A 106,053-nucleotide genomic window follows, 5' to 3' on the forward strand; every position below is an offset into this window, starting at 1 on the left:
GGCGTGATCACGCGATCAATGGTGGTTTGGTGTTTCGTTTCCCACCGGACGGTTCGCTCCTGATGCGACATCGCGTTGCCAATGGATCAAAACCCGACGCCGGTGCATTGCGTTGCTGCCACGTTGCTGTGGGGTTTTGGGCTGGAAAAACGAGAGATAGCAGAGAAAAGAAAACCACTCAATCGGGAGCTGAGAAAGCTGGGGTGCTTGCGGGCACCGAATGGACGTAAACGCATATCGACATCCTTCCGACGGCGAGCGGAACCGCACACCGAGATAAGGGATGAAAGTTGAAAGGGTTGTTAGTGGTTTTGTGGGCCATTCGTGTGGCCTTAGCAGCATCGTGGGAGGAAAAAGGCACACCGCGAATGCCACCCCGGTGGTGAAACCCCCCCTTTTTTTGTTTCACATTTTTCCAGCTACTCTTGTTGTTCTCTCACTGTCTCTCTCACACACTGTTCTAAAACTCGCTCTTTATAGCCTTTTATTCATTCACGGTTCGTCCTTTTTTTTGTTGTTGCCTCATTCACGTGGCCCTCTCGGGGAAAGTTTTTAAAACTCACCACCGACAGGTCAGCGGTGTGGCCAATTGTTCTTCATGAGGTTCGCTCGAGAAACCAACGGCAGTCGGTAGAGCTTTACACGAAATAGCAAAAAAATACACACACACCCTGTGACTTACTCACACGCGAGAGTTTGTCCACCTCGCGGAAAGAAGAAAAAAGAACCAGCCCGACAAACAAACATTCCGAGTGGCTGGGATGGGGTCCCGAGCCGAGTGGCGAGACCGTGTAGTTAGCAAAAATTCACGTGACCCGAACGAAACTCGCTCATAAGCGGCGTATTTTATGTGCCGAGATTTATGCGCTCTCTGATATGCCAACCCGGCGGCGCATAGTTTAACACTTTTGCTACATTAAATTCGCGTCGGGGAGCTTTTACTGGCCAACAAACCGGCACCGTTTCGGAAGCGCGCAAGTTTCGGTAAGTTGTCTTTCCGATTCCGTGATTTTGTTTTGTCGTTTCTCGTTCGCGTTGAGGGAATGGGTTTTTTTTCCCTCGGTGGCTTCCATGCGCTGTGACTTTGTTTGCCCAGTAGTTAGACTTCATTAAACTGTGTGTTTTTGTTTCACTTGCATTTATTGAGCATTTTAGCGCAAACTGAGTACGAAAAAACGTACCTTGAGGGATAAAACCAGTGGTGTATGCGATTAGTAGGAGGCCGGTTTTTAAAGTCTCAACTTTAGGAGAAATTGATGGTAATCTTTAGCAAAATTTTAACTTCTCTAGATGTTGGAACCACTCGAGATTGTTTACAGAACTACTTAAATAAAATGCACTTAAAAGCTGAATTTCAGAACGTTACGAAGTAATGTGAAATTTGTGACTAATATATTCAGTAGGTTTTTATTGAAGTAAATATAAATACTCATTTTAAAGGTTTTTTTTTACTAGATATGGATATCTAAATTCCTTTTGGTTGATATGTTCGTTAATCGCTGATTTTGGGGTCGATCTTTGTGATAATTCGCACCGTGGCTAAAGGGAATTTTCTCGTCCACTTTTGGAATCACTTCGCTCGCACTTAGTGCTTATGGGACACAGGTTGATGGATTGGTTTCCCGCAGGGTTTACGCGAAAAGATGATTTACAGCCTAGTATCCTCGGATGAGATTTGCCGCTAGCGAGAAGATATTTATTATTATCGTTTTGTTGTTCGCTATGGCCGAACAAACGGTCGGACTTTTCCCATAATGTGCTAATTGAACCGGTCACATCGTGCGAATAAAGAAAAAACAATATTAAAAGTTTAAGGATTCGTTACAAAAAAGCTGTCAAGTATCTAGAAGCAATTCTTGGTCTATCTATAGTGAAAAATAACAAAAACCATACATAATGAAAATAAAATAAAATAGAGGGAAAACAAACCGATTCACAAAGCAATCATTGGTCCAATACTTAAATTGAATTTTAACATCGATTATATCATTATTTTAAATTACAATTGTAATCAAAAGTGGTTTAGATAAAATTTTCCATATGTATTTTCTATTTTTATGTATATTGGTTATGTAAAGACACTCGTACATACTAATTCAATAAAGTTAGTTAAATTAAATTAAATTATTTTAGGCTTTTCTTTTGATATGTTTAACATTTTCATCTTGATCATCTAGGGAAATGGCAGAATAAAGTAGATAACAGAACCCAATAAAACGGTTTGAGTGCTTTTCTACCGCTATGGTCGCCTGCATCAAGCTCATTACTTATGATTTGCAACCAGCGATAAAGGTGATTAACTTCCATTTATTGGGATGCCACTTCCAGGCACACGTACGCCACTTTACCGGATCAGTAACGAGCGTACCGCGGCTTCGAGGCCATTACCAGTAAACAACGACGCTCGGTATACTCGCTTTGTCTTAAACTGAACAAGCACAAAACAAAAAGCACACAAAAACACATCCTAAAAGCTCGTATGCAATTTTCCCACTTTGCACGATTCATCCATCATCTCAACACCGCGCAATGGGGTTTGAAACTTATCTCGGTCTTAAATCATGCCAACGAGCAGTGGTGGTCTAGAGCAGCGACTGAAAAAAAAGTAGGTAAAGTGGCGGCATAATTGAGCACGGCATTAAAATCACCGCAGGGCTATAAAGCGGCCGCCCACTTTCTTTTATCCTTTTGGAATTAAAATTCCTGCATCACGGCCTCTCGGCAGAATCTATGTCACCGAGACCTCAGCTCACGAAAAACCACAACCACGGCAAAACGGATGTACGGCACGGGATTCAATTACATTTTGTGATCGCATCGCTTCCGCAGGGATGCGAACGATAACAGAGTTATGAGTCCTTTATTGTTTCCAGACGGTTCCCGTGAGCATCCTTTGCCGACCAGGCTTCGAACCGTTCGGGACTTATACCCGGCATGTCTAGCATGACAAACCCGGTCCTTCAGCCTCCCGAAATGGAGCTCCAAAAATTAATGGACACATTGTTGATCTGCATTCGCTTTTAGTGAAGGGTCAAGCGGACGAGATTAGGGCCAGTTTAAGCGCGGGAACCATGCGGTCTTGGGTCTACTTAAAGTTGTGTACAATTCCTTTTTGAAGGACTAAAAAATTGGACAAAAAATCTCAACTCAGAACCTCACGCTGCTAAAGTTCGGGTTGACCGGAAAACGATTAAACCATTCCAGGAACGAACCAATGAAGAGCAGACCCCGCAGCGACTTGATTAGAGCCGGTTGGTTTCCTTCCCTTCATCATCGGCACAACGCAATCAATGGACGCTCTTACGTCGCTTCACCGGCGAAAAAGGACATGCAGCATTCTCTCGTTCGCAAGACTGCCTCGGAAAGCGGAACGGAGCAACCCCGTCCAGGCGACTTTACGTCTCCGGCGTACGGCTGTAGAAAATCGAAATTACTTACGGAAGCTGGCGATACTTCTCGAAGCGTAAGACGAAAGCCCACTCCTCGAGACCTGGTGACGCACGTTCTGCCTGACCGAGCAAAAACTTTCGCCACCGTAAAACTATCTCCCACCGGCTCGTGAATCGTAGACTAGAACCCGGCCTAGTGCTGCCGTTACATCCGAAACTGAGTTGTTTGCGATACAGGCATGAGGTGCGCTAGCTTTCGGTTCCCAGAATCACCGTCGGCCAGATGCCAAAGAACCTGGACGGAACGTGTTACGGTTCGGCACACTTGTGGCACGCGAACGACATTTCCCTCGCTGGGGTACCGAAGACGGGTCGGTGAGAAAACTACTTAAAAGGCACACAAATGGGTGAAAGTCGCTGGTTTCTAGTGAGCTCTTACAAACAAGCATCTGGAGGGACAAAATTACCATTGACCCCGGGAACTGGGAGCTGGGTGGTCATTTTGGAGGAAAAGAAATCGCTCGTTTGTCAGATATGTACCAGGAAATTGAATGTCCATCCAGGAGCTACACGGAATCGAGTGGAGTTTTTTGGAGATCTGCTCGATCCACTAGCGAGATCCCGTGGGGACTCCAACGTTTGAATTAATTGTAGAAAATGAGAAGCCTGCAGAAGCTGATTTACTTTTTCTAGTAACTGGGGAATGCATGCTCTGAGCATGCTATGACATAATTAATATTTTTTCTAATCATATATCTAATTATTCTAATAATTCATCATTATTCTGATATGATATTTTAAATCGTTTTACAATAAAAGTTGTTGTTAAATACCCATTATTGGAATGGTCAGTATTTTAAGTTTTAAAATTTTAATTCCTACCATATCCTACAACTATGCATTTCCAAAACTTTATATGATAAGTTTATTGATTTGAACATTTGAAAAATATTGATATTTAGTATATCAGTAATAAGCATCCTTACAAAATATCTGCTTACGACGTTCATGAATTGTCTCGCACATAAATCGCCCTGTAGCGTAAATAACGCGTTTCGATGCATAACAAATAATCCAAAAATCAATACAATTGACCTCATTATGTTCGAAATGTAGTGTGGGAAAAAATGGCATCACATATCCCTCGAAAAATCATGACCTTTCCACAGCACACCAAAAGATACCCACCGCTAGCCAAACAGTTTGCCGGACCGGTTCGGAGTATCAACAAAATACGGTGACACTTAATGAACTTATCGACTTCCGATCGCAAGCCGTCCCCGTTGGGTCCCGGTCGATGGTCCAACCCGGCCAAAAGCGACATCCAGCGTCTTCCAAGGCATCCGTAGTGGCAGCAACAACAAAAAACCACTCCAATCCGTCGAAGGGCAATCGAGGAATCGATCCCTCTAATCAATCGTTTCCTCTTGCGACTGGCGTTCTCGCAAATGTCACTTCCGGAACCGACATCCTCGTGCGGGAGAGAACCCACGAAAGCCCCACGAAGAAATTTATCTTGTTATCCATCATTTCCGTCAACGCGGGTGGTTCGCGCGTTTTGCTTGCACGTTTCGGCCCAACCCCAGCCAACTCGTGCGGAATCCTTGCGACCGTCCGGTTTTCATCGGCGTCATTTTTGCGAAGGCGCCACGTGCCCACGCCAATTGTCAACCAATTTTTGATCCATCGGTTCGATCCGCTCATGGTCGCCGTTTGACAAATCGCCTGACCAAATATTGACTGTGGGAAAGAAAAAAAAAGAGAGCTTCAGACTTCGCTAGCCAGCGTGATCGCAAGGACACGCCACGCCTGCCTCATTGCACTTCAAGTATTTATTGCATTTCGTATCCCATTTCGCTAGATCTCCGAGCGCCGTGCGATGATGCAGGGATTCTTCGAAGGCAGAAACTCGAACCCGACCCAACTGGCCACTTACGGACCGCGTTAAAGTTGAAGCGATTGAGTCGGTTGGCGTGCTGTCGGTTGGCGGGATCGAATTCCTCGGAAAAACCGAGCTACCATCAACCCGTCGGGGTTTTCCCGCGCTCGCAATGCAATTTCGTGGATTGATGTGTGCGATTACGCTTACGTTTGCTTCGGTGAAGCGTGACCTGCGCGAGAGTAAGCTGATGTATTGTAATGCGATTACGAGGGCGGATATTCTAATCATGCTAATGAAAGTGCAGATCGAGCGGGTAAGAGATTCGTCATGTTTGAGCGTCGCTTTGCATAGTGCAGTTGAGTGGAAAAACAAAATCATACAAAACACGCGCAATCTAATCGTTCATATGTCTTGAGCAAAATTCAATGCCAATGCAGCACGACCCAAATCAACGAATTTGTGGGTTTTTGACTTAAAAAATAAAGGGGAAAATTTTATCGACTTTAAACTAACGATATAATTATCAAATTGTCTGAATCTGAGCATTATTGCTTTGGAGGAAAACTATGCGAAATTTTCTCTGAAAAAACTTTTCATGCAATTGACTTAAAAGTAATTTACAAAAGCATGAGCTTTCTCTTTTTCATATACAAAAGCAAACGCCTTATTTATCCATATCTCCTGCAATAGTGAGTAACTAAGTATTGCTTATCTTTCACGATCCCTACTTCCTTTATCGATATTTATCGCTCATTAAATTACCCTCAACACGTTCTTTAAGCCCATCATACTGTGCTTTCGAGCGGCACCGTCAGCTCCTCAAGCAGTAATCAATTTCCGGATGGTCGTGTGAATTGGCGGGCACAAGCAAAAAAAAAACACTCCCCATTCGACGAACTCATTCACTCAGTAAAAACACTTCCCCCCCCCCATGCCCATGGGGGTTGGTTGATTGACATTTTTCACCACTGAAGTGATTTGCAAATAGTGGAAGTAATACCGATCCCCGGCCACCCACAACCCTAACTCCTTCTCTTGGTGACCTTTTCTTCCTCGTCAAACCTAATTTCTGTGCCGTATTGTTCGCCGCAGCTCGTTGTCCTCGCCGGGAGCACCGTTGTCACCTCTGGTACCGCTCTTAAGCGGTCCCTTTTGCCGGTCCCCACCCACCCCCTCAGCACTCCTTTCCCCCCTCCCCCTCCTCTCCCCCTGGGTGCGACAACACGAGATGAAATCAGAGCAAGACGAAATTGAGGTTAGCCCAGGGTTGGCCCTTACTTTGCTCCCACCGATTTGCTCCGATTTGCAGGGAAGTTCATCGATCCACAAAACCGGTCCACCCCCTGTCTCCCCTCCCGGTGCACATCCATCCCCACCCTTTCGCCGTGGTTTTAAGTGCGATGGGGGGCAAGAAAAATCAGGAAAATATATCTGAAACCCCCGATAAGACACTGGCGCGTTGGCTTGTGGCGGCCCGTCTTAAGCATTCTCTCATTAGCACGTAACGTAAGAAGTGCAACCCTCTGCTAAAGGGTCGGTCAGTAAGGCTCCACCCCCACGGTCTGCTAGCAGCAGAGTTCCTGCTAAGAGTGGCACGAGACTAACCCCCGCACGCTAGCATCTGTTGCTGCGCAAGGACTCGCAGCGCATCATCGCGATAATGGAGCACGAGAAGATGGGAATGGAAGAAGAAGAAGAAGAAAAAAACTGCATACCCCGAAGGAACGCCAAATCGGTCCCGCCCCTCCGGAAAGGGGTTTTTTCTGATGCGAAAGAATGGGAGGAAAGGAAAGATGGGAGGTTGCGATAAAAAATCGTTATGTGATTTTCATGTGACATTACGGATTGCGCATTGGACAGGTGGTTGCGACGGTTAATGACGATGACGATGATAATGGCGGTTGGCGGCGGATGCGGCGTTTGGTCGATGGCACAGATTAGCCAGACGCTCCACAATTTGTGAGTCCTTGCGGCACACCATCGAGCCATCCACCGAGATCCCAGTGGGTGGACGATGAAGGAAGCCAAGTTCGCGATAGGGCTCGAACCGCCGCGGGCAATTATCTGATCCTGGCGGAGAGGAGACCAAAACCCTGGCCCCATGAACGCACATAACTTTAACTGACGTGGCGTGCCACCCGCCCTTAATGTCGGGTGGAGTTAAAGTTGCGCATCCTTCGCCCCGAGAGGGCGCCCGAGTGCCGGAACACTTTCGACCGAAGGAAGGAAGCTTCGACGTTACGTTACGTTCGACGCGCGCCTCGCGGCCCGATGTTGATGGCCCAGATAAGGGCCCGATTATGAGATGGAGATGGTGCTAGGCTGACCTTCGGCGTACTCGAGGGGGGGGGGGGGGAGGGCACCGTTTTTAGACCACAGGTTCGAGGCGATCGATCAATGGCGCTCGAAACGCTTGGCACTTCGGCCGACAAGTGGGGCGAAAGGTTTTGCAAAAATTGCGGGTGGCGTAAAATCTTATCCGCATCCGAGGGCATCGTGGCAATCGTGGGTTAATCACCGGAACGGCTTCATTGTGGTTGCCGTTTATTTGCCACCGTAAAAATGGGTTAAATCGGACCCGATTCCCGTCGGGTTGTGAAATTGGCGTTTGATTCGGTTAGTAGCAGTTGTTGGGCAATTTTGACGATTAGTCTCATGTTTCTGAGGAAGGGATGCAGGTTATTAGCAGCAATGATGAAAAAAGATTGTTTTCCATGTTTTAACGATCACTTGTTGTATTTGGATATGTCGTGACAAGTTGCTTCAATTTGTCACTTCAATTTCAAATGCCACCTACTTTGTGTTCTTAACACACAAAAAATGTTAATAAGCAAAAACTGTTTGCTATTTTTAAACCAAACAATATATTTGGTTCATCTTAAACGAATTTAACAGACAAAAATTGTGTAAAATAAAATTTTGTGTTTTATTTTATTTTTTGTTTTAAAAAACAGTTGATATTCACATGCTGTGTGAAAGGAAAATGTTGAATAACACATTTAAAAAAATATACTTAACAAAACATCGTAAGGTTCTCATTGTAATAAAAAACATCGTTTCAAGGTTCTCATTATAATATAATAAAAACATGTATAAATTTTGCTATCTTCCTGCAATATAGCTTTTAATGCATTTAATCTTTAGTTTGATATAAAAAAAAACATAATTATGTTCTATACGCAGGCATAAAAACGCGCCTATCAAAAGCGTAATATCGAGCGAAGCTATGTAAAATTATCCCCGCACAATTACGCCATCTGAGCGCAGTGGTAATTTACTCCTAGGATTCACAGGAAAAAAAAAGAATACGGAAATACTTCAGGAACGCGATTACGACGCACGTGCTGCCGAAATAACTGGAGCATAACGTAACACGTTAAACAATCCAGGTTCGTCAGGAGCAACATAACTCGCTCGTTACCGATCGAACATGGCACGCTTGCTGGTACGTTAAGCTTAATTTCGCTCGAATTTACACTCTGATTTCAAAACGAAACTCCATTAAAAGTATTACGTTTTGATAGGTAGCGAGAGTTTTCTTCGAACACCTTACCTTTCGGTGACTTTCACCCTAAGCAGATGGTTTACCAATTAAAAGTAAGAAGAGCTTTCGTTGTTATGATTTCATGACACAGAGGTAAAGTTTTTGGAAGCATATTCTCACAGCTACGCGCTCATGTTTATGTATTTTTATACGTTCTTAATAATCTCAATTATACGTTGTTTGTCAATGTGCAACCATTTCATGACGATGTAAAAAAAACACAACAATTATAAGAAAAGCTTCACTTAATCTTCACTCTTTAAATCGTGTCTCTTTAATCCTTTACGGGTTTAACGCTGACTTTATCACACTTTGGAAAATAAACCGATCTTAAATTCGTCGTCCTCGACCATTATTGTCACGAGTGACCGCGACTGACCGAATTCCATGGGGGATGGTTTTCAAGCGCTCTCCAATAGAAATGGGTTAAGTTCGATCATTAGCATACGAGGATATGGAACCTCCAGTCCAGAATACGGAACCTCCAGTCGGTTAAAAAAATGTACCACAATTCAAATCTGGAACCGCATGATGAATGCGGTTCGCTTTGTGTTCCCGAGTGACATTCCGTGCGCTCGTCAGGATCATGGGTTACGGAATCCCTCGCACCAAAATGGAAATGTCGCCATTAATGTTTTATGTATTTTCGGCATCACACGGCCGCGGAATGACCGAAAGGCGCCGGAGACAGTGTTTCGCCAACCAGGAGGTTCGTAGCAGTCGCAAACAGCGCGCGACACTTCCGACGTGAAGCGTTCCTGCGAAGGCCCGGCGTTAGAATAAATATGTGTCCTCGGTGTTGTACTTAACCCTAGTTGAATTTCAATGCTGCTTGAAGGGGTGTGAGCTTTTTTTTTTGAGAGTTTTGTCCTTCGAAACTGGTAAAGATTGGTCGCATTTCCCGCTGGTAGTTCAAATTACAGCTCAACATATGGTCTCGGCCCCGGAGTTTCTTCGTGCCTTGCGTGCGGGCGAATAAAGTGCCAGTGGAGCAGAAATGTTAAACAACACGAGAGAGGAGTAAGTACAAATAACACAAGTGTGCGATGGGGCTGTGTGGGTGCATGGTTGAAAAATGGCTCCGTTTGTCTTTTCGTGAGAGTTTTAAACCGAGATCTAAAATAGGAATGCTTTTCACTATAGATTCATTCCCGCGTTTGCAGGATAAGCGTATTTGAAGCTTGGGGACGAACACAAAGCATTCCAAAGAACAGCGCCGTGAAATCAGCACCGTGCATTAAATGTAAGACCATCAAGTTAATGACATCATGTTGTGAAGCTGTTAACGGATGAAAAATTTAATTTGTCTTCGTATATGCTGCCACGGGTTGCTTAACTCGTATTGATTGTATTCTTTAAACAAAAACAAATCGTCGTAATATTTAAGATAAAATCCCACATTTGTATCGTAGTAACATGATGTACACAATATGATGTATACAAAGTATGTGTAACAATAGCAATATGTAATGTATTTCTAATACTGTGTTCTTAAACTGTGAGGCAGTGAACCCTCCATCGTACAAACAAAAAGGAACAGCACGTGATTGATCTTGCTGGTAATTTGTATCCAATATTCCAATCAACCTCCTCCTCTTGCCACATGAAGCGAAGATTTAAAGATTGAAATTTTCCAATTTCCAGTCCCATAAAACGTAACTAAATCGCGAGACCAAAAACACCATTATTAGCACTTACGTATCGACCGTATCGCACCGAGCTGGCAAGGACGCTGCATCCCGATCCGATCGGAGACATCGGGGTGCAAACATACATCAGAAGCCTAGTCGGGCAATAAACTAGTCCGCGAAGAAAATGGGCCCATTTGATCCCGAACCGTCGCCACCATCACGTGCCATCGCCGCAATGACACGTGCACGCGAGGCTAAGCGACGAAAGGGCAAGCTGATTTATATCGAACCCACCTCTCGTGTGTCTGTGGGCGTGGGTGTGCCCATAATGGAGCGTGTAGCTTCAAACTCGACTTTACGACCCCAAGGAACGCTTGTCACCCGTTACCAACCGCCAGGCAAGTGAGGACGACATTCGCAATCTTCAGCGCCACCGATCGGATGTTCGCTTGAGCACATCAAATACCGAATATCCACGCTTTTCTCACCTGCTTGCGGGCGCTTCCTTTCAAACAGGCAGCTTGAGCCGGGAATCGGATTGCACGGTACTCGATCGAAGGCAGCCGCCGGGAGTAGGTGCCGATGTGATCTGAGGTATTTTTACATTATCACCGTAAGGCACGGCTCGCGGTCCACAGCGTTCGAGAAAACACTCAACGTACAGGAAGCGTTCCCGGTGTGCCCGATCGTGCGGACGTATGAATAAGGGTGCATCCGCGAGTGAAACATGGGCGCCTTTTCGCTCGGCAGCATTCAGCACGATTTTCCAATCCCAGGCTCATCCACGCGAGCCAGAGAGCTTTCCTCGCCTTCGGACGGGTGCTTCGGTGTGCTGGCAGGATGGCAAGGATGTGCTGAAGGATTCGCCACCGATGGGAGCATTACAGTGAGTGACATTTACATAAGCACCCGTAAACTCGCATCGGGAAAACCGGGAGCGCATCATTAAAACGACGTCATTGTAGTGATGATTTACTGGATTATCAACCGACGGTATGTTAAAAGAAACTAGCATCAAAACCATACTGTAAATGTGTTGCACGATAACGAACTCTTGTAGGGAATGGAATAAAATCGAATTAAATAAGTACAAAGTTTTGTTTCGCGTCAAAAATCTTCTATGTCATTGATTTATAATGCATCCTTAAAATGCATTGACGAAATGAAATTTTAAATAGAAAAATAAGGTCAAAGCTGAGCAATCCATCCAGTAGCTCCTTGATGACCAAATATAAGCTTTTAATATAGTTGAACAATTTTTAAATATAGTTGCACTACTGGGTAATATCGCATTACTCTGTTTTGTCGTGTATTTCCTTTTTTTCCATTGACATTTGTCAATTTAACAAATATAGTATTTCACCAAGAATAAGAAATTTCTACAGAAAATTCTAGAAATTTTCTACACACAAATATGGATATTTTTTGCTCCGATTTTCCTTGTGCAATATTTTCTGCGCTTAGTGTTTGATTCAGAACAAATCATAAAACTATTCGAGTGTGTGTACTCCAAGTTCCTTTTGCAGGACACCGCTTTGGGCTTTTTCTCTGGTCTATCTCCCATCGCATATTGGCTTCAAATCGTCTTGAACGAACGGTTCCTTTTTTTGCCCTCTCTCAAGCCGGCAAAAACTCCCTCCCATTTCCTCGTTTCTCGCGAGCTCACAGGCGGACCATTGCCAATGAATTCCTATGCCACGAGCGTTACGGCACGCCTAGAATGTGGCTGTGGCATCCACGGGAATGAAACCATCGACGACAAGATTCTACATCCGGTGGATTATCAGATTATGCAGAAAGCAATGTACTTCTGCTTCTTTTGCTCGCATGAAGGCTCGGATTCGAAACCAGCGGCAACGATTGAATATTCCTTTTAGGCCCCAATAAACACATCCAACACGGTGTAGCCTTGAAGTCTGCCATTTCATTTGTACTGCTTAATCGAATGCTAGTTTTTTGGCACTAGATCGCTCCGTCGTTGAAATGATTTATGGGATTAGAAATTATTCAAACTTAAAAACTTATTATAAAAGGGCTCAAGAAGAGAAAGAGAAAAGGAGCTCAGAACGACTTTTAAAAATTGTCCGTGAAAGGACGAAATAAGAGCAGTATCCAAGTAATTCATCTTTATTTAGAATTTTGCATAGTCTGCTTAATATTTCATTTCAAAATCGATGTCATATGTACGATCAAATACTTACTTTCTTCCAACTATCCAACCTTTTTCTAAACAATTACAAGGTGCACATTTTTTGCACAATCCAAACGAGTCAAATGCCCCAGTTATACTATTTTTAAAGCTACTTTAAGCCTGCTATATTTGCAGTTCACCAGATATTTGGCAACGCCCCAACTAAATCGCCCACAACTGGGCGTTCGGGTTGTTGGTTGCTGAATTATCGTTTTTCTTAAGCTTCAGTTGGGTTCAAAACACGATGTAAATTACTTTCATCGAAAGTGTTAAAAATGGTTTTCCAAATTTCCAGCATTGCAACAATGCAACGGCGCATTGGCTCAATCCTATAATGCCTACGATTACGAGTCTTTACTCACTCGCACACCCCACTGGACACTGGGATTTAAGAGATCATTGATGTTTCCTTTTACTGATTTTTTTGCCTGCCTCAAAGAATTTAAATTTGTGGCCAGACAATCCAGAGGACGCAGACTGTTTGGGGTACAATAAATCATGAGCCAATTTAATCTGATTTCGTTTATCCTCTCATAGCAGATTATAAACCATTCGCATTTAATTGTTTTCAATTGTTTTAAACTGTTCTTTATCTATTAATATAACCTAAAGTTGGTCTCCCGTGAAATCAAACTGTAATCGCCAGTCGTAAATACATACTCTCAAATGTCATGCATGCATATATTCATTAGAAAACAAGCTCAATTAAATTTATCTGTGCTTCTGAAAATCGAGAAAAAACAATAAATAATAATAACCAACAAAATTAATTGGGTGGGTGAATTTTTCAGATACAATTGCCCCCCACAATCATAAGTTGCATTAGGTTATTAACTCAGCTCGATAAAAGAAATGAGCAAACGTTTTCAAGTTTATGGAATATTTTTAAATTATACATTTCCTACAAATTCATTAGCATCGAATTATATATCTATTGCTAGAAAACACGCTTTGCTTTACTCAAGCCTCTCTTTGAAATGAACCAGAATAGCTTTCAAATCACGCTCATTTCGCCCGAAGTATTTAATTGTTCGCAAGAATTTTAGCATAACAAAAGGAATTGTGCGTCACATTCAATTAATCGACTATGCCGAACGACCTTGCAATTACAAGAATTCTGCGATGGTTGTGGCTTGGCTTGACTTTCGATTTCCAATTAAGATGTCAATCCATTTGAACCTGTTCCGTAACCAACCGACTCTATTGTATCGAGTATACTGTAAAATACTGAGTATTTATTCCGGTATGTATGAATAGAGCGTTTACATAAGCCAGATGCGCCTACTACGGTGTTTTAGATGATTCTCCCGAAGCCATTTATCAATTTCTTAAAGCTTTACTGTAATGGCTATGTTTTTATCAGTATAACTTCTTAATTTTTGTTTTTTGAAAGACCACTTTTCCACTTTGATAAATCAAAAATTGACATAAAAAACTTAGCCATTACAGTGAAGCATTAAGAAATAGATAAATGGCTTCCGGAGAGTTATTTAAAACACCATAGTAGGCGCATCTGGCTTATGTAAACGCTTTGATGCTGAAAGCAGCTTAAAGCTCTGATTATGGTAGAATAACAGTACCAATCATTAGAGCAATTGTTTTTCTTTTCGATTGATTTCCTGTGCCTACATTTTAGCTATAAATCTGGTTTTCTTAAAGTTCGCAAACAAAGAACGAATCTCCAAACGACCTGAGCAGAAATGCTACTGATTTCCTTGTTTATGACCATAAAACAAACCTTCACGAAATATCACACAACTATCCGTTTATGGTACGGCCACTTAACCGACACAATCTGGCATCTTGCAACATCTTCACTGCATCATTAAATCAGACCGGCACTGTGTGTGCCTCTTAATCATTTGCACTGTGCAATATTCTTTGTGAGGGTTGATCCAGCGAAAAATACTGACGGGAAAAGTAAACGTGTAAGGACCGACGAATAAGGCCGCTCGTAATAAATCACTTATTTATTGACGCACTTGCTGGGCCACCGTGCAACGAAAAGCAAGAGAAAGAAGCTCACACGCGGCGAAAAGTTAGCAAACTATTATTGCAAAGAAAGCCTCGATTCCACGGTGACACAGCGTCCCGGAATTAACGAGCACAGCTCGGTGGGGCAATTGTTGCTTTCGTCCTGGCCAGCGTGCTACGTTTCGCTAACGATTGTCACGATTTATGTTGGCCACCGCGTTTGCGTGTGGAGCCGTTTTGGCATGCTTTTCGGTGAAATTTACGCCATTTCCCTCGTCTGACCAGGCTTGTTTCGGCAAGAAATCATTACCCGAAGTGCAGATGCGGTTGCTTGTTTGTGCAGCTGACCGCACGATCGGCAACACCACACGGGGGCAAGGCACACACAAAAAATACCCTCGTCGTGTTCTACTAAGCACAACTATGTCAGGGACTCTCGGTAGCTGCGGACAGGAAGCGAGCGTACACATTGTAGAGACACACAAAGAAAAGCAAAAATAATCCTTCCGCCGGTTTCGGTTTGCGCTGAAGTTGGTTTGCGTCTTTTGGGCATCCTTAACCCGGGCACGGGTAACGAAGAAAAATCGTTTCGTACCGGGCGGTAATTAAAAAGCGAGTCGCTGCTTGTTTGTGAGTAAATATGTTGAGATTTCGAGCAAAATATTGCAAAAGCTGATCTAGCACGAAACGGTAAAAAGGAACGGAAACAATTTTATGTTAAAATCGTATTGTGCAATGAGACATTTTTAAAATGTTTTCAAAAAAATACAATTATTGCAGTATTTCCACACAACAGGTAAGGTATGTTTGAAAATTATGCATACGTCTGATTGACTTGAACATTCGGTTTTTAAGCTTCTCGTAATCTCTTATGAGGCTGATTAAAATTGACAAATATATTTTAGAGAAGCTATATTTGAATTTTACTTACAGCAAATTTGTAAGCCAAATTTAACAAATTAATTGAACTTGGGAGCCATTAAGCAAGCAGTTACCTAAGCATTAATAACGGTTAAATTACATTCTTATTTATCGGAAAATGTCTTAACACTGCATCTACTGTATTAAACATTGTAAAAATCCTTCAATCAAGCAAATTAGCTAGTAAATTTGGTTGTGTAATGAGCAAGATTGAAAAAAATGAAACATATAAAGTAGCTGACGACTTCCTTTGAAACAATATCAAAATTGTGTTCAATTTAAATGAAATAATATTTGGGAACTTTTTAGAGAGACTAACCGTGAAAAAAGTGCCCTCATGTTTGGAGTAGAATAAAACAAAATTATTCATAATGTTAACAAAGGATGGTTTGAATGTCTTACCAAAATTTTGATATATAAATTGAAGCGTACTGATGCTGGACATAATTAGCTGCGGTAATCGTGATAAGCCTTACCTCAATCATTGTTTTTCTTGAACTAAATACGAGAGTATAATACTCATCCGAAAAATTACAATTTTCTCATTAAATCTCTAAGTCAGAAACAAATAAATGGGACGAAATTTGAAATTAATATCATACTTTGCGACAATCAGAATGAAGCATCGATATTGATATTACGAACATAATCACCACAGGATTTCATCGATTTTTTTATAAATTTCATTTTCCAAAGAACGCGAACACCCCAATCACCGCGCTAGACAAATGACATCAGATTCATTTTACGCCGTCGCCGAGGTGCAACAGCAAAAGGTGATAAAGTGTAGCCATTCGGCGCTGCCGGGCACTTCCCAACCGAAGGACGCGATAAACAAAACGCGACACTTATCTCGCAGTCCACCGGCGGGAAATTGTCCGTCGCGGTGTTCGCCAAAACTGCCCACCAAAAATCACTGGCCCACCATTAATCGTCCCGCGTAATCCGTCCCAGAACACGGACGCCAGATAATAAAGCGAGACTTATCGGCGATTTCGTCGCGTGGTCCCGCGAATGGTTGGCCTGCGGCTGTTTGCGGATTCAGACGATTACCAACGCATCGTGCCGTCGCAATCGTTCGACCCCTGGGCGCCGCCGGGCGTCTGCAAGCGATTTAATAGTCTACCAAAACCGGTTGCTAATGGGAAAAAAGGACCAGAGCAGCAGCAGCTGACGGTGGATAGTGCCGCCTTGCAAAAGCTCCTTCCAACGCATCGGTTGCGCGAACTTCTATTCTACTTCCTTCTTCTTTTTTTTTCGTCCACCCACCCCGGACGGCGTTTCGAGGCGATAAAACTCACCCACCCGGAACGGAAACTGATATACGAAATTTTCCGCTCGTGCTCGTGCTAACCCTTTGCGCGGGTGCGATTGGTTGAACCGATGACCTCCCTGGGGCTGGGACCATGGTCTCATCCGCCAGTAACACTTATTATCGACGTATGGGACGACTTTCGACTGCCGCGGGCTATTTGTCGGACATCTTCCAGCGGGTCATCAAAAGGTGCCATTATGTATGGACGCCATCGCTCCGACAAGGGCGTCCTTTTCTTTCCAAGCGCCGGGGTAAACTCGAGCACTATGAGAGGACTAAATTAACATGCCCTTTCTGTCGGGTGCTCTTATCAACGGGTACTATCGGGTGGACAGGATGCACGCTTCCTGCATGTGCCGTGCCATCAGGCGGGCGACGTCTAAAAGGATAAAAAAAATACTCAAGCAAGCTTCTATTTATTATCCTCTGGAGATCGCCCACGAGGCCGGCGGTTCGAAATTCACTGCAACCTTTTCCATCACTTTTATGCTAATGCACGTGAGCAGCCCGTGTTCGTTTCATTCCAGCTGAAATCGGGAAGTTAATATGTGAATCGACCGGTTTCTAAAATCAGCCACCCGACCTGGGGCGGGAAATGGAATTTTAATTTGTCACTACAATTAAGCGGAAGTTTAATTTCCTGCAGCGAGCGTGGTTTTCGCTCAAGAAATCCATCTGCACCGCTGCTGCTAATGCGTTCGTAAGGTGGAGGTGCTTTTTTTTTCTCATCTCTAAAGTTCACAGCGTTACCTTGTTCTCGAAAATTTCGTGCCAAGGTTAGTGGTTGAAAGCGGGAGGTAAAGATTTTGCACATTTATTTTCCCATTCAGGCACGTCCAACTATGCACGCAAGCGGAAACCGGAAACTCAACATCACACAACGACTGTCAACCGAACGCTGGTACATTAATCAAGCTGGACTCGGTTGTGTCGTTTTTCGGAAAGCAAAACCATAATTAAAAATAAAACCACCATTTTGGTTGGGTGTCAACATAAGGATGAAATAACACAACGGTGGAATCATTTCAAGATACAACATTTATATGACTTTCGGGGAATATTGTGAGAAAATAACTTAGACAATAAAATTAACGTCCCGTCATACTTCCTGCAAGAACAGCATTACAACAGCGATCCGGATGAATAATAACTGCATTCAAAGCGCAATTCTACCCAATAGTAGGCCGTTTAATCTCTTCCCGCGTCTTGTGCCGATAGCGGCCATTTCCCTAGGGCTATTCATGATTAAAAATCCATCAACGCAATTGCATTATCCGGCTGCTCTCTTGGGCAGAGAGCGTGCACTTCGATATGCCCGATTGTTTGCCCGATTGTTTGCAATTATCCGGTCGAACTTTATTAGCGTATTTACTGGAACTTCGCGGGCGCTCTTGCAACGCGCTGCATTCGTCTTCCGTGAACCGATTGTCGAATGCAAACGTGCCGCCTGCCCGTGGTTGCAATCAGTGTAATTGGACACCTCCAGTGGGGCAGCAATCGTGCGAGCTGAAGTATTCAAAAAACATCGCCCCATTCGAACGGGGCTGCCACATCAACGGAAACGGAAGTACACTTGCGTGCATTTGGCATGTGCAATGGGATTTTGCCCTAGATTTTCCCACCCATCGTCATCGTCCTGCGGCAAGCACTTCCGTACGTCAAAATATATTGGAGCGCGCTTTCTCGCTCTTTCGCTCTTGTTTGGGCGCCGGAAACGCACAACCGCGATCCTGCTTTGAACGGTTTAATAGAACTCAACTTTGACATTGTTTAAAAAAAAACACAGCACACTCTACAATGAACGGAGAAAATAAAGCCCCAGCCACAATTGGCTTTGATGCAAGAGTGAAAACTCTGGCGCGTATTAAACCGTCATTCTCGCTTACTTCCGTAAATATACAGGAGAGGTTCAAAAAGTGCCCCCGAGAGTTTTTTGCTCGTTGCTTTGCCTACAATATTGCGTATAATATATCTTATTTTCTGGCCACAATTAGATTCGTTCAACTTTTTAGAGATAATTGCCCCGACAAAGCGGCCAGAAAAGTTTTTCTTTGACCATCCTTTTTTTTTTTTCATCGTTTCATGGTTCATGTGCTCCTTCTTCTAAGCACCCTCCAAAATATGCCACTTTCATGAAGTGACAAAAAGCATGATGAACCAAGGGCACAAGCTTAAGGAACCGGCATCCACAACAGCAAAAAAAAAAGCCCGAAAGTTTAAACGAATCGGGCAAAGTGTAGCTTCTCGGCGATGTAAAGTGCAACCACCGCCCGAACAGTTTGACGACCCGAGAAGCCATTACGAAATGCTGCTACAGTGGATGGATATTGCTTGAGCTAGGACTAGACGAGAGTGTTGTTTCACGAACGCCACCACGGAAAGGAAACATTATCCACTCGCCTCTCAAGAGTGATAATGGACAATTGGAGGAGCTACGCGACGATGGGTTGTATTTTTTTTACGGAAAACTGTAACATTCAGCTTTACGAGATGCTTTGGGCGTTATAATAGCTGTTTTCGGCAATCGTCGTGAGTTTGTTCATATTAGTGTTTTGTCAAATTTAGAAAAAAACGCATTAAATCTCATCTCATTTAACATTAGGAAAATATACGATGTACTCTTTGAATTAATTCAACGATTTTCACATTAAGTAAACGCATTGCAATACGTTAACCTTGGTACAATTTCTTATTCTTTCTATTTTACCGTATGTCAATAATTTATTTCAATATATGAAATTCGTTATATAAAAAACAAATCACGTGATCATGACTAAATTGCTATTTTCAATATCGTTTGTTTAAATAGCACCAATTTATTGTAGTAAAAAAATGAACGCACAGGACTATTAAAAGGAATAACGAAAATCGAACTCAAAAAAATATTTTAAAAAAATAAGACGTAAGTTTTTGTCAATTCAACATGCTCTAAAGATGTGAAAAAAGTTTATTAATAGAATAGTCGCATGGGGCTGGGCCTGAAAGCTTAACAATACATTTTGATAAAGATGTCTCTGCAGTCATTGAAAATGCACACCACAAGCGATGAACGAATGCAAAACGCCATATTTAGCGTCGAAAGTCATTCACCAAACACCCTCCAGATTGACATTGACACCCTTCAGTTGCAGTACGTGTTCTTTGTTGGTGATGATGCACTCTTCAACATTAAACGGTACCAATGCCAATATAACACAGGAAGCATCGAAAAGGATTGTGTTGTTCGAGACTTATGCTAAGGTCGTTGAGCAAGCAATAGATCGAAAAATCGATGGTGCGCTCAAGGATAAAAAAAAACCGCCACTAATCCAGAACGTAAAAAACGAGATGACACTAACATTAAGTAGTTCTTTAAGCCTATTTCATGCTAGTAGTTATTTAGGTCATCATTTATCATTTCATTTGGACAATTGTCAATAATGTCTGAAGGAAGTTTGAGAAAAAACTAACTTATAGGAAACACATTTAGAAAACTCTTTTTGTGAAACATATCCTTTGCTACTCTAAACACACAGATTTCGTATACATTCTTCGATTATTGCACCGCAAAAAGGTTCAATCCTTGACCTGGAAATGGTTCTCCTAGTACCAATCGGTAAACACTACGGAGTACAATTGCTCCACTCGATTCATTTTCGGCATGGTCTGTGTAAATTTCCTCTACTCCAACAGCGTATTAGCTCACCCTTGGCCATTAGCTCAAAAGTATGAAATGAAAAATCCCGCTCCCGTTCGTCACAGAAAAGAACGCTGCCTGCGGCACGACAAACATTCGCATCGCATTGTGCAGCTGTCCTATTACAAGGCCTCATTTCAGCCTTATTGGTGAGTCCAATCGTAGCGATGCTAGCGCAATTAGATTCCTGCCAGAAGCATGCACATCCGGCCCGCACGGGGTGGGTATGCATCTTCCGGAGACAAAACGGGAGCAATTCGTCAGTGCGAGACTTCCCGGGAAGCCTGCCATGACATTGCCAGTGGCACAGTGTCCTGCATCGCCCACGCGACCCACCCGAGCGAAGGTTACACTTTTGTCTTCGTTTTGGAGCAGAATCCATGCGACAGCGTGTGACCCCGGCTGAGTGCTGGCTGTCTCAATCCGCCATTCGCAAGACACCCGTTCCGGCCCCATTCTGCATTGTGACTTTTATGCTCGCATTGGTTTTGTCATTGCTGCGGCCAGATTGTCGCTCCGGGCTGTCCCTAAAAGGCTTGTTCATGTCCTCGACCGTGCGCAGCGGTCGGGCGCGCTCTGTGGCTGATGTGGCATTATGATCGGCATTAAAATGTACGTCACAATCTCTGGTCACTTCCTTGCGGTGGCAAACGCATTAGAAAATTGAATCAAATCTTCAAAATTATGGGGTGAAAATAGAGAATATGAGGAAAAAAATCAGCCAATGAACAGAATATCTAAAAGAATAGGAACTGGTAGGAAGTACTACATCTTTTCAAAAAGCGCTATGGTTCGAATTTTTTATCGTATTTACATTCGCTTCACTTTCTTGTTTACCTTAATTTATCATTTTTTTGTTTAAAAATATTTTGATAAATATATAGTTGATTATTTGATCGAATAGTATGAATTGGATTTGTTCAAAATGAATTGGTGCAAAAATGGCAGCTATATTGGGTCATAAATAAATTCAAGCATCTATCGCCTTTAAACTCAATTTAATTTATGCAACGTTCATTCATTTATTCTAGTTCTAATTGTTAGTTTACATGAATGATCAATGTACAGGATTTCGATTTCAACGAGCCGTTTAGTTGAATTTTCCTTCTGACCTCGAAATAAAATGCATTTCTTGTAGCTCGTCAAATGATCCACCTTTTAATCCAACGCATCCGGGTGCAACAGTATGGCTCATGATTACACTTTCATGTTCACCATCCCATGAAGTCGTTCGTCTGCTGGGGACGAATTCCCATTAGCAGCTGCTCTCGAAGCTGCCATGAACAACAAGGCAATAGGAAAAATGCCTCACCGATCCGGATCCTCCCACCTCGACCACAGTGGCATGAAATCGCAATCAAACTAATTTCTCTGTCAAAAATTCAAGACAACCTGTTCCGGGCCCATTTAGAAACGGGCATCCGTTCGCTGGCGTACCATACCGGTTGCTAAGGGCGCAGGCACCGAACCAGAATTGGCTTACGAAAGGGTTGGCTGAAGACACGTTCGGGAAAACTTTCTAATTTATTATGGCCCAAGACAGTGGCCGAACACAAACACGCTGATGCACCGTTCCCTCGAGCTAGCTCCCGATGCCGAATGTCACCGCCAGGCGGAGGGTGAAATTTTTCCGGCAACAAAGATTTGGGTGAGTGTCCGAAACGATTGCGATACCGTGTGCCCCGGTTCAGTAATTTCTTTCGAAGCACGGGTGTCATTCCGTTCGTTGCGCTCTTTAGGAGGATCTTAATTCAGCTCGATCCTGGGCGTTAAATCAGCGTACCTTCGCTGGAGGCTACCAGCGAGAGGGCAAACGAAATGCTTCGATTGTAAATTAGGCTGACAACTGGCACCGTCTCTTGGGTTAGTTTTTTTTTTTTCGTAAGCACGTTTACCATTTGTTTTGCTACACCTTGCCTAGTCACATTTTAAAAGAGCTGAACCAATGATATATTTTATCCAGCCCCAGGGGCGTGTACGTAGCTCGCATTGTGTGCATTAATTTAAGCACTAATTTATGGAGTTTAGATTCAATTTTCTTTTAGTTTAGTTTAGAGTTTAGATTGGTATATTTGATTAGATTTTCCCTTGAGTTACGTATTACGAATGACGTATAGAAGCTTTTATTTTAAAATATTAGATTTTTTCGTCTATTAAATTATACGATGGTCTTAAATTTTTCTTATTTGAAATTATTTTTCAACTTCATTCTGTTTCGAAATCAAATCACATGTTTTTACTTGGGTATTTTTGACCCATCAGTTAATAATAAGTAGCTTTCAGTTCAAATCAATCAGTTGTTTCTGTTATTAATTTTATGACGTTCCCAACTTTTACTGTGCTATTTTATTTTTCAACTTTTTTCTATTTCAAAATTAAATCACACGTTTTTACTACAATAATTTTCACCTGTGTGTGATATAGAAGATATAGAACACGTATAGTAGCTTTCAAATCAAAATATGCGATTTTTTCGGCTATACATATTTTCACGTTCCTAAATTTTACAGTTCTACATTGTTTTAGTCACAAATCCATTGCACAAGACATTGCCATTGTGAAATATGCGTTTCAAAAACGTAAAATCAATTCAAGTATCACAAAGACAAAAGCCAAATATGTTAGAGACAATTTTATCACGATAATTTTGCCTCATTATTAACGATGACTATCCCTTGATTAGCGTTTTCCGACAATTGTACCAATTCATTCGTTATTAGTATGCCCACAATCCACTTACCTCAATCCACTGGCGGCAACGCTGGTACTATTGCATAATATTTCCCGACTTCACGTTCGCACGAATTCTATTGTGAATTATCACCACGGCTACGAATTTCGCGAAACTCCTTTATCACACCAGACAGCCGCACACGATCCCGCCACTCCTGCCAGTACTCAAATATTTTGCAATTACTCCGAATCCATCGTGCCAGCCCAGCCGCCAAACAAAGTGCTGGGAACAAACAAACTTAGTAGGTGATGATTGAGCTTTTGATTAAAATTCAACGGACCACTCAAAACGCTTGCGGTGCAAACCGCGCAGACACTCGAAGGAATGTCACACTCTCTCGGTAAACACTCTTTCCGGGCTTACACTTCTCCGACGGTCCTCGGTTACTGTGGAAGTAAGCACAAATTCACACCATATGAAAATTCATTACATCAGCACAATTACGCGAGTTTGGTGGGCTTAAGCTTCCGGTGACGTACGCCCAATGTCGGATCGTTTAATATTTTTATCCATGAAAATCGATAGCTTAAATAATACATTCATACATTTGTTCACTGTCTGCTCAACCTAGAGTTGAGATTTAATCCATGGCTGTATCTGCTTCAGTACTACCGACGGACAGCTAAAGTTCCGTAAATTAAACGTAGGCCTACCGTCGAACATCACTGATTAAGAAATGGTGCTGAGAATGTTTCTCTTGTTTCGTGCCTCACTGATAAAGAAATATTTGACCTTCTCGTCGCAGTCAGGCGCGCAGTATAAGACATTGTTCTGTTCACTAGTATATTGCCGATTTTTCATTATTTAATTTTTCGCCAAATTTTTCGAACCTATCTCATTCATGCTTGCTTACGCACCGACGATACTCGTTTTGTTTCACTGTGCGTTATCCTGTAAGCAGAAGAGAAAGAAGAAGCACACGCAAAATAAAACATCCCCACTCGTTGCAATAGCTTCCTTCGGCCCATGGCCGAAATGATTGGTTTTAAATTAAATTTTTCTTTAACGGCTTCCTTCGCCTTCCATTTAGCATCTGGCCCGCGACCAAAGATCGGTGAGGAGAAAGTTTTCAGGTTTTTTTTTTCGCTCTCAGTCTCTTTATCCTGCTTTTCATTTGAACGCGGCGCGAGGGTAATGTTTCATCAGCGCAAAGGAACGCACTACTTTTCACCAAACGCAAACGCAATCAAACGTTCCTGCGTAGCTCCGCAGCGACGTATGATGGAAATTCTCCGTACCCAACGCATCGAAAAACATCCGCAGCTTCACCGACATCACACATGTTCGTTGGGTTTCACATCAAACGATCGTATGCAGCGCAATCGATTGCTGCTTTTTTTTTGAGTGGTTTTCAAAATGCATCGATTCAGCACAATCGCACGCGTACGCACTTCCGAGTGGCGTCGTTGTCGGTAGCCAACACCCTACCGCAGTACCACAAGACAAGATGCAGTGTCATCGTTTAAAAAACCCACTTCAAGCACTTTTCCACGCACTCCTACGGCTTAGTGGCCCGTCGGCCATCGAAGTCACAGCACAGGCACACGCCGTTCAATCCCATCCACGTTTCCGCGGCACTCGAACACCGGGAAGCGGAGTGCGTTCGAACCCGAACAAACCAAGCCAGCAACTGAAACGGATCCCGCCGCAAAGCTTCTATCGATAGGTTCACCGCTGGCAAGCGACGACGACGAAAGCGAAACCGCCACCAGGCGCCTCCTTCGCCTTGCGGCACTCGACCGAGATGATGGGCAGGAGAATCGAAGCAGGCGCCTAAGGGCGGTTGCCAGGCGACAGTAGGGCCGACAAAAGAAATGATCTTCAACCGTGGTACGTTGTGTGTGTGGGAAAAGGAACGTCGCTTACACGACCGTCCACCGGTGGGTGAGCAAAAGAGCTCGCACGAGAAACGGACGTTCGGATGTAAACAAGCGATCTTCCACGCGAACACACGAGAGTGAAAAGCGCGCGCGCTCACGAGTCCAACCACGCGTGTGTTCTCACTTGCACCAACCGAAGCTCAACACGTGCTTTCACCCGAACGTCACCCGAAGCTCGGATGCTGTGATGCCGCTGTTCGTGTGGAAAGCCACGTGAACGTACCGACAGCTAGCACCGGCTATGGCTATGGTGGTTTTTGATTGACGAAACCCTACGCCGTACAACGCGCCCGGTGCACCTGACGAACGAAATTTGATAAGTGGATCACCGCGCCGAAATCGCACACCAATGGGTCAAGCTCCCACGTAACCGCTGCTGGTGGCTGCTGGTGATGCATTGTTTGGCGGTGGTTTTGCTGCCAAACCACACGTGGAGGCTCGCCACGCGGTCCGGCTGTGGTTGATGTGATGATTATTGTAGCGAGAATAAGCGACCGCTTCATGATGCTGTCAGTGGCACTCCCATATCTCATTCGTCGTTTGCACTCACGGACGTAGTGGTGGACCAACACCCGGACGGGTGCTTGTTTCGCTACGGACTAGGCAATGTGTGAAGCGATGGAAGGCAAGCAAACCAGCACATAAAAAGTGGAAGCGCGCTGGTGGTACACTGATTGCGTTACAGCACAATAAGAGCGCTTTTTGCGGTATGATTGGATAGAGCGAGTGTTTGGACCCATTCCTCGTTGAGGTTTTAAAATCACTAATTCTGTCTCGCTTATTAATAAATGTTTTTTTTTATTTAACGGTTCGATTAGGAAGCTGCCTAAAGAAGGTATTGCAACATAAATAATAGAAAAACATTCCCAGCTCATATCAGCATCTTGTTCCATAAAGAAAACTTTGTATTCCGTGTACAACATGAATCACTTCCTTCACGATTCCTGCTCGTGAGTTTCCTTGCGTTTTTCAAATATTTGAGCTTTTTATATTGTTAATTTTTTAACCCTAAATAAATTATATTAAAAAATTATAAGTTAATAAACAAAAATTAATAAATATTAATATATGAAAAAAAATAATAAATAAAAATTTACACGCATGTACACGCATACAGCAGGTGTGCCTTTCAAAATTAAAATTTTCTATGTACTACATTTGTCATTGATTATATTTCATTACTTATCAATGTTCTCCAATTAGACGAATTAAATTCGACTATCATTCCATTATATATTCACTGATTTTTTGTTTAATTTCACGCCAAGATCTTCATTGAATATTTCAGTATTGCATCCAGTTGTTGCTTCTTAAAAATCCCGCATGGTTTTTCTTTAAAATTTGGTCTCATAAAGCATGACGATCCCTAAACTCCAGTTCAACAGCACGCCGTCCAATCGGTGCTTTTTTGTGACGGCAATCTTGAGCAAAATCAACCCACACGGCACGATCCGGATCTTTCTGCAAGCGTGCACGGCACGGAAAAAGGAAGATAATTAACTTCATTTAAACGTGATTGAAAATTGGATTAAGATCCACTTTCACCAGAAGAAACGGAGAGAATAATCACGCCCTGGACACCGGCAGCAAACCCAACGGAAACGGCACGGTTTCCGTGGGTTTGTGTTTTATTATTTTTGTCATCAACACCATTTAGCAGTGAGTGCTATTTAATTAATCTGTCAGTGCTAGGTTTTCTCCTTCTATCGAAGCAAATATGATCCATCGTCAGCTGCGCGAAGATTCCACCGTTCAGGCGTTCCTCTGTCAACGCAGTTACTACAAATAGGTGTCCCGTATGTTTCCCAGGCGTCATTCCGGTTAGAAAATCCTCCCTTAAAGCGAACGAGCATCGACGTGTGCAGTACATTTGACACCTTGTGCCACAATGGGGCGCGTGAACGCAATCGGGAAACCCAAGATGATTGCACAGGAATCCACTGCACGTGATAATGGTAGCATTTCACGTGTCATGGGCGGTAATAAGATTTATCTTGTCTGCTTCTCGCATTGAATCGAACAGGTTGAACTTTGAAAAAAAAACCCTTTTGGTGTATTACATCGCGTGTAATCCTTTTCAAAAATTTTTATACTCTACGTTTAGTTCTACTGTTTGGTAGAAACTGAGTAATGTGCTAACAATATGATAAACAAAAAGCTTTTTAAAATAAAAAGCGCGATAAACGTGATTAACAATCACGTTGCTTCCATTTCATAATGTCAATCTTAAATTAAATTTACCATGTGGGCAAAAAATGTTGGTAAAAATCAACTATGTATAAGAATTTAACGTTTTATTGAACTCTGATTGTTTCATAAATAAAAACAATACCTAAGCAAAAATCACACACTTCTTAATTTTTCAATTCAATTTTATTTTATTTCAATTTCTTCATGACCCAAATCACGATTACATCTGAATTTTAAACCATTTAATTGTGCCAGTAAAGAAGAATTGTGCCGAGATACTTTAGAGTATAACAATTTTCTCAAACACATTTTCTCTCTGATTGATTGATTAACTGATTGATTTATTATGCATATACCCTTACAAACTATTGAAAATAATTTCTCTCATTAGTACAAAATCAATTTATATATTTTTTAGTGCGTGTATTCAATTATTTAAATTTGGTGACACAAACCGGATACATTTAAACTTCGTTAGTTAACACCCACCGTCAAACCATGCGCATGTACTTTCTCAGCTTTTAACTAGCTGATCCATGTTCAGTTAAAACTCGCCATTCCAGCAAAGCGCGTTTTTTGTCAGAGGTCCCATCTGCACGTCTTCATTTTACACCTCGCTCCAGCCGTGTTTCGAAACGCTTTCCCCAAAAACACTCGCGAAATACAAACACCCTTTGCGCGGTAATAGCAAGTTAAAAGCCAACCAAACAACCACCAACCAGCCGGAATGTGTGGATCCTCCAGTTCAGTTAACTCCAACCAATCTGCTCAGAAACGGCATTCCGTCCCGGTTGATCCTGCCGTGATTCGACCGTTGCGAGGTGCAGTTGCGGCTTAGCCTTGAGTGTTGCATACGACAATAATTGCTTCCCACGCCATCACACGGTTCGCATTCGTACCATGTGCCTCGGTTTGGCACAGCACGCGTACACCCAAAAATTTCCAGCAAACGATAAACTCCGGATGTGGCGGATGGTTGTCCTGTTTGTCCGTCAGCCCCGGGCGGCCCCGGTGGTTTGAGCTTCCGTTTCGGTTCAAATGTTTGTGCAAACAGCACTGCTATGGCGCGAAATCGACAACATATGCATCACAACATCTTGGTGTGGTAGCTGAACGCGCTCTTTTTTGAGAACGGAATCCAGAAGCGGTATTTTCACCGCTTCGTTTTCATTTCAATGCCAGTATTTTCCCCAACAACGGCGCGCTCTATTGATTGGCTTCGGTGGCAAATGGTTATTACTGCAAACGAACCCATGCATGGCCGCTGAAAGGTGTCTGAGTCGAGCCGATCAGGCAACGAAGTGGAAGATGCCCGATAAGACCGCTAGCGCTAGCAGCATGATGCAGATCTGTAGGCCATTGCTGGAAATCCCCAACCGCTGTGGAAAGTGGGACATTTTATCAGTCCGTTCAACCTGTATTTAAATCGATGCGGCAAAATGCCCTATCGATGATGAAGCGTGTTAAAACAAATCAAGCCTCTACATGCTAAAACGAATATCATAATCTATAAGAATAATTTGCATGTTTTTCATTTGAATTGACATACCTATATTTTCTATTTATAGTAATTTACTAGCCTTGTATAAATTTCGAAATTGCCTTTGATTTGTGTAGCCATTTGAAACAGCAGTTAAATAGTACCTTGTCGATGCCCCCGATAAAAGCGTCTATGTTAGCAGATTGAATGCATTTAGCTGATGCACGTATTATTCAGAATGCATGCCTGAGCTGGTTCCCCTCCATCGAATAATCCGCTCAAACAAAGCCTCCAGCCACGATACGGAATCGGTCCGGTAGAAGCGAAGGTCAGTGCCAGCTGGACACCAACCGGCAACGCGCGAGAGAAATCAACCACACCAGCGCACGATCAGATGCAAACGAGACACCCCAACGACGAGCCACCTTCAATTAGAACCTGTCGATAAACGGGGGCCCACCTGAGACCTGAGGAATAAGCGATGACTTGAGTACTACCACAAGCACTCCGGCCACGTGAAGCCTCTCCCGTTCGCCGAGGTGATCCACTGGTAGGACCTCCAACCTCGCGGCCATTTGATTTATACTCCAGGCTTCGTGACGTCGCTCGACATTGAACCACTGGGTTGGGATTTGCAGAAACTGGGCCAACCGGGCCAGTTCGCCTTTCTCATGACGGCTCCTTTTGCTGAGGTCCAATCGCAAGGCGCAGCAGCGCAGGTCCTGCTGGAATTAAAGCCAAGAACTCTGGTTTGTATCTGGAATAAAACGAGCGAGTTCGGATCGAACCATAAAACTGACCGTAAATGTCCTTCGGTTGTGGAAAGCTGAGGGCTTAGGAAGCTTCTAGGTCATTTTCTGGGGTTCCCCTTTTTTTCGATTTTCCCTATTCTTTTTTCTCTCTCTCTCTCTCTCCGATGCCTTCCTTATACATTTTGATATTTTAATGGACGTCCAGTTGGATGCCTCCAAAAGTGCAATCATCTGTGACGCGTATGATAATGAAGCTTTTTACTGCTTCGCCCTTTCACCACCAGGCGCAATTTCACCACCAGTGTCTGCGTGCGTGTGTGCGTATTGAACGAAATCATCTCCCCATTTGCATACCTTCCGCTAGGGTCCCTCCCGGTGCCGATCCCCCAACAGGACACCCGGCGTCTGGGCAACGGTTTGGCCTTGTCCTAGTCGAACCACTACAGCAGCCCTTTCCGACTCTCTAGGCTGGGTGGCTCTTAACGAATGTGTGCCTCACACCATCAAGCTCGCCCTTCCGGATCCTACCCCACTTTTTCCCACCCCCTCCCATCACCCAACAATCGTTCACGTTTGATTACGACTAAGCACGACCTACACTCGTGTCGCAAATATTACATTCAAATTCAAACCGAAATGGAATGGCTTCTTCCTTCCTGCGTGCTTCCTCCCGGTTACGAGCGCTATTTGTTCCACCCCAGGTCGCCTGCAAGCCCCCACCATCCCCACCCCTCTCGCAGCCACCCCGCGGAGGGCTGATATTAAACAGATTTCTTTTCTTTTTTTTTTCTTTCCCTTCTGTCCATCCCTTTTTATAGAAATGCACCGCCGAAGAGTTGATGGTTCGATTCGGCATGTGGTTTCTTTTTTTTTATTTTGCTTCTTTCATGCCTCCCCCTTACCGCATTTTTTTTTGTTCTTTGTTCAAAGCCCACCCACCCATTCGAACGAAATTTACACGAGCGCGAACGGCTCGCCGACCGGAACCGGAAAGGTTGCGCTAAAGACTGCGACAATAATTCGCCACCGACCACTTGGGCACGTTTCGGTTTATGGATTTCGTTTCGTTCGGAGTGAAAATTTGTTCCGGCCTCTACACACACACTCCCCGTCACTCGCTCCTTTGCGCTAGCTCTCGACCCACGCGTACGTGTCCTTTAATCGCTTGAACCATTAGGCGGAATTCATGCACCGACGCACGCACCCACGCACGTCCGCAAGGGAGATCCTGCGAGGGAAATTATCACATGGGAAGGAATTGATTAGAATCGAGCTCGCAATTGGTATGCGCTTCCGTGGTGTAGCTGGGGGTAGTATGACGTGGGTGATGGTGGAGGAGCCGGGATTAAACAAAACTAATATTTACTAATTCCATTTGGTGGGCCATGTTCAAGTACGTTCCATCGCAATCGGGTTCTAAATCAGCATATTTGCTCGGTATGGAGGTGGTAATCAATTCAATCAATAACGAGAGTGCCCTTAGTTCATTGCAATTTTTGAAAATTTTCGCAAAGCTTTGCATCACTCAGTTTTATTGGTATCACACACGATATTAAAAGCTACAGATTTGTTAATTGATTTGATTTTTTTACAAACACATTGGCTGAAATATGCCAGTTTTATATTTTAAGGAAGCAAGATGGATAATAAAAGTATGTAGATCTTGATCATTTCTGAATATTAGCTTATATAATGCCTCGCCTAGCAATAGCCCAAATTTTTAATAGTCTTATAAATTTTCAAATTTATTTTAAATTTTGTTTATCAATTTGTCATTGAATAATTTTTTATAGTTCATCTATAGCCTTTTTAAGTAATATTATAAAGTAGAATTATGCAAACAATACAAAAACATAATATCTTCAATTGACGAACTGTAATGATTTTATCACTGTATCAACTCGAATATTTATCACACTAATTACTTATAGCCTTATTGTAATTAGAGGTATTCACAAAGATACATAAATTCTAGAAGCTAAACCTTTTTTTGGAAAATATTCTCTCCATTTCATTTAACAAATTTTCTTCATTTTTCTTATGACTTATGAAGTAAAAAGCATTCTTGAACCCTACCAACAAACAACGAGTCAATTTACAATACTGCACTTTGAACCAAACACCAAAAGAACATTCCTCTACTGAACGATAAGCAACGTCAACTGCCGACACAGAACCGTACAGCTGACATGATATCTCACAACTAGCGCCACAAGCTCCGTTCCAAATAAGTGCACTGCAATGAACTTGAAAAGCTACGCGAAACCGGCTCGCGATCGTTCTTGATCTCCACCTTGCAACCAGAATTCAAACACGCGTCACAATCGGCACCGGTCTTTTAACGTTTTCCAACACCACCCCACCCAATTCGAACACCGGTCGAGGGCAACGCCTGTACAGAGGCGACACTTTAATAAAAGTGTGCCACTCACGCCGCGCCAGGTATCAGTCGATGTCGAACCTTCACCGGGCGCACGCCGAGGTACTGCATCTCGTTGCAAGCTGCCTCAATCAACCACGGTTGCGGTTGTGCGGAAGGCAAACAACTCGCGCACGATCGAATCACAATAGAAACCCTGCGGACGTAGAGAACGTTGAGTGTGGACGTGTAAAGCAAACATAGCCGGCTGAGCGAGATTGTGAAAACAATTAGGAAGGCGCGACCGATCGGCCAATTATTGATATTATACAATTCGTTTGATGAAAGCTATTGGTCCATCATTTGCGAACCAAACGCGTTGTGCAGTGCGAGTGTCAGTGCGATGATGACGAAACACGTGGTGTGCCTAGTGACCCTGTGGCTACTGTGGTTTGAAGACCTCGCCGCCTCCGAACACCAGCGCCCCAACATTGTAATCATTGTAGCGGACGATTTGGTAAGGATCCAAGCAACCCATATGAATTGCATAACCGCGAGAGAGCGATGATCGAGTGGTGCAATCTAAACGTGTGCCGTTTCCCTGTGTTCTTGGCAGGGTTGGAACGATGTCAGCTTCCACGGATCAAATCAAATCCCGACGCCCAATATCGACGCACTGGCGTACGACGGTATCATCCTTAACCGGCACTACGTTCCACCGCTCTGTACGCCAACCCGGGCTTCCCTTATGACCGGCCGGCATCCGATGAACATTGGCATGCAGGACCACGTCATCATCTCGGACGAACCGTGGGGTCTCGGGTTGGACCAGAAGCTGATGCCGGAGTACTTCCGTGAGGCCGGCTATCGGACGCATCTGGTCGGCAAGTGGCACCTTGGGTTTTTCCAGCGCGCGTACACACCAACCTACCGCGGGTTTGAGTCACACTACGGGTATCTAGGTCCGTTCATCGACTACTGGGATCACAGCCTGCAGCTGACACAGGTAGATTGCAGAGTTAATTTCGAACGCGAACGCGCGGTGATGAGCCCTTTGTCAGAAGATGAGATGGGACCTCATTGAAGGCACTGTTTTAATTGCCTTTAACAAAACTTGTTAGGTTCCGGCGCATGGTCCGGTATTTTAGCGAGCAAGAATTTGCTCCGAACGCTCAGTAAGAGATTTGTAACAGCTTTGTTCTGTTGTTGTAACAACCCAGTTTATGCACAGCAAAATTACGAAGCACAAAACGAACGATAAAATTTACCCATTAATTTCTGTGCCGACAGTGCCAGTTTTGGTGAAGGGCACAAAAAAGTGCAACTGCATTTTGATTCGGTTTAATCTTGTATTTTACTGCTCAAGGTAATTTATTGTCGAGTAGGTTTTATTTTTTTTGAATTCCATTGTACCTTATCGAAAGGAATAGAATATGTAATGCGTTCAGTTGATTGTGCTGTTAATAGCGGTGGATGGTGGCCTTAATCAATTACGTTCCACTACACAATGCTGTTATCGTTTAAATTGTTTACCGTCCATTCGTTTGTGTGTTTATATAAATTGTTTGTAATGTTTGTGAAACAGTTTGGTAAATCTGTACAGTTAATCTGAATGTTAAAAATCATTTCTAAACATGTAGATTAGAATTTTGATTTCATCTGCTTCATAATTAATCACGATGTTCAAGGAATCTTTAGCTGTTTTTAATGAAAAAACATTATTTTATTTATTACACTCTTGAACGTGGAACAGTGAAGAACCCTGTGGATTCCCTAATTAAAAAGTTTATAATTATCATAATTATAAATATGTTAATTATCTTGAAAATCATTCCCAAATATCGCACATGTATATCATTTCAAAACCTACCAGTCATCTAGCCGTGGTCTGGACATGCGCCGCAACACCGACGTCGACTACGGCGTGAACGGAACATACGCCACGGATCTGTTCAACGCCGAAGCCGTTCGCATTATCGAAACGCACAACACCACGCAACCGCTCTTCCTGGTTGTGACTCATTTGGCGCCACATACCGGCAACGAGGACGATCCCTTGCAGGCACCGGTAGACGAAATTGCTAAATTCACCCACATCCAAGACCCAAAGCGCCGGATACTGGCTGGTATAACATGTTTTTTATGACGCTTGGTTCATGGCCACAGTCACGGTTTACCTTTTCTTTTTCAGCCATGATATCGCGGATTGACACGGGGGTTGAGCAGATCTACCACAGCTTGGAGGCACGTGGCATGCTCGAGAATAGCATCATCCTTTTCCTAGCCGATAATGGTGCTCCGACGGTCGGAGTTCATGCTAACTCGGGATCGAACCATCCTTTGCGTGGGGTAAGCTTTTCTAACATGCATTTTCGTCCGCATTTTCACCAACCAGTCAATTTATGCGACACGTTCTGTGAGCTTAGTGTTGTGACTAATAATGTGGCATATATTGAATCTATCTCTCCGATTATAACATGATTGTAGCGCATGAACCTGATCTAATATTCAAATTACATTAATTTAAATGTTGCAAATGTATCGGTAGCATGCGAGCTAATTCATCCAAAATGTTTAACATGAAGTAGTAACAATTACTGATAATAACCTCACAAACCTGCTAATTGTAAATCGTAGTTTGTTAACTAACAACAAATCCGTTCTAAATGCAGCAAAAAGAATCACCCTGGGAAGGAGGCGTTCGGGGTGCAGCACTACTTTGGAGTCCGCTTCTTGTGCAAAAGGGAATCGTTTCGAACGATTGGTTTCACGTAAGTGATTGGTTACCGACGCTCGGGTACGCGGCGTCGATCAACATCCCATCAACGACCAGTGCAATCGATGGACAGAACCAGTGGGACACACTGCAATCCGCGGCATGTTGCGGACGCACCGTCATCATGAACAACGCACATGGCATGTTCGATTACAGCAGCTACATGAAGCACGGCTGGAAGTACGTTAACGGAACTGAGTTTGAAGAGTACGACGGTTGGCTGGGTGAGCTGCTAGATGATGATCGTGAATCGGATGACGAATACTACGACCGGCTGACTGGTCCAACCACTATTGGCAACTCATTGCAGCTTGATAGAAATCGTGTTGAAGCCCTGCGTGCTTCTTCCATTGTGCAATGTTCTAATCAAATTGGAACTGTCTGTGAACCGCTCAAGAAGCCGTGTCTTTTCGATATCGTCGCAGATCCTTGCGAGAGGAATAATCTTGCCGAACAATATCCAGACGTTTTGAGCGAGCTCGAAAGTGATGTGAATGATTATAGAACGCACAGTGTCGTGTCTCGTAAGAAACCGTCTGATGTAAGAGCGGATCCAGGATTTCATAATTTTACTTGGACGTGGTGGCAGGATGATTGGAACTCGCAGTACACCACAAGTACGCTAAAGAGAATATTCAGCGTGCTTGAAAAGGTTATGAACATGTTCAAAAGGTTGGGATTGTTTTAATACATTATAACGTTTCTTTATACCCGATCTGTTCACTGCTACGATAAAGTAATGTGATATTTTACAATAACTAGATTTTGGTGACTGAGAAGTAGAGACGTACGCGATAATTATAGCTACAATTATTCAAATCGTCTTGAAGTATTCTTATTGTAGTTTGATGTAACTAATCAATCCATAATTAATTGATGTAAACATTGCTACTTATCGTAGATTAATTTGGTACTGTTCCTTACGCTTCAATTACAAACTTGCTTATAACGCTCGTGAGAACCCACAAAAAAAAACTACGCACAATTTAAGAAAAATTAATTTGGAAAAATCTAACAGAAAACCCATACACAGATATAACTCCAAAGATTACTTTGATTGATTCTCATTTTATACTGGAAAAATCGTGGATTTGTACATATGAAAACCTAATTGAAATCCTGCGCACAAATATATCCCCAAAGATTACTCTTCATTATACTATCTTGGTTTGTGGCTCTAAATTTTTATTTTTTATTTAGCTGTTTCATGTATCATATCGATCGAAGTTTGAGAAATATAACTGAAACTAACAATGAAATCTTTTAATTTTTGGACTCTTCATGTTCAATTAATTTAGAACCTAATCTCGTACGGTATTATGTATTTTTCCCAAATCCAATCAAACCCCCGTCCTTGAGTGCAAAATTTGATCGATCGCGTGTCTACGAGCGTTGGGTTAAATTAGCCAGCCTGTTCTCTTATCATAGATGAAATATTCGCCATGGGAAGGAGCCGTTCGTGGAGCTGCGCTGATATGGAGCCCGCTGCTAGCCCGGAAAGGCGTCGTTTCAGAGCAATGGCTTCACGTGAGCGATTGGTTGCCTACGCTAGGTTTCGTGGCCGGCATCAAGAACCTCCCAGCGGGCAGTGCCATCGACGGTCAGAACCAATGGAACACGCTGCAAACGGCTTCCGAAAACGGTCGCTCGATCGTCATGAATAACGCAGATGAGATGTTTTTCTACAGCAGCTACACGAAGCACGGCTGGAAGTATGTTAATGGTTCGTGTTTTTCTGGAGCATACGATGGCTGGTTGGGGCAGTTGAACAAAGACGATCACGTGCCCGAAGAGGATTACTACTCAAGATTAACGGCCGCGGGAAGTATTGGCTCTGCAGCGCAATTGCACAAAAGTCAAGTGCAACAGTTACGAAGCGCAGCAAGCATTAAATGTCCTGAAAGTATAAATGAAATACCCTGCGAGCCGCTTAAACAACCGTGCTTGTTCAACATTTTGGACGATCCCTGTGAACGTCGGAATTTGGCCCACGAGCATCCCGAAATTCTGAATGATCTACAATCCGATGTGCTGCTGTACAAATCACAAAGTGCACGGCCTCGCAATCAACCAGCTGACGCCAGATCGGATCCTGCTCTGTACAACTTCACCTGGACTTGGTGGCAGGACGAGATCGATGCACAATTTTCTTCTCATTATTTGCTGTTTATTGTCGCTGCAGTCGAAATACTAGTTATTATGTGCATCGTTTGCTGGAGTCAGAAAAACTTTTTCAACTATCAAAAATGAAACTAAATTTTAAAAGTACATAAGAAAAAGCTGTCAAATCTTTTTCGTCCAAAGTTTGGTTCACTGTAAATAAATTCTGAACCAATATTTAAAAGTACTCTTCATTCTTCAGCTGAAATTAACAATATTCATATAGTTGCATGGAGTTGTAGATGCTTCAATAAGTAGCATAATCAACATAATGAAAATCAACATGCAGTGGGAATAAACCACTGATAAAATTACTCCCTCTCAAGTAAAAGATCAGCGTCATAGGTCCCCTAGTACACAGAAAAAGATAATAGATTGTAACGAACAGCTAATTAATTACACTCCGTTCGCCAACGTGTCTGATTGCGGGGATTGTAGGATAAATTAAGAATCTTATCTCAACACGGTGTCAATCAGCATCTGTCGATCGATCAAGACGTACAGCACGTGTCGGCAAAAATGGAGATTCAGACCATCAGTTCAAACAGATTAGTTTTTTTCTTGTAGTTATAAGCATGAGTCTAGAATGATTCTTTAAATATGTGATTTTTACTTTTTAATCAGCTATGTATTACCAAAATAAACCTGAAAAAGATGCACTTCTATTGAAAGCAATTTAAATCGCTAAGCAACTCAAGGCACTAGCTTGCAATAAAGTATTTCGAAATAGTGATTTGTAGGCAGTTCACCGCTCTGCTTCAACGCATCACTATCTCTACGTTGGCACTAGTAGCACAATTTTTACAGTGTTCTCGATTCTACCTATCAGTCTGGCTCTGATATTCTCGCTTCCTCTGAATGGAATGATTCGTTACAACGACCTGTAACGTCTGATCATTGCAAACTCTCGCAACTGGAGGAACTATCCGTACATGAGGCTTGCGACGACCTGTTAGCTGCTGTTTTTGTTTCTTTTTTCACTTTCTATCAACCGTTGCTCTGCCGTTCTTGCTTCACTTTCCGTCGTGCCGGGAATAGGAAATATTGCGTTTTGTATGCATTAAATTACCGACCCAAGGGCCCCCTTCTACAGCTGATCAAACAGCTCCGGGAAAGAAAACAAGCACAGTGACGACAAGCTTTTCCGCTGTTTGCACATTTAACATGCAGTTTAGATATTTTTCACCTACACATTCCGTGCAGGAAGCATACAATTACGTTTTCTGAACAGTAGTTAACCGTATACATATTTCGCCATTGTTTCGCTTTTAGAAAACGATGATGCAACGTAACACATTTCAGCTGTAAAAAATGGTCCGAACAAAATGTTCAAATGTTACAGAACTACTATACACGAAAGAGTTCATTTTAGTTTCTGATTATTTTTACGGCTACCAAAAAACAGTTTCTTTTGCAGGCGCCAAAGCTAAATGGATGTATATTAAATCAAGTTTCGTTCACTGATTCGTTTCCTGTGACCTTTTTTTGTTCAATAGCTCAATCAATTCGGTGCCGGAAGCAACAGAGACCTTAGCTTCGAACCAGTTCTACTCGCCAGTAGGGTAACTGATCCGAGATCCAATCCATTCGATTCCTTTCAAATTTGAAACGTTCTTCGAGAATGATGGCTTGATTTGTTTAATTTTCTATTTACAATACACTCAACAATTGCAAATAATGTGAGTCGTAAAATAAATGTATGGAGGGAATTGTAGTTAAGAACGTGAACGTAAATTGAAGCATTATCAATGCTTATTGAAGAGCTGATATTCAAATGACTTTGACAACTATTCATGAGCTCATATGCGTTTTCAACTAAATGAGTAAACCTCTCACATGTTCCGGGCAATAGCAACAGGTGCGCTTGAGCCGTTTACTTTTATAAATCCCCTAGAAGCAACCTTCGTCGTTCCATCATAAAAAACTGCACTCTCGGTGCAGTAAAAACAAAATAATTTAGCTCACACTCTTTGAGCATTTGAACCCTTAAACCAATTATCGGTGCGACGGCTCTTAATGGGTTTTTTTTTCACCACATTTGCAGAACTGGATACGAACACCCGTTACCCAACCAGGTTGCCCGACATACGCAGCATGCGATAACGACGAACGTCTTCAATTTCCATCCCAGCTTCGAGCGGCAATAGTACGCCTTCCCGCCAGAAGGGTGGGGATCTCGTCCGGTAGTGCCTCATCGTGACGAGTTCAGTTCACCGAGAGCCATTCGCGACGACGGATCGCAGGTCCGCGAATAAGTTAGTGTGGGTTTCGCGTTCGAACAACGCAAACCGTTTGTAGTAGCGCGGGTATTACGGATTTTTTTTCAGGGATTCTCAGCATCTTAGAAGTCCCGAAAATCCTTCCAGATAGAGTGGTACTAGAGCAGCGATGTATTTGGATCTTCAGGTTGTGATTCGAGCGTAATACCCGCGACAACACAGTCATCGCCAGCTGTTAAGCCAGCCAGACAGTGTGTACATTCCCGCGGAAGTGCTGGCAAAGCGTACTTAAAGGGGGTCCGGTTGGAGTGAAATCTTCACGAGTGAGATAAAGAAAGATCCGGATCTCGGTCACCCGTGATTAAGACGGGTCCGGTTGCTAACCGCACGGTACGATTTGCTCACACCACGAGCTCGCCGTGGAACCGCTCGAGTGTCAACCGATTAATTTGCTAGCCATTTCCGTGGGGAAGCTCCGTGGTGTGTCTGCTCGCGGACGCCACGCAACGGAAACCGGGCCGAGTAATCGAAACCGCTTCGCACCAAACGCAGCCAGTTCCACCAAACGGTGCCCTGCGGCTGGTGGTGACTGATTGAACGCCTGTGAAACGCGCCCTGTACGCTATCTGCAGCCCAGCCGGCAAGGTCTAACCAGAAGGCGACGGCAACGAGCAAACAAGGCACTGATCTGATAAAATCTAATTGCTTTACTTTGTTTGTTTGTCACACCACGAGATCTGCAAGCGATCTCGCATTTCGGACGCGCGGTCTCCGTTTGCGTGCGTGTGTTTTAATATTTCTTTCGATAAAACCGTTTGGGTTCTCCCGAGAGCGGCACGGGACAGCTTCATCAGACCATCAGCTTGGAGGACACCGCTGTGATCTAATCAGTGCCGGGAGTATCTAGTTCTGTGACGTGTTCTAACCTAACAAAAAAAAACAAATCAAGCAAACAAACAAACCATTACTAAACACTGCCAGCGGCACTGTCCATGCCGATCGTTTGCAGACAAGGCCGTCATAAACGCAATTTTGGTGAACCAGATCGAGGAGTGTTATTAACGCACCCACGATGAGTAAAGCGGGCTGGGTTGCTTTGGTGACCGTCCTACTGTCATCATGTGTCATTGGCAACGTGCAAACCTTCGATCAGGAGTCCCGGAAACGGCCACACATCGTCTTTATCATGGTTGACGATATGGGTTGGAACGACGTAGGGTTTCACGGCACGAACCAGATAGTGACGCCCAACATTGACGCCCTGGCGTACGATGGTATCATCCTTAACCGGCACTACTCTGCGCCGATGTGTACGCCCTCACGGGCGGCCCTGATGACGGGCAGGAACCCGATCAACATTGGCATGCAGCACTACGTGATCGATAGCGATGAACCGTGGGGTCTCGGGCTGGACCAGCGTATTATGCCCGAGTACTTCCGCGAGGCCGGCTACGGTACGCACCTGATCGGCAAGTGGCACCTTGGGTTCTTCGCTGAGCAGTACATCCCTACCAGCAGGGGGTTCGATACCCATGTTGGGTACCTTGGCCCGTACGTCGACTACTGGAGCTACGTGTCTAAGATGAATAGCGTGAGTATCGGTTGCTTAAACGGGAATGTTGGTAATATGTTGAATGAAACATAGTAAGCCATGCAAAAAGGCAACTAAAAGCAAATCAATTCAGTTGGAATTCAGTTCAGTTCATACTCTGGGTTGACAAGAAGTTCCAACCAAGGATGGATAACAAATGTTGAAAGACATTTGAACTTATGCTTTGAACAAAATCAACTTCAATGTGCTTTTATGCTCGAATGTATTCTCGTATAGAGTGAACAAAAAGAGGCTATTGTTAGAAGGAAAAAAACATATACGTACCAAGGGACTTCAACAAAGGTGCTGACAATGACTTTGCTTAAACGTAAAATCAAGGTTAGCAGGATTTAAACACTCAGAAAAGATTTTTGATCATAACTCGCCAAAGATTGTTTTTTTTTAACTGCAAAGTCTTTTCAATAATGATATGTTGTTAGACAGGCCTCTTGAAATAAACTCATATTTTTTAGAAGCATACTGATCGTGATGATCATATATCGCTCATCACTGTTCGTATGCAAGACTTCCAAGGTGAACTCATTTGAATGCCTGGAGGTATACCTCTTTTTTATACTTCTTTTTCAGCGTTACTCTTTAGCGTTAGCCTTTTTATCGCTCGATATTGAATTACATCACTCTAAGCAAGCGTGGTAAATGTTATAACTGTTAGTTTATGATCATTTATGATAGAAGATGGATGTCCGGAAAGCATTGCAGAATTAAAGTGCAGTAAGGGCTGCTTACATAACACCAAACACGTCATCATTATCATTGTTCAAACAGAAACACCCATAAAGCTCCGTAAAACCCGACAGTAAACCTGTATGTACTTATAAGTTCTATTCTTTGGCGACAGGGCACGTTTGAGGGCTACGACATGCGTCAAAATCGGTTCGTCAATTACGCGGCCAACGGGACGTACGCGACGGATTACTTCACTATGGTCGCTAAGGACATCATCGGACAGCATGGCAAGAGCGGTGAACCGATGTTGCTCGTACTGAATCACCTCGCACCACACGCAGCCAACGACGACGATCCGCTGCAGGCGCCCCAGGAAACGATCGATCGTTTTGCGTACATCCGAAATGATGATCGTCGCAAATATGCCGCAATAATGTCAAAGCTGGACGATAGTGTTGGAGCCGTTTATGACAGCTTGAAAGCCAACCACATGCTCGATAATTCGATCATCGTTTTCCTGAGCGATAATGGAGGAGTCACCAGGGGCATGCATAGTAATACGGGATCTAACTATCCTCTGCGAGGGGTACGTTTCGACGAGTAGCTTGTATGAGCTTTGAAAGACTATAAATCGATTAACCTATCTGCTCCCTTACAGCAAAAACATTCTCCCTGGGAAGGTGCCGTACGCACGGCCGCACTCATCTGGAGCCCGCTGTTAAAAGACACGCAGCGTGTCTCGAATCAGTGGTTCCACATATCCGATTGGCTACCAACCCTGGCATCAGCCGCGGGTATTACGGTTGGCAACAGTTCCTTCAGCGATATCGATGGCATAGACCAGTGGGAAGCGCTTGCGTACGGCACTGGCAATCCTCGCCAGAAGCTGATGAACAATTTAGACGAAATATTTGGCTACACTAGCTACATGGAAAATGGTTTCAAATACGTCAACGGTACCACACTCAACGGGGCTAACGATCAGTGGTACGGTCAGGCAGACCCGTTGGATACTCTACCGGGAGACGATCAGTACCTCAGCGCCGTAATGTCAACCGGCATCGCACGCGCTGCCAATCTGGACGAGAAAGTGATCTCCTATCTACGTCGCCACGCCAAAGTGGATTGTGGGAACGAAATCACGAGCAAGGAGTGTAACCCGTTGGTGAAACCTTGCCTGTTTGATATCATCAACGATCCCTGCGAAATGCACGACATTTCCGGAGAATATCCGAGGAAAATGCGACAAATACGGGACCATGTCGAATATTACCGGCTGCGATCGATTAGGCCGCGCAACAGACCACACGACCCGGAAGCGAACCCAACAAAGTTTGGCGGCGTTTGGACATGGTGGCGTACGGATCCTACCAGACAGGGCAAGCAGGACCACGAAATACCGCCACCGTCTCACTCACTGTCGAAGGACACTCAGCTCTTTGTAATTATTCCCATTGCTGTAGTCGGTATTATCTTTGTAATAGGCACTTTACTCTATCTTTCGAACAAAAACATTATCAAACTGTGTCGCAGGAAAAAGCAGGATGCTGCGAATATGCCGAGCGAGATTCCTACGGATGCGTCTGCGGATGGTAAATCTACGGTTGATGCTGCATTTACCTCAAATATATACGTTATAAGCGATAGGGATATGGACAGGTAACGAAGTAATTGGTTTCTTTTATTGGTTTTTTTATTCCCATGGTATTCTTAAGTCCTTCTTAAGTCCTCCAATCGCTTCTGGTACTTGCATGGGTTAACTAGCATTTTGAACTCGCGAACCACACGTCCTCAAAATAGCACTCTACGGTTAACATGGTGGGGTTCACTAAATTATTTTACATAACCAAAGAGAGTCAACGTGTTATTACGGTAGGTTATTTGGGGCTAATAACAACTCTGGTAGATATAAAAGTACTTACTTACAAAAGGTAAATAGTTTCATCGAATCAACCGAAAAAGGGATATGTACGTTTTTGGCATTCCTGATACATGTAGATTTTGGGCGCTTATTTGCTTGAAATGGATGATCCATTTGTTTTACGATATTTTACAGAACACCCCATCAATATCTCATATACGATGATGGCTACATTAATGAATCCTGTACGAAACGAAAAGAACGAAGTCACTACTTCAAAGTGTTTTAAAATTCCACTCCAACGGGCTGAATAAATGTTGAATGTTGAACTTATTAGATTTATTGTTTATTTTGATATAAACTATATTAAGCAAAAACCACTACCGTATTTTTTTAAGGATTTCATTGTTCATTTTTCAATCAATTAAATGGAAAATAGTAACATGGTAAGTTATTGATTATTAGTACCAACCCCTGAAATATGTTTCCTTCTACCGCGCCATTTGAAATTGTAACACGTGGTCAAAATTATGGCATCCCTATGAAATATTTCATGCAAACCTCTAAATGCTGTGAACAGGAACCATATGAACTTTTCTCTGACCAGAAAACTATCAGTAGAATAAATAAAAAACTATTCTCCAATTTGATAGAATAATAATTAGGTTCTATAGTGCAATCAATTTCAGCAAACAGATTTCTGCTTGTTATCTGTTCTGTTAACGTGTTCTGGTATAATGTGATCAGGTCTGGTTACTGAATTGCAAATTCACACACTAAAGTAATAAGATAAGATGATAAGATATTTGTAAGCTGTATCATATAAAATTTTTAAAAGCTTGGACATGTTTAGTTTTATCCATAGCAAATTATTGATCAATTTTACCGGCACTGATTTGATTGTTACACAAATCATAGTTGACATACGAAATGTCAATTATAATGTATGGGTGCTAATGTTTTGGTCGGTATTTTTGTTCGCCTAACTTTATTCGATTATTAATATAAAACTATGTTCACTCATTTTGTCTACAGACATATTTCAATATTTTGAGCATAGAAAATACACTTAATCTGTTGGTCAGTGGAGAAAATTAGTGGCTGCTAGATTCCATAAACATATCGTGTTATCGCACCCCATTAACAAAGTTAAAAAAGAAGAAGAAATCCATTGGAGACGAGAAATAATCCTTACATGATGAATTTATTAATGAAAATAGCATGTGTGACTTCTGTGTGGCTTATTTGCAGTTTCAGTTACATAGAAGCAGTAAGTTTTTGTTATAATATTTTAACCAGCTTAATTCACGTCGTGTAAATCCGCTATCTTTTAGAACTCACTTGATTACGATGGTTGGCTAAACATAGCCCTGTTTCATGCATTGGATGTCGACGAACCAAATAAATTTACTCTGAGAGGCAACATCACTGTCACAAATCGTAACACTGGGCTGGTTTCTGTTGCACAGGAACCACTTACTTTACAAGATAGAAATAAGCTGAAACGATTAGCACAACAGAAGCAGCTCTATCGCATGGAAGCACATGTTTCTGATTCCGACGGGGTGACGAAATTTCTCACATCCTCTAAGGCGGTATGTATAACAAAAGGTAACATGTGACTTCGCATCAAATAACCTTGCCTGTTTGTAGTGCGCCCTGGCTAAGGCCCAACTCACCGATGTTCTGTGGGTTTCTTTGGACCATTCTGGAACAGTAACCGCAGTCACGCAATCGGTTAACAATGGCAATATGAACGAGTGTCACGATTTATCCAATAGTGATGTCGACGTACTTGACGAATTTAATACAGATGTCTACGTGAAGCACACTGAATCTGCACCAATCCCTGATACTGCGAGTTTCATTCAAAAAATGGAACGCGAACGTGAAGCCAGAGAACGTGGCGACACAAAGGACAATCGCAGTTTCTTTGCGAAATATGTAAGACTCCACACCAGACTTTGGCATGACCAGACTTTTACATTTTAAATTTATGCTTTCTTTCGCAGTGGATGTATCTCGTTCCGGTTGTTATTTTACTACTGATATCTGCCACTAATCCAGAAGCAGGACAGCGTTAACGGAGAGGGAAAGCATTTGGTTTAACTATTTAAATTTGTACCACACATCAATCGCCACCAAAAATTAAAACAACAGCCGTTTGTCGCTTTCCTCTAACTAATTTATTCGTTTATTAAATTTATTTTGTCTTCTCAATTGGTACATCAATTTCGGCTTCTAGCTCTGCTGTTTTCTTTTGTAGTTTTTCCATCATTTTCTCTTCCTTTTCCTTTCGCTTGGCCTCTTTGACTTTCTTTCGATCTTCGCGTTCCTTCTGGGCCAACATCTCCTGGAACCGCTCATCCCGAGGATCCACTTTGAATCCGAAATGCCTTCGTACCTCCTCCACCAAACGATCCTTTCGTTCCTTCGCAGCACGTGCCTCAGCTTCCTTCTTGGCAATACGGGCATTTAAATCCGACGTCCACTGATCAAGCTTTTCTAGTTTGCGTGCAACGTCTGCTTCGCGAGCCTCCACCGCCGCCTTGCGCGCTTTACGTGCGGCTTCGTTCTCATCCATCATTTGCTTCAAGCCAAAGGGAAATGCAACACGCTCGTACTCCTTCTTCTCAAATGCTTCCTTTTTGGTAGGAAAGCACACTCCTGTGTAAAAACGATAAATATAAGTACACGTGCTTGCCAGTTGCTATGCGATTCCTTCTACTCACGAGGATCAACTCTGCTTCCATCGATGCCGTATCTTCCAAGCATCATTCGTTTGTACTTCACGGTTTCGTGTATCCATGATTGTGACTGGTCGTACGGCAGTACGTCATGCAGCATGTTTCTATGCGCGGTCAGCAAGCCCGATTTGTTCCGCAATGCCGCGATGCGAGCCTCACGTTCTTGTGTTGATTCTGCATCATCGTCCACAAACGTTACCGGCAGGTCTTCCGCGGCCAGCTCTTCATCTGCCGCCTGTTCGGCTTTCTTAGCTAACCGGGATGCACCGAAACTAAGCGAACGCACTACCATCCATTGCTGTGCTAAAGATGTCGATGTTAGTGCTCGAACGGGCCACAGTTTGATCGGGAACATTTTTGAAAAAACGTGCCGTAAATTCTACTTCACCAAATAACTCCCAGTTTGTTTTATTTTGCGGTATTGTATAAGCAGCTCGTGTTTTGATGTTTCGATCTGTCAGTCTCAATTTGACGACGTCAAAAAGTGACATCATTCCGTTTTTGAACAAACAAACGAGACAGAAAAAAAAACAAAACCGGAATGTGATGCGAACTATGCGTTTCATTCCATATATAGTATAAGCACGCACAATTACTGCAACTCCAAGTGCATCGTCTCAAACCGGGACACACAGTTGAGTCGCGAGTTTTCGTCAAGAGTGCTTGGGCGTTCTCGTGCCGAAGTGCAGTGACAATGTCTACCAACAGCGGTGGTCTCTATCCTTCGGCGAATGTAGCAGTTTCCAACTACCATGATATTTACGTTCAACAGGTATGGTGACGAGCGCGTTGGTGCCACGGTGCCGCGTCGTTCGGTTCTGTTCATTGCATTGCCAAGCGAGACACCCCAAAGTCAGCCGAAAGTCATGTGCAATCGGCATTTCCATGTCGGAAGAAGAAACACTTTCGCTTGGTGACGACATCCGCGGGCACGACTACAGCCGCGTCTAAACAAAGAAGCGACATCCTGTTGTTCGCCCCATCGGCCAGCGCGTGTCTGAAACTTTCTCGTCCCGAACGATGCTCAATGCAAAAACGACCAGGCAAGCTAGCATACTGATAGAATGGTGCGTTTCTTTTACTCCGATATGTTTCAGCAACCCGGCCACGAAGAAATAGATAGCACAAATACGACCTCCACCTCACCTCCGCCGATAGTACCACAAACAACAGTGATAGTTTCTTCGCACCCGATAGCTCAAGCAAGCAGCGGGAGCAACATCAGAAGCGATAGTAGTCACCTCTACAACCCATCAGCTCCCCAGCTGATCGAAAACGCTGGGCCAAGTACGTCCCGCCGCGGAGAACCACCCAGTTACGATGAAGCCGTGGACGTAGAAGCGCCTCCACCATCCTACGATTCGTTGTTCGGACGTGTGCGGGAGGCTAGGAAATCCTCGCGAGGAATTTTGGATTTTATAGTGAACATCGTTATTCTCATACTAGGCACCCGTAAGTAGCAGATCGCTCTCTTGCTAATGAACGAGGTTCATTACACCATTCTTTCAAATCTAATTGCGATGTTTCGTTCACAGTCGGCTGCACCATCGCCCTAGGAATCACGATTGTCATTCCAGTCTGCATGATCGTATTCGGTTCCATCTACCTGTACGATTGTCCTCAGGGAGAATACATCCCCGTTTATCTGCTGGTCGGCGGTGGTTTCGGGGTGTTAAAACAGCTGCTACACCTGTCTACACGCGTTCGGAGCCGAGAGGAGCAGGAACTGGAGCGATTACGGCAAACACCGACACAAACCCTAATCAACTGCTTCATGCTAGGTTGGTTTATCATTGGTTCGTTCTGGATCTACCAGATTTACGAACCCAATTACGATCCCGCCCTGGGCAAGTACTGCAACAAGTCTCTGTATCTGTTCACCTTCTGGCTCATTACATCAGTTTACATGATGCTGTTTGTCGTTACTATCGTGCTGTGCAGCGTCAGCATTGTTAGTTTGTGCTTTCATCGGCAAACCTAACCGTTACCGACGAACGTTTCTACGGATGCAAGCGTTAGGCTGCATCCCCTGACCAACACACAAAACTAATAGATATTTCGTCCGACAAACAGTACGCTCTAGTTTATTTGTTAAAACATTTATTTCGTATCTAATTATTAACTCGTAGAGAGCGTCTCTTTGGTTTCTAGCAAGCATCATGATGCCAAACCCATTGAGCGATGAAACTGTCGGATAATTTCCAACAAACGATATAGGTAGAAATGTACGAATTTACGTTTAAATAGGTGTTTAAACGTTAGCGATCGCACAATCGATGTGTTCTATACGTCCTGAACTGGAAAGGAAACATATTTGGTGTGAATCCTAATATCGTTCAAGCACAATTTTTGAAAACAATTAAATTCATTTTAAACACGTTGTACGTGTTCGTTACAGATCTGTGGATTATCAGTTTTTTTGCTTGTGCATAAAACATAATTATTTCACATCCCTGGGTGTTCGCGAAGTCGGACTGTTTATAGGTACTTTTGAACTGAACTGTTACTGAGGAGCCTACCAGTGATAGCCATATTTATTTACTCGTGTCATCGAAGTGTCTTTCAACTGAGCTATCTATTTAAATGGCCAACACTAAAATCAAAATAATTTTCTTTGTTCATGTGACAAAAATGTTCTCTTCCATTTTGCTTTTTTTTGTCTTATTCTTCAAATTAACAAAATCTCATAGGATAAGCTTTCCGGGAAAGCTCGCTGCACTTTGTGATGTTTGAGCAAGTGCTTTCTTTATCGGTTGCCCACAGCAGGTCAACAGCTTGCATGATCGATGTAATACACAAGCATAAGTCTGGCGTTGCTTCGCTGGTCTATTTACAACCATAATTAAGCTAGATTTTTGTAAGAAAGCACAATACAGATATACTACCTTGTATTTGACGTTGCGCTCGTGAAAAAAAAACATTACTTAAGATAAGAACAAAACGCCAAATCAGGAACGTTGTTACGTGGTTAAGTCCAGAAACTGCACACAGAAAAAAGCACTATGTGTCGTATGGGTATAATAGTATAAAGTATCATCTTATTAGTTTGTTACCATATTCATACATGAAACCGATATGTTACAAAACAACTTTAGCTATGTAAATTTTCACATTGCTCCAGAATTTGTTCCGCTGATGGCGTTTTGTTTTTCTCTATTGTTTGCATATGCTTTTCCTCTATGCTACCGCTAGGAGCTAGTGTGTTTGCTTTTCAAAACTATATATTCATAATTTTCGACACCACAATGATAAATGGTGTGTTAATACTAATAACATATAATTAAACGGTTGGAATCATGCAAATTATACAAGCATATAAATATATATATATACATATACATATATATTAGTTTATATGAAGCCGATTTATACAAAAAGAAAGGGGCTTTATGAAACAGACCAAAACAAAAAAGTAACTTAAAGAAATGTACGAAAACACTAAATCCCAACACACATCTTGTTTACTCGAAAAAAATACTGGCAGCAGTTTTGGCCAATTATATGACAATGAAGGTGCATACAAATTTAATCCTACCCAGCAATTAAATGAATTATAGTTTATCTACAGTGTTGATAAAACAAACTAAATATATAAATAAATCATCTTTTTTGCACTCGATGCAATCTTGCGTCTTATAATCATTGCTATGCGTCGCTTGACTTCTTTCGCATAACACCTCTCTCTAAATGCCTGTGTCAACGATTTTGTGAACCCAGTTAGCTTTCGGTTAAACGGATTAAATGTGTATCAATAAAACATATGCGAACGAGCCCTGAGAGCGCCTGACTAGTGCCAAGACTTATTTCAAGGATGACTTCGGATCACAGATCAAGTTATTATCCTTTTAAGGATTGAGTATTTCTTTCACAAATTATTAGCCATTATCTCCTATTCCACAGAAATATTCCTTCGTTAGAAGTTTATTAGAAGCATCTCGGACAAATGGGTGATATTTCAGATGGCTGTAAGCATAAAATAAGCCATTATCGTCGCTGGAACAATTGCCAGCAGCAGCAGTAGAACGGTACCACCCAGCAACAAACTGTTCCTCATCAACGACACCGTAATTGCATCGTAACATCCGGTCTGGTAGATCGTCATGGAAGTCTGCACCTGCTGGCAAGGACGTTTCCGGGCACCATAGTCATCCAAACAGCACGAATCCGGAATCCGGTCGTTCCAGTCACGATAGTTCTCCACACCGCAGCAGTGCAGATCTTCCTGTGTCATGTCCCACGAGACAGTGGTCAACCGGCGGCGTCCGTACATGTCCAGGCTCTGGTACATTTGATCCTGCAGACCAAGTGCTATTCTCTCGCGAAATGCGTAGCCCAATACCGATCCGACTCCCAGCAGGACAACGACCAAAAACGACAACAAAAAGTACTAAGAAAGTACACCCAAAGTAAAATTATTACCACTTTACCACAATACCTTTCAGCACAAATTTTGATGGCGTATATCAAACAAGGAAAAACAATTAAGCAATTTAGTTTCCTAGCACTTCTTCTTCTTCTTTATTAACCCTAAAAAGCACATAATCCAATTGAATTACACATTCGTTCTTCCATCGCAGCATCGTGGATTTTATCAATGCCAATCGATTGTATCAATTTATATCTCCATTGTCTTTCTGCTTTATCGCGCTCTAGCCGATCGGTAGACTTATATTAAAATTAAAACCTTAACGATTAAAAAGTGATGAGAGCAGCTGCGGTGAGAATGCCTAACATATCCCGACGTCACAATCAAACACACGACTATTGGCGCTCAAAAAAACAAAATACAAGAAAGCACATGTACGATGGAATAGGAATAAGTTCACGAAACTGTGCACTTTGCTGTCGGAATGCTGTTGTGCAGAAGAATTGCTATAACCGTCGAAACCTGCCGCAACGGAAAGCACTGCAAATCGCGGAACAAGGAGTCAACAAGCGAAAAATAAATTGGCGGGGTCTTAAACTACGAATGCACGTGTGTTGTACGAATGGTTGTTTGGATTTGCTCTCGTGCTCACTTATTGCTTTGCGATATTCTTTTTCGTTTTAGCTCTGCGTCGCACCATTTCCATGACGGGTTGGAAAAAATAGGCCTGGTAAAATTGGAGTCCCGCTCCAGGAGTTTGATGTAAATCGCCGGGCGGGATTTGCTGAAGGCAAGTGTGAGGTATGGCTTCTGCGTCCTGTTCCACCGCAACTACTCGATCATGCGGAACAGCGAGCACGAGAATATCATCCCGAATATTAGCAACACCGCCACACCGATTCCGGCACCCCCGATGATGGCTGCATTGTCCCGGATGTAGCTGGACGTGATCTCGAGGCACCCGTTGATGTAGATGTTCTCCGGGCTGGGGTTCTCTATGCATGGCTTGTGACCGTCCAATGTCCGCTGGCAGCAGGACTGCGGGATATCGCCCCGCCAGTCGCTGTAGCTCTTGACACCGCAACACTTCAAACGCTCCTGCGTTTCATCCCAAGCCGTTGTGATCGTGCGCCGCGAACCGTACAGGCTCATGGAGGAGCGCATCTCATCGCCCATCGTCTGCGAAACCTTCTCTCGGAAGACGTACCCCAGGATGCCCCCAATCAACATCGTCACGAAGATGAGAAACACCAAGATGAAGTACTGCAAAGACAGAGGGAAGGTCCGCGTGCGGTTGCACCGTGACACCGGGATGGAAACCGGGCACGGGGCGTAAGGAAAAGCGATATAATTAAACCAAAAACATTGTTATAAAGCACAAACGAAAGCGACATCTGTCCCTCCCGTCTACAGAAAGCCAAAGCCAGTGCAAAAGCGCGAAGGCGTTACATTACGGGAACTGGCGTGCCGGCAGGTGACTTCCGACACATTAAGGAAGCGATCCTGCATCAGCGGAACCTACCGTCAGCAGCATGCACTTGTACTCCTTTGCTGCGCCCATGCAGCCGAAGAATGACAGCAGACAAACCAGGGCGGAGGTCGCAATCAGCACGTACACCGCACCGGAGAACAGGTTCGTGCCCAACAGCTCGTTGATGAAGTGTTTATCCACCAGCGTCCAGACGCCCAAGCCGAACACGATTGCTCCACCGATCTGTCGATGTAGGAAATGCGTTTGTCACGGCAAACATAGCTGACCTTGTGCGACACTGGCAGCGTGACGGGTACTTACAAAGATGATGAAGTTGGCCGCAAACATACTGTATTTCACGCACTGCCCGCAACAGTCCATTCTACCTCCCGATCCCATGGTGGCGGTTTTTCAGGATCTAGAGGAAAAAAAATGTTTCCAAAAGTCAATCAAACGGAGAGCCTAGCATATGTATATGCTATGGAATTGTTCAATTCACTGAGCGTCTTTAATGGTCTTACAGGCGATTTATTTAATAACGACTAGCTGTTATGAAACACGTGTCAAGAAGTTGATATGCATGTCCTTGTTGCAAATTTTCTACGGATCCTAATGAATTTATATAATCGAATAATTAGCTGCCATACATGCGATTCTGATCACGATCAACATAAACACGCAGGAAAATCACGACGTAATCGACTTCTAGCTCATCTGATGGGAAGCCTTGACAATGGCCTTCGCAAACAACTACGCCGAGAATTTGCCGGTGGCAAAAAAAATAGTTGTTCGACAAAGCCATGTTTACAAGCTGTTTACGTTGTGTACTTTGAATTTGAATGTTTTGAATTCGAATTTCAAAACGAAAGCTTCGTTTCAGCAATAACGCACGTATGCCCTAAATTTATGCTTGTCGTAATGGTACAAAGGTACATAAAGTAATCTGTTTGCTCAACCACGCCATGACTCATTTGTTTGAACAAACTCCAAAACACCTCGGTGGCGCAAAACTGTGGGTGCAAATGGCTATTAGTTCACAGCTGAAGGGTCACTCGTGCCGACCTTCGGGCCGATCGCTACGATGTCAATTGCCTAATTGACTTTAATGTAAAGCCCAGTGCAAAGCGCGTCGAAACGCAACGCGCACGCGGTTCCAGTTACAATCCGTGCACCCATTCGAGGCCACAGCCGCCGGTAAAGGCCACGGTTGTCACCGCGAGTTGCGAGCCCCGGGTAGAGGCGGTGGTCCATGTGGTTCGTGAACAGCAACACTCATCGCAACGCGGACGTGGTGTTGATCCGCATGCCCGACCAAGGCCAACGGTGGCATTTATATCGACTAAATCGACTAGGTAAGACGCATAAGCGTCTCGTGGGATATGGCGGATCGATAGAAGAGTAGTTGTTTGAACGCAGTACCAGAAGTCGTGGAATGTAAATAGCTCCTCAATTTATGCTCAATAGTGGGGTTAATCTAGGGACGGATGTCATTTTTAAGACATTCTTGCATTTACTTAATGAAGTCCCCGTCGATCCGGAACGTCTTCAATAAATTCAGTAAAAATCCTGAACACGAAGAAATGCTCTTTATCTTACCAAAGACTTGGTTTAAACGTTTATCAAGATCAAACCCATCTTTCCAAAACTACGAAGATTTATTATGAAGATTTTAAACGCAGCTCATTTGGTTGCATCGACCTCACACAGCCCATACAGATTCACGTAAACAGATAACCAAAGTTAATGATTTCCTTTGCGTGATGCTCTCGAACGCGATCGTATCACCTCATCAGAAACTAGACATCTTCAAAACGCGCCCGGTCGCCGGGAGATTTTTGAAAAGTGAACGGAAATCCGCCATTCATCGAGGAAGACCGCAGTGTCGAGGGTCAATGCCGAAATAGTGCCACTCCAACCGGTAACCTTCCGTCGGCCAAACCACCGTTCACCGTCCCTGACCATCGAGGTTCCGGTTTCCTTGGGAAATGACCACGCGGGACTTTCGCTTTTTTTCTCCCTCTCTATCTAGCCCCACCATGTGTTACACGATCCAATCAGACCAGACGCGATCGCGGACACCTGCGTGCTCTCCTTACGCCGTTTGCGGGAACCTCCGGTGTTTGGAGGAGTTTGGTCCGGTTTCACCCTTAGCGTTCAGAGCGTTCGTCCATCCCCTCAAACCTCGGCCGCCATTACAGCCGAATGGAGTACGCTTTGTGGCGGAATTACGCAACGCACGTGGAGCCCAATGGAACAGCCTGCGACCCCACAACTCTAATGGCGTCGTGAGGGCCCGATTATGTCGCGAGCTGGTTTGGGAAGCATGTTCCATCGATGGCCGCGTTACGACACGACATAGGCGCGGTGTGAGCGCGATCCATGCTCGATCTTCCGGCACATCCGAGATGGTGACAGTGGTGATTAGTTTAGGAAAAATGTTCAATAGCTCCTTACACCGGTAGAAGAATCGTACGGTCTTTTGTTCGGCGAAAACTTTACAACACAATTATAGCGCAAGCAGGAAATAAAAAATGACGACTAAATAACAACAAAAAAGCACCTTCAATACACGGCGTTTGTTAATGATCGGATCTGGCGTCTTTGCTTTTTTTTCCTACCGCAGGGGAAAGCAGCATTGTGCAACTTTTGGCTTTGCTTTCGTGTTCCCTTAGCCTTAGTTCGCTTATGTTACCTCTTTTTTTGTCTAATACATCGCCCAAGGGATATTCCAGCAGAGATTATCGATAAAATGTGATGTTAACACTCGTATTTAACGGGTTTTTTTCTCTATAAAAGTGAACAATAAAACAAATGAATGGTGCGCCTGGGGGCATCCTCGCCGTTTAAGGAGCCTTTTGAAGCTAATCGGTTTTACCTTTTGAAGAAATTATGCACAATTCATAGGATCGTAATGTTGCCAATAGAGTTGAACAATTTATATCCAATATATGGGATGGTTATTTATGTTGATGCTGGAAAATGAGGGTACACAATAGGTTAGCCTTGTAGAGAAACCCTATTTTAGCATCTTTGGATACTTTTTACCTAAGATAACATTAAAAATCCTCAACTGTATAAACTTCCTCTGCACATCTTGTAAAATAACTAAAAATAGGACGCTTAAGGTTGTTAAAAGCCTCACGATTTCACAGATTTTCCTCTAATCCGCTTAAACGTAGCCAGGTCTTCTCAGCATTCATCGTAAGATTAGAAGACTTCTACAGTCTTCCTCCGAAAACAAACATTCACACCTTCCGGCTTCACTAATCGTCAACGATTCCGACGTCAAATGTCGGATATAATTTACATGCCGCGGGTTCAATAAAATGCCGCTTCAATCAATATCACACCCATGTGTCGATGGCTCCCGCAGATGCCGATCGGAGGGTGATGTTGCGCCGTCCTGTGGAAAACCATAACCATAACCGATAGCGTTTATCCGACAACTCTTAGGTTGATGAATAGTGGGGCATCTCGAGCACTCATCCCTTTAAAATGGATAGTCTTGCGGCCGATTAGATTACTAACTGGCATAAATCTTTCGATTTTTTTAAGCAACGGCTTGTTGTAACGATGTTTACCTTCGGAACGTGATATAATTTGAATTTCTTACACAAGGGAGCTCTACCGGTTGCACAGACACAGCGTGTAATAATCACAATATTTATTGTTTAATTAAAATTAAGACAGCCGCCAAATTATTTATGAGTACTATTTTCTGGAATCGTGACTCGTTCCATTGCAGCGATCGTTAAAAATTTTTCTCTCTAATTTATCAAACCAGTTCTACGATCATTGCTCTGGAATGTGGATCTACTACGAGCACACAGTGCAAACTCGTGACTAAAGTCATATGATTCGCCTCCAGGAGCATGAGATCACGAGATCACTTCCTCTCAGAATGACTCAAGCGTGTTCTCAAGCGTACCAAGAATCATGGCCAACTAATAGATGATTGCAAAGCTCTCCACTTATACATTTCAAGTTGATGATAACCTTGCTGAAATGTACTTTAAGTATGGCATCAAAGCAACAGACGACTTTGACGATCGTTCAACCGGGCTCGTAAAACATCCCGAATGGATTAGGCCACGAACCGAAGCTTGTCGCAATGTTACGTAAACGTCCCTCAACTGACTCAACTGAGTCAGGATTGTTCGTTGCGTACGAAATGGAATGTTTGCTGCGTAGAATAACAATCGATGGTGCAAAATAAAACACACCTGCAAGGAGCACGTGAGGATCGTGCAAGATTGTTTGTAAACCATTTGCAAAACAATGCTCGTAGAAATTTAAATCATTTGCATCGAAAGCGGTATATCTAATTCCACTCTTCTATTGTAGCGCATTCGATGATTTTACTGGATAAGCAGGATTGTTCTCAAATTGTAAGAAAATGTCATAAAGAAATATTTATAGGGTTTTTTTTTAAGTTTATTACAAAGCTAAAAACAAAAACTGAACTGATTGGAATTGGTGGAAAATGTTTTTCTACACAATTTCAAAAACCTGTTCTGGTTATCCGTAAAAGCTAGAATTTTAAAATGCTGAGATTAAGTTAAGACCTCTTTCGTCATTTATAACGAAAATGATACGAGCATTGGATTTTAAGAAGATACATTTTATCTGTTTAGTAATTAAGGTTCCCACTAATCCTTCCGACTATTTGTAGCATCTTACCTACGTTAGCGATTCGAGCTGCATTCTTCTCCAGCCAACATCTTTGAATACCTTCATCGATGCCTTGTGCATGTTCATTCGAACGAAATTGTAATATTTTAAAAGTCCATCCCCATGATTAGTCCCTTAAACTTTTATGCTCTTTCTATTCCTGCCATCCCAGCAATCCGGTTTTTGATCCAACATAGGAATATCATTATAATTATAGCGCACAATAAACAAGCTAGAAATCTATTTTATCCCGTTTGGAAATCGACCAGGTTTTTCCCAGAACTCAAAATCTATAATAACAGAGCATTCCCACCCGTTCAATATATAATTGACCCTATCCTTATATTTTAGGAGCATATTTTGCTGTTCATGAAACGAAAACCGAAAACCGTGCCCAGAAATTTGGACAGTTCGAAGAATTTCATTCCGAAAAATCGTCAAAGCATCCAACAGCGAACAAGAATGCGAACCAGTTCGGATCGCTCGGGTGTCCGTTCGACCGTTAAACAAGCTTATTAGCATATGATTAGCATAGGACGCTGAAAGCTAGCTGTAACGTTGTCAGAATGTTGTCAGATGCCTTATCTCCAGCATAAACTTTATTCATATACTGGTGATCGAGCTCTTAGTGCATTTTCCGTGCATCTAGCTGTAGCTCGAGCCACGGCATTTTCCTTCGGCAGGATAAAGAACGCTCATTAGAAGCCATTCTGGCCAGCCAGTGACACACAACGCAAACGTCGATTCATCGGTCATTCTAAGCCCCCAACTCAAGCTGGCGCAGGTGAACGACCTCTTTGTCCGTTTTTCCATTAGCATTAGACAGGCCAGTACTGCCACTGGCCCCAAACACATCGAGTCTTTGTGTGGTTCCCGCGGTTCATTCGTGTTTAAACAATTGCACCCCCTTTCATTCGAAATTGTCACCCTGGTCCGGTTTGACCCACTGGACATCAGACCGGGAGCGATTTTATCTATTCGCTCCTTCTTCCGTACCGTGCGGTTCCTCCGGAAGTCCATATGGGCCCCGAAACAGGGCAAGGGGTGGAACCCGTGCCAGGCGTGCTATTTTTATGGACACTTTGCGTGTTTCTTGTGATTGATTAGCGCACGTGTCAATGTACGGCGTGAGGCGGGAAAATGTAAAGTTCATTGTGCATTGCGAGTGTTGAGAAGAAAAAAGTATTGCCCACGAGCTTTGCGAGTGAACCGTTCTCGAAGCTTTATAAGCTATTCTTGGTTGGTTTTAATTCATTCTTAATCGGACGTACGTGTCGCTTTCATCGGAATACATTCTAGCATTATATTTGCTTATTAAACTTATTCCAACTGAACCTCTTTAACAATGGGTAATAGAATCTTTTTAGAGGAAAAGGCACACCCAGCTGTGAATGCAGCATAATGAGACAAATTTCAATATTTTACCTTTTCTCTTTACTACAACGATTCGTTATGCTGTAGCACATGAACGGTGTCCGAGAGGACCCTATCCCTTTGACGAACACTACGCCTCGCTGAATTATTATAATTTTCGTTTAGCACCTGTTCTTCCCACACGTGGTAATATTTTATGATTTTTAGAGGTTTGTCTCGTCAGTAAGGAATCTATTCCGAACTCAAGTGCGTACAAGTTAATTAATTACACTTCCGGTTTCGAAAGCTACCAAGCGAGAAACATTCCTCATGTTGAGCAGCATTTTTGGGTTTCTCCAAAAACAATTTCCCAATTATCAGGTCCCGTGCAGCTAGTCACTGACCCTTCCGGTTTTATGTACACAAGCCCAAAATGGAAAAACTTCCCCCTATTCGGTTCTAGCCGGGTGAGAAATTATAACATTGTCACTCCCGGAGAGGGTGTTTGCTGGAGGCGTACGTTAGCCGTTAATGGCCCGTTTGCACACAGGTTTCAGTTCCGGTTCGACCAGCACCGTATTCATAAATTATTCTCAACCGTAGTTTCATTTGCCTCCCATGCAAGACGTTTCTTTGCACCCTCTTTTAGGGCCCTCCGACCAATTTGAAGCTGATTTCGGTCGCTCGCAGAACAAAACCACACCCCAACGCTTCTTCCCAGGGCCAGCGAGAGAGAGAGAGATCACTTCATTCGTTTGTTGGTTTTTTTTTCTCCATTTGCGAGTGGTTTTGACCTCGTTTACGTGGGCCTCTTTTTTAGCTTAGCCGTGCGCCAAACGTGCGGTTTTGAATGTCGAATGTAAATGGAACGCATTATTTCAATGATTTATGCTAATCGTTACCACTCACGCCAGGATAGTAAATCGTTCCCTTCTCCAGAAAGGAAAAAAAACATCATCAACCAAAAACACAACCTGAGGGAAAAGCGGGACCCGCTCGAGTGAAGAGTGAAAGTTGTGTGATGAAACACGGTTTAAAAACTGTATTCGGTTTTAGTTTCCAGTGCAACGAATGCATCAAGCGATAAATTATCGCATTTCGTGTGGCTGTTCAATGTACCCACAGCGAGCTAAATGCAATCTTCAACTGTAACGACATTGTGACAGGAAACACGTACATGGATGCAACTAATTTTGTTAAAAAAAAGAATCCGCTATCGCTTCTGCACAATGCTACTTCCAATCCAATGCAATCCAGGTTTCATAAATCAGCTGTTTACAGCAATTTTACATTACTTCGAGCGCTCGAACATCTTCCGTTGCGTAACGTTTATCCCGCATCAACAGCCCGTCACGTGGTGTATTTTATCCGCACGAATGATTTACCGGCACAGAGGCACATTCACAATCACCAGCCACGTGAGCACTCCACATTCGGGAGACACAACCAATCGAGCTCCCCACGTTCGAAACCGCAACAAATGCGGTAAACACATTGTCACCGCTGAAAATGCCATTAACGCTACAATCCCTTTCCGGTACGCCATCGCCACCAGCGTCAAATGAAAGAAGCTGCTGTAGGAAGAGGGAAAAAAAGGGCTGACAACCCAATAAACGCCCCCTCAAAAACCACCGACGCAAGCATCGCGCGTGACGTACGATCTCAAACGCCGATCGATCGCCCACACCGTCAACCACGCGATCGGTTTCGTCTCGCGAGTTTCTAAATAAAGCCATTACGATAACCGAACACCCAGCACGAGATTCGAGGGTTTCCCTATCGAGTTTTTTTTTTTGACAAACGTACATCTACCGTTGGGTAGAAATGCACGATTCGCCTACTCACGGAGACGCCACGCTCTTAACGATCCGCTGAAATTATCGTCCAGCTCGGTCACACGGTACCGCCCTTACGATGCTCGAGGATCAAAAACAAACATATGCCGTTCCCGACACCACAAGCGGCATCATTAGAAACGCAAACAACGCGATAGGTTGTCAGGTTTACGACTCGATCCGAGCGACATGATCGCGGCCCTAACTCAACACGGCGGTTGGGACGTCTTTGTGACGAATTTTAATGGGCAAAGAATCTTCGGTACGCTAGTGGCACGTTTACGAGCATATCACTCACGCGCGGTAGTCAAAATTCGTGGGAGCACCGTTTTGCCTGCTTTGTTTCGATAGTTTTTGGGGAAAATGTTACAATTTTATGTCCGTCTGCATAGCATAAGTGATGCAGTGGGACACCATGAACGACATCTTTACACTTTAACTCATCGAACATGAAAATCCCATATGCTATTAAATGGCGCTATAATGTAGTCTAATCATTCATTATGCCATTCTCCACACTCAAGGCCGTTTATCCAATTTAGGCACGAATTAAATTAGGAAACGAATATTGTTGTGCAATTCAAATTAATTATAATCACCATTAATGTTTGAAAATTCTTCCGGGGCTGATCGAAATATACAATAATTAAATGCGAATGCATTCAAGCGAGCTTTCCGCGGAATCGGCAAGATAAAGTCGCACTGAGCTAGAAAATTAGTCCATCCAATCAGATTACTTTGTGCATTGCTAATTAACCACTAATTTGGAAGTGTTTTTTTATCACATACGCTCATCGAACATTTTTTACGCAGCACATCGCTTCTCTACGATCAGATTTTCCTGCATAATTCTATTTCCCAGCGACTCGTAGACTCTTTCAGCACCACTGTAACTATTCGGGTCAATGCCATCGGGGCATTAGTTATGGTGCGGTACAGTCCAAGCAAATATTCCTAGCAAATGAAGCAACCCCACCGTCCGATGGAGAGATCTAAAAAAACCGGACTGGCTCGTACCATTCTAACGCCGGACTCTTCCGCAGGCACCAAGCCGAAATGGTTTTACAGTCTGTGCAAATAAACCGCTCATTTGGCTGGTAATGGAGGGGAAAAATAAACTCTTCCACTTGATCCATCCCGCGCATATTTAGTGGGAAACAACACGTTCCCATCCCCATGGCACTATTGGTACGTTTTACAGAAAGGAATGCCAAACACCGCAGCAAAATGAGATGTCTTCGTTAATTGCGTTCGCGAAGGACGCGCGGGAATGAATAGAACCCGGAGCATATTAACATAAAAAACAACGCGCGAATAAGAGGAGCATTCAAAAGGAACGGCAACAAAAACCCTCCCAGTGGCTGCGTTTTCTTTGTCTTTTTTTTTGTACAATTTAATGCGTAGTCTCACCAGAGGTCAAAAGATTCCTTCCGCTCGCTCGAACGCGCGCGTAACCTTCCACTGGGCTTATCGATTAAACGATGATCGAGCTCGATTTCGTCGAGCGTGCACTAGTCGAGCAAGCGAGTGACTTCATCGCTGGTATAGAAAGGGAACGTACGCCGCAGTGCTGGCGCGAGCGAGTTTTCCCTTCCTCCATCGCGTACTTTTGGCTTCACTTGCGTTCACCCTGGCTAGCAGCTCGCACAGTACAGTAGTAACACGGTGGCCAACATTCGTGCCGGCGATGATGGGCGTCCACGGCAGGTGGCTGGCGATCGAGAGGGAAAAATGCCTAATGACCAACGCTGCCTTTGCTTGCCTTTTCTTCTGCCCTCTGAGCGCAACCAGCTTGGCCCAAGGAGCGGGGGGGAGCTTGTTGTGAAAACAAGTTTTGAACCATGACGACCACGCGCCGCCAGCCTTATGCTGCCACACAGACACGTTCACACAGGTACCACGCCAGCGCGATGCACCGCCAGCATCACATCTACACTGGTGCAGTCGCGTTTGAAGGTTTTAGCCGTTCGTTGTCATGCCGGCGTCTGTTTGCCAACGCTTGCTTGGACTTGATGGGGTAGAGTACGCTTGGATTCGCGCAACTACGCGCGTTGGGTCAGGCAGGTGAGCGTCACATGCGGGTTCGCACGTTTGACTCCCGACGCTCTTTTGCGCTTTTGGGGAGAAGCGTCTCAGCGCGATGAAAAAGCGCCAGAAGCGTCGGTTTTTTTTTTGGGTTGGGTCGGCTAAGCACAACGCTAAGCCGGAGGCGAGCTTATGCAATCGATTCTCCCAGTACCAGCGGAGTACTGATTTTGTGATTTTACCATTTCAACAACTTTTGCTCGGGCATCCTTAGATGAACACCAGTTGTAGGCTACGTGACATAACATTCGAAAGACGCCGCATTTGGAGCATTATTTGGGCGTCTTTCGGTTGGGGTCTCTTTCCTTTTCGGGAGCGAGTTCATTTTATCCCGGCGTCATTACCGAACCGGGGATCCCAGGATCGACGTATGCGCGTTGGACGGATGAACCTCGTGAATGATCACCGAAACTCTGTGAATTCATCATATTGCTTGTTTGGATGGAACTGTATTCTTAAAAGCTTCTCTTTTATCTCATTTGCTCTTCAAATTACCTTTAACAAAAGCTTAACACGTTGTTGAATAATGAGATTGAAATGAAACATACATAAAAATGGATAAATTTCAACAGAAACACTTTTCTGTGCTTCCACAAACTCCACTTAGACCTTACGGCTTATTCCAATTGAAATACCTGTAACCTTGAGTGGTATAAGCTCGTAAGCAAATTTTATATGAAAACAAATCTACCACCACTTGCTGATGCGAACACTAGAACATTCAACGATCGTTTGAAACGAATACAGTTGTAGTAACATCACTTGACGCTTTGTAATAATAAAAATATTCTTGCTTTTCTCAAGCATCACTTCCCAGCATCCCAAATGCGGTATTTACAAGTCGTAGCTTTTCGGTGGCACCTTTCACTAACACTACCCGCTGACACTGGAAGTACACTACTAGCACTGTTGAAATTACGCCACCCGAAAGATTTGGCGCGTACGGCGGGGACATTGCACAACCGATGCTTCAATATGCCTTTCACAGTTTAGCCTTGCGGGTACGCTTCATTTTCTTCAGAGACACTTGTACATTTTTGTTTAATTTATTCCATTAAAACCGTTCACAAAAGCTCACTTTTATCAGTACGCAATCGCCTTTAAACTTCTTACGTTTCTAATGCAAGACAGAGCTAGTTAAGAACGCTCAACGAACTTACATAAAATATTCTAGCTTTATACCAACCTGAGAAGAAAGGAGTGCAACCTTATGCTAAGCCCGTGTACCGTCGAAGACGAAAGATCGACAAAAACTGGGCTTAGAAGAAGCTATTAAATATCTTTAAAGCGCGACGTGAACACCAAGCTTAGAAGCAGAAGGCAAACTATTTCTTTTAGCGTCAAAAGGCGTTTGGATTGTTTCGCCTCGAAGCAAACGCTCACGACGATGAAATGAATACGCTTCGTAGTTGCTTTACCAAGCGAATGAACGTTTTAAGCGTTTTGTAAATGATTCATGCACGGCTAATCTATGATGGACATTTTTTTGATACTTTTCGGATGCCACATTAACAATTAAAATACAGAAAACATATGAGAAATGAGATTACATATCGATTATATAATAAACAATAAACAATATATTAAAAAAATCAAATTTTGTATTAAATCTAATTTTGTTTTGATTTTCTAAAATTATCACTACATCATATATCACTGAATAAGATATCATATTTTTTTCAAATAAATAAACTTAATTTTATTATCAGAATTAGTTTTAAAACAAAAATAAAAAAGAATTTGAAATACAAGATTATTCGTATCTTAACTTGAATTTAGAATGGGCTTTATAATATGAATATCGTGTGCTTTAAATTGTTGCCAACTTAAGCAGCAGTAAAATTATTGGTAACATTTTTTTCTCTCCTAAAATTGCCAAAAATCTAATTTACAATTTTTATGTCTGAAGAATTCTCAATGCAGAAATATTAAAAATCACCATAGTGTGAAAAATACGACGTACAATAGAAAATATCTAGGGAAATGATCGATGAAAAAGAGAAAAGTTTTCGAAAATATGTCCTCCTCATCTACAGTGCGTTAAAGCACGAATGAATATTTTACTGAAACGCTTTGCTATACTACTAGGTTCAAGAGTTTATCGCTATACAATGGAAAGAGAAAAACTGAGAGGTTTTTAGTACAAAAATTGACGCATTGATCATGTTTTAAAACACCACGTGTAACATTTAAATCAACGCCCCAATTGATCATTAAATTATGTGGAACTTATGTCCTTTTAATAATACCCTCAAAGAAGGTTTCAATCTGAAAGAAATCTATTCAGTCCGTCGCATCGTACAAATTGCACCTTTATTCTTAAACTTCAACAACACCAAAACTTGAATTATTAACATGTAAAATCTTTTTTTGAATTTACCAAATTGAACGCAGGTAACAAATTAATTGAGCAACCTAGTATTTGTTTTTTTTCATGCAGCAGTTTGCATTACTGCAGTTTATTGCCCATGGTGTATTTGTACTTCATTGTTTTAGATCAAAGTTGTTGTGACCACCGAATCCGATACATTATCGGTGTGGCTAGCTCCCGTTTGTGATCCTTTTCTTTCGAGAGCTTGTGAAACCCCTATCGTAGTTTTAGCTTGACTCTATTAAAATATTAATAACGATTTTAGGCAACGGTAACGATTCTATACAATAAGTTTCATAGATATAATCTTTCGAACCTATCAATTCAAATTCAAGGTAGCAACATCTTGGAGAATTCTCGAAATTATGGAGCATTTTTCTATCATTCGCTCTTAATTTGGACTGCCCACACATTCTCTATCCCTACAAGCAGCCAGAGACTGAACAGTAAAAGCAGGCTATCGTACTATCATACATCTAGAGAAGGTATCGTCCACTTAGGACAAAGCCTGAGTCTCAGAATGTTATAGTTTATATAGGAATAGCTTCGAGTATTGCGGCTCTCAATTTCTTAAAAGTTAATACATATTATAATACTGTAACACAAATGCTATTGGTCGCTGCAACATTTAACCCAAGCGAGAAATTTTATACAACATCGAAAGATCGGTAAAAAACTCGATACAATATAGTTTAATTTTTATAATTTATTTTCTAGTACAAATTATTTAACGCAATATGGTAATATGATTCACATAACATCCAAAACAGACTTATGTGTGGCTTAAATAATCAAGTCTCTTCACAAGTATAGTGCATAAACAAAATAAATGAAACGAACAAAAGGATGCTCGATGACACTATTACACAACTGTATTAAAATTCTTTCTCAAAGCAAACAGAGCTTCCACGAGGTCAATCGATAATCAGATCATAGTATTTCGAATACTCTGCACTCTTTTTGTTACATCAACTTCTTCTTCTTAGATATAGGATAGAGGATTTATATGCAGTAAAGCATAAAATGTTTATTGAAATAGATTTTGGTAAAGTATATAATGATAGGATACAAGAGGAATAGGGCAGAAGAAAAAAATGCAATAAATGCAAGAAAAAATGAGCAGTGCAAATGAAACATCAATCGTGTATATAGTTGCAATAGAGGAAGGTGAAAAGAATAGAAGGATCAGAAAATGGAAAGAGTGTTGAAAGTAGATTAAGAATGCGCGACAGACAAATAGATTGATTTAAAAATAAGTAGCTGTGAATATGATAAAATCTAGTCTTATAAAAATCAAGTACCGGTAAATCTATCCTTATCAAGTAAAAACATTCCAGCTACCACATGTCCACGCTTGTTAATTTGCCTGAGTAAAAACTTGAAGTGAAACATTGCAACCAATTCTATATCGTTGCACTTGATTGAATCATTCGACTTGATTTTGTTACACTTCTTACAGAGTTTGGCCCGATGATAGATAAAACAGAAGGTATGTACTTTATATTGATATCAGCTGTTATTGATGGCTAGATTGCTCGGAATCGAAACATTGTTTGATTATAGCTGCAGTTCCGTGAAACATTCTGATCGATAATATCATTAGAAAGGCTTTCCAAAAATCTTACCATGCATCTCTAGGCCACGGAAACATTTAGTGACCACTGCACATTTACATGGCCATTTGCGAGAAACATTGAAAGAACGACGTTATCACTGGACGCTAACAATTCGATCAAATGATGGACTGAGGCCACAGTGTGTATCCAGCGCAAGGAATCGCTACGCCTTATTGCACTACAGATCCATAACTCCTGCGTGTCATCGTGTAAATTAAAAAAAAAAGAGCGTAAGAAAAACACTTTTTAAATAATGTCCCAACGAATAGCCAGTCAGACAGCATCGCACCGTGAGAAAATTATTTTCCCGCTTCCTAGCGGAAGGAGATGTTTTGTTCAACTAGACACCCGTACAAATGCCAACAAGTGTTCCGGAGTGATTGATGATCCTCAAACGACGAGCTAAGCTCAGTTAGAACCGTGCTGATGCGACACAGTAAATCGTTGACGTGTTAAATGCTATTAAGATGTTGCTTTGCCATTTTTTTGTTCGGGTAAAGTTTTTCTCTTTATTAATGACGAGTTGTATGTTTGCAAAAAAACTTTTTTCTTCCTGCAGCTCGGACGCATTCTGCGTGTTTTTTGCTTCTTATGTTAGGAAAAAAATCTCCCCACGCGTAACGAGCTGTAGTGGCGGTTTCATGCATGGGATAAACTATGGGCTGGCTTTTATTTGTCGAGGCAAGATGCGCCGTATCGAATGCACACTGTGAAACAAAACGATGTTTTTTTGCACCCATGATTAATTGCAAAAAGATGGACGAGCACATGTCCCGTCGTACGGATGGTGAGAGATTCATGATCCAACGAGAAAGCGAAACCACGATCAGCACAGAACGATGCATCTGCGTTTGCAGCGTGTCATTTAATAAGTTACCCATGGGTGGAATATTCTAACCAGTTGGGCTTCAATACCCAAAAAACCACACGTGAAGCATGGCACCAGTTTTACAAGTTGATGATGAATTTCGGTTATTTCGATAGACATAAAATGCGATATCTGATAACACTGAGGAAGCTCATGACGCCAAAGACACTCCTCTAATCGCAGTGTCACGTAGGCCTTTTTTTATACCCCAACGTAACACGCTAGACCAAAGTACGCCTGCTTGCAGAACTTAGCAGCGATTGATCGATACCATATCATTATCACCATAGCTCGCCTCTTTATGAGCGTCACGAACCCCTAAAGCGTGTGTGTTTTACATCAATTTCATCTTCCGGATATGGTGTAAATGTAAGAGTTTGAGATTGCAACCATATTCTTCTTGCAGCTATTATCAATTGGCACGTTGTGCACGCCGGGCGATAAGTTGATTGTGGCTAGTACAGTGGAAATGACCGTTTTTCATTTACGAATGGAAACGGGTACCCGATGGAGTGCAAAGTGAAAGTGTCCAGTTTGATGAGAGTAAAATAGCAAGTATCATATTGCTCTGCATTGGATTGAAAGATATTGCATAATCAATACTCACCATACGGCTAAACTACAGGTAAATTAATTTAAATTCAAAACAAGGTATAAATAACGTTCAGACTCATTTATGAGAAATATGCATAAATTTTTTTTATTCTTCTATATATATACCCTAAATATACATATATATATATATATATATATATATATATATATATATATATATATATATATATATATATGTATATATATATATATATATATATATATATATATATATATATATATATATATTTATAGTATGTGCTATACAAACTAATATAATATGATTACCAAAGCTTTACCTGTTCAAATTTAAATGTCTTGCTTATAAACATTTTGACATAAATGGGAGTTCTTTGAAAGTAACATTTGATTCAAATGATATGTAAAACACAACAAACAAGAACAACAAAAAAAGAAGTATTACTTCAAATAGCATTTATTATATTTTTGAATTTGTAATAAAAAAACTATCATGATCAATAATTATTTAGAGTAACTGAAAGCTTGTGTTGTGTAAAACGTACATGAAGCTACAGAACAAAAAAAATAATTCAACCAACATTTATTATATTTTAGAATTTTCCTAATATTCCTATACAAAGTAATCCTAAATTAGATGTAAGAAAAGCTCAGGATTAGAAAACAGGTTGGATTCTATTTTCTTTTAAGTGATAAGTGAAGTTTAAAACATGCAATTCATTCACCATTTCTCACGGCCAAAATCTCAATCTTATTTCTTTTTTTTATCAATGTGTTCAAATCAAAAAGTTCGACGTCAAATCACCGGCTGTCATTCGAAATTTTATTTTTAAATAAGGGCAATGAATCGTATATCCGCTGCTGATAACGCGCGGTAGAAAAGTTCAGCTCGGTGCACAGTGCTTGTTGGGTGTCTCCTACGTAGGTACCAATCGGTAATCCAGCTGATTTCCCGACGTCGATGCCCACCAGGATGTACATCCGTGTGTTATATATATAAACGCGATCGAAATCTCTATTTTACGCGTGCGATTGGAGCCCATTCATTAAAACTCCTGTGATAAAAGCCTACTGCAAAGCCGATCCCTTCTTTTGGCAAAAAACATTTACGCACGCATTATCGCCCAAGTGCATCAGTATCGCGTACCACTTTTGGCACGATTTCGCCAATCTTTCTGCCCGATATCTGTACCCCTTCTCAATTCGAACGACACCGTGATCCGGTCGCTATTCTTACCCCCGCGGGGGACATGCAGTTTTTTGTTCATTCATAAAATCACACCTTCCTTATCTAATCAGCCCGTTCACACGTTTGCTACCCGCTGGCAAGGTTTTCGTGCCGTCTGATCTGCGAGCTAAAAGTATGAATGAACCTTGTTACGTCTAATGTCGATATCCGCGCGATGGTTCATTGATAACTACCGTGCTGCTTTTGTGGTTTTTGGAGGCAAGGCCACGACGGATGGTCAAATCAATGAAAAGCTACACGCAGGCCCGGGTATGTTAGCCCCGCCTGGGCAAAGTGGACTTCCCCCTGGCGATAAACCTGCTGACGGAATACCTGGGAAACAGGATGTCCGCCCTGAAGCAGAAAAGAATGGATCGCACCAACAATGCCTTACCCCCAGATGAGCGTGATCCTCGAGTGATAGGGTGCAAAAAGGCACAAGCACGAGTGACGCTTTTAAACCGCTTCCGAGATAGGCAACCCTACCCAGTTCGGAGCCTTCGTTCTCTTGTTACTAAGTTCAACTTAACTTATAGACGGGGTAGATATTTTAGACCGATGATTTGTTGCAGGTGAGTTTATCACAGGAAGCAGTCAATTAGGGCATTTATTATAGGAACCTTCTCTTTCACTGGACCGATAAAAAATGGGGTGAAATTAGGGACTGAAGAAAAAGAAAACCCGCGCCACGCAAGGGTGGAAATTGTCAAGGAATCGATGTATTTCTCACGTACGCCCTGTCGATTGAGGCGCATTGTGCTTGGCCGTTGGCTATTGTTTTAAGAAAGCGAATCTCTTCTCACAGGAAATTACATCAATGGTACCACGATCAATCAGTCACTGTAAAAGCTGCTGTAGAGATACGCTGCTTTGCAATCATCAAAATCTAGTGATTCCCCTGGCAATTCTCGAGCCTGTTCTTTATCGTACTCAATGAAGGAAAATGAGACTAAGGAATAAATACCCTAATGTAACCTTGTGACAGTTAGCAAAGATACGCTGATGTACCGCAAATGCGTGCAGGTGGACATACATCGTACCGCTGCATCGCTGATAAAAGGACAAAATAATCTGCGAGCAATTATAATTAAGTAGATATTTAACTCAAATTAATTAACATTAGTAGCGTAGCAACTAATCGCAAGCGATAAATATCGCTTAACTGAGGTACTGATATTTTTTTTCTTTCCGAAGCTTAATCACACAAAAACAGTTGATCACGATTAGACCCATTTGCTTGTGCATCTACATTTTACGTCTATTTGTTCCTGGAATATTCTTAAATAAATATCTCACAATCGTGTCTCCTCTCCGACGCGAAGCACACGTAAATCGCTTTACAGTAAGAAAGATAATTTTGCAGTCGAAAGGAAAAACATCCCTAACTAAGTAGACATGACTCGACGTGTGCTCCCATGCAAATGAGAGAGTAAGAAGTAAAACCGCCATAAAGCTCCTCCGAATGTGCTATCGCGAACGCTGTTGGTTTGTAGCTTCGAATGCAAAGTGCTTATTATGAGCGCGTTTTCGTCAGCAATTCGAATATATTTTTTCAACATATTTACAGTCCATTCTAATGCGCTGCATGGTAGTAATCTATTTTCTGTTTTTCATTCGACCTCTGTGAAATAAAAATTCTTTCTAACCGTCCTCTAAATTTAGAGCGGCGAGCTGAGCTGTGATAAATATTTGAATAGCTTATCTTACAGTGCTTGCTTGAAAGAGACGCATAGCATGTTCCTGTGACTGGGTGTTTCGGCTATCAGCTGATCATATATCGTTCTGCATTAAGCATTAAGCTAATGTGCATCAAAAGAGAGAGAGAGTTGATGAAACAACCACGGTAGAAATCTATTATATTTGAATTACATTATGATTGTCATTCAGTAGAATAAGTTCTTATTGTTGGTAGGTTTTTATAAATTATTTCTTTCATTTTTTTTCAAACTGAAGAATCATTTCGTTATATTTTCAAAGCTTGGACAGTAATAATAGCTATCAAAGCGTTCATTGCATATAATACAAACATGAGCCGGTTACCGCGTGAATGATAAATTGTTCAAGTAGTAGATATAAAGAGAAAACACTAATAGCGTTGCTGCAATAAGCAGATTTTTTTTTGGCATTACGTGAAGTGGAATATTTTTCATTTCTATTTGTCATCTATTGCTCAATTTAGTTGTAAATACCAATCGATCCTCTATTCCAAACATCAAAACCATGCTTATACGGTTTATTTTCAGTTTTTTATTGCGAGTTATTTTGTTTTCCATTTTACGCAAAGTAGCACAGGGCTAGGCATCCGCTGTGTTTGAATATATCACAATCATGAATTAATCATTCACTCCTTGAATTGGTCTTATTGTAATGTATCCTGAACGGCTCAAGGCTACAGATATGTTTTACGAAAACATGTTTACTGGCGCGTGGAACAAAAACGAGTCTTTTTCGTTTCATTTCTTCTATGTTGTCATAAAGAACTGCTAAATCACCATTAGCGGAGTGTGTGAAATCACCAGTAAAACAAAAATGCCAACCCATTGGAATAAACACTCGTACGTGAGCGAACGTAAGTTCCAGCGGTGATCGCCATACGCACACACAAACACACACTGTAAATACCGCGAACGGCGATCCCGAAACAGGGACAGGTTTTTGTTTTTAATCAGCTTATTTATTCGACTTCAAACGGCCTCCCCCCCCCCCCCCCCATCTATTCGCCCATCCGCTGGCGCAGCGATCCCTTCACGCTGGCGAATGAAAAGGTAACACCTTCAGGACACCTTCCATCACGTACACCAGCTCTCGACTGGGCACGTACGCAGCATGCACACAGGGGCAAAAGTTTGCGAGATTTACAAACGTCCATCTGAGGGGCTACATGCATACATACACGTACAGACAGGCACACATACCGCAACATGCGCGATCATCCCAACGAAGGCGCGCGCCGCTCGATCACCGTTTTCGAGGATCGTTTCCATTTGTCAAAGGTCTCGGGACTAATGTCTGCCGGGATGCGAGACTCACCTCCGCCCTATCGGGCTAGGGTGATAGTGGCAGCTTGTAACCACAACGCAGTCCCCACACCCAAGAGCCGGGACGACCTCAGGTTATACAGAGAGATTTCTTTGTGCGAAGTCAAGAACCGGCAGCGGATCGAAAACGCCGGATCAGTTGCCAGGCAGGCAGGTTTGGTTTTGGAGCTTGCGCCTCGAGGAAACGTCGCGAAAGGGTTCCAAAATTGTACGCATTTTTTTACTCTCTCAGTTTTATTATCATTCTCTTCACTTGCTCAACAATCTACCGTTTGTCTCGTCTCATGAATTCTCGTCACAGAACGGCCACGTTGATACCGCTGTGGTGTAACAATCTATCACTTAATTCACCCGTAACAGCACTCGGTGCGAAAGCATACCATTATATATCTGTTTGCTGTTACGGACATAAATTACTGCCTCCCTGGACACGGTATATGAATTAGGTGACTATTTAAGATGTTTATAAAATTTTCTCCAGCAGTAGCTAACAACATTTCTTTGTCATAGAAACGCATATCCTGTTTTATTAGAATACGATGGCTAAGAACAGAAATGCTTTAGAACTTTTTACAACATTGTGTAAGGATACAATGTGTGACGTGCTTAAGGATTAACTTTAGACAAAAAATATGAAATGTATCAGCACGGTGCCATTATTTTTCATTAATTTTTATTCGTCACCATAACCAATGGGTGTAATAAAATGCAAAACAAAATTTACAACTCGTCTTACGTTCGAGCAGGAAACTATTGAGCGTTGCGACTAGCAAAAAAAAAAACTTTTATTTTGAAACCATAACGCTATAAAAAATCAATAAAAACGACCAAACTATGTTCTGCGTAGAGAGCAAGAAGAGCAAGAGAAGAGAAAAACCCTCATCACAGATAGTGCCAGCGAGTGGATGGGTTTTCGTTGTATTAATATCTGCCCGCTGGGGTCACATTTCTGTACGAATTAATCATAATCCCCCCCCAACCGATGAAATCCGACCCTATGCAAATATCAACCATCAATCGATTGACACACGAAACCCCGCGGGAAACCAACAAATAAACGGGTAGCGGGCGCGTATGTGTGGCTTAAGTGCGTGTGCTCGATCGTATCGCACTTCCAACGATCGACGGCATCGTGGGAGTGAATCGAATAGGCGAAATAGGCACCACACCACACAAAGTAAGTGGTAATAAATGGCAGTGCGAAGGAAAATAAAACCGGGCTAGCTGAAAAAAACAAAACCGCACGCAGCACACGAAAGACAACGGCTCCAAAACCAAACAAGTCCAGCCGCGCGCGCGCTGGGGGTGAAAAATAAACTTTCAAACCAAGAGATAGACAGACGGGGGAACCAAACGATCGAGATAGAGAGAGTGAGTGAGAGTGAGAGAGAGAGAGAGAGAGAGAGAGCAAAAGATAGTGGGAGGGAGTAGGCACACACACGTTTGTAATCGCGCCCCAACGACGCAAACAAGTTCGGTTTCGCGCGATCCATCGTTGGGGCCCCCCCCATCTTACATCTTGAACGCGCGCACGGCTTAACCCCCCACGGTATGTGCGCTCCCATCTCTCTCTCTCTCTCTCGTTCACTCCCAAGAGAGTCAAGGTTGTTTAACGCGCGCCAGAAAGGGAAGCCCCACGCCAGACAGATACGGCGACTGGGGGGGGGATTTTTGCGCCCGTTCGCGGCTCTCGTTCGGCTTAAGCGAGCCGAGTTTGCGAACTGCTCGGCTATTCACGAATCGAGCGTTGAACGGAGCGGTTTGAAAGCTTGCTTGGCGCCTGCAAGAGTGACGCGTGGTGGTGTGTGAATATTACTCGTTTAATCCCTCCCCCCAGTCGGGTTAGTTTTGTGGTCAGTGTTTTGTGTGGTGTGTCAAGGAATCGAAAAAAAAAATAAATAAATTCAACCCCCAAACGCCCCGAAAAGCTGTCATCCTGCGTGCCATTAAACATTCGATGAACAGGAACGCGATGAACACTGGAAAACGGCACGAACCGTGCATGAACATTACGCTGCGCCGCATCCGAACGGTGGCCAGGAAGGTCGCCACTTGAGCTAAAACCGCGACACGCAGACCGAAGGTCGAAGGTTTATCTGCGGCCAATCTGCAGCCGTACGAGCCGTACCGTTTGGAAGCCGCAGGCAAACAAGCGAACGAACGAATCACTTCAAGTGGGACCCGGAGTGTGCCATCTAGCAGCGGAATTGACCGTCGCGTGAACTGATAGCGCCACCCGCGAATGCGCTTATCGCGTTGTATACGAAGCCCGGGTGAAAGATCCTCCGATCGTGGATCAGCGTGGGTCCTTGCGCGTGTGTTTGCTCAGTGTGTTGGAAGTGGAAAAGAAAAATTGTAAAAACGAAGATTAAACAAACGCGAAGGTGGTAGGATTTTTGAACTTAGGACACACCTCGCACACGAGAGCTTTAAAGCTTTTTTTCCGAACATCCAAACCGAACCAAAAAATAAAAAATAAATCATCGATTCAGACAAACCCAAGCGAGGGTTTACAGTGAAAGGTGAAATAATAACGTTCGAGCACCGGTGTCAGTGGCTTGTGGCACAATCAGCAGCACTTGCGAATTCCATACCGGGACCTGATTTGATAACGCGCCGTCATCACCGACGTTGGCGCACACACACCCACACCCTTACCATCATTACCACCGTGCGGGCGTAAACAAAACAAATAACCCCGCGGCAACTGCACAACAATGGAGTACGAGATGATGCTCTACCCGAAGGAGAAGGTAAGCTGGTGGCTACTCACGCACTTTAAGGCCAAGCGCACGCTGACGCGATAAGAAAACGCGTGATGTAATTTCTTTCGTCGATTCATTCGGCGTGCTTTCCGATGCGCGACCGGTGTGTTCATCCCGACGCGAGACGTTCATCTTAGCAGTGACGCACTTTTTGGTTGTTTTTGCGCGTCTCCACGTCTTTCACATCCCTTAGCTACAAACGCTCGTTGCGTGTGTCTGTGGCGAGTTTCATCCCACCCCCCCCCAAGGGAGTGGGTTGGGTACGGGGCGCCTCCACCAAGCGTTTGTGTGGTTGTAATTAAAACGCATTTATGCCAACCGCCCTCGGGAACGCGCGCGCCGCGCAATGGCGATGGAATAGCTAATTTCGTTCCAACCGGTGCACCTGAAGCCCTACGGGGACCCCACGGCAAATGGCGCGATTATTAGCTCCTCTTTTACGTTTTTTGTTCGCTTTTTCACCCTTGCTGCTTCCTTTTGCCACCAACCGCCAAGCCAAGGGAAGCTTACAAACACCGAGAGTGACACAAACTCGGTGTGTGTGTGTGCGCTTTGCTTTATTTGTTTAAGTTTTGCCTTTGCGCGAAAACCGCGAAACGGAATCGCCCCCTCGGTTTTCGATGGTTTATGATGGTGCTAATTTATTTAGTACCGTCTTCCCTTTTCGGGGTGCAATTAGCATGGTCATTCTAGTAAACTGGTGCAGCACGCGCTCACTGAATGGCATTTGCGAATGGGTATATCGGGTTTTGGTTAGATTTTGGGAACCACCGCATGCTTTGCTTGAAGATTGAACTAGTTTTTAGTACCATTGTGCTAATGTGATTTGCCTACACGGATGGCTCAAATCAAATGCTTCCGATCGTTTTGTCATACGTTGAAGAGTAATTTATTTAATAAACATCACAATAACCATGATTCACATTGCTTAAGAAAAAAAAGTTCATTTTGAAATCCACCCAAAACGTGGCTCAAGAACCACCATGCTGCTCCATCAAACATTCTAGAACACTTTTTTTAGAACACATTTTTGACATTTGACAGAAGCCATAAATCACATCATTTGAATAATTGTCCCATGGCAATAACTATTTTATTCCAAGTGCTGTCCATAATAATTGTTAATTTAAATCTCTCAACGCTCTCTTGCTCAATTACTGACTCATTCCATAAACCGAACGTCATAAAAGCCAATCTCTCGTTATCCCCCTGCCCGGGAACATTAATTTTCCCGCATTCCTTCAATCGAATCCTTGGTGAAACGATACCACTGATAGATGCATCATATCGGTGATTAAACAAACATGACGATCGCTTCCTTCCCACTTGGGCCCAACACAAAACCCCCCCCAACAGGTGATCGTGGAATTAATTTCGCGAGCAAACACCCCACCGGTCCCAGGACGCCCAGTGAACGGACCGGTTGCGACGGACGTCATTAGGAAAACGAGCGCGCTTACTCACTCTCCCGTATGGTTTTCTTTTCGAGTGCATATGCAAAAATATATATATCCGCTGCAACCAACGGATGCTTAGTCAGCGGTTTGCAGGTTTCACAAGTATAAAGCCATCTCCCGGCCCGTGTGTGGGCTTTCTATCGATCGTCCAGAGGACCGATAATCACACTCTGATGGAATGTTACACCATTTCACCAGTTTGCCTGGCCCATTAGCGACGAGAAGCGTGCCAGGGACAGAAGGAGTGTTGTGACATCGCAAAAAAAATGCTAGAAAATCACACATCACTGTCTATTTCAGTGGAGCAATTGCGACGTGCGATGATCGTGATGAGGTTGTTTTGAAGCTAAATACAAAAACATAATGCCAGCAGGTGCCTCCTGCACGGAATCGGAATCCAAGGCATGACGAAAGCGACGAGCTTAGGATGGCCTACAGCCAGCCACATCCATCTCGGGCACCACCTGAACACACCAACACACCCACATGGCACTAATCCAACATGGCTACACCGCGGATGACATCATCTCGCACAGCTGCCCTAAGACGCACCACCCCAACGTGGCGTTAGCTCGTGTCGTGTTAGGGTGGCTCCAACAACCGGCCATAAAACAGTGTGTGCCATTTTTCGTCGCCACACCGTCGACCTTCAACCACTCGCGGGAACACCCGCACACACTTTGTTCTTTTCCATTTGACGTGTTTATGGATGGTTTCGCCGAGTGTGCGGGCAAATTTCTCCACCCCAAGTGCCACTACTTTCTGCACAAAAAGCTTTCTACGCAAAATGGCCGGCTGGCGGGTGTGGGTCGGTAAAATTGCAACACCTTGTGCAGGACTTTCACTTTTATTCGCTGGTGTATTTTATTGAACAAATTTTATGCCATCCCTCCCCCCCCAACTCGCGTGGGTGCATGAAGGCGTACTTGCCGGAGGTGTCGATTGTTCCGCACGGTGACTTTTACAACGGTTTCTCGTTTAAGACGCAATAAGCGTCCACAAAGCGAATGGTCAGCGTGTCGGTTATGTCGTCAAAAACGAACAGAACGAAAAATCCCTCGCGCCTCGCCAAAATAATGATTTCGTAGAACGTGAAGCAGTCGAACGGCCTGGCAGTAGTAGAGAACGCATGTTTATTGCTTCCACCTCGATCAAGCATCCGCTAGCTCAGCGAACACACAATGGGGACAATGGCGACGACGCCACGATCTTGGAAACCGTGCCACCGGTGGCGGCATACTGATGAAGCTCATTTAAAGTCATTTGAGAACGCGCCAAATCAGCACCGTTTACGTGCGTCAATCTCCGGTGATCGAGCGATAAAATCGCGCACCCCGGGTTTGCGATCAATAATGAGCAATCTAAATATAGACACGGGCCGGCAGCACCAGGAAACGATCTGGATTCCAGCTCGTGACAGTTTCCAGTGCGGCGCTGCGGTTCTGCAAATCCGGATTAGTCGTGGGTCGCTCATGGCTCACGGCTTTTTGCGGGGTTTTGTTTTTTACAACCGGAGCCCAGCTGTGCTAACCGATTGATTGTGCGGCTTGTGTCGTGTGAACAGCAGCACACGACACATAGCGCTTAGGGCACACCGTTTCCTGGCAGGGTCCTGGAATTCTCCAACCGCACAACCTTGAGCCGTGATATATAAAAGCCACATTCTGCCTTTCAAGCGGCACCCACTCCGGACGCGACAAGTACGCCATTCACCGCAGAGCCCTTTTTGAGGTCTGTTGGGCCAAGCCTTCGCCCGCAGGGTGGCAAGATCACGGTCTACGATCGATTGTCCACCGAGAGCGGTTGAATCTTGTCGCCTTCCACAACATACGCCACGCAAATCCGACGTGCTTTACAACTTAGCGATTCGTTGCAGAAAACGAGTTCGTCGCTTGTGCGCTCGCCAACTCGCACACAAGTCTCCGAAAAGCACTCGTCATGGCTTTGGGGTGGACTGTGCCACTCGAGCCCTGGGGTTTTTCCCGCATCTTAAGCAATCGATGAGCGTTGCGTTCTTGCGCTCTCTCGCTCTCTCTCGCGCGCACACGCTCGCTGGCTCCTTACGTAACGAATGCGAGATTCTGCAACCCATGCAGGCTTTTGGGTATTTCCTAGCCAAACTGACCATCACCGTAAGCGAAGGTTAGATACGTTGACGTAGCTTCGTTGACTCACGCGATTCGTCTTGTGCAACCTGCAACCTCGCGAGCTACCCAAACCGATACGCTACCTGAAGCGCAGAAACTGAATCACGACCACTTACCCACCGGGTGCGCTTTCAAATGTTTGACGTCACAAACCGTTTTCGGGTTGCGCTGCGGTTACCTTTCACTTTCACTCACAGCGCGCAACCCTGCGGTGCCTATCCTGCGACGATGACCCAAAAACTGCCGCACACGCCTAGTCGTCCTCCGTGATCGTGGTGAAAGCCTCGCACCCATTGCGCAACACCCATCTCAAGTCAGCTTCCCCGAACATCTCAAGGCTGCGCCACCGGGAACCGGGTGGTTCGATCGATATGCAGCCCCCTTTGACGGACGGTGGCGATTTTCCTGCGACAAAATGTCCTCCAAAATGGCGCGCGTGACTTGTTCTAAAATTGAAAGTGCCGTACGGCTCGTACCACAGAGGGTGCAATTTCGTTGTCTAGCCGATGGGCGCGTACAAACACGATCATGAAACCGGCTCAAACTGGTAGCACAGTTCTAGAGCCAGCCTCCTTCAGGCTTACAAGTGCCCGATTCTCGCAGCGCAAACCGGTCGACAAAATGGCAGCCAATCCGATTCGCGTCAATCGGTGAACGATCTGAGGAGGCATTGGGAACGGCAGCTGGAAGTGAAGGGAGCAAGCTTTAAACTATGCTTCCGCGATCCTCCCAAGCTCCTCCCAAGCATCCCGCCCCCTTCGAACCACCCCCAGGAGAACCGGTCCAGCCGGTAAATGCCGTGTTGGATTCGGCATTTAGAAGACGCTCGCTGGGGGTTGACTTTTGGCAACGGTTTTCGGATGGTTTTTTTTTTCGTTTTCAGCCCAGCGATCCACTGGCTGATCACCCTTGCCTGACGCAGCGATATCGGTAGTTAATTTTGCATAATGTTACCAGATTCCTGCATACTAATGCGAAACCGGGCTATGCTGGCTGGGCTGGCGCGGGTCTCACATTTGCGGTTGGCAGGCGCACGCGATCGGTGCGCTGTTGTTGTGGCACGAGAGGGTGCTTAAATTTATTGTTTTAGCTGTTTGGAAACGTTCTAGGATCAAGAATCTCACATCAGAAGACCTATTTGCGGGTAGGTTTGGTTGGGTAGCATTTGCAAACTAGGTGTGAATACAGCAGCTGCATTCGCTTAACAGACTTACCAAGAGAATGGATATACTTACCTGCATAATTATGATCAATCAAAAGCACATTATCGAAAGACAGATATGTTCGCCGTTTCCTAGAGTAGTTAAATAAACAATGTTTTGTATTATTATTACTGTTTTCAATCATTGGAAGCATAAACCAATGTTGTGAACTAATGTCTACTTATCATCTTAGCTATTTTAATTATGTTCAATTAAAAGCACATTCTACTTCTTCTTAAATGGCTCTCAACAACCGGTGTACGGTCAAGGCCTGTGTCTTGCTAAGCTAAAAGCTAAGACTTTCTATGACAGAGAATTTTTACGTTGCTGGATAATTAAGTTTTGCATACGGTGGAGGCTCAGTCGAGATTCGAACCCGATACTATCGTGTGTTTGTGTCGCACTCTAACTAAATTATACTTTCCACATTATCATTGGGTTAAATGCACATTATCGTAAGTAAATTGTTATCAGAGATATTGAACGAACAATATCATTTTTTTAAGCATTGAAACCCCCCCCCCTCCATTAAAAGCACACTATCGTAAGTAATTTATATATGCCACATTATCGTTGTTATAAATTAACATTATCGTAAGTAAATTGATATCAGGGATATTGAACGATCAACATCATTTTTTAATCATTTAAATCATGAACCATTGTTGTGAACTAATATCTTCTTATCATTCCACTGTTTTCTTGCCAACTAAGCCCTCTTTTCTCGGCTTAGCAACACCTTATAGATATCTTATCTTCAAGAAAGCCTTCTAATAAAGGTTTTGCCATTTATTGATCATTATTACATGCAAAGAAAACAGATGCTTACAATTGTTCGAAACACGAAAAAGACGATTGTCCATCCCCTTGGGCGATGCAACAAAGGCTCGTCGTAAAGTAGGTTTTATGCGCACCCATGGTTGCCCTCAAAAGCTCAGCCCCAGACCCATAATGCACCTCTTTGCGCATCTCCCATTCACGCCCTAGACTCATTCATCTTCCACGAGCTGGTTTGATTGAACCACGCCAGAAACCTGCTGCTATCACCATCACCCGATAAGGGCTCGTAGAAGTCGAGAGTTACTTCCGCAGTTTGCGATGGGGATGGCTGCCATCTGCCAGTTCCTAAACCTGTCCCGCGCGCCAGCAATGGAAAACGAGGACTTGGCTCTAATTTAATTGCTCCAGATCGTGCCTGCCCGGTTCCCGGTGGGGGAAAGTACCGAGCAAAAGGGCGAGGACAAAAACCAACAAAGCTCGCAGCTTGGCAGAATAACCAGTCCCGGGCGAAACCATACCCAACCTGGGCAGCCGACGGCATTCTACCGGATTCGTGATTCTAGCGCGATCCTTTCGGTGGACACTTTCTTCGCGCGGCTTGTTTCCTTATCGGTGGCCGTGTGGTTCTCGTCTCGCGGAATTGCCTTTAACAGCGCCGCGTTGTTGTCGAAAGCGCCTCGAAAGCCATCACAGAAAGCAGCTTCATTAGATTTCAGCGTGCGTGGCAGAAAGTTGAGCCCCTTCACCCAGCGAGGTGAGTTGTTTAAATTCCCGTATCGAGCTGCCCATGGAAGGAGGTGAATTTGTTTTTCCCGTCGGGACGCATGCAAACTGGCCGTTTTGCTGAAATGCACCTGCCGGTTTGCTGGCATAAATATTTATCATGTCCGCGGAGGGAGGTTTCAGGCCGGTGTCCCTTGCATAAACAATTCGATCGCGGTTTAAGGTGTGCCACAGCATAGAACAATTGACACGGTACGTGATCGTGCGATCGTGCCGGGTTTGAACAGCTCACGCCTGAAGACGGTGAAGGTTGGGTGCATACATTTTTGCAGCCAGCTCGAGATCCCGCACCCTATTGCTATTTGCACTCACTCAACGCGGTATGAGGAGCAGGGCTTATTGAGAATATACTGCTTTTTTTTGTCCATTCACGGCTCATACGGCAGCGGTGTAATTAATTCACTTCTCATATCGCAACGTCACGGCTTTGGAGAAGGAAATTGTGTTCGAATTAACGCGCCTACCTAACCGCGTGATGTGCTAAATACGTCCAGAACACTCCCAAGCGATTCCCCGAATCCCACCGGGCAATAATACACCCGCGGAAAAACGTCAATCGGTGGCGTTACGTTACCTGCCGGGGCGTTTATTTTTTTTCCCACCGAATTGCAACAATGCGAAAAGCTTTCGCGAACATCTCGTACAGATTTCCCGCTAATCGGACACGCGTAGACAACGATCTCGGTGTCCGGAATCGCGGACGCGCGCATATTGCCGGTCGCTTTTCCGACGTCACCGACACCGACACAAGATCTAACGAAAAACCTGACGTCAAGCCGTGTGATTCGCGCGGAAAAATGCAATTTTTCCACCCATCCGCACGAGACCACCGGACCGAAACGTGTGCCATAATGTTTTCCATTTTTCCACCCATTTTTCGGCACCCCAAATGCGCACCGGTGGATCGATGATGATCGCGCTCGATGACGAATGGATGATGGTGCGTTTATTTGACCGTACGATCGGGAGAAGCAAATGCTAAATTTAGATCATTACGCTACCTGAGCCGATGGAGCTGCTCCAGCGTGGAGCAATTATTCCCCCAGATCGTTACTCTCGGTTGACCTTTTCCTTCCGCGAAAAGCAAACATGTGCAGGGAGCTCAAATGGTTCGAAGAACCCGCTCGAATGGTTTCATACGACCAGACAGATTCAGCGGCCGATGATAAAGAAATGCGTGCTTTTCAGCAAAAGTGGGCGGAATTCTAGGAAAGATGCTATCCACAATCGTCCACATCCTTATCAGCACCCAAAATTTCGCGTTGCCCGCGCCCGGTGTTTCGCGATCATTTTGCCAATTTTCTAATGCCACTTACCAGCGAAAATGCTAACCTAAAAAAAAAATCAGGTCCACTCCTTTCGATAACGAGCCGCCGCCGATACAATGCCGTGATAAGAGACGTATAAAGGTATAAAGCCCACGACACGCCGTTTGACAGGTCGAGTTTTCACCCAAACAATTCACCAAAGCGGGGTTCCTTCGCTAGCGCAATGTTAGAACAATCGTACCAAGCGGTTAGGCGAAAGAATAGTGCCGTGCTGGAGCAACTGGCACGCATTGCTGAGCAGTTGCTCAGTGAGTTAGCGAAACACGTGGAAAACAAGGTGAGCTCGCAATAGCACGAGGAACTGGCAGGAGCAGTTGATGCTTGACGCTAGCTTTTGAGCAGTGCTGGATGCAGGAAGTAGAGGTTTGCGTTGCGATGTACAAAACCACGTTAGGTCGCGAGATGACGCAGACCTCCAGCATGTTTGTGAGCTCATCGCCGATTCACAGAGACCCGCAAGCGTCTTGGAATGGGAGTATGGGGCTGAGAACACAACGCAACACCTTTAAAAAAAAAAAAAAAAAAAAAAACCCCACCAAAAGGGTGTTGCGAAACGTGACGGAGTAGGAAGCGCGAATCGGTGACGGTAGTAGTAAGAGGCCCTCGTAGAGTTCTATTCCGTCTCCTTTTCTGGTTGCCGTTCTGACGTGCTCACACCGACGTCATGCAGCTTCACACACACGGAAAACCTGTCCCCCCCCCCCCTCCCATGGGGAATGAAACCCATCGGCATCTAGCATCTAGTACTGCTGCACCCTGTTCTAGGTCCAGTGTGGCCTAGTCTGTGATATGTTGCGGACGCGCCTCGATCGACACGCTGAGAGCGCTGTGCGAGGTTTAGCTTAGGTTTCAGGCAAGGTTTAGCCTTACCTTGGTGCGTGTGGATAAAGCCCGTAGTGTAACGCCTCCCTCTCGCTTTGCTTTCGGTTCCACAGACACCGCAAACCGTGCCGGCTGGGAACTACGTGTCGGACGTGTACGCCTCATATGCGGAGCTGTTCGATCTGTCACTTGTGCCGAGTGACGGTGAGGTCCCACTCAGCCCTCAATCGCAGCAGCAGCAGCAGCAGTTGGTGGCGTTCGGTGGGCCGGCCCCAAGCCCGGAGTACATCCCGGCGACCATCTTCCACGACGTGCCGGCGGCCGGGGGTCGGCCTCCGATGCCGGCGCAGATGAAACAGGAGCACGCCTGGTCGGACGGTTGGAGCAGCAGTAGCGGTTACAGCAGCTGTGGCAGCATCATCAGCAGCAACCCAGCATCGCCGGAATCGACGGCGTCCTCGTACGGGTTGCTGGATCATCCGCATCAGCTGCCACACACCGGTGGAAGGTCAGAACAGCACAGATTGTCACCGTACCAACCGATCAAGATCGAGTACGACTCCGGTGCGGAGACAAGCATCGATCTGGACGCGCTGCTCGGCGGTTCGACGGAGGATCCTTCGTCGACACCTTCACCGGGCTCCGTAAAGGTGGAGAGCGGTTACACGCACGAGTCGACGGCTCCAGCAAAGGGCGGGTTTCAGATATTGCGGGAACACCTGCAGGATACGAGCTTCCAGCGGCGGCACAATCTGAAACCGCTAGAGCTGGATTCGCTGATCGGTGGGTTGACGACCCACGCCGATATTGGGCCGGTGTTTGAGTTCGCGCTGCAGGAGATGAAGAATGGCGTGCAGGCGGCGTGTGCGGAGTTGGGCATCCCTTCAGGTAGGTGTTTTTAGGTCCCCAAAAAGAACCTCAAGATCCTACTGCTAGAGGACGCGCAGCTAATGGGCCTGCCTATGTTTCCAACCCCAAACAGATCCCAAGCTGTGGCCCACGACCAAGGTACATCAGTGGCTCGAGCTTGCCATGAGCAAGTACTTCCTGCCGCGGTTGGACAATCTGGCAGCACTGTTTCCGGAGAATGGCGCCCAGCTGGCCGCCCTGCCACTGGACGAGTTCGTGCGCCGTATTCCACAGGTAAGCTCGAAACTCTGGCTCATTTTTCTGCCCCCACTTTCCACCGGTTACCGAACACGATCACCGATGACGTCAGCCGCGCGATCAACACTCGATCGCACGCACACACCACTACGATCCAGCGTGGTGTTGATCGCGATCGCGAGCCGCCAAAATCGGTTGTTTGCGTTTGTTGGTTTGCGGGTTTGTTTCTTGTCTCGTTTTTTTTTTGTTGCTCCTTCTTTTCTCACTGGAACTGGATTTGCCTCCGCTAACCCTCGATCACCTCCCTTCACGACTCCCCCTCCTCACTCCTTTTGCCCAAAAACCGATTGCCATTTTGACGTGCGCACGGTCGGCTTTTCACTTTCACCGCGATTCCATGCTATTTGTAACGCTTCTCGTCGTCGTCGTCGTCGTCGGTGGCGGCGACGAGATGGCGTCGTAACACCAACCCGTGAAGGAAAAACCAGTCTCGGTCGGCATTCCATTCAAATTGAACCGACTGCGGGCAGCCATTTTTGTCCCCCCATCCCCGAAAGGGTGCTCAATTTTTCCACCCATAACCTAACCAAGCGCTTCTCTTTCATCTCTCACACACAAACAGGGTGGCGATAAGCTGCACGGTTATCTGGAGCTGTGGAAGCAAATTCACCGGCTGATGGTGGGCGATAATGCGACGATCGACAGCATGGTTACTGATGGGCTGCCTGGGGGTGTCATCTCACCGATGGGATGCGTCCTGTCGACTAACAGCTTCCAAAGTGGGCTGGCCGTTGATGGTATGATGCTTGGGCTCGAGATGGGAGCTGGTAGTGTAGTCGGACCTGGACCAAGCACGAGCCCTCCGATGGTGGAGAACTTCGACAGTGACTCCATGAACGACGACATCAGTGATGGTAAGTCTCGAATCGAGTTTTGGGCTCTAACGCGTGCATGGATCTGTAATCGGGTGTTTCGCAATACTGTGGGCAAGTGTTTTCTCATTGCTGGGAATGGCAAATATTACCTTCTTCTGATAGGGCTGTGACATCATTTGGTGTTCTTTTTGGCTACAATAAAACTCACGTTTTAAAGCTCCGTAAAGGGTGTAACATGTTTGCATCATATTGGAGATCTTTTGATGTTTCAAATGAAAAAAAGCTTAGAAGCTAAATAGCTTTTTTTTCATTTGAAACATCAAAAGATCACCAATATGATACAAATATTGGAAGATAACATATTCATAATCAATGATGTAAAAATTTAGATTCATTTCGTAATTATGCAAATTACAAAGCATAAAATCAGTCTTTTTCTATATCTGGAATAACCTCCGGATATGCGTAAAATGTTGATTTAAAACACAATTTTTGAAAACACCCATTTTTACAACTCTTCCATGCCTTGATCATCAAACTGCGGCTTTGCGCAAATTTGCTCTCAAACATCTGCAAACACCTTTACAAGCAATTTGATGAACCATTCGCACTGAAAAACCCCCGCAAACACGATACACTCCGCTCGGCGCTCGTTTATCGATACACAAACCGCGTCTCAACGCTCCCCGGCAGGCCTCTACGCTTGATCAGACTCGGCAGACTTTCTCTGGTGAAATTGATTTTATGTAGCGTTGGGTTCACCCTTTCGCACCAGCACCCACCCAAAACCGGCTCGCTCCATCGGAAAAGGGTTCCCTTCTCCAACTGGCTGGCCGAAAACACACACACACACACACGGTGCACAAACATCGCCCCGGGCCGTTTCCTTGGAACGACCTTCGGAATTACGATCGCTCTTCGCGGGGGGGGAGGTTGCGCGTTTCAACCGGCGCAACCCTTCTCTCTTGGCTGGTTCGCGGGCAGTTTTTTTTTTTTGTGTATACGTTCCTCCTCTGTTGGCATTTGCTTTCTGCCGTTCCCTTATGCTTTTGCCCGTTTTGTTTTGCACGTTGTTTTATTTTCGGGAACGAACCATTGCTCCCAGATGGGGTTTGGAAAGGAAGCAAGCTGATTTACGGCAAAAGAACAACATTCGCGAAGCTGTATTTTGCTGCGCAAAAGAGTGTTTTTTATTTACCGCAGCAATAATCAATAAGACAAAGCTAAGCATCGAAAAGGTGTATTGGAAACGGTGGCCTTTGGCAAACGGCTACCCACAACCCATTCGTATAGTTTGTGCTCATATTCAATCTCAATCAGAGATCAAAACCACCCTCATTAGCCTCATTTTTTGGCACGCCATCAGACAAACAAAAACGCACACCAGCGCACGAAATGATAAACAAACATTTTCTCCCCCAAAGTAGGGGTGGGTGGGGAGTCACAAACGCCGCATACTTTCGATCGTATTATTCCACCCCCCCCCCCCCCCAACTCCCAACATGGCCAATTCACACCCCCTCTCCCCACCCAAAAACGCATCTCTCTTTCACCGCCGCAGTGAGATTTCTTTCACGTAACGCGCTGATTTGTGCCTATTTGGTCTTGCAATTCGTTCGCGGGCGCGGAGTTTTGCTATTCCGTGCCGATCGCAAACAACAAGAAAAAAAAAACCTTCACCCCCATCATACGAAAGAGCCGCTTGCGCACACCTGCACACACGTGCACACCGTGGCGGTTTCGTTGCCAAGTGTTGGATGCGTTTGCGCTAAGAAACGATCACCGCGTGTTGGAGATCGCGAAAATCTGCCAGTCAGTGAGTGCGAGGAGAGAGAGAGAGGCGGGGGGGTGGGGGGAAACCCAAAGACCCCGGCATAAAGAAAGCAAACATGGAAGGAAAGCTAAAACCCTTCCCCCGACGGAAAACGGGGATCGGAGAAAAGGGTAGGGAAGGTGCGGAGAAAATGGTTCCATCATCGGATGGACGAACCTTTACAGCCCCCTCCTTCCACCAATTCCACCCAATTCTCCCCCCCCCCCCCCCTGCTCGTCTCCCACCAACCCACGCAGGGTGCGGGCAGTTTGTTCAGCTGACTTTTGCCTCCACGCGATCTTTCACTTTACGATCACTCGCCAGTTTTTGCCACAGAGAAACGGGGGTGGCTGCCCTCCCACCCATCACCACCGACGTATGTTTTGCGTCGCAACCGACGAAACCGGGTCCGATCGATGCATAACCATCCCGAACGTCCTTGAGGTTTACCTTTATCGTGCAACAAGGCGTGTGAGAGAGCGAGAGCGAGAGAGCAAAAAAAAGCAAGCTGGCGGGATAGCGAAAGTGGCCGGTCAAGAGAGACGTGGTGTTTTGAGGGAAGAGAGGGGGGGAGCGGGTGGGTGGGAGCGGCAAGGGCGAAAGCTGCCTCCCGCCTTCGTTCAGACAACCCTTTTGCAAAGAGCAACCCTTTTACCTTTTCCGTGGTTTGGCTTTCTCTGGGCCGTTCGTCTGCAGGCTCCAACAGGGTACGCTCGCGTCACCCACTGTCTCTTTATTCCTTCGCAAACGGTTTTGTTATCCAGCGAAAGCTCCCCGCAAGGAGCCACCTCGCGCTGTCCGATTTTGGGCACCATATTGGAGGGTAATCATTTAGCAGTTGGCCTCTGCATAAGGCAAGATTGGGTGAGATTACATTGTTTTTTTTTTTTTGTTTTTCATCACCCCTAACACACTCGGTTTTAATTGTGCAAGAAGGAGCTTTTTTCTCCCCACCATCTCAAAAAAAACTCATGCTTTTGCGTCATTTTTCTCGCTCCCAGATCTCTTTCTCAATTTCTCTTTGTCCACCAGTCAGACCCTGCTCGGTGACAGCGTCAACGTCGTTGACGGTTGGAATCGCAGCTCGTGTTCTTTTTTTTTTTTGCATACGATTATGGTAATTGTGCCGGTGCCGTCGTGTGTCTCGGGTGTTGCTTTCCCCCTGTTCGACTGGCAGATTGGCCACACAACGCACTTTTAATTGAACAACGTGACACAGATATACACCAGACAAGCTATAGTTTAACGTTTAAGAACCTGCGAAAGCTGTTTATTTGCGCTGTAAAGGTGTTTGAGATGTTCGAAAGTGCGTGACCATCTCTGCGGAACAGTGAGACAACCGCCAAAAAGAGCACCTGATCGAATGGAATCTAATGTATTCAACCTTTTTTTAAAACATTGTAACCTTGCTTAAAGCCCCCCCAACACAACGCCTAAACCCGTACGCTTCATTTCACTTCCAGATGACGACGAAGACGTCCCAATGGAAAGCCCCGGAAGCTCCTCGTCAGCCGGTGGAGGACCATCCACGAGCACCGGTACAGGTCAGCCCGGTCCGGCACCGAAAGCACGCCACGGTGGCTCACACATCCACCTGTGGCAGTTCCTAAAGGAGCTGCTGGCCAGCCCGGACCAGCACCAGAACGCGATCCGCTGGATCGACCGATCGAAGGGTGTGTTTAAGATCGAGGATTCAGTGCGTGTCGCTCGACTTTGGGGTCGCCGCAAGAACCGACCCGCCATGAATTACGATAAGCTTTCGCGTTCGATACGGCAGTACTACAAGAAGGGCATCATGCAGAAAACCGAACGCTCCCAACGGCTTGTCTACCAGTTCTGCAGCCCTTATGCCCTGTGAAGTGGAAAAGAAAAACGTTGTGCTAGATGTTAAGAAGCCCCCCCCCCCCCCCACAATATCTCCCTTTTTCCCACGCGCGTAGCTGTGTAAGGTACTATTTATTGTTTTGTAATTTATTGTCGGTAGAAAGGAGCCACTCCGTCGCTTTACCATCGCACCATCGCACGGCTAAGCGAAACCGTGAAAAAAGGATGCGTTAATGTTCGTTTTCACACCGGCGCTAGCTGCGGTCTAGTGCATTTAAGATAATGTTAGATAAGAGACGGCAAACGGGCAGCAGCCTCTTATCCAAGAGGGCAAACACCGCACATCCTTGCCGCCGAATGCTGAGCACAACCCAACTCAGCACTCGCCAACACCAGCACACGCACACCGTGTAATCACTCTTTTGTATTATCACGCGATCATGGCGTACGATCACTCGTATATCTAGCCGTCCCGCAGCATCCGGTAGTACGCTTCGGTAGTATTAACCCAAGCAACACCGGTCACCGGACCGGGAGAAACAAGAATGATCACATGATCTTTAGGATAATATCCGTTAAAACGACGTGATTACCAACCGACGTCCAGGCCACGCTGATGGCCGCACGAGATAAGACCCGAGTCGCTTCACTGGACGGTCACCTAAGGTCCATTATGTGCATAGATCCCGAACAGGTGTTCGATGATTTGTCACGAAAGAACCTGCGGAGTACCTCACGGAAGCCGGCCGGGAAACTCTCTCGCACAAACTACTTCTGGAGGTCCTCTCTCCGGCATCGGCATCAGTGATCCGATCCGGTGACGGGGTTTCCCAGAGAAGAAGAGAAGAAAAAAAAAGAAACCCCAAACGGCCGAACCTTTCGCAACATCCAGCAGATGATGATGCACCGGTGGAAGAATCCTGACAGAGCGAAACGGCTCCGGCGTAGGGCATTCAAGAAGTACACCGAGCAGCGTCCTGCAGTTGCGACAACGAGGTGTCGTGTCGTTTATCTTTTTTTTTACGTATTGTTTACCGTTCTGCTGTATGCTTGTTTCCGGGCGATTCCGGGTATTACGGACGCCTGGCTCGCACAAGTGCAGAATCGGTAATTTCGGTCCCATATATCTATGATATATTTTTACTGTAAGTTCTATGAACATTACAAGTTAGCGAACGATCGTTTAGAAGATAGCGTAAACTCTCCCTCCCCCGTACGGTAGGTTAAGTGTTAGTTGTATAAGAACTGTCCGCAGTCAGACCACAAGCTTCTGGTCGTGTCGGCAGTCCTTCACTCTCGTCTATCGTATTCTCTTCCAAGCTGTCCCCCTATTTCCAAGTCCTGCAAAAACTGTTATCTCACCTGTCAAACTGAACTCTCCCTCATATCTCTACCAAGTAAGCGCTAGTGCGTAAGGAAAATAAATGTCCACACGAACGGCACGTCCGCTCGTTTCGTTAGACGTACACTAGGCTATCGTTGCAATATAATTGAAGTAATCGCAAAATGCGCCCTGGGAATGTTAAGCTGGGAGGTAACGCAACCTCAAGTCGTCGGTTGGCGCAACCGGTCAACAGTCGTCGATGAGGAACAAGAGCTCACTTTCTCATCGTAGACTTTTCAGCGGTTACCATCGCCAGGAGTTGTGTAGAGAAGCAAGCGGCGTAGATCACTCGATCCTCCCACCCTCCAACATTGAATCTTCACTTAAGTGTGGTAATGCATTAAGTCACAAGAGCAATCGTTGCTGTAGCGAGAAGAGAAGTCGTTTTTAGAGGTTTTAGCTTAAGGTACCCTGCTAATCGTCTTTTAAACAGAACTCACTAGAACGGTGAAATTGAAATTTTTTTTCTCCCCTTTGTTTTGATCGTTAGCATTAGCGGTTTGATTATCTCACGTATTTCTATCACCATGGTGCATGGGTAGCCCCCAACGACGGGGCATAGGTTAGCTAGCTAAGTCGCAAGCAGCAATACAAGCAGCATCTACAAAATAACTTCATGTGATTTAAGTGCCTTCCGTAAAGTAAACACCTAACGCATTGTACACGATATTTGTAGGCAGTCGATCGATCGATTAGATTAAGGTTTCAGGTGTAAAAGCTAGCCTTTCGCTGACATCACACTCACCGGGGTTTGCTAACAGCTACTAGCTCCTTGCGCCACAGTTTGTGACCCGCAAAAAAGGGCTTTCGTGTTTCGTAACTGGATCGGAATTGTCTAGCAGCACCATAAACATGTACGAAATTAGTTGTGTAATAAATTAGAACTAAACCAAGCCTGGTTGTGTGTGTGTTTGTGTTTATCTATTCACTTGTTGAAATGTTACGCTTGAAATTCGAAATTATTCTCGTCGTCACAAGATCTACGATTACCACTAACGGGTGGTTCCTGTTCCCCAAGTTCCGAGGAAACCTTTTAGTAGAATGCTTACTCAGAAGCATCGTTCACAAGCTTCACAAGTTTCACAAGTTTTTGTTGTGTTTCATTTACAAATTTGATTGGTTGATTCATATCAATCGATTGGTAGTTCATATCAAATTAACTGACCTTTATTAAACAGTTTTCTGATAGGAAAGATTACCATCGGCACAAAGAAAGATATCGTCGTATCGTAATAGTTTCTTACGTTCCGATAAAAAAGCTATCGGTGGCCACATCTGAAAACTGATACTTTCGTTACAAAACGTTTGGTAAAAGTATGCGGGGGGTGTTGTTCCTTGTTTTGTAGATTAGAAAACTTTCTTACGAAAAATGATAAGATGAAGCAAGATAAAAAGTACGTACGATATTTAGCTCTGGGTCTGATATGGGAGAACAAGCGGTCTGTTTTTGACACACCAAGGCGGTATCAAGAGAAACAGACGATAGAATCATCAGTTGTTGTCGGAACATGCTTTCTCTTCATTTGTTTCGACTTATTCACGTCATTGTAGCAAGTAGTTCGCAGATCAGTAGACAAAGCAGGTTGAAGTTCGCCGAGCTGGCACCCCGAGATATAGCAAATAATATACATAAAAGATGGAAAGCATCGTGCCATACTGCTTTCAATCAAGCACATTTGCACAAAAACCAAACTTTGCGATTTTCTCGTTTGCGACAGGTTTTGAGAGGCTTTTTGCTAAGCCCTGTAATATTCAATTAGTTACAAAAACGCCACAGACGCGTGTCGCTGTCGTTCATCGCCGGATTGCGTGATTCTCAACTTTCAACCCCATAGGGAAATACGCTAAAAACGTAAAAACGCTTTTTATACAACAGCTTCATGTATATATATATGTACGTATGTTTTTGCACTAGATTTTGCGGTCGGTGTGATTCCCGGGGGTGGGGTGATTAAAACGCATGCGTCACATGCTCAATCTCCATCAGATCGGAACATATTTCCTCAATCCGTGTGCCGATCTTCTTTGCCACCTCAAGCTTTTCGTTAGCCGGCAACTCGAGGAAACTCCACACCAGATCACCATCCACGACGCAGCGGCTCGGGTTGATTGGCAGCTTGCGCGTTTGTTTAATCGTCCGGTACGCCTTCGGGTTTAAACCGCACGCGTGCGGACTGTGCGTCAGCAGGACGTTCTGCAACATGAACAACCGGCGGTAGGTTTTCTCCGGCAGCGGCAACACAAACCCAATGCCACCGTCCAGCGTCGCGAAGAACGTCGTGTGCTTGTTGTCGTAGTTTAGCGTGCGCTTCATCACATCCGCCTCGTGGAAATCGCACTGCACGCGAAACATCGTGTTAACCTGCTGCCCGAGATGGTAGTCGCTTTTCCGTAGCAACCGCTGGCCACCGAACGATTCACGCGACTCCGGCTGGTACATGTACGTGATCAGGTTACACTGATCATCCGAAACGAGAAAACCCAGGTTAGCGTTGTCCACCACGTACTCCACTTGGAACACGTTCAGCGGGTGGAAGTCACGCGACACGACCGAAAGCGTCCGGTACTCCTCCTGGAAGCGGAGCAGGCTCACCGATTTGTACACGTCCGCCACGAGGATGAGCGATTTGATCGACACCATCTGATGTACGAAGATGTTCGTGTCGATGAACGCCACACCGACCAGATCGTCGTCCTTCATCTGCCACAGGTACACCTTTTGGCCGACGGCACCCACCAGAAAACCGCACACGTGTGAAATGGCCGATACCGGGCCTTTCTGGTCCTTGATGATCACCTCCTTGAATTTGTGCTTCGTGAGCGGTTTTCCCGGCTCCGGAACAACCTCGATGATGTCGTACAGCAGCAACCGCCCGCGGGACGTTATGTCCTCGCTGTAGTTGAAGTTTGTGCCAACCGCAATGTACTCCTTCAGCCCCGATCGAGCACCCTCGTACGTTAGGCTGACGTTCTTCAGCGCTATCACGTGCTCCCATTCTTCCAGGTTTATGGAAGTATCCGGAACGATCTCCCAAGCCGTCGGTGTGACGAGCACCACTGAAAACCGGTGCCCCATCGGGTACAGGAACCGTTCGCCCTTGTTTTCCTCCGTCAGTTCCTTGTCCTCGCCGTTAAACCGATAGTACTTGTTGCAGATTTCCTCCGCGTCCATCACCACGCAGTACACCTTATTTTCCCGGTGGTACACGATCTGTTTCGGGGAGCTACGCAGCGGGATCTTGCGTACTGGCCACACGGAATCGTACGATAGGTACGTCGGAAAGATGGAGATCTTCAGCTCGTAGTGTTCGTCGAAGTACAGAAACCCGTTCGGACAGTTGACGTTGTTGAACGGTGCGAACGCCTTCATGACCGTGCGTGAGTACAACCGGTGTGATCGCAGCTCTCCGTGGGCCGTTAGAAACAGGAAGTACGGCTTCTCACCGCACACGGCAACACCCGCGTACCCGGACACGTTCGCGAAGTACCGTATCATGGAAATGTTCTCGTACAGGATCTTCGTCGCGAGCAGCTGATCGTTGGTCGCAAATTCCGGTCCCTCTTCCGCCGATCCGGATGACGCCACCTTCGGGTCAAGGTTGGCTAGGTGGGATGGGACGCTTTTAAATTCTGGACAGGTGACGGTCGTCGAAAGGCGCTTGAAACGGAGCTTCAGGTGACCCTTTGCGTAGCGAAATACACGATAAATCAGCAAATCATGCTCAAGCCGGATGAAAAGCAAGGGTCGCGATCCGTAGCTTCCCAGCGCTACCATAAGAATTTCCTTTGGCAGCAGCGAAGCGGTCACGCCGAACGACGATCCGAACGCGCTAGCGGCGTCTTCCTGCGTCGAATTCTTGCCCATTGGCAGCGGAACGAACTCCATCGAATCCGACAGCACCTTGTTCCCGTTGCCAACGTTCGTTATGAGGTAGACGAGCTTCAAGTCAGGCATGGAGTAAATCTCGAGGGTGCCATTTTCACGCGCTGCAAACAACCAGTACGTGGGCTTCACCTGCTGCATGTACTTCATCCAGAAGTCAGAATTGGTTCCACTTTTGCTCGCGATCGCCATATCCGCCATGGAGGTCATTTTAAACGAGCGGCCCGACTCACCGTACAGCAAATCCTCCTCGTCTTCGATCTTCATGTGCGGTTCCGGTTTCATCGAGCCGAACCCGCTCGAATACGCGGACGCAGCGCCACCCTTGCTGAGATCGTATATGTCCTCGATCTTTTTCGTGAACAACCCCGACACGTCCCGGTACGCACTGATTGCGACCACGGCCGGTGTCGGGCTAATGGTGTTCTTGTTCACCGCCAACCGAGGCGTTCCTTTGCCCTCACGCAACGCAAGCGTTATCACGCGTCCCTGTGACGATCGCACGCACACGTACGGATCCACAATCGAAACCGATGCGAGCGGGCAACCCAAATCGATCGGGATGTTCTGCAACAGGCGCGTGCCCTGCAGCAAACGGATGGATTCCGTCGTCACCTGCACGATGAACCTATTCGAGCCAATGTTCCCCACGTGAATCGTCGGCACCATGGTTGCGAAACCCGTGTTTTCGATCTCGTTGATCTCCTCGCCCGTCTGCAACACCATCGTGCCGCTTTCCTGCGAGAGTATCATGAACGCGTGCGTCACAGGATTCTCGTCCGTTTTTCGCCCCAACGCCTCATCAAACACGGTCCACACGTCTAGGCATCCGGACAGACCGAAACTCGTGATCACCTGCGGCTTGATCGAACTCTGCAGCACACAAAGGGCGCCATTTTTACCGTGTCCACTAGAGGTGACGACCTCGACGTCGAGTTTGTTCGGTACGTACTGTACGTCCGTCTGATCCTCGATGTCCTCCTCGGACACCCGCTCGCCGACGGCCATGTGAGCGATCGGACCGATGTTGAGCACGTTATCGCACACCTCGAAAATGTAGCTGGTCAGCTGGACGGACGTTTTATACTCGCTACCGTACACTTCGAGCTCTTCCTCTTCTAGCCGGGCGCGTTTTGGTTCCTTCTCGACCGCACCGCTGTCGTCGATGGTGATCACGAGACTTTCGTCCTTCTCTTTGAACCGCAACAATAGCGAATTGCCTAGCCGCGAACCCAGGAAGAGATATTCATCCTCACAAACGCATATCTGGAAAAGGAAAGTCTATTTTACTCGGAACCAAGGAAGTCGGATATCATTCGCCAATACTTACGCAGCTCGTCAGCACACTAGCAGCCGCTTTGTTGAAGTGGAAATTTCTCACACTACGCATCGAATCGGCACAAAGCGTTAGGACATACAGCTCACCGCCCTTCAGAGACAGGACGAGCTTTTCCGGCTCAATAAAACACACCTGTGCCGCGTCCAAACTTATTCTAACGCCATCCTGTGGTTCTGTAGAATGGACAAGTAATAATTCCCCGAATAAGTATACATTTTCCGAATCCTTTTAGCGAGGTGGAATAATACTCACTCAATGGAAAACTGGTGCTATGATCGGCACTGCTGTTCAAACTAACACCGTATGGTGGAACGCTTTGGTTCAGGTATATTAAGGAGTTGACGCACATTACCAAGCAACCACCGATAGGTTTATTGATCGGTATGGCTTGGATGCAATCAAACGGGAGGCTATTGACCGTCCATATCACTGGGTGTACACGCTGCTGGATGTTAAGCGATAATGCGACCATCGTGCAGGTATCCGAGCGAACGGCGATGCGACTGCAATGATTAGGAACATAAAAACGAAACATTTGTTAATGGCTCGTAATGGATTAAAATTTTAGCTTCTTACACACCCCGGAAAAGTTCGTACTGGCTCGTAAAGAATCAGTAGCGTCGGTTCGTAGTAACCGTACAGAAACTGCACGTCGATTACGTTGTCGATCTTCTCGTCTAAATCCTTCAGCTCGATAATATAAGACGCCAGAATCGGCGTTTTCGCTACCAACTGCGTCGCGGCTTTTTTGATCGGTTTAACGTCCTGCAGTTCGATCTCGTCCAGTGAGCTGTCCTTCCGGAAAGGCAGCACAACGAGCTTCCGTCCGTACACCAGCATCACCGCGCACCGGTTGTCCGGATCGACGCGTACCATCGGTATGTGGTAGTGCCCCGTCCAGCCGCCCTTAATGTCCTCATCCTCGAAGTAGTGCAACGAGAGCGTCTTGAGGTCAAAGTTGTCCGGATCGAACTGCACCACGGATAACTTAGCATCCGGAAAGCTTATCAGCAAAGCGTCTCGTAGCGAACCAGCTAATGACACCGACTGCATGGACTTTATGTTGCCGTACAATCGGTACGATGCTACGCATTCGAGTTTCATACTAGGCGGTCGGGTGGCTGTGGCAAAGATAGACATAAACAGTCGTTAAACAACGTTCGGTTCCGGTTGCAGTGGTACGTTACAACCCATGCTTACCAGTGTATTTGTCTCTAGTGGCCGGATCGGCGTCCGGGATGACCCGGTACACTTTGAGTACATTAGCACCGCCGGTGACGAGCGATTTTTCGTTGTGATTGAAAAAATGGCACGTCAGCGAGAACTCTACCGCCGTAGCTTCGTGAGGTTGTTTGCAAAGCGAAAACATTGTGATCCGTTCGTTTACTCTGCGCAAGGTACGTTTCCTAGCGTAGCCCACAAATTTATTTCATTACCATACAAACACATCAACACAGTGGGAGGAGTATGAGCCACAATTTTACTAAGGAACTAGATATACTCAATTTAAACTAGATTATGCCCATAAAACTCTCCTCGCAAAACAAACCGGGCGGCGTGTATTTTGTCAAACCTCTTCTTCTTCTTCTTCTTATTTAAATGATGTGTCTAGCACACGATGAAGCTGATTTCTAATAAATTTTAATGGTTTTTCATACACATCCGCGAGTACGACAAACACCGTAATGTCAAGTGTTTGAAAACTCCAATGAAACAAGCTTTTATCACAAAGTTATATGAAGAAAACCACAAAGTTCTTCGCAAACAATGAATACGATCAAAACAACCGCATATAAACAAACTTTGACATCGCAAATGTCACTTTCAAAACACGTTGCCGTCAACTTCAACATCGTTTCTTTATTACAATATCTTTCGATTTGTGTAATTTTCTTTCAGTTCTTTATTATACTTTTAAGAAGACGGTGCAATAGTTAAATAAAAATAGTTCATAAATGTAATTAAAACAATTTGGGTATAATAAATTGAGTGCTCTATAGCAACATCCCTCTGGGAACAGACACGTGCTCGCTAGCGCATTTGTAGTGCTCCACGTGTTTGCATGTTTGGAACAGCAGTTTCGATGACATATTTGAAATGACGGTTATGCAATATAAGACATAATTACGATGTACTACTCTTTCGAACATTTAAATTACAATTTTGAGCAATATATTCGCTTTCACTACTCAATAAGATATTTATTGAACTTATATTATATTTATTGAAAAAAGAATATATGTATTGTGAAAAATGTATTATATATTTGATAAGTATTTCAAATCATTTGAAGTTCTAGTTATCACCAATATGTCGGTGTTCGGTTGAAATGTGAACCTATTCGACATCGATCAACGGAACTACAAGGTTCTAACGGTAAATTATTTCTTTAGCCAATCAGTGTTCAATATAACCGTATCAGTAAAGCACCGCGTTTTGTGTCGCGTGTAATATCGGTCATTATAAAGAAGTTTTTGAAAGCGAAAAGGTTATATATCATAGCAAATATGTTTGTTAATTAGTTCAAACCCTTCGACGTTTTTACTGGCTCAAAAATGTCGTTGTTCGGTAGTTTTAAAAAGTGAATCTCATCTTTATCAAGCAGCAGTGCCACAGGATCTAACGGTAAAGTCCTGACTTATGCGCGTCAGTGTTCATTTAAATCATATCCGCTTTTCGCGTCGTGTGTGATATCGGTCACTAAGATGAAGTTGTTGAAAGTGAAAAGGTTACATATCATAGCAAATATGGTTGTTAATTAGTTCAAATTCTTTGGCGTTCTAGTTGGTTAAAAAATGTCATTATTCGTTGGTTCTAAAACGTGAGTTGCGTCGATAACAAGCAGAAGAGCCACAGCGTTTCTAACGGTAAAGTTCTTACTTAAGCGCGTCAGTGTTCATGTCAGATAACTACCGTTTTTCGTGTCGTGTGTGATATCGGTCACTAAAATGAAGTTATTGAAAGTGAAAAGGTTACATATCATAGCAAATATGGTTATTAATTAGTTCAAATTCTTTGGCGCTCTAGTTGGTTCAAAAATGTCATTATTCGATGGTTCTAAAACGTGAGTTGCGTCGATACCAAGCAGTAGAGCCACAGCGTTTCTAACGGTAAAGTTCTTACTTATGCGCGTCAGTGTTCAATTAAATTATGTCAGATAACCACCGCTTTTCGCGTCGTGTGTGATATCGTGCTGCAGCATAAAGTGTTAAAAGTAAAAAGGTGGCTGAATAGCTTTTACAGTTGAAAGCCATTAACGAGAAATTCAGCTTCTTATTCCATTGTTGGAAACCGCGTGTTCATTGTGGGAGGCCATTTTGCATTCGCTCAAACGTGTACCACTTGAGCTCATCAATTTACCTCCAAATTAAATTCACCTGTGTTGTATTCTACATGAATCTGATTCGTAATTCGTTTATGTTACGAATGAATAAAAAAAATCGATTAAATGTCCTCTTATGTGCGTTCGCAACATTTACGTGCTTTATTTCTTCATTGATCCGGAACACCGTTAATTTTATTAATACCGTTATTCCTCAAAGATGGACGTCACATTACAGCTGAGCATCGGTGACGCGCGTTTACTGCACAATGCTCGTCATACGTACGTAAGGTAACGTAATAAGGTGTTTTTTTGAACCATCATACCCCTTTCTTTCGTGCCATTGTGATATTAAGTAACACCTGTCGCTTTGCCGGGTGAGCCACCCAACAAACCAACCGAGACGAAGAAAAAAGACCAGTTTCGATTAGTAGCAATTCGGTTTGCCATTTGCAAATATATTAAAACATTCTTTCGTACCCCTATTGGCATGTTGGTGTACAAATATCGTAATAATAAGTGTGGGTATGGGTGTTTTGTGTATGTATGTACATAATAAATTCATAGTCTCCTAATCATAAAATAATAGGAAGGGGGCGATAGTATCAATATATATATTTTTAAAATAGCAATAACTTTTCTTTTATAATAATCCTCACCATAGCCTACTCTGCCGGATACGTGATGGTCGAATGGAAAACAAATTTCTTATTTACCTACTGGCTAGAATGTGTTCGCATATTTTTTTTTCATGGTTTTGTTTCATATGATTGCTTATTCTATCTTCCGTGTCTCTGCGTATGTTATTTTAATATTCGTATCGCTTTATGCCTTCAGAGTTAACTTACACTTACGAACCCAGTTTTGAAATTGTTTTATTCCTCTGCTTTTTTTGTTGTTTTTGTTTTGCAATATTCCTAGTGGAGCTTCCCACCCACCTGGGAGACAGTTAAACCCTACACACGTCTCCCCCCCCCTCCCCCCACCCGACGACGCTCGTTGGTATGTGTCAATTTTTAATTGTTTCCCCCACACGAATGCGCCCCCTTCGATCGCTTTTCATCGGCTCTATTTTCTTATCGTTTTTTTTTCATCGCCAATCCATCGCACTGATCCCTTTTTTAACCATTTTTCACACGCTGCTCAGTAACAAACGCATAAATATATGTACAACTCCTAGAACAGAGTCAGCTGAACTCAACTCGGGTAAAAAGGAAACGTGCCCACACCCCCCCCCCCCCCCGCCCACGCTTAATTATAATCCGCTATTCTGTCTCGAGTGGAAGGGAATTGCTTTAACCATAATTTAAAAAGAAAAACCAATTAACTCTCTCCAGCAAAACGCACACCCTAAAACGAACCGATTTCCGAAGCGTTCGCGCTCATAGCACGCATAAATCCGAAACATGAAATCTTCTTCCTTTCCTGCCGGGATTGGGATTTGGGATTACGACATGTAACCTCGAGAGCGCTCGATTTCGCACCCTTTGTTCTTATACGCAAATACGTGCCTATTCGAACGGCAGCATTCCTTTCTTCCCGCCTAATTCCGAGGAGCTGGAAATTGCCATTTTTTTTAGCTCCCCCTTTTTTCGGTTTTGTTGCTCCCATTGGCGGACCAAATTTCATTTCTCCCCACCTAGCCGGACGACGAATTGCACGTAAATTATGAGGAGCCGTCAGTCAGTAGCATAGCTGCAGGAGCGAGAGAGAGAGAGAGAGAGAGAGAGAGAGTTGGGGGTGCAATGGTGGGGTGGTTGCTCGTTTTATGATGAGTTGCATAAACTAAAAAATAACCGCACACACACACACCCAGCACGTGCGAAAGACAAGGAGCATTGTGGGAGGGGGGGGGGGGGTGCGCCTTCGACTTCAGCTCTCTCGTTAGGCTAAGTGGCACCCACGGTGGGTTTCTCTGCTTGCCCAGGACACCCTCGACCCCTGTACCACCTCCTTGCAAGAGGGAAAAGCAACAAACGCGGAAATGACCAAAAAAAACAACCCACTCCCCCCCCCCTCGGGTGACGTGAAAAGTTACCGCGTTTGTGGAGGAGGGGGGCGTTGTTGCGCAATAGGAGGCGGAGGCGTGGGGAGGGTTGTGCTTTTTGTTGACGCCAGCCGCCGGTCCGAAAGCAGGCCAAATCCTGCGACGATGATTGTTAGACCAACTCCCCCCCCTCTTCACCTTCACCGATTGGTACGTGTTTCAATAAGCTTTACCGAATCGAACCAGTTACGGCATCGTCGATGGTTTTTTTTCTGCACTTCGAAGGAAAAAGGCAAGCCTCTATCGTGGGCAATAAAATGGGCGCGCATCAAACAGAACAAGTGTCTATGCTGGGGGAGGGAGGGCGGTGGGTGGGAAGGCTAGCACATTCACGTGCACTTTCACTTTTCATAATCGCGCCACTCCTGCTCTGCATCGCCCGTCAATAATATTCCAATCCTCAGTTCGGATGAAAAATGCAAAAGTAGTATCGAAACGAGAAAAAAAAACCAAATGCCATACATCTCCTCCCACCACAGATATGGGAGGGGGAAAAAAATGGTGGCCGGTAAAGTTCAACGACACGGAAAAAGGCTCCCCCTGGATTGGTTTTTTGGGTGGTGGTGGTGGGTATATTATTACTCTTACGGCCGTTTCGCTAATGCGCTTTCCCGCAATTGCCTACCGATAATTATTACGAATTCACGCTTTTTCAATCACTTCATTCGCCGGTAAATGTACAACACAGCGAGAGCAACGAGAGAGAATGAGTAGGTGTCATATTCGCTTGCATTAAAAGCAGCAAATTTTCGTGGTAAAGCAAATAATTATACGGTACATCACCACCGCAAAAGAGAAGGGCCTTTCGAGGACTAGTGCAGCACACTCGAAAGCCCTTCCGCGGCATCTCTAAATTGATTACCATCATCATCACACGATCGCTTCGTGTGCAATAACCAAGCAAGCAAGCAAAAACAAAAAGGAAACGCAAATTTCTCCACCACGCTATCGAAATTCCATTCGAGCGTTCGATTCGCCACCACAAACGGGGATGGCTCGCGCGCTATTAAACGGTGGAGAAGAAGAGATTATGTGTCACAAAAACAGCATCGATTTTGTTATTGGCCCTCTCTCTCTCTCTCTCTCTTTCTTTTTTGCCTGACCTACCAGACCCCAATCTGCATGATACACCGGGCGCGCTACTCTATCGTCATCAGGCAAAGAGACGAAGAGAAAGAAGAAGAAAAAACACCACCATTCACCATCGACGGAAACAACTTTCAAAAACCTCCCATCCGGTGGGGGGGGAGGGAAGAGGAGAGAAGGAGGTGATCAGACCTCGCACGGGTGGAAACAACGACGGCATATGGTTTTTGGTTTTGCAAATCGAATCGATCACCACCCGATAGTCGCGTTTGATGCAGAGACACACACACATACACACACACACGCGCGCGCGAGTACACGTCAAAGAAGAAGCAACTTTCATCTCCTTTAACAGTCGCATCAAACCGATCGAAGGCACTCGCATCCAAGATGGCCATTTCGCCCTCCCCCTCCCTACCTCTTCCCATGAACGTTTGGGTCGCGCGATTTCTATTTCGCCATCGTTTTTACACGGTCCATCTCACACCGCGCCCCAGCTTCCGCCTGCTTCGATCATCTTGCTTAAGGAAGATGCCAAAAAAAAAGCACACACACACATACACACGGTGTGTGTGTCCCATCATCAGCTTTCGTTGGCGTCGTCATCGCGTAACAAAACCCATTAAAATTCACTCCCCTCTTTCCGATTCCGCTGCACGGGAAGAGAGATGCAACACACGGCGACGCAAGACAAAAAAGCACAAATGCAACAACACCACCAGCAACAACAACAACAAAAAAACCCCTTCTTTACATGCTTCTTTACAACTGCGCGCTCCCTTTCTGTCATGTTGAGCGCGGCTGGATTCGAAAAAGCCTTACCCCGACCCCGCGGTGCGGCCATTTCAAACTGCATAAAAATTGAGCCATTGGTGTATTTGTGCAAACGAGTTTAGCCGCCTAAAACGGCATCATCGGTGACCCGTACGTCGTCGTCGTCGTCGTCCCACCAATCGCTATTATCTCGCTCGCTCGCTTGCCTTCCCGCATGTCTAACTGTTGTTTCGCGTGCGCGCACACACACGCACACACACACGCCTCTTATGCTTCTCACGATCGACGACCCCTTCCCCCCTGTTCTTCATGCCAAAATGTGGCGCGGGGCAACAAACAACGGAAGATGCCTCCGATTGATAATATGCGCGCCCTAACCACACAACTGGCCACTCGAAACTTTGCACACCTCGGCTCTCTCTTTCTCTCTCGATCTTGCTTCTGGAATGCACATACAATCTCTTCTTGTCTCGCGCTCTATCTTTCTCTCTCACTCGCTCTGTCTTCCGCTGCTACTGCTACTGCTTTTCGGTTGCACATGCTTAGAAATGATGAACACTTCACCGTCGTTTCTTCTCTTCTTCGCTACCCTTGCTTCTTTGCCCTTGTTCCGTTTTTCTTTTTCTTTCACGGCCCATCTGTGGTACGCGACCGACCACCCGTTTTTTTCCCATCTTATTATTGGCGTTACTATCGCGTTTTTTTTTGTTGTTGCGCCAAACCGTCACTTTAAAGTGCCAATTTCGAACGCGAGCCAAAAACGCGGAAGAAAACGGATGACCTGACGTTTGCAATATCATTTTCTCTCGCGCGTCCGTTTACAACGCTGCGTGCGTTTCTTCCGCCTGCTTAGATTTGTGACCGTGTTGTTTTTGTGTTTGATTTATGCGATTTTTTTTTTGCGCCGCTATCTAATGATCCAAGGCGGTTCATCATGCTTTTGCTCACCATCATGATGATGATGATGGTGCAACGGATGATGCAAAGTACCGTTTTGCCGCCCCCGCCCACACACGGGCTGGTTGGGCTGCTGTGGCATAAAAACAATAGAAGGAAAGGCGAATCAAAAAGCTGGCTCTCTCTCGCTCTCTCTCCCCCTATCCCCATGTTGTAACCTTATTGTTGTGCTTACATTAATAGTAAGAAGACGTTGAGGGTGGGGGTGGAGGGGGGGGGGTATTATTATTAAGAGGCACTACCCGCGCGCTCCCCCGCGTGCTTCCGGTTCGCTCTTCCGTTCCCCTCTCTCTGTCTCATCCCTCTTCCACAAAATGTGATTCGATTCCGTGACACGGTTCCTTCTCTCTCACTCCCATCCACCCACCCACCCTAGCCCCACATTTAGTCTACTATTATCACACTGCCACGCTCAGTACTCGAAGTAATTCCGCCATCCGCCTCCATCGAGCGCCTGCAGCAGCATTAGTTACACCGTCATCGTCAGGTAACCGCGCTGCCCGTGATGATGATGATGATGATGCTGCAGCTGGCTCGTCAGCAGCGAACCACCCGCATCCGGCCGGGTGTCCTTCTGTGCCTGGGCCGCACAGAAATCCGGCGTCGAAACCGATCGCGACAGGTTACCAAAGCTGAAGATCGACACCAGGGACGTTATCCGGTCGATGCTCTCGACGGAAGGAGCCGGCGGTGACGCAGCGGCCAGTGTCCCTTCCGCGTCCGATTGCACGTCTGTGGTGGTGGTGCTGGTAGAGCTGCTACTATTGCCGGTGCTGGTGATACTACTGGTGGCTTCCTGCGTTGTCCCATCGTCGTCCTTTTTCACTGCCGCAGGATCCGTAGAAGGCTGATTGGCAACACTTCCTCCAGCAGCAGCAGCACTACTACTACTGCTGCTGTTGCTGCTGCTGTTACTGGTGCTAAGGTTTTCCGCTTCCAACTGCTGATTAACACACTCCGAGAGCGTTTCGGCATCACCCTGGCAGATCGTGTCGTGCGGGGAAGAATAAAACTGTGGCTGCCCGTGAGGGCCAGTGAGAAGGGCAGCATTGGCGGCACGCGGTGTATCACCCGTTTTCATCCTTTTCGCGGACAACAGCGCGATCGGCAGGATACGCTCTTCATCCTCATCGTTCAGGGATGGGCGGGTGTGGGAGGACACTCCACCATCAGCCTCCTCTTGTGCCATCGTATCCGTGCCATCCCACTCACCGGTGGTCGAAGAGCGCCGTCGTTTCACAGGAACCACCAACGATATCCTGCTGTCTCCTTCCGTACGATGTCTCCGCCGACGTCGTTCCACCCTACCACCCCTATCGCTGCTGTTGCTGCCACCCAAATCGAAGTACCTCATGGCACCCTTCGAACGAACTGCCGATTCAAATTGCTGCTGCACACTTTCGGACGTTCGCTGTTCCGCCGGTGTTGTTACCGCCGCGGTCGGTGGTTTCCGCTGGTGGCAGGACAAATCCTGGCAAGTGTTTTCCTCCTCCTCCTCCTCATCGTCGTCTTCCTCTTCGTCCTCTTCCTCCTCCTCGTCGTCTTCATCAACCTCCCCACCAAAGCCGGACGCTGTCAGAAATGAGGAAAATCCACCGGAAGCACCATCCACGTCACCAGCCACGTTGTTCTCCTTATCCTCGCAGGAACTACTGCTTCCGCCGATCCACGGTGCTAGTGCCGGAAGCAGGAACAAATGCGACACGTCATGTGATCCTCCCTCGCGAGCAACCTGCCGTTCGTCCTTCACGTCATCCGGCACCACGTCCTCTTCTTCATCTTCTTCTTCCTCCTCTTCCTCGCGATCAGTTCCTCGAGCAGGATCATGCCGGCACATGTTGAGTGGCTCCAACGGCAACCCGCCAAGGGTCGTGGGCAGAATGACTTCTCCTCCTACATCACACTCCCCCCCACCGTACGCCGGTGGTGTCCCTCGAGAAGTGGCCGTCGTGCCGTCATCTTCCTCCACCGGATCCACTAGCTCGTCCTCACCACCAGGCAGCAAACAGGGATGATGATGACGTTCCACCAGCTCACCACTACCACACTTATCATCACCACCCGCCGATTCACCACCCCCGTCACAGTGAGCCGCCAAAAGGTACGCGGCAGCCGCGTTCTCCTGCATCATCAACTGTTGCTGGTGATGATGGTGATGGTGATGATGGTGATGATGATGATGATGATGTTGCTGCGCCTGCTGCTGCTGCTGCTGCTGCTGGAGATAGTGCCCGTGCACGATGTGATACGCCTCCTCCATGAAGATGTACCGAGCCTTCTGCAGCACGGTCGCAACCAGCAGGTTCTTGTGGAGTGAAACGCCACCACGACAGACGCGCGATTGCGCGATCTTCGCCAGCGAGATCCCAATCAGCCGCTGGGCTTCCGCCATCGTCTCTATCTTGGACGCCGTCTTCGTCGCTATCGCGTCCACGTCCGGTGGTGCCGTGGTGTTGGTATCCTGCTCCTGCTCTCGATGACGCCACTCGGTGTGTCTCGCGCTTCGAGACACGATCGACGCCGGTGCCCGCTTGGTGCGTATTTTGTCCGCCTTCCAACCAAACTGGGGTCACGCGAAACGGAACTACTGCTGCTGTGGTTGCGGTTTTGCTGCTCGACGACGAGGACTGCTGCTACTGCTGCGCTGCTGATTGCGGTCCGCACGGTTACACACATGCATGCACAACAAACGGGTGGGATCAAATGAAATCGAAATCACCCTCTCAATCGGCACACTTGTCAACCGCGCGCGATCACCAAACGATTGATGGAAGATCGTTTAAGATCACAAAAAACACCCGCACGAAATGATGCTCCACACTGAAGGACACACACACACGCACACGCGAGGTGATCGGAAAACAAAAGGCCACCACACTGTTGCGTTGATTGATCACCTAAATATCTGCGACTGCCACACGCGA

The 106,053-nt window shown here is 44.8% G+C and overlaps 9 protein-coding genes across 12 annotated transcripts; 5 read left to right on the plus strand and 4 right to left on the minus strand.

The window, feature by feature from the left end:
* The first annotated feature begins 32,321 nt into the window (after window positions 1-32,321).
* LOC128721311 (arylsulfatase B-like) lies at window positions 32,322-37,860 on the plus strand. Its single transcript, XM_053815051.1, has 5 exons — window positions 32,322-32,435; window positions 32,535-32,924; window positions 33,792-34,044; window positions 34,110-34,267; window positions 36,123-37,860. Exons 1-5 carry the CDS (start codon window positions 32,322-32,324, stop codon window positions 36,942-36,944), a joined length of 1,737 nt encoding a protein of 578 aa, XP_053671026.1. The 3' UTR covers window positions 36,945-37,860.
* A 1,407-nt stretch (window positions 37,861-39,267) lies between these two features.
* On the plus strand, window positions 39,268-43,542 carry LOC128721559 (arylsulfatase B-like). Of its 3 annotated transcripts, XR_008410778.1 has the most exons (5): window positions 39,269-40,664; window positions 41,524-41,937; window positions 42,010-42,792; window positions 42,885-43,010; window positions 43,408-43,542. XR_008410778.1 is itself a non-coding variant. In XM_053815321.1 (4 exons), the coding sequence occupies exons 1-4, from the start codon at window positions 40,146-40,148 to the stop codon at window positions 43,499-43,501; spliced, it is 2,028 nt and encodes a 675-aa protein (XP_053671296.1). In that variant the 5' UTR covers window positions 39,268-40,145; the 3' UTR covers window positions 43,502-43,541. The 3 variants fall into 3 exon arrangements, 2 of the variants coding, with proteins under 2 accessions (XP_053671296.1, XP_053671297.1); XM_053815321.1 differs by having other exon boundaries at window positions 39,268-40,664; window positions 42,010-43,010; window positions 43,408-43,541; XM_053815322.1 differs by having other exon boundaries at window positions 42,885-43,513.
* A 639-nt stretch (window positions 43,543-44,181) lies between these two features.
* LOC128721563 (ER membrane protein complex subunit 10) lies at window positions 44,182-45,385 on the plus strand. The gene is made up of 4 exons (XM_053815326.1): window positions 44,182-44,482; window positions 44,547-44,807; window positions 44,866-45,156; window positions 45,225-45,385. Exons 1-4 carry the CDS (start codon window positions 44,408-44,410, stop codon window positions 45,294-45,296), a joined length of 699 nt encoding a protein of 232 aa, XP_053671301.1. The 5' UTR covers window positions 44,182-44,407; the 3' UTR covers window positions 45,297-45,385.
* LOC128721562 (growth arrest and DNA damage-inducible proteins-interacting protein 1) lies at window positions 45,385-46,314 on the minus strand. Its single transcript, XM_053815324.1, has 2 exons — window positions 45,945-46,314; window positions 45,385-45,879 (listed from the first exon to the last, which is right to left on the minus strand). The coding sequence occupies exons 1-2, from the start codon at window positions 46,312-46,314 to the stop codon at window positions 45,416-45,418; spliced, it is 834 nt and encodes a 277-aa protein (XP_053671299.1). The 3' UTR covers window positions 45,385-45,415.
* A 302-nt stretch (window positions 46,315-46,616) lies between these two features.
* LOC128721561 (uncharacterized) lies at window positions 46,617-49,353 on the plus strand. The gene is made up of 3 exons (XM_053815323.1): window positions 46,617-46,731; window positions 47,057-47,411; window positions 47,495-49,353. The coding sequence occupies exons 1-3, from the start codon at window positions 46,654-46,656 to the stop codon at window positions 47,938-47,940; spliced, it is 879 nt and encodes a 292-aa protein (XP_053671298.1). The 5' UTR covers window positions 46,617-46,653; the 3' UTR covers window positions 47,941-49,353.
* A 1,102-nt stretch (window positions 49,354-50,455) lies between these two features.
* Window positions 50,456-52,203, minus strand: LOC128731371 (tetraspanin-11). The gene is made up of 3 exons (XM_053824486.1): window positions 52,118-52,203; window positions 51,848-52,039; window positions 50,456-51,588 (listed from the first exon to the last, which is right to left on the minus strand). The coding sequence occupies exons 1-3, from the start codon at window positions 52,193-52,195 to the stop codon at window positions 51,157-51,159; spliced, it is 702 nt and encodes a 233-aa protein (XP_053680461.1). The 5' UTR covers window positions 52,196-52,203; the 3' UTR covers window positions 50,456-51,156.
* A 21,948-nt stretch (window positions 52,204-74,151) lies between these two features.
* Window positions 74,152-88,371, plus strand: LOC128732146 (DNA-binding protein D-ETS-4). The gene is made up of 5 exons (XM_053825315.1): window positions 74,152-74,187; window positions 82,832-83,606; window positions 83,701-83,861; window positions 84,448-84,739; window positions 87,977-88,371. Exons 1-5 carry the CDS (start codon window positions 74,152-74,154, stop codon window positions 88,369-88,371), a joined length of 1,659 nt encoding a protein of 552 aa, XP_053681290.1.
* A 3,253-nt stretch (window positions 88,372-91,624) lies between these two features.
* On the minus strand, window positions 91,625-96,312 carry LOC128731753 (cleavage and polyadenylation specificity factor subunit 1). 2 transcript variants are annotated; one of them, XM_053824891.1, is made up of 5 exons: window positions 96,144-96,312; window positions 95,524-96,064; window positions 95,196-95,446; window positions 94,935-95,116; window positions 91,625-94,870 (listed from the first exon to the last, which is right to left on the minus strand). In XM_053824891.1, the coding sequence occupies exons 1-5, from the start codon at window positions 96,310-96,312 to the stop codon at window positions 91,673-91,675; spliced, it is 4,341 nt and encodes a 1,446-aa protein (XP_053680866.1). In that variant the 3' UTR covers window positions 91,625-91,672. The 2 variants fall into 2 exon arrangements, with proteins under 2 accessions (XP_053680866.1, XP_053680867.1); XM_053824892.1 differs by having other exon boundaries at window positions 95,196-95,330; window positions 95,513-96,064.
* Window positions 96,313-103,541: 7,229 nt separating this feature from the next.
* On the minus strand, window positions 103,542-105,600 carry LOC128726767 (uncharacterized). Its single transcript, XM_053820596.1, has 4 exons — window positions 105,315-105,600; window positions 104,297-105,269; window positions 104,045-104,248; window positions 103,542-103,921 (listed from the first exon to the last, which is right to left on the minus strand). Exons 1-4 carry the CDS (start codon window positions 105,519-105,521, stop codon window positions 103,599-103,601), a joined length of 1,707 nt encoding a protein of 568 aa, XP_053676571.1. The 5' UTR covers window positions 105,522-105,600; the 3' UTR covers window positions 103,542-103,598.
* Window positions 105,601-106,053: the final 453 nt, after the last annotated feature.

The sequence above is a fragment of the Anopheles nili genome, chromosome 2 (assembly GCF_943737925.1).
Source record: "Anopheles nili chromosome 2, idAnoNiliSN_F5_01, whole genome shotgun sequence".
Classification (NCBI taxonomy): Eukaryota; Metazoa; Arthropoda; class Insecta; order Diptera; family Culicidae; genus Anopheles; species Anopheles nili.

Bases quoted from the DNA above. Each gene is read 5' to 3' on its own strand.
- LOC128726767 (XM_053820596.1), bottom strand. From the start codon at position 105,521: ATGGCGGAAGCCCAGCGGCTGATTGGGATCTCGCTGGCGAAGATCGCG. The intron at 105,270-105,314 runs CATCATCATCAT...CATCATCACCAG, and splicing joins AGCAGCAGGCGCAGCAACAT to CAACAGTTGATGATGCAGGA. The intron at 104,249-104,296 runs GTGGAGTGTCCT...ATGAGGATGAAG, and splicing joins GGCACAAGAGGAGGCTGATG to AGCGTATCCTGCCGATCGCG.
- LOC128731371 (XM_053824486.1), bottom strand. From the start codon at position 52,195: ATGGGATCGGGAGGTAGAATGGACTGTTGCGGGCAGTGCGTGAAATAC. The intron at 52,040-52,117 runs GTAAGTACCCGT...CTACATCGACAG, and splicing joins CGGCCAACTTCATCATCTTT to ATCGGTGGAGCAATCGTGTT. The intron at 51,589-51,847 runs GTAGGTTCCGCT...CTGTCTTTGCAG, and splicing joins ACAAGTGCATGCTGCTGACG to TACTTCATCTTGGTGTTTCT.
- LOC128721562 (XM_053815324.1), bottom strand. From the start codon at position 46,314: ATGTTCCCGATCAAACTGTGGCCCGTTCGAGCACTAACATCGACATCT. The intron at 45,880-45,944 runs GTGAGTAGAAGG...GTTTTTACACAG, and splicing joins TGGAAGCAGAGTTGATCCTC to GAGTGTGCTTTCCTACCAAA.
- LOC128721561 (XM_053815323.1), top strand. From the start codon at position 46,654: ATGTCTACCAACAGCGGTGGTCTCTATCCTTCGGCGAATGTAGCAGTT. The intron at 46,732-47,056 runs GTATGGTGACGA...GATATGTTTCAG, and splicing joins ATGATATTTACGTTCAACAG to CAACCCGGCCACGAAGAAAT. The intron at 47,412-47,494 runs GTAAGTAGCAGA...TTTCGTTCACAG, and splicing joins TATTCTCATACTAGGCACCC to TCGGCTGCACCATCGCCCTA.
- LOC128731753 (XM_053824891.1), bottom strand. From the start codon at position 96,312: ATGTTTTCGCTTTGCAAACAACCTCACGAAGCTACGGCGGTAGAGTTC. The intron at 95,447-95,523 runs GTGTGTAAGAAG...TAATCATTGCAG, and splicing joins CCAGTACGAACTTTTCCGGG to TCGCATCGCCGTTCGCTCGG. The intron at 95,117-95,195 runs GTGAGTATTATT...TCCATTCTACAG, and splicing joins TAGCACCAGTTTTCCATTGA to AACCACAGGATGGCGTTAGA.
- LOC128721559 (XM_053815321.1), top strand. From the start codon at position 40,146: ATGAGTAAAGCGGGCTGGGTTGCTTTGGTGACCGTCCTACTGTCATCA. The intron at 41,938-42,009 runs GTACGTTTCGAC...GCTCCCTTACAG, and splicing joins CTAACTATCCTCTGCGAGGG to CAAAAACATTCTCCCTGGGA. The intron at 43,011-43,407 runs GTAACGAAGTAA...GATATTTTACAG, and splicing joins AGCGATAGGGATATGGACAG to AACACCCCATCAATATCTCA.
- LOC128721311 (XM_053815051.1), top strand. From the start codon at position 32,322: ATGATGACGAAACACGTGGTGTGCCTAGTGACCCTGTGGCTACTGTGG. The intron at 34,045-34,109 runs GTATAACATGTT...TTTCTTTTTCAG, and splicing joins AAAGCGCCGGATACTGGCTG to CCATGATATCGCGGATTGAC. The intron at 34,268-36,122 runs GTAAGCTTTTCT...CTCTTATCATAG, and splicing joins CGAACCATCCTTTGCGTGGG to ATGAAATATTCGCCATGGGA.
- LOC128721563 (XM_053815326.1), top strand. From the start codon at position 44,408: ATGATGAATTTATTAATGAAAATAGCATGTGTGACTTCTGTGTGGCTT. The intron at 44,808-44,865 runs GTATGTATAACA...GCCTGTTTGTAG, and splicing joins TTCTCACATCCTCTAAGGCG to TGCGCCCTGGCTAAGGCCCA. The intron at 45,157-45,224 runs GTAAGACTCCAC...TTTCTTTCGCAG, and splicing joins GCAGTTTCTTTGCGAAATAT to TGGATGTATCTCGTTCCGGT.
- LOC128732146 (XM_053825315.1), top strand. From the start codon at position 74,152: ATGGAGTACGAGATGATGCTCTACCCGAAGGAGAAG. The intron at 83,607-83,700 runs GTAGGTGTTTTT...AACCCCAAACAG, and splicing joins GGAGTTGGGCATCCCTTCAG to ATCCCAAGCTGTGGCCCACG. The intron at 83,862-84,447 runs GTAAGCTCGAAA...ACACACAAACAG, and splicing joins TCGTGCGCCGTATTCCACAG to GGTGGCGATAAGCTGCACGG.